Raw genomic sequence first — 144179 nt, forward strand, 5'->3', positions numbered from 1 at the left:
CACCAAAGAAGTCAATACTTGGCAAGACCGGGCAAAATTGGCCTTTCTTTTGTGTCTTTGCTCTATTCTCGTTACACGACAATGAGCAAAGAGGGGCAGTTTTTGTAGGCCAATTTTGACCCAATTTTAAACCCATTTACAGCAACCCAATCCTAAAACCCAACTAAAACCCAAACAGACTCAGCCCAAATCATTAGCCCAATTACCCCTTAAACTAAAACCCAACCTAAATAAAAAAAAAAACCAATTACCCATTAAGTCAAACTAGGGTTTCAGAAAAGCTGAAACCCTAGCCTCCTGCTCCACCGCCAAGGTCACCTCAGCACCGCCCATGTCAGCCACCGAACTCCAGCAACTTGCACCTGCAAGGGATTAGAAAGAAAAGACAAAAACAATTGAAAAATACATGTAAAAGGGTTATAAAAACCCGAATCAAATTTTGTAAAAGGCATCGACAATTTTTAATAAAAAAACAAATACTAGATTTCAACCACCGATATTCAAAAACAGATCCAACACCAAAAACAGAGACTCAAACGTCAACAATCGCAAGAAGTGAAAAGAAACCCAAAGAGGAAATCAAAATCAGAAATTGAAAAGTGTTCTAAATTTTCTAAATTTCGAATCTATTTCTTTTTTTTCTTTTCTTTTCCTTTCTACATGGATATATATATTATTAAACTAAAAAAGAATACAAATAAAAAATAAAAAAAATCATACCTTTGCAATTTTCACGGTGGCCGGCGACGGCGACCGGTGCAACGGTGATGGCGGCCTTCTTGGCCGGAGCTGGACCTGGTCCAGAGAGAAATTCTCTCTCCCTCTCTTTTTTTTTCTTTCCCCTGTTGCAAAGTGATTTTTTTTTTAAATATTTGGCCTTTTATAGCCTCCTAAAACAACGTCGTTTTGGGGGCTGCCTTTTAACTCCAAAACGACGTCGTTTTGAGTCGACCCACCCACGAACCCTACCCGCTCCAGAAGATTCGCTTGTTTTTGTTCGATGGTCTAATTGCCATACTAGCCCTTCCTCTTTTTTCTATTTTTGCAATTAAGTTTCAATTTATTTTCAATTGGGCCCCTAATTCGTCGCGCTTTTCAACTAAGTCCTTTATGCTGCGCAGCGTTTTAAAGGCATGGGAAAATTTCTCGTTTGGTCCCCCTATGTTTCACACGCGTTCAAATAAGCCCTTTCTTTTTATTTTTATTTCGAATTCGCCTCAAAAAATTCATTTTTAATTCAATTTCGTCCTTTTTTCACTTTTTCTCATTATTTTATTTTAATTTTAATATTATTTATACTATTATATTTTATTATCAATTATTATTATTATATTTGTTATTTATTAGCATTTCATTATTATTATTTTTACTTAATACTTATATATATTATATAGTATTATTAATAGTTTTAATATTATTGTTTTTGTTAATATATTCGTATGTCATATATATATTCTTTTAATATATATATATTATACTCCATATTACATATATATATATTAATATTATATTATGTATATTATTTTTTAAATATTATATTTTTATATATTATGTATATATTGTTAATATCATATTATTCATATATTTTATTATATTATGTATATATTTTTAATAACTATATTATGTATGTATTTTTAACACTATATTACGTACATACTTTTAATATCATTATTATTTATATATTTTAATATATATATGTGTATATTTATGTAGTATTATTAATAGTTATTTTTAATATTATTATTATTTCTAATATGTATATATTATGTATATATTTTAATACTATGTATATACTTTTTAATACTATTATTATGTTTATATTTTAATATATATACGTATGTATATAGGTAACATTATTAGTGTTTTTAATATCATGTTCTGTCACTTTACTAACTATTATTATATGTATATATATATATTCATTGTTTTTATTTCGTGTTTAATACTATTATTACGTTTAATATCGCATGCATTGTTATTGTTTTTAATATTATTGTCATATTTATTATTTGCTTTGTATATTCTTAACTTTTTATTATTATTTATGCATTACGAATTTAGCATATTAGTTCACATCTTATTTCAACATCAATATTAATTTTCTTTTACTTTTATTTTTTTATTTAAAAATATTTTCATTCATTTTTTTTATTTCAATAAATAAGGCAACGCACCGATTTAATATTAAGTCGTCGTTTTCATCGCTATGTTGGGTGAATATCAATCGGCTTGTGTTACAAACGGAACGTCCTTCTCAAAAGAAATCGAAATTATAAAAATGCTCGTGTTTTGATCGGATCATGATTAAATGTTACATTAAACTCGCATTTTTGAAAATTAAGACAACACATGTTTAACGAGATACCAATTTTGGGCGTCGCTAGGGTGCTAATACCTTCCTCGTCCATAACCGACTCCCGAACCCTATTTTTTCTCTGGCTTTTGACGTAGACCTAAACTCAGCATTCTTTTTGTTTAAAAAATAAATTTTCTTTTAAAAAAGAGGATTTATTAGGTGTCCGATCACACCTAGGAAAAAAGATCGGTGGCGACTCCCTTTTTAATAAAATCGAAAGTCGGTTTTCAAATTTTCAATAAATCACCTCAATTAGCGGCCAAGCAAAATTTTTACGTCTCTATAAATAGTTTGGTGAAATTACGAAATAGATCACCCCAAATAAAAAAAGCTGAACTGTGCACGAGCTTTGGATACAATTAACAATTTTTGAAAATAAACAAAACATACTTTTTCACTTGTGAAATTGAATATAAAAATAAGAAAATATATGTATAAAACAACATTTAATCTTTCAATTTCACAAATTTTTTCAATTTTATCTCTAAATTTTTTCTCAAATTATTTTCTTACACTTGACAATTTTTCTCATTTGATTCTTAAACTTGAATTCTATTAACGTATGATGACATGATACTTTAAAATTACATCATATCATCACATGGTTTTTAAAAATAATCTAAAATATAAAAATATCAAATTTCAAGTAACGATGTGACACAATATTAGAGAACCATGTGATCATGCTTTAAATAAATTCAAGTTCAGTGACTAAATTAAAAAGAACGCCAAGTTCCAAGTAGTGCTTATAGCTGAGTTTAAGTGTAATATTAATACATTTTATGTTTGTCAAAGCCCAAATCAACTCGAAATATGAGTTTAAAATTTTATCAAAATCTGCCCATATTTGTAAATAACTAACCCATGTCCATTTTAAGCCTGCCCATATTTTTAAAAAAATTAATTATATTATTTTTAATTTAATATTCTATACTTTCATATATTTTTATTTATTAAAATTTTATATATAAGCAACTTAGCATTTTTAATTATGTTTACATTATTATATTATATATGACTATATATTTAATTTTTATGTGATATAAATTATATAATTCATAAAAAATACTATTCTTTTAAGTAGACCTATTATTTTGGCCAAACTCATTTTTAAGTCTAATAATTTTGTTCAAACCCTTCTAAATTTTAGATGGTCTTTTGGGTTTGGACAAATAACCCGATCTTAAACAATTTTAATTCTAAAATTAATGTGAACTAAAAAATGTTTAGGTGCAAAGATAAAATAAATTATCAAATTTAAAAGATTAAATATTACTTTAATAAAAAATAAAAGTGAGCTTTAAAAAATATATATATATATATATATATATATATGTTGAATAATAATATTATTATCTATCACGTTGAGTAATAATTGAGATATTTTATTCTCTTTCAATATTTAGTAATAATTGAGGTAGGACTATATGGTGGAGTGATGAATCATGATGAACAAAACAACAAAGCAGTGACCAACTTTTGCAGTAATGGTTCAATCATGTCTTACGGGACAAACAACACTGCATGTACAGGTTTGCTATTGGAACATGTCAAATTTAAAGATGTTTGGTTCCTGTTTTTTCTCTTTTATTTTTTTTAATGAAAAGTAATAAAAAATATTAATCAACTTTAAACTTTATTTAGGAGGCAATTATGGTTGTTGCAAAAATAATTTTACAGGATGTGGATTCCAACTCCTTTTTTTCATTTTACAAATTAAAGTAACTTAAATATCATATAAAAATATTGGATTTCTTGTAGAATGATTTTGTAGTTAATAGAAAATTAAATTTATAGTAGTAACTCCAGCTTATGTGGGACTTAGTACTACATACGATGATACAATTGGTGGATGTTGGGAAATCAAGTGTTATTTGAAGCTGAAATCATTTAGCTTACACTTTACAAATAATATTTAATAGATTTCGAGTCTTGAATTTCAATATATCTGAGGGTTATTATTAGTTTTTTTTTTTTTTAGGGTGTTTTAGTAATTCGATTGATTGACCAATCACATGTGTTTGGAAGATTATATTAGTAGAGAATATTTTTATTGTTGGTGGGAATGGTAATAATTGTACTTTAAATGATTTTTTTTTAAATTTCTTTTGTCATTTAAAATTAGGGATTTGCTTTTAAATTAAATCCATGACCTCAGAAATTTGATCTAAGACTGATGAAAAAGAACAAAAAGAAAAACAAAGGAGTGAAAGATAAAGATTGAAAATTTGCAATTATAATTATGTTTCACTATTTGAACGTCAAATATATATGATTAAAACAAAAAAAGCTAACATGAAGAGGACCGCACCAACTCTTCACGATCTCGACATATTCATTCCATCTTTATATATTGGTGAAATTTTTTGAGAGGTATCTTTATTACAAGAATGAGATCAATTTAGCTTTTATATTATAAGTTATCGATAACTTATTAAAGTAAGAGAGATTATGTGATTATTGGTTAACTATTTTAATGAAAAACTAACAGTTAAATGATTTTAAATTATAAGTCTGAATAGTTCGAAAAAATGTCTAAAGAACGCTCTCTTGCTCAGCCTTCTTCGGCCAACGGAGATATGGGAGATCCTGGTTCTATCGAGGATCGGACCACTAAGAAAGTGAGGTTTAAGGACGGTCTTGAGGATGATTCTGTGGATATGATTGTAGATTCTGTTATATCTCCAACACCATCGTGGAAAGATAAGTTGTTGGGTGGAGAATCGGCTTCATTTGAGTTGGAACGCGATGTCTCTGCTGTGGGAGTAGATGATGGATGCAATGGAGATTTTGACTTATTGACAGATGATGTGCAAATATCCATTGTTAACGGGATCCCAGCCATCAATTTTTTTGATCGGGTTAAGGATATTTTGCTCAAAGAAATGGAATTAACTGTGGTTATTAAACTTCTAGGCCGGAGTATCGGCTACAATACTTTACACAATCGCATATCTAGTCTGTGGAAACCTATTTCTCAATTTCATCTTATGGACATTGAAAATGGGTATTTTTTGGTTCGTTTCTTGAATAAGACTGATTACGATCGCATTTTGTCGCAGGGTCCATGGATTATTTTTGGTCAATACCTTACTGTTCAACCTTGGACCAAGGACTTTAATCCTTTGCAACCGTATCCTACTGTGGTCTTGGCTTGGATCCGTCTGCCGGGCTTGCCGGGGTATATGTTCCATCGGCAAATTGTGGAAGTCGTTGGGGGGTTGATTGGGAAGGTCGTAAAATTGAATCTTCAGACGGATAAGAGAACCAGGGGACGTTTTGCTCGATTTGTTGTTTTCATTAATCTCGCGAAGCCGCTGGTGTCCCAAGTCTTGGTTGACGGAGCTGTTCAGAGGGTGGAGTACGAAGCTCTTCCTACGGTTTGTTTTGGGTGTGGTAGGTATGGGCATGTTAGATATTTATGCCAGACGGTGGCCCTGGATAATAATTATGACAGGTTGCCTGAGACGACGAAGGAGGTTTTGGAAACTGACGGAGGAGGAGTGGTTGAGGAAACGAGGCCGGAGTTTGGGCCTTGGATGCTGGTTGAAAGAAGGTCCGGCCATGGAAAACGGGTTGGCAAAGTTAACACCGACAGAGATATGAGAGTAACAGACGGGGCAAAATCTCGCAAGGAAACTGGAAAATCACGATTTGAGGTGTTAAACAAGGCGAGAGAGATGAGCGAAATTTATGCTGGAGAATCTGTGTCGATGAAGGGGGCTGCAACAAGTTCTGGTGCTAATTTTAGGGATAGGGGTAATAATTTGAGAGACATGGGTTCTCGGCCAGTAATGGACCTAGGCTTTAAGGCCAATTCGGGTTCTAGCCCAACAAGGGCAACTACTACGGGGGCCATTATTGGGACTGAGTTGGGTCGTCTGCCTGGTGAGCTTGCGAAAGAAGTCGATTCTTTCATTCTTTCAGGCCAGGCTGCCTTGGGGAATAGGCCATTGCCTGGCAGTTAGTCGAATCAGCATGTGTGTAAGGAAACTAAAAGGTCTACTATTATTTCTAATTCTAGTTTTAATACTGCAGTTTCATCGCACCATGTTAATTCTTTGAATGACGTGGTCCTGGATCAAGCTAACCGTAGGGATTTCTCTAATAAAGTGCGAGAGATTTCAAATGGTAAGAATGTTGATAATCTTGTAGCACATTTTAATCCAGCTTTTGAAGGCTCTAGGGGTACCCCTGTCATCATTTCTGATGAAGTTTTAGATCCCGGTAAACACACTGCAATAACCTTCAAGGATTCATCTCACAGAAAAGAAAAAAGTAACTCTGCCAAATCTTCCCGTGGAAATTTTGGCGAAGGCACTCTCATTTCCAGATAGAGGCTTGGCGGTAAAGATTTAATTGGGCGTGGTGGTCGAAAAGTGTCCAATGCTCTGGGAGGTAGGGGGAGTCGGTTTAAAGCTTCTAGCAATTCTAAAGTACCCCTGGCTGAATCTATGGAGGAAATGGCTAAATTCACCTCTAATTTGAATCTTTGTAAGGATCCGATTTCTGGATTGGAAGGTGGAACCTTGATTAAGGATGGAGATACTGTCTCTCGATAGTAATTGGTACGTTTTTCTTATTTTCTGATTATTTATATGGATTTTACTATTTTTTCTTGGAATTGTCAGGGTTGTGCTAGTGATAAGTTTCCTCGTATCTTTTGGGAATATAATCGGGAACATGATCCTGATATTGTTAGCTTACTTGAGACTAGAGTTAGTGGGTCTAAAGAAGACAATATTATTGATAAATTGGGTTTTCCTAATTCTCATCGAGTCGAAGCAGTTGGGTTCTCGGGGGGTATTTGGATTGGCTGGAAGAACTCTGTCCATCTCGAGATTATTTTTAATCATTCTCAGTTCATTATGGTTCGGGTTGAATCTATGGTTTCCTCTAGTTCGAATTTCATCTCGTTTGTTTATGGAAGTCCGAATAAGCAGAAGCGCAAGGATCTGTAGGATAGCTTGAAAAGTTCAATTCCTAAGGGAAATATCCCGTGGGTTGCTATTGGCGATTTTAACGCTATTCTTTCATCATCTGAAAAATTTGGTGGTATGACTAAAGGAAGGCATTGCCCTCTTTTTGGTGATTTCGTGGATAAGGCAGAGCTTCATGATTTAGGGTTCAGAGGTCCACTTTTTACTTGGCACAAGAGGTTGCTGTTTGAAAGACTTGATAGGGCTTTGCGTAATGAAGCTTAGGTTCAAACTTTTCCTGATTGTTTGGTTACTCATCTTCCTAAAATTAATTCTGATCATAGACCCCTTCTCCTTTCTTTAATCCCAGAGGTTGGCCTTCCAAAAGGTAGGCATTTTCGCTTTTTGGCTGGATAGGTGGAGCATCCTGAATTTGGAAAGTTTGTGGAAGATAATTGGGAGTTCTCTGGAGACATGTCAAATTCCTTAAGTATGTTCACTCGAGAGCTCAAGGATTGGAATAAGATGGTTTATAGACATATTACTACCCGTAAAAGGTCTTTCATTAAAGAACTCACTAAAATTCAGAAATTTATGGATTTCTCAGGTTCTAACCAGTTAGCCAAGGTGAAATTAAAGACTCGTCAGGAGTTAGAGACTGTTCTTCGCCATGAGGAACTTCTTTGGAAACAAAAAGCACGCTGTGATTGGCTTCATCTTGGCAATCGAAATACTAAGTTCTTTCATGCCCGTACGATGCGTCAGAGGAAGAATAGCCGTATTACTACAATTCGCAATGATAGTGGGGAATAGATCTATGACTCAGAGGCTATTAAAGATGAGGCTAATAAATTCTTCCAGAAGCTTTATGAGGAGGATCCTGGTCCTATGGGATGTTTACCTTCTAGTAAATTTCCTAGTCTTGGACAGGATGATATCTCCTTCTTAGAAAAGCAGGTCACTAATGAGGAAATCAAGACTGCTCTCTTTGATATGGCCCCCCTTAAAGCCCCCGATAGTGATGGATTCCATGCACTTTTTTTCCAGAAGTAGTGGAATACGGTAAGGGATGCGGTTTGTAATTGGGTTAAAAGTATTTTAATGGAGGCACCATTGAAGCTGAGTTAAATAACACGTTAATTGTCCTCATTCCCAAGGTTGATAATCCTGAGGATTTTACTCAATATAGACCGATTAGTCTTTGTTCTGTCTTATATAAACTCGTAATGAAGGTTATCGCGAATCGTTTCAAGATCATTTTTCCGAAGATTATTGGGGTAGAACAGGCTGGCTTTATTGCAGGTAGGAATATCACAGATAATGTTATTATCGCCCAAGAGGTTATTCATTCTATGAAAAGTTCTTCCAAAAGAAAGTGGATGACCATTAAGATTGATTTGGAGAAGGCTTACGACAGAGTGCGATGGGATTTTATTAAAGCTTCCCTCCAAGCTGCAGGTATCCCTTCTTTCCTCATAGATGTTATTATGTCTTCTATTTCTAACTCATCGATGCAGGTTCTATAGAATGGAGTTCCTTTGTCCAAGTTTAGACCAGCTAGAGGTATTCGACAAGGGTGCCCGCTCTCCCCTTATCTTTTCGTTTTATATATGGATTGGCTCGGCCAAGAGATCCACTCAGCTATTTTGGAGGGTCAATGGAATCCCATTCGTCTCTCTCGTTCAGGCCCTCCTATTTCACATTTGTTCTTTGCCGATGACTTAGTCATTTTTAGCAAAGTAGATATGAAACATAGTCGTCTTATCAGGAATATTTTGGGAAGATTTTGTGATTTCTCTGGGCATAAAGTTAACGCTAGGAAAACGAACATCTTTTTCGCTAAAGGTTTGGATGAGACGGTGGTAGACTCGATTAGTTCTTTATTTGGGTTTCAGAAAGTCCAGAATCTTGGACATTATCTTGGTATTCCACTTTTTCATCAAAGGGTGACTAATGGTACTATGCATTTTGTGGTTGAAAAAGTTAGAAGAAAGCTCTAGAGTTGGGACGCTAAAAGATTATCCATTGCAGGCCGTATTACCTTGGCCCAGTCGGTTCTCATGGCTATCCCCGACTACTTTATGCAATCCATGATGATTCCTAGAAGTATTTGCGATGAGATTGAGAGTTTGGTGAAGCAATTCATTTGGGGTTCATCTGAGCATAAGAGGAAGATGTCTCTAGTTGGGTGGGATTCCATTTGTCAACCCAAATGTTGTGGAGGGCTCAGTTTATGGAAATTACTAGACTAGAATATCTCGTTTTTGCTTAAACTAGGATTTACTATTGTGACTAACAAAGAGGCTCTTTGGGTTCGAGTTATTAAGGCTAAATACCGGTTGACTGATACTCTTCCCATCTCTATTAGGCATGAGAGAGGTTCATTTCTTTGGAATTCTCTTACCAAGGTTTGGCCTTTGCTTCGGGAAAACCTATGTTGGTCCATTGGGAACGGATGTCAAATTCGTTGTTGGGAAGATGTTTGGATTCCTAATCTAGGGCCACTGATTAAGTTTATCCCGCCAGGTGTTAATATTAACTTTGGATGCTCTCTTAATGATATGGTTGATGAGGATGACTCATGGAATCTTGAGTTGTTCAGAATTTGGCTTCCAAATGAGGTAATTGAGTTGATTATGGGCATTCCCCCTCCTTGTCCCTCTGCGGGACCAGACATAATTTCCTGGTGTCATACCTCGAATGGGAAGTTACGATCAATAGTGCTTATAAGAGTTGTAGGAGAAATGATTGGAATCCGAAAGATGACAAGTGGAAGAGTGTTTGGATGATTCTTGGACCACAAAGAGTTCATTTTTTCCTTTGGTTGGTTCTCAAACAACATCTTTTCAGTAATATTGAAAGGGTTAAAAGAGGTTTATCAGATGATCCCTCTTGTCCTATATGTGGCTTCCATTCGGAAGACATCCTTCACATTCTCAGAAACTGTCCTGCTGCAAAAGATGTGTGGAGTCAGATCACTTCAGGTAACCGCTTTACAAATTTTTTTTCTCTTAGCTTACAAGATTCGATCCTTGTTAATGTACAGGATTCGTCGATGGCTTTGGCGGGTGGAGTTAGTTGGGCTTGCCTTTTTGGAATTCTGGCTTGGCGGATTTGGAAGAACCGCAACCTTTTTATTTTTCAAGGTCATCCGTGCAGCCCAAGAGAGGTTGTCAACAACTCTGTTTGTTGGGCCTCTCATTGTTTCTCAATTCCTAAAGATATTTCAAGTGGCGTTCTTGGTCCTTCCTTGGATGAGCAAGACTATGGTTCTATGATTTTCCTTAATAATGATGGGGTAGTTCATTTGGATACGGGACGTGCTTTCGCTGGGGGTGTTGCAAGAGACATAAATGGACAGTGGCTGTTTGGTTTCAATAGATATCTTGGAAAGTGTTCAATTTTTGACGCAGAGCTTTGGGGCATTTTGGAAGGGCTTAAGCTCATCCAAAAAAGAGGTCATGATCGTGTTATAATCCTCTCGGACAACCTAGACGTCATTCGGGCTATTCAAGGAAGTAATGTTATCACTTTGAATTCTGCTCTAATCAGGTGAATTCACAATCTACTATCCCAGGAGGATTCGTGGATTTTGGGCTATACTCCTAGAGTACAAAACGAAATTGCGGACTGTTTGGCAAAAGAGGCGTTGCCTTCTAGTTTTGATTTACAATTTTTTGATACTCCTTCCCTTAGGGTGAGGAATATTTTAGATTTAGATCAATCTAAAAGGTTTTTTTCAAGTGTGGTGGATGTAAACAATTAGTTTCTTCTTTTTTGTTCACCAAAAAAAAAATTATAAGTCTGAATTGAACAAGAATGCTTTAAATGTAGGAGATAAAAGAAAATTAAGAATACTAATTAATCGAATCTATTAAACAAATTAATTCTTACTTTAATCCAAGAATATTCAAGTTGTACTTCATCTTTTATCATAAAATTAATAATTTAAATTCATTTAACTCAAAAAATAAAAACTTGAAATTATTTATATAAATAATTTAAAATGATTCGAGTTTGAAAAATTTCTATTTAATTTAACTGATCTAAATACAAAATTCTAATTTAAAATGAACGGAAATTAATAGTTGAATTGATTGGATTATATTACATCAAACGAAAGCCCCAATTAGTACTCTAAATCTTAGGTATATATAATATCCATGATCCATGTTAAATTATCTTATAATACACATGACACCGCTGGCTTAAGTATATGTAACATGTAAATCCTATTTTAATATCAGAGTATATGTAGAAATTTTGAGTTTTAGGATAGTTTTAAAATATATTTTTAAATTATATGTAAAGTAAATTCTAATTTTTTTAAATTGAGTTTTAAATATAATTTTAAATAATAAACAATTTTAAACATTATTCATTAAATTATAATTAAAATTTAAAACTTAATATTAACAAAAATCATTAAATAATACAATTACATGCAACAACTATATATATATATATATATAAAAGAAGGTACGGAGCATATATGAAATGTTTGAGTTGTGGAATAATTCTTTAAATTCCAAAATACTTCTTTTTTTAAATTATATTTAAAGTAGGTTCTGTTCTTTAAATTAAGTTTTAAATATAGTTTTCTTGTTATTAATAATAATAGTAAATTTTAGATAATAAACCATTTTAAAGATCAAGAGTTAAATTATAATTAAAATTTAAAATTTAAATCTAAAATAAATCACAAGATAATATGATTGTATGCAACAACCGTATATATCATATCATATAGATTATAGATTATATAAAATAAGGTACAAGAGTATATTTGAAAACATTGAGTTCTAAGATAACTTGAGACTCATTATTAACTTAATTTAATTACATTATATAATATTTTAATTTAATTTAACCACATTATATAATAATTAATTTAATTAGCATTTTATATACTTCACCATTAATTACATCATATAATAATTTAATTTAAATTGATTTAGGAATTAAATATATATATATATGACATTTATTTTTAATCGAATTCATCAAACGAGAGAAAAGAAGTAATCTTATTTTATTTTTGTTTTATTATATATATAATAGCATACGTACACATATCATATATATATATATATATATATATATAATAAAATATAATTTTAAAATAATTTCAGTAACAATTAGTTTTAAATTAGTTCTAACACATTTATCACTAATAGTGGACACATCAGTATGGTTTAATTTCATAATTAAATTATTAGTGAAAATTATAAAAAATAAATAGATTCATAAAAATAATTAAGTGTATTTTAATTAACACATACAATTGGGCTGTGTATGGTATGGATATGTAAACTAGTATATTATATAAAAGAAGGTATGGGAGCATAAGTGGAAACTTTGAATTCTGAAATAATTTTGAATCCCAAAATACTTATAATTTTTAGTTATATTTAAAGTGTGTCCTAATTTTTAAATTAAATTTTAAATATTATTTTTTACAATTAATAAATAAATCAAATTTAATGCATATTTCACGTTAAAATCATCAAATCAAAATCAATAATCATAATATATATATTTAGAAACCAATTTTGAAGTATACCACCAATTATTTATTTAAATAAATTCAATATTAATAAATTTGTAGATATTGTTTTATGTCATATTTAACTGGTGAATATTTTATTAAATTTTAATATGAAATAAAATATTTTCAAAACCTTCATTTAATTTGTAAATCTTTGACACATATTTTAATATAACTGATTTGAATCAGTATTTTTACTAAATCTCACCAAACACATTTTGAAATAGTAAAACTTTTATATCATTTTGAAAGAGTGAGTACACAAATAACTTATATTTATTTTACAAATATTATATTCAAAGTAGGAAGCATAAAAATTAAATTATAAAATAATTTAATATTTTTATTTGATACATATAATTAAATTTGTATGGATATACAAACTAATTAATTATACAGTACGAATGTTTTAGTTTTATACTTAATTAATTAATTTAATGAGGAGTGTAAAAAAATGAAAAAAAAATCAATCCTATAAAACATGTTCTTGCTATACCCTGCCAATTAGATTAATTTTTTTTTGTAAACTGATATGTTTTGTTTATATAAATATATATAAGGTAATTTTTTTTATTTTACAAACAACTTTAAAAATTATCACGTGTCTCTTTTTTAAATATTTTACAATTTCTCTATAGAATACTAGTCAACCCTTGACCATTGGTAATGTATTAAATATTTTCCTAATTTTTATGAATTAATATTAAATAATTATTCAATTACACTTGTAATGAAAATTTTTATTCTACAAACGGAACTAAAAATTTACCACGTGTCTTATTTATTTTTTATTTTTAAATATAATTTAATGACGTAACAAAATTTTAACCTTGAAATTAAAACTTTATATCACCAATGTCTTAAATAATTATTTATTAATACTTATACACCAACAATATATAATTCTACGTATGATCTATGAACAAAATTTTGATACATCTTCCAATCGAAAATTTAAGCCAACAAAATAAAGGCATATTCGAAATTCAAAGCGATTTTAATATTTAAAAATAGTTTAAGGTCACATGTAATGATAACCAAAGTAACTTAAAAACCTTAAAATAATCATCAATCAATAAAATTGGTATAATTATTTATTTCGTCTTCTAATTTTATAAAAAAATTAATATTTTATTTAACTTTTCACTTTTTTAACCTTTAAATTTGTATTGTCTATCAAATCATTCCAAAATAGATGGATATACACGTAGATTATCACGTGAATGTCATATAAGCAATTAATTAATTTTGGAATTTGAAAATATTATTTTAAAAGAATTAAAAATCATGTAAAATATTTTTTAATATTTTTAATTTTTAAAATTAATTAATTGCTAACTTGACATACATATGTAGTAACCCACATGTATGTCTACATATATGTCATGTCAATAAAGTTAACAAATATTAACTTTTCCATCTACTTTTGGATGATTTGAAAAAATATAAATTTAAGAACTAAAAGAGACGAAAAATTAAATGAATGACTAAAATAATTTTTTAAAAGTTGGAGGGTAAAAAATTATTATACCAATAAAATTAAAAATGAATTTTAACTTCTTTTCAATTAAAATTCAATTATAAAAAATTACTTTTAGAAGATCAATTTAATCTAATTTAATATATATCTATATACATATACATGTATATAAAATATTGTTTAGTACATCAAAGGTGAGAGGTTTTTCATCCTATAAGGATGATTGAAAATAAAAATTTACCTTCGTCATTTATTAATTTTTAAATAACATGTGATTTATTGATCGCATTTGTGAAATTAAAAAAAAACTTAATTATTTATATTCCAAATAATTAGCCATATATATTAAAGAATAATATTTGATGCATCATTTATGAATTACAATATAACACATTATCAACGTCTAAAATAAAAAATAATGAATATATTATAAGTAAATACTAGTAACTTAAACTAGACATAATTAAACATTAATTATAATTAGGTAAACTATACCCATGGTTACTTTATTTACCTTAAGTTACATTTTAGTCACTTATGTTTGAAATGTTACGTTTTAGTCACTTATGTTATCGTGTTGTGACATTTTAGTCACTAAGTTGTTAATTTTCGTTAACGGTGTAATAGTAAACTGACGTGGCACGTTAAATCATCATTTCAAACAAAAAAATAAAGTTAAATTATACAATCGATCCCGATATTTTTTCGTTTTGAGCAATTTAATTTTTTTCTTTTATGTTCTTTAAACTTTCCTCAAAACAAAAAAAAATGGAGACTAATTGTAAAATTTTGTTTGAAATGATGATTTAACATACCACACCAGCCTACCATTACACCGTTAACGACAATAAACGACTCAGTGACTAAAAATGTTATAACATGATAACGTAAATGACTAAAACATAACGTTTTAAATATAAGTGATTAAATTGTAACCTGAAGTAAACAAAAGTGACCATAGGTGTAGTTTACCTTTATAATTATTATAGAACATTTTTTGAAATTTTAAATTTCAAGTTTAAGGTTTATGGTTTAAAGTGTATCGAATTTCGAATTTTCAAAGTTTGATATTTAGTTTAAAATTTTATATTTAAATAAAATTAGAAAAAAATGTTATATATTCACTTCAACTTTTTTTTCATATTCTTTAATGTCAACTTTACATTATATATATATATATATATATGACAATAGCATGCAAACTATAATAAAGTTGTAAGCATGGTCGCCAGATCATCATTCATCAGCAACATTGAAGATATTACGACACAACATGTTAATGACTTTTTTGGAGGAACATGCAAGAGATGAAGTGAGAGACAAAGGGAAGCTAAGTTAGGAGAAAATTATTTTCCAGTATTGGATCAAGATTCTCTTTCATTTTATTATTCAATCCCTTCTTAGGTATATATATTTTTATAATAATTAATATCAATTTAATTTATAATATAAGAAGTTACAATGTAATTATATTCTATTAATCAAACATGCTTAGCAGGGGCGAAGCCAGAACAATTTTTTAAGGGGACGAATGAAATTTTAATTTTTTATAGTTTATATCTTTATAATTTTTAAAGTATTAAATTAAATTTTTATAAATTTAGGAGGGCCAAAATGTAATTTTACCTTTAATAATTTAAAATTTTAAAAAAAATTTAGAGGGCTTAAATGATAATTTTTTATTTTAGGGGGGTCAGGGCCATGCCAGCCCCCCAGAATCGCCTCTGATGCTTAGGTAATTAAGGTTTATTATAATTACAAGATAATGTAATTACTACCTAGCAATTACACTTTCATTCAATTATTTTTTGGTATCTAAACACATCTTTGGTGAATTAGTTTAAGTTAAGTACTTAATTTGTTGTTTATAATAATTAATTTTTGTTACATCTCTAGCTCAATTTGGATTAGGTTGGACCCTCCATTAGGCCAGTCAAGACCTCATTGAGTGGCATAATTGGGTAGGAATCATCATTCTTCTATAAAATAGTCTAACATATCAACATTGTTGGGGGTCTCCTCAACTCTAGCAAAACTCTAATACACCAAACTCTCATCTTTCTCTACATGTGTCCCTCTACTTTTTTAACTTTCGATCCTAGAATGGGTTAACTGACTTTCCTTTGACATTATCCCCTCTCCTTATTCTCCATCTCTATTGATATCATGTATGAACAAATTTAATTGTAATTATTTGTTTTGAAAGAAAAGATTTTTACAAATCATTTGTAAAACAATATAATTACAAGAATATATATACAAAAATTATAAAATAGAATCACATTACAATGTGAAAAAAATAATTTAAAATAAAACTCTTATATGCAAAAGTATGCATGGTAAATTTTAAACTTTCAAGTAGTCATGACCTTAAAGCCTTTGCCAAGGATTCATTATCACGTTTCTTGTAGTTGCAAGGTATAATTAAAAAATATATAATTATTTTTTTTTGAAAGTATCTATTTTTTTTTTATTTCTAAATTTTGAATATTATTCCGGATTTTTTGCAACCAATAGCGATAAAGCAAATCAACTAGCCACAGCGAAATAATTGTATTGCACCATCCTTACGTGCGGCGCCATCTTTTACTCGAAGGAAAGAGAAAATAAACAAAATGGGTTAACTTAGCATAAGTCCCCAAACAACGACCAAATTTTAAATTGGTTCCGATTTTCAAATCAATTTAATTTACATCTTTTAATTATAAACATCATATCAATTAAATCTTTCCATTTGGCTAATTGTCAACTTCGACATTAAATATCAATTTAGCCTTGACATGAAGTATATTTAAAATGTAAGAATCAATTCCTACAATATGAACAATTTAGATTTATCTTATTATAATTACGATGAACTGTTTTTATTTTCACTTAAAGTTATTCAATATGATCTAAGCACACATTTAATACCTAAATTGATTGCTAAGTTGATAAAATTTGAATTGTGAGGTCAATTTTTAAATAAATTAACATGTTTATAAAAATCATTTAAACTAATAATATCAACCATATATAAACTAATGCATATAGCTAATTATAAGTCTATTACAAAACTAAAACTATTAAAATAAATATTTTCATGAAGCTAACATACAATTAATAATTTTTTTATAAAAATAAAAATAAAAATAAGAATCATTTAATTATTTTTGGTGTCATAAGAATGTCAATTTTAAACATAAGATTCAAAATAAACATACAAGCAACAATAATTTCTAAATAAAAATGTTAAATTTCTAATAAATATTCATGAAATTCAAGATTATAAATCAATCAATTTTAATTTCTTCAAAGATTTACGTTAATAAACCTCTAAAATAATTACTCAACCAAGACGCTAGAAATCTCATACAAAATCAATATTTCAAAATCCTTCAATAAATAAAAAACTAAATCTTACATAAAATTCTAATTTATCACAAGAAAAGCCATAATCCTACTTTTCTTGAGATTAATCAATAAAGCTTGGAAAGAAAAGAATTTTTTTATATAATTAGGAGGCTCACTTGAAAGTATTGAAAGATTAATCATCATATTGTAGAAATTCTATAGAATATATATGAAAGGATGAGAGAATTTAAAAAAAAAGTGATGAGTGTAGAAAGAAAATTAAAGGATTAGGGATTTTGAATTTTCGTAGCGGAGAGAAATTAATTTATCTTTATATAAAATAATTTCATTTCAAAAATTTTGGTGGATCATTTTTAAATTTGGGTGAACTACATCATCAGTCATTAAACTATGAGTAAGTTTTTATTTTGGTCAGTTAATTAAAAAAGTTAAAATTTGGTCACTGAGCTATTCAAAATTTTTCATTTAAGTTACTAAACTATTTAAAAGTTTTTATTTAAATAACTAGGCTGTTAAGTTTTTTTTTTTAAAATGTTCCGTTAGTGATCTCTAAGCGACAATTCGACGATCGGTACGATAAATTAGTACCCATTGATGAGTAGAACAAACCTTAGATTTAAGTCGATTTGATGGTCAGTGAAGGAGATCGGAGAAAAAAGATATTTGAATTTTGGTTTACAGATTCGTGATGTCCAAATTTGTTTTATGAAAAAAATATTAAACTGTAGAAGAGGAAGGGAAAGTGGGCTTTTGATTGGTGTAGGTACGTAATGCGAACAAAGAAAGCCATATAGAATCGATTTTAATAGTCTAGTAACTTAAATGAAAACTTTTGAATAGTTTAGTGATTAAATTGTAACTTTTTTTTAGTTAAGTAACCAAAATAAAAACTTACCCATAATTTAATGACCAATGGTGTAGTTTACCCTTAGATTTTTGTGGACTCTTTTTCAGAGTTTGTTTGGATCAATTCACTAATTAAAAAATATATATACTTTTTTTTACATTTTGTTTGTAATCCTAATATTTTGAAGACTCAACTAAAAGTCTAAAATGTGTTGAAGTTTAGGATTAATTTGAAATATGTTATAGATTGAGGACTTGGGACACAATTAACCCTAAACAAAATAGTCGAACCATGAGGCTTACGCTTATATACATCGTCCATCTCATCGAGCCAAGTACAGTAAAGTGAGCTACCAATTATCTTAAAGCCTGCCATATAATCATATAACCAGGCTCCGTCGTGGTACTCTCCGGCCACCACAATGCCGAAAATTGCCTTGGGAACAAGCCTAGAGGCTGCTCAGCCTGACTGCATCAAAGCTCTTGTCGTCGAGTTTATCACCACTTTCCTTTTCGTCTTCGTTGGAGTAGGAGCTGCCATGGCTGCCGGTAATTTCCAGTTATTCATTAACTTGATTTCCATCATTTTCATGGATCATCGTACTTTTTTTTTTTACATGTTTTTGTGATTGTGAACAGATGAGTCGGGGGCAAATGCGCTGGTGGGATTGTTTGCTGTGGCGGTGGCTCATGCCCTTGTCGTCGGCGTTATGATATCGGCCGGACACATATCAGGCGGCCATCTTAACCCAGCCGTCACGCTTGGGTTGCTATTCGGTGGTCACATCACGGTGGTCCGTGCGATCCTCTACTGGATCGATCAGTTGTTGGCATCTTCAGCTGCTTGTATACTTCTCAAGTATCTCACTGGAGGATTGGTAAGAAATAGAGCTATGAATACAGTGAATTGGGTTGGATCCATATTAGATGAATTCGGGTTTGAAATTTATGGGATCGTTTCAGATTGACATCATTTAGTAGTTGGATCATTTCATGGTTCTAAGTGAAGACGATTTTGATTTTGATTTTGATTTTTCAACGAATTGAATTGGAATTAATGTAATTAAATTTCGGATGAACAACTTTGTTTTTGCAGAACACTCCGGTTCACACATTAGCAAGTGGAATGGGGTTCCTTCAAGGTGTTATATGGGAGATTATTCTCACATTCGCATTGCTGTTCACAGTGTATGCCACCATAGTAGACCCCAAGAAAGGTTCCATCGATGGGCTAGGTCCAATGCTCACTGGCTTCGTCGTTGGGGCCAACATCTTAGCCGGTGGAGCTTTCTCGGGTGCTTCAATGAACCCGGCTCGGTCATTCGGACCGGCTCTAGTGAGCTGGAACTGGACCGATCACTGGGTTTACTGGGTGGGACCCCTAATCGGAGGTGGCCTTGCTGGCTACATATATGAGAACTTCTTCATCGTCAGAACCCATGTTCTCCTTCCCCAGAATGAAGCCTTTTAAGCTTTTAATTTCAGTAACATTAGAATAGCCGCTTTCTCTCTCTCTTGTCTGTCTATGTATCAACTTTCAAGTGTGTTTGCTTCCTCCACTTATAGAGAGCTTCATCTATTTTGTATATTTTCTTTACATTATCTATTTTGTTAATTAAATAAGATTTTCATTTTGTTGTTCCCTAAACAAATTTATTGTCAATCAAATTGAGAATTGCTCCGATTTGAAGAGTTTGGATGATGTTCATAAAAATATAAGTTAAATAATCACGGTCACTCAAACTCTATCGGATTGTTTATAATTAATTAAAATTTTATGATTAGAAATACATATTTTATATTTAAAATAATTAAAATAACTTAAAATTTCTATATAAAAATGTTTTTCCACAAAAAAATATGGTTTAAGAGTTATTAATTTTTTATTTACTTGAAATATTGTTTTATAAAAAATACTTATGAAAATATTTTGAAACTTCATCAAACAATGTTAAAAGATCATAAAAACAAAGTTCATTAATTAGCCAAAATTAATATGAAAAAAATCAAGATTCAAATTGAACTGAATTATCATATTTTTAAAAATATCCAATCAAACCTAACTAACAAAACCTAATAAAACAGGTTTTTTTTTTAAACAAAATAATGCCTATAAGTTGATTTTTTTTTAAATTAGGGTTTTGGGTCGATTTTAATTTTAATTGGGGATATAGGCTGATTTTGCTGGAAAGCGCGTTCAGTTAATGGTCAAATTCTAACGGCTTTTTTAACGTTGTCGCCAACTGTAAAAAAAAAAATTAAAATCGTAATGGTAACTTTTTTACCTTATTAATACCCCTCAATTTTTATTTTTTTCATTTACATCCTTCTCTTAACTCTTTTAAATTCTCTCAAATCCTCTCAAGTCTCTCGTTTTTAATAATTTTTGATATTTTTATTTAAAAATCTTATTATTTTTAATTATCTTGTTTTTATTCTTTTAAACTGATTTCTCACGAATGATCGTCTCCCTAATCCATTTCGAGGACAAGCATATTTCCGTCGCCCAGTTAGTAATGGTAAGATCGGAATTTAAATTTTGTTAATTTCAATAATGTTAAATTTATTTTTTTATTATAATTATAATTTTTTTTTGTAAATAGGCGGATGACCGTGTTCTAAAGAGCTTCATCCATAATATGGGAAAGCGTGCGATTCCTAAAATTCGTGGCCACTTGCAAGCGGCTAGATTCTTATATGTGTCTAGCATGTCCGGGGGTTGCAAACTCTATTTGTAACTAATCAGCGCATTGGTGGAAAGATAGTGTAACGCCCCCAAATTTTATAAATGTAACGACCCAAAATCCGTGGGCACCAGAAAAGTGTGTTATCGGGCCTCCGTCTTAGTGAAATAAGTTCGAAAATAATTATTAAAAAAATATTTATGAGTCTAGTAGTGTGTTTAATTAGGTTTTAATTAAGTAAATTTAGCTTAATTTAGAGTAATTAGTAAAAAGGATTAAATTGAATAAAGGATGAAAGTTAAATTGTAGATTAAAAGAAAATGAAGAGGACCAAAATGGAAAATAGACCATTTAGTATAGTTGAGGCGGCACACAAAGAAAAAATCTAAAGATTTCTCTAGATTATTATTGAATTATAAATTATAAATTATTATTAACTATTATTATTAAATAATATTATATATATATATGTATATAAAACAAATGAAGAAAAGAATAAAAAGAAACAAAGAAGAATAAGAAACAGAGAGCATTCGAAAAACAGGGGAAGAAAAGGGAAAGAAAAGAAAAAGGGAAAATTGAGATTTTGAAGCTTCAAACTTATTTGGTAAGCTAAATTTAGTCCTTTTCTCTTAATTTTGATGTTTTAAAAGCTTTAGAACAAAGTTTTGATGAAATTAAGTTGATATTTTGAAAGTTATTAGATTTCTAAATATTGTTCATGTTGAATAAAAAGATGAATTAGGGGTTAAATTGATAGGAATTCAAGTTAGAAATGAAATAAGGATTGAATTGCAAAGTAAACTATAAGTTTTGTGTTTTAGGGACTAAATTGAGGAAAATTTGGAATTAAGAAAATATGTTGAAAATTTAATAGTTAAATTTGAGTTTAAATGAAATTTGAATAGGAATAAGGTGTGAATTGGTGTTATAAATTTGGTTATTAACATTTTACATCAAAACAGTTTTGGGAAGTAGCAATGGTCTGACTTTGAAAATTCACTAAAATTGTATAAATTGAACTAGAGGATGAAAAAATATGTAATTAAAACTTATTGAGTCTAGTTTCTTATAGTATAAATAGTGTAAGCAATGAATTGATGAATCAAGAGATATTTGAAATTTTGTAAGACTGGTTCGGGTGATTTCGAGATGCCCTGTTTTAAATTTGGAAAATCATTAAAATTGTACAAAAATTATTATGGAGTGTAATTTATATATGTGAACTCCTTAATGAATCTAGTTTCAAAATAAATAAACAAGAACCTTGTTCGAGTTCTGTACAATGAGATAATTTATTTTTAGTAGAGAGAGGTCAGAACTGTCAAATGAAATAACAGGGGAGTATTTAACGAATAAACTGTACTAAATGACTAGACCAAAAATTCTGGAAATTTTATGGTTAGAAGATATATGAGTCTAGTTTTAAGGAAAATTTACGGATATTAATTTGGAGTTTCGTAGCTCAAGATATAAATAATTTAGTAATAATGACTCAAGTAGACAGCTTAATGGTGAAATTATATATATACATTAAAAATGGTTAAATTTGCATGTTTAGGCCCATGAATTAAATTGAATCATGTTGTATTGATGATTATAAATTATTATTTTCGTAGCCAACAAAGAACTTGAAGCATCAGCATCGAAAAGAAAGGAGAAAGTCATCGAGGACTAAAACGGAGAATTACGGTGTGTATTACTATAATTTGAATTTTAATTATTATTGATTGCTGAATTTTTATTGTTATGTATGGTAAGTAAGACTTGAGGTAAGTATGTGAAATTGATATGAATATTGAGTGAAAATGAAAGTGATGCAAATTGAATCAAATTGAATTGAATAAGTGAATTATGGAATATGTAATTATTTGAAAAGTGTATTGATTGAAAAATGATTGGTGATTTGAATTGTGAATTGAAAGTGATATAGGATTGAGAAAGTGAATTGAATACCCTATTAACTAGTCGAAATGAGTCGGATATAGTTGGCATGCCATAGGATTGGAAGTGTTCAGGGATACTTGACCTCGAGTCGATGAGACACTGGGTGTCACTATATTTCTTCGGATAGATTCGATGAGTCTTGGTACCAACTTTACTTGACTAGGCCGATGAGACACTGGGTGTCAATTATTACTTGAACTATCCGATGAGGCCTTTGGGTGCCATATTGGTGTGTTTGGTTGGATCCGTGTATCCGCCAAAGTCCGAAATTACGTTAATAGGGTGAAAAATTGAAATGTGAATTGAGGCATTGAAATGAGAAGAATTACAATTGAAATTGGAATTGTGATAATAAGAGAAAAGTATGAAATGTATATTCATAAGTGATATAAATTTAAGTTTGAGAAAATACATTGATTTATGAATTAGTACATATGACATTAATTGTTAGGTATTTTAATATTTATGTTTTCTTGTTGTTGATATGACTCGATTTATAGTAATACCATTGAGTATATCCATACTCAGCGTCACAGTTGTTTCGTCTGCGAGTTAGTAGAAGTCAAGTGTCTCGGCTCAGCATCCAAAACAATCCCAACTTCAACACAAATTTGGTGATGTATATTTTTCTTTTGGATAAAATTGGCATGTACATAGGTGTTGTTTAGTCACTTGAATATGTATATTACTTTGGGTAGTGAAGGATGATTTATAAAATTTAGATGGTTAAATGAAATAGTAAGGAAAGTACATGATATTTTGATACATGAACATTAAGTTGTTAAATGAATGAAGTTTTTAATCAATTTTGAATGATGCTATAATAGTTATTAAGTTAAAATTTTGTTAATGATATAAATAATAGTTATATGAATGTGAAATATTGGTGTTGGTTGTTTTGGTTTGAATTTGCGGAGGTTTAGGTAAAATAAGCGAAATCTTTGAAATTTTTATAAAAAAAATTTGGAATACTCGAGCAAGTCCCGTTCTACTTTTAATACGTGTTTGAACTTGAGAGTTCAAGATAGGGACTTAATTATTATATTATACCATAAAAGTTATATTAATTGTAAATTATTCGCAAGTTGTCCGATATGTAGGTAATGCCTCATAACCTCGTTCCGGTAACGGTTTGGGGTTAAGAGGTGTTACAATTGTTGGTATCAGAGCTATCAAGTTTAGCCGATTCTTGGGCTAAATTGGGCTCGGAAGTGAGTTTAGAAGTACATGCCACTGCCGAGTCGAAATTGAGTCGGGATTTTGGATGCTAATGTATTTATTTGATTTTGTTTTATAGATAAAATGTCGATGAAAGAATGGATAATGTTGAACAGAAATGTATTTGGAAGTCGAGAATTAGAAGAAAGCTGAATCTGCTACACCTAGTGTGAATCTGTTAAATAATCAATCTCCTAACGTAGGGAGAGAAATAAATACCTCACAAGTGTTAAGAGATATAGTGATGCATTACAAGATATAGTGAGAGCTATACCGCTACTACATCTATACCTCTTGTCACGACAGTGCCCGATTAAAGAGGTGCGAAAATATGGTGCCACGAAATTTGAGGATTAAAAGGAGCTGATCCATCCGTTCTTGAAAATTGGATAGAAACAACAAAAGAGTTTTGCAACAATTAGATTGCACCCAGAGAAAGTCGATATGTGCAATATCAACATTACAAGGAGCGGCGTATCTCGGTGGGAATCGTGGTTAGACATTTTGCGGATGATCGGGTAACTTGGGACTTGTTTCAAAAGAATTTCGAAGAAGTATATTGGGGAATCGTACATCAAGAGAAAAAGCAAGAGTTTTAGTGTTGAAACAGGGAATATGTCAAGATTGGATTATGAGCGAGAGTTCTCTAGATTGAGCGGTATGCTTTAGAATATGTTCCAACCGAGGTGATAGTTGTAAACGATTTCTACGGGGACTACGAGATGAAATCAAGATTCAATTGGTAAGTCTCGAATTCTTGAACTTGTTGATCCGGTCGAGCGAGCAAAATGATAGAACAAGTCTTGGGCCGGATAAAAAATCGAAATTGGTAAATCAATGGGAAGCGTATGGGAACTACTAGTTCTAATCCATTACCGAAGAGATTCAAAGAATCAAGAAGTGATTTGGAAATCTAGTTTTAGTTCGACAGAGGTGGTAGAAGCAGAGGTTAACAGATGACGGTAACTACTAGCGGTGTGAGAGGTCCATCTCGAGGTGTAGAAATTCGCATCTGTGAGCCTGCGGAAAGAAACACAGAGGAGAATGTTGGAAAGTAACTAGAGGTTGCTTCGGATGTGGTTCTGAGACCATTTTATCGAGATCGTCCAGAATACCGATAGTCTTTGCACTGTATCGTCACAAAGATCAGTATCTACTGCTAGAGGCAGAAAGTCAGGTAGAGGTAATTCGGCTTCCAGAGGAGGTGCTAGTAGAAGGAGCAGTGATATTGCTACTCGGCGATCTGAAGCAGTACCAACTAGAGCTTATGTGGTCGAAAAGCGAGAAGAAGGCGATGCACATGATGTTGTTACTGGTATATTTCTATTGTATTCGAGCCTATTTATGCTTTAATTGATCCGGGTTCGTCACACTCTTATATAAATTCAAAACTAGTCGAATCGGGGAAATTAGAATATGAAATGTCTAAAGTTTCTATAGAAGTGTCTAGCCCTTTGGGACAAACGGTGTTAGTAGATAGAGTATGTCGGAGGTGCCGTTAATAATACATGATAAAATGTTTCTTGTGGACTTGTTGATCATGCCTTTTGTGATTTTGATATCATTTTGGGTATGGATGGCTATATGAACATGGGGTAGTTTTGGATTGCTATAAAAAGAGGTTCAAGATTCGACGAGAAAATGGGGATAGAATTGAAGTGAATGGCATCTATACCGGTGGTTCGACACGCATTATTTCAATGATGAAGGCTAATAAATTACTACAAATAGGTTGTCCAAAGATACTTGGCATATGTTATTAATTTCGATTCGGTTGGAGTCGGTCAGTCAAATTAGGATATGACGTGAGTTTCAGATGTATTCGGAAGAATTACCTGCTTACCACCGACGAGAGGTTGAATTTGCTATTGAGGTGTATCCGGTACAACACCAATTTCTATACCTCCGTATCGAATGTCGCCTAATCGAGTTGAAAGAGTTGAAGGTGCGATTACAAGATTTACTAAATCGTGGATTTATTAGACCAAGCATTTCACCCGGGAGCTCCGGTGTTGTTTGTTAAAAGAAAGATGGTTCTATGCGGTTATGCATTGATTATCGACAGTTGAATAAAGTGACGATCAAGAACCGTATCCGTTGCCTCGTATAGATGATTTGTTTGATCACAAGGAGCTTCGATATTTTCAAAAATTGATTTGAGATCCGGTATTATCGGTGAAGGTAAAGGAAAGTGATGTGTCTAAAAGCGCTTTCCGTACTCGTTATAGCCATTATGAATTTTTGGTAATGCCATTTGATTGACCAATGCCCCACCGCTTTCATGGATCGATGAACCGCATTTTCCAGCCGTACTTAGATCGGTTTGTAGTGGTTTTCATTGATGATATATTGGTATATTGAAGACGAGAGAGAACATGATCGGCATCTTGAATAGTTCTACAAATTTTACGAGGAAAACAACTATATGGAAAGCTCAAGAATGCGAGTTCGGTTATCGAAGTGGTATTTCGGGACATGTAGTATCTGCAGATGGAATCCGAGTTGATCCTAAAAGATCGAAGCAATTATTGATGGAAGACGCCAAAGAATGTATCGAGGTACGCAGTTTTCTTGGTTTATTTGGGTATTACAGGAGGTTTGTAAATGGATTCTCGAAGATAGCACTACCAATGACTAAACTATTGCGAAGAATGTTCTTTTTTTGGGATGATCGGTGTCGAAAAGTTTTGAAACATTGAAGCGAATGTTAACCGAGGCACCGTTTGACATTGCGAATCGGGTAAAGATTTTGTAGTGTATAGTGATGCTTTTTGAGTGGTTTGGGTTGTGTATTGATGCAGGATGGGAAGGTAATAGCCTATGCATCTCGTCAATTGAAACCACATGAAAGGAATTATCCCACTCATGATCTTGAGTTAGCAAATTGTGATTTTTGCATTGAAGATTTGGAGACATTATCTTTATGGTGAAAATGCTACATCTATCTTGATCATAAGAGTTTGAAGTATCTTCTTTCTCGAAGGAATTAAATTTGAGACAAAGGCGTTGGATCGAGCTTACGAAAGATTATGATTGTGTTATAGACTATCATCCGGGAAAAGCTAATGTTGTAGGCGATGCATTAAGCGTAAAAGTCAGAATTGAATTAAGAGCAATGTTTGCGGCTTAGTATCGATGAGGATGGGAGTCTTTTGGCGAATTGAGAGTAAACCGGTAATATTTGATCGATTAGATCACTCGGTTGGAAGATGACAAATTATTGAAGAAAAGAGATGGTACAGAATGGCACAGCAGAAAATTTTAGTATTGATAATTGTGGATGCTTGAGGTTTCGAAATCGGATTTGTATTCCAAATACTTCTGAGCTTAAAGAGTTGATTCTACGGGAAGCTCATGATAGTTCATTTGCTATGCACCCCGGAGGCACGAAAATGTATCGAGATTTAAGAGAATTATCTTGGTGGCGTGGATGAAAAGAGACATAGTAGAATTTGTAAGTAAATGTTTGACTTGCCAACGAGTAAAGGCAGAACATCAGGTTCCTACTGGATTGCTTCAGCCTATTAATATTCCTGAATGGAAATGGGATCGCATTACAATGGATTTTATTACGGGATTACCATTGTCAGCAAGCAAAAAGAATGCTATTTGGGTGATAGTTGATAGACTTACCAAGTCAGCACATTTTATAGCAGTCAGGACTGATTGGTCGTTGCAGAAACTTGCAGACGTGTATGTTCGAGAAATTGTTAGACTCCATGGCATTCCAATATCAATAATTTCAGATCAAGATCCCCGGTTCACATCGAGATTTTGGAGACAGTTACATGAGTCGTTGGGTACTAAACTTAGTTTCAGTACAGCTTTTCATCCCCAAACTGATGGACAGTCCGAACGGGTAATTCAGGTACTAGAAGATATGCTTGAGCTTGTATTATCGATTTTGAAGCGGGTTGGGAGCAATATTTGCCACTAATGAGTTTGTCTATAATAATAGTTTCCAATCTAGTATTCAGATGGCTCGTATGAAGCGTTATATGGTCGAAGATGTAGATCACCAAGTATGTTGGAAGGAGATGGTGAAAGAAAAATAATTGGGCGGAATTGATTCGTGAAATGAAGAAAGCAATGAGAAGATTCAACAGAGATTAAAAGCGACTTTTGATGAGACAAAAATCTTATCTTGATCTGAAACGTCGGGACATTGAATATTCATTGGAGATAAAGTGTTTCTCAAAGTTTCTCCTTGGAAAAAGTATTAAGATTTGGCGAAAAGGAAAGTTAAGTCCTCGGTTTATCGGACCATATGAAGTTATAGAGAGTTGGACCGATTGCTTACCGATTAGCTTTACCTCCTAATTACAACAAATTCATGATGTTTTCATGTTTCCATGTTCGAAGGTATCGATCGGATCCATCTCATATTATCTCTATGAAAACATTGATATTAGACCGATCTCATCATATGAAGAGGAACCGGTTCAAATACTAGCTCGAGAAGTGAAAGAATTAAGAAACAAACGAGTCCCTCCGGTAAAAATACTGTGGAGAAGCCATAGTGTAGAAGAAGCAATGTGGGAGCCAGAGGAAACTATGAGATCGCGATATCCTCACTTATTTTCGGTAAAATTTCGAGGACGAAATTTTTTAAGGGGAGGAAATGTAACGACCCAAAATCCGTGGGCACCGTAAAAGTGTGTTATCGGCCTCCGTCTTAGTGAAATAAGTTCGAAAATAATTATTAAAAAATATTTATAAGTCTAGTAGTGTGTTTAATTAGGTTTTAATTAAGTAAATTTAGCTTAATTTAGAGTAATTAGTAAAAAGGATTAAATTGAATAAAGGATGAAAGTTAAATTGTAGATTAAAAGAAAATGAAGAGGACCAAAATGGAAAATAGACCATTTAGTATAGTTGAGGCGGCAAACAAAGAAAAAAATCTAAAGATTTCTCTAGATTATTATTGAATTATAAATTATAAATTATTATTAACTATTATTATTAAATAATATTATATATATATGTATATAAAACAAATGAAGAAAAGAATAAAAGAAACAAAGAAGAATAAGAAACAGAGAGCATTCGAAAAACAGGGGAAGAAAAGGGAAAGAAAAGAAAAAGGGAAAATTGAGATTTTGAAGCTTCAAACTTATTTGGTAAGCTAAATTTAGTCCTTTTCTCTTAATTTTGATGTTTTAAAAGCTTTAGAACAAAGTTTTGATGAAATTAAGTTGATATTTTGAAAGTTATTAGATTTCTAAATATTGTTCATGTTGAATAAAAAGATGAATTAGGGGTTAAATTGATAGGAATTCAAGTTAGAAATGAAATAAGGATTGAATTGCAAAGTAAACTATAAGTTTTGTGTTTTAGGGACTAAATAGAGGAAAATTTGGAATTAAGAAAATATGTTGAAAATTTAATAGTTAAATTTGAGTTTAAATGAAATTTGAATAGGAATAAGGTGTGAATTGGTGTTATAAATTTGGTTATTAACATTTTACATCAAAACAGTTTTGGGAAGTAGCAATGGTCTGACTTTGAAAATTCACTAAAAATTGTATAAATTGAACTAGAGGATGAAAAAAATATGTAATTAAAACTTATTGAATCTAGTTTCTTATAATATAAATAGTGTAAGCAATGAATTGATGAATCAAGAGATATTTGAAATTTTGTAAGACTGGTTCGGGTGATTTCGAGATGCCCTGTTTTAAATTTGGAAAATCATTAAAATTGTACAAAATTATTATGGAGTGTAATTTATATATGTGAACTCCTTAATGAATCTAGTTTCAAAATAAATAAACAAGAACCTTGTTCGAGTTCTGTACAATGAGATAATTTATTTTTAGTAGAGAGAGGTCAGAACTGTCAAATGAAATAACAGGGGAGTATTTAACGAATAAACTGTACTAAATGACTAGACCAAAAATTCTGGAAATTTTATGGTTAGAAGATATATGAGTCTAGTTTTAAGGAAAATTTATGGATATTAATTTGGAGTTTCGTAGCTCAAGATATAAATAATTTAGTAATAATGACTCAAGTAGACAGCTTAATGGTGAAATTATATATATACATTAAAAATGGTTAAATTTGCATGTTTAGGCCCATGAATTAAATTGAATCATGTTGTATTGATGATTATAAATTATTATTTTCAGTAGCCAACAAAGAACCTGAAGCATCGAGATCGAAAGGAAAGGAGAAAGTCATCGAGGACTAAAACGGAGAATTACAAATGTGTATTACTATAATTTGAATTTTAATTATTATTGATTGCTGAATTTTTATTGTTATGTATGGTAAGTAAGACTTGAGGTAAGTATGTGAAATTGATATGAATATTGAGTGAAAATGAAAGTGATGCAAATTGAATCAAATTGAATTGAATAAGTGAATTATGGAATATGTAATTATTTGAAAAGTGTATTGATTGAAAAATGATTGGTGATTTGAATTGTGAATTGAAAGTGATATAGGATTGAGAAAGTGAATTGAATACCCTATTAACTAGTCGGGCTGAGTCGGATATAGTTGGCATGCCATAGGATTGGAAGTGTTCAGGATACTTGACCTCGAGTCGATGAGACACTGGGTGTCACTATATTTCTTGGATAGATTCGATGAGGTCTTGGGTACCAACTTTACTTGCTAGGCCGATGAGACACCTGGTGTCAATTATTACTTGAACTATCCGATGAGGCTTTGGGTGCCATATTGGTGTGTTTGGTTGGATCCGTGTATCCGCCAAAGTCCGAAAGTCACGTTAATAGGGTGAAAAATTGAAATGTGAATTGAGGCATTGAAATGAGAAGAATTACAATTGAAATTGGAATTGTGATAATAAGAGAAAAGTATGAAATGTATATTCATAAGTGATATAAATTTAAGTTTGAGAAAATACATTGATTTATGAATTAGTACATATGACATTAATTGTTAGGTATTTTAATATTTATGTTTTCTTGTTGTTGATATGACTCGATTTATAGTAATACCATTGAGTATATCCATACTCAACAGACGGTTGTTTCGCATGTGAGTTAGTAGAAGTCAAGTGTCTCGGCTCAAGATCCAAAACAATCCCGACTTCAACACAAATTTGGTGATGTATATTTTCTTTTGGATAAAATTGGCATGTACATAGGTGTTGTTTAGTCACTTGAATATGTATATTACTTTGGGTAGTGAAGGATGATTTATAAAATTTAGATGGTTAAATGAAATAGTAAGGAAAGTACATGATATTTTGATACATGAACATTAAGTTGTTAAATGAATGAAGTTTTTAATCAATTTTGAATGATGCTATGATAGTTTTAAGTTAAAATTTTGTTAATGATATAAATAATAGTTATATGAATGTGAAATATTGGTGTTGGTTGTTCGGTTTGAATTTGCGGGAGGTTTAGGTAAAAATAAGCAGAAATCTTTTAAATTTTTATAAAAAAAAATTTTGGAATACTCGAACAAGTCCCGTTCTACTTTTAATACGTGTTTGAACTTCGAGAGCTCAAGATAGGGACTTAATTATTATATTATACCATAAAAGTTATATTAATTGTAAATTATTCGCAAGTTGTCTGATATGTCCGGTAATGCCTCATAACCTCGTTTCGGTAACGGTTTGGGGTTAAGAGGTGTTACAATAAATATGTTTCTGTAATTATTTGGCACACAGTTATGTATCTGCTTCAGTGGTTAATTGTTCTAGGAGTGTGTGAGAGGTCTTGGGTTCGAGTCTGAACGGAGGCAGTATTTTTTTTTTTTTACTGTTAATGTCATGAGAGTGTTTGAGTTGGCTTGGGATACTGAGTATTTGCAACAGTTGAGGCTTAGTGGGAGTAAAACAAGGGATTTGGGAGTTACCCAAATACTCTGCTCTCCCTCTCTGCCAAATTTCTCTAAAATTTTCCACTTCTCCACATTTATTTTCTTTTATTTCTTCCAGCCGAAAATCACCTATTTGCTACCGATTTTACTTCTTTTTATTATTAGTTTTTGGTCCTTTTTCATCATCACTACTTATCTCTGTGTTTGGCGCGAATTCGGTAAGTGTAGGGGTGCGTTTTGTCTCGTTTTTTATGATTGTTGAGTTGTTAAGAGACTGTTTTTTGTCTAGAAGACAATCAAGGTGCTGTGGAATGCTAAAACGACACTATAATTAGCGAGGAACTGTCGTTGTTCGCTAGAGGTAAGGTCGTCGTTAACTTTCGAGATTTTCTTGTCCTTATTAACTTGGTTTAAGTGACTAATTAAGTGGCGTACTATTCGATATTAGGTTCTGGAGCGCTCGTGTTTGTGTTAGCTTCAAAACGATACCTGGTGTGTACTCCGACTGTGTAGAAAGCGAGAATCGGTGAAAGTTGAAAACGATTCTGTCGATGCCATATCGGCGTGTAGTCGCCCGTGTGGTAGGCCGTGTGGCAGTACACGGGAGTGTGATCGACGAACCAGGCGTTGCCCGCGACACGGGTGCGACGGACATGGCCATGTGATGATTGGCTAGGTCGTGTTCGAGACACGAGCTCGGCCAATTGGGCCCACACGAGTGAACCACACAGGCGTGTGGGGATTTGGGTCAGACCGTGTAATCTACACGGGCAGGCCATATGGGCGTGTGAGCCCACTTTTCTGAAATGTTCTAAAAGGTTACGTAGGTTGCCCAAAGCGACTGTGACCTGTCATAGGGTCGGTAAGCATTCTTTAGACCCCTGTTCTGTGATATGATATTGTGATATATGTGATAACATGTTACACTTAGTATGTTTATATGTTCTGTTCTGATTATGAGTATATGTCTGTTAATCTGCATTACATCATGCCATTCTTGTATGATGCACTGCATCGGGGTGAGTTTGATGAAGTGAAGGAAGTTACTGAAAGGCTTCATAAGCCTGTTATCTAGCAGCTAAGCTGCATATTTATGACATGTGCCGCATTATGGTACTCTATGGTGTGTAGGGTTGGATGGGTTGATTTTATCCACATATTTAGTGTGTAAGGATGGGTGGGTCGATGGGTGGGTCGATTTTATCCCCACATGGTGTATTGGGTTGGACAGAGTTGGTGTGCAAGGTTGGTGGACATGTTTCTGTGATTCTGATCTATTATTCATGCTATATCTGAGATAGGCTAAGGCCCTAAGTTGTACTGATTCTGTTTCTGAGTGGGCCAAGGCCCACACTGATTCTGTAAAGGGCTCAAGCCCGAATAATAACTGTATTTGTTATCTGATCGTATGCATGTTGAACTGTAGGGATGTACATACTGAGTTGCGAAAACTCACCCTTTATTTGTTTAATCTGTTCAGGTAATCCCCAGCAGTAGGTGGATTGGTGCAGCGAAGGACTCGACGGTGACTACGGCCACTTACTCATGGGTTTATGTTTAAATACTCTACCACGTTATTTTATTACTATTTTAGGGATATTTTTTGTAATTATGGACTTGGACTTTTGGTTTTAATTTGGGTTTTTGAATTATGATTTTAAAATATAACCCGCAATGGCTAAGCATGTTTTTCTAAAACTAAATAAGGTTTTCGTAAGTAAACCGGTACCAAGAGTGGTTGGGATTTCAAAACTTTCGCGTATTAAGAAATGTTTTCGAGCTAATTAAAAAATAAACGATTTTTCTGAACTAAGTAAAAGATAACAATTGGAACGACTTTTTATGTATTGAAATGGTTTGCCAAAAACACTCTATGTAACATTTTCAGATTCGGCCATAACGTCTAGTCTGGTTTTGGAGTGTTACAGATTGAGACCCGAAACATAAATTTTTCACCTTTCATGCGGCAAGTGTATAATCACACTCGAAGAGGTAGTGCTACAACTTGGTCTGCCAGTGGATGGGCCAATCATCATGAGATCTAGGATCCTTTGGCACAAAGTGACCCTCTATTGGTCATTGTTGGGGAAGGTCCCGGACAAGTTCGAAAGTGTAACAACCCATTTTCAGTGAAATTGAAATAGTGGTTTCGGGACCACAAATCTGAGCCAGAAAGAAAATTTATTTTTATATTTTTGCATGGTTAGTATTTTAATAGGAATGTCATAAGAAAATTCTGATGAGAAAATTTTATCGATTTTGTGCTTAATTACGGATAGGACCAAATTGCATAAAATGCAAAAGTTGGATTCTAGTAGCTAGAAGTATCAAATAGCTATGGAATTTAAAAATTGAGGTCCTTATATGATAATTAGACCATTAAAGAAAAGTTAGTAATATTTTTGATGATTCATCCATGGAAAAATTAAAAAAGTGTAAGGACTAAATTGGAAAAGCAAAAATTTAATGGATGATAAATAATTAATAAGAAATAAAAATCATTTTATATCGTCTTCTTCCCCAAATATTTCATGAAAACCCTAGGAAAGAGAAAACAAGCTTTCTTGGCATAATTAGATAAGTATTCAAGCCCCGTTTTTAGTAATTTTTATATTTTTGAGATTGGGATAGTCTAATCTATCTATTTGGGGGTTTAATTTGAAAAATGATCAGAGTATAAAAGTTATGCCATGGATGAATATGCTGAAAATTTGAAATTTATGGTAGAATATGAAAGGTTGTTGATAGATAAACAAATTTTACAAAGTGAATTTTGATGAAAACATGATTTAGGGACTAAATTGTAATATTGTAAAAATTAAAGAAAAATTATAAATTTTATAGAATTCATATGCTGCAAAATTTTATATTGAAATTTTGGTTAGGCTTGTAATAAGGAGTAAATTACATGAATTTCATAATCCGAGCCTATGGACGAATTTGGAATTTATGGAAAGGTTAGGGGCAAAATGGTAATTTTGCCTAGGATGTAAATTGAGTTCAATAGAATATGAAATGTGAGAAATTTATGATTAAATTCATTTGTATAGATCCAGATAACACAAATTCAAAGCTAGATAGAAGAAAAGAGAAAGTTTTGGATTAGTAGATTTTCTTGTACGAATTATTATCGAGGTAAGTTTGTGTAACTTATTTATGTATATTAACATGTTTGAATTGAATGTTATATTTAATTTGAATGAAGTAAATGTTTATATGACTATATGAATGTTATAAATATATGAATGATCACATGATAGAAAAGGTCATTAAAATTTTAAGTTCTGATTAAATAATGAAAATCGATGGATACATGTGATTTCCCGTATATGAATATGATTCTGCAAATGTTGCAGAAGGGATTTAGCTCAGACGAGTAATCTCGATATAGCCTCTCGAGCATTTTGTTATATAGTTCCTGCGAGCATCCTGATCAGTAGTTATTTAGCATGTGTTGTGCACTACTGCAACTCTTTGTAAGCGTCTAGATACATGTTTTGACCGTTTGTGATCCTGCATTTAATGCAGACACAAACGCAGCTCTACATGAGCGTCCTGTTAAGCTCGCTTGAACACCCTGTTACCTTATTCGGTGCTCCCTGATATTATCTCTTCAGAGATACCTGAAAAGCTCTATGAGCTCCGTGATTAAAACTCTTATGAGTTTACTGATTAACCAGATAAGTGTCCTGATATATGATTACATGGCTCATTTGAGCATCCCAACATGTGGCTCGAGAGTATGCTCCCTGAATAAGAATTGATGATTTATAGATATGTACACTTTAAGTGTACTAATTGAGTATCCATCGATATAATAATTCAAAGGATAAAACTCTCGACACGAGAAAAATGATGAGATAAATAGAAATATGCCTTGAATGTTTTTGAATTATTTGATGAAGTGTTTCACAATGAGCTCATCTATGCTTATTTGATATCCATGAGACTTATGTAACTAACTTGTTTGATTTAGTGCATGTGATTAGGTAATTTTCCAAGTTAATGGAAAACATGTTATTGTATGATTAAATTTAATAAATGAGATTGGTAAGTTTAATTCTTGTTATACGAACTTACTAAGCATATAATGCTTACTAGGTCTTTTTTATCCGTTTTATAGTGCTCGGAAGCTTGCGAAGGTTGGAGATCGGTTGGAGCATCAACACACTATTCACTAACTTGTTTTGGTATAAATAGTAAACTCATTTTGGTATAATAGCATGTATAGGTCACTTGACCATTGTTGGCTTATAAATGTTGTTAGTAATCTAGCGATTGGAATGACTAGTGATAGTTATGTTTTGATATATCTAATAAGGTTATTCTATGGCAATATCATAAGTATATATTATGGATTGATTAAGTTATGTTAAATGAATATACTTAATAAATTTAAAATTATAAATATGTATGCATGTAATGATATACCATGTTAGATGTTAAAATTAGTTTAGTTATAATGATTGGATTGGTTGGTATATATTTGTAAGTGTTGGTGTAGGTTATTGGCAAATTTGGGTCAGAAATAAAGCTAGGAAATGGCTTTATTTTATCCACACAAGTAGACACACGGGCGTGTGTCTTGACCATGTGTAACACACGGCTTGGTACATGGGCGTGTGGTTTGGCCGTGTGTCCCCTGCATCTTAAAATTGAGAAACAGAATACTCAAAATTGAGCAGATGGGCAGAGACACGGGCATGTGTCTCAGCCTTGTGTGCTATATTGCCTAGAACATGGACATGTGTTTTGGACGTGTGAACTCTGCACCTAAGTTTTGAAAATTAAATTGATCACACGGCCTACTGACACGGGTGTGTGGCTTGCCGTGTGTCACAAGTCAAAAAGTTACATGGGGTTGAACACGGCCTGCAGCATGGGCGTGTCTTAAGGTCACACGGTGTGTGTGCCCTACATCTAGGAAAATTTTAGAAATTTTACGAAAAATTATCTGAGTTCCCGATTTAGTCTCGACTCGATTCTAATACTCATATTGAACCTCGAGGGTCCATTTAAGGGACGTTATGAATAATCTCGAAAAATGAATAGTAATTAACATATATTATTTGTAAATGTTCTGAAAACTCTAATAATAATTCGTAACCCTGTTCCGGCGACGAACACGGGTTAGGGGTGTTACAGAAAGTGGTCAGATATCGATGAACTGGTTGAAAGATAATTTCGACGAGCTCCCTAAAGATCGAACAGAGGAGGTGATACAATAATACACTTGAGCATACACGATGAGGTTAATCAAGAGCATTTTAATGTCCGACAAATCTTGAAATTTGGTGCATGTAAGGTGGCTACTACATCTAATGGACTTCAATGATTGCGGGAAACTAAGTTGGAGATCTGTCGTATTGTCCATGTTATATCAAGAGACATGTCGGGACACAAACCCGAGGTCTGTGTCGATCAATGGTTGTCTGCTCTTGCTGCAGTCATGCGCCTGGTGGCAATTACTGTTTTTACGCCCTAAGGTGACTAGCCCATATATGTTCCCGTTGGTGATGAGGTAAACATCATTTATTAAAAAATATGTAGTTTGTACAATAATTTGTATTATTATACGTGATACAAAATTATGCAGATGAATACGAAAGGAGATCGTAAAGTTTGTTCAAGTCACGGATTTGACTTAGGGCTCTAGACGTTGGGAAAGAAACTTGGATTTTGACACAACCTGAAATGCAATCAAATCCAAGTCAAATAAAACAATTAAAATAAATAACTAAGATAATTAAAATAACGAATAGAACAATAAGGAAGAAAATAAAGAAGATAGATGGAAAGATAGGATGTGGTATGTAGAATCCTAAGAAGCCTTGGAAACATGAAGAATCTATAACCCCCAACCCCCTTCAAGCAGCTCTAATTTCCCTCCAAGAAAGAAAACTTGGCAAGAAAAAGTTTGAAGATAATCCCTGCAATCTGAAAAGATTGTTAAAACTCTTCTAAAATAAACTCAAGAGAAAATCTTAAAAAGAAAACTTAATGAGAAGTTATTAACTCAAAACAGAAGTTGAATAATAATGAATTGTATGATTTATGTACAATGCAAAAGCCTATATATAAGCTAGCTAAATAAATTTAAATAAACCTCTTAAGTATACTGGAACTCTAATTTAATCTAAACAATAAGTAGTTTTAAACTAAACTTTCTTGTTAACATAAAACTCCTAAATAACTTAAAATACTTAATAATTATAAAAATTTAGAATAAAGTAATAATAAAATAATAAGAGCTGATAAATACAACACTGGGCTCATATATAATAATAATTAAACTCAAACCTCAAACCCAATATGATTTAAACTCAAATTAAAAGTCCGAAACTCGTAATTTTGTCATAATCACATCCAGAAATTTTGTTCTTGTAGTCTTTATTAAAACAATCATAACTTGAGCTCCCAAACTCGAAATTGAGTGATTCAAATTGTGTTTTGAAACTAAGAGATATATTTTCAAATGCCATGAAGATATCTTAATCTAGAAATGTCTGGATCCCATCCAAAAAGTCATTGCAAGTCTACTGATTTCCCGAACTTGAAAATTGGCAGCTTCGGTGAATGGAATTTAATAAATTTCAACCCATCCGTGCATGAATCATTCCCCTTTTTCTTGAAAAGATTCATCCTCGAATATTTATTTGATTGAATCTTGGTTTGATTTGTTTGGCCTTTGAAATTGTTGTTGGCCCTTGAGGTAATATGAGCTTATCATATCCATAGGTCTAAAATTCAGCCTTGAGACTCCCATCATTCCCCCTTCCTCAAGAAGATTTATCCTTGAATGTTTAGCTACACGAAAAGAAAAAGGATTACAATAAATAACAATAAAATGAAAAAAAAAAATACTTACCTAAGTTTTCTTATGCGCTAAAACTATCTTCAAGATAAAAGATATGATTTTAATTAAAATTAACAAGGATCAAGTATCTCTCCTTAAAAAACAAGCCATGGTCATCCATAAGATTATGTAAAAATTCATCGTTAAAGGTCAAGATAGAAAATTTTGTTGTAAAAGAAAATACATAGAATGCTTTAATAAACCTATCTAGGGTAACAAAATTACTATTTTTAATAAACCTATTAAATCAATTGAACTTTCAAACCAAATTTTAATGAAATTTGACCAATGAGAAAGCATGTTATAAGGAAAAACAAAATCAATAGCATACTTATCAAAAACATTCAATGTATGCCTTCTTAAATTAATTTTTAATGGTTCCTTACCTTTCTTAACTTGTAACACTTGTAGAGAATTAGCAATATTCAACTTACCTCTTTCCCACAAGTAAAATCATCTATCAATGGTAGAGTAATATAATTGGAAGTCTGTCAATGAATCATTGAAATCCTATAATAAAGAAACACCACTAAACAAATTTGAGTTAGGGTTAGTTAAAACATAATCATTCATCACTTTTGTATGGGTATTTTATTGCTTTTCTTTTTCCATTTGTGAACTCTCTAATTTTACCTCATATAGATTTCACTCACCAAATTTGGACCATCAAGTAAACTTTTATCACTCAAGGTCACTTTTCTCTCAGTCTTTTCACATGATTCTTCCTCACTTCTCATATTCTCCTCACAAGTATTATGAATATTTAATTTAGTACAATACATCTCATTAGGAGAACATGACGTTTCTATCTCATCTAACTCAAAAGATCCAAGGAAAAAAATTCTCACTATCATCTTTTTCCGGTTCACAAAGTCCACCATCACAAATCTCTTTTCCACTAGAGTATGAGTCAAAAAAAGGTACAAAGTCATACTTACTTTCTTCTCTAGTTAGATACTTAATTGGACATTGAAAACTCTTTGATCTTTTGAACTACACCAATAACATTGCACAAAAGGTGATATCTCAATCGTAGTCTCTCTATTTGGATATTTAATTGGACATTGGGAACCCTTATGATCTTTTGAACTACACCAATAACATTGCACAAAAGGTGATAGCTTAATCGTATTCCTCCTTTCATTTGGCCATCTCCCCTTAAATTGACAAACTAATTTATGATCACATTTTCTATCACAATAAGTCTCTTGATCATTCCTTCCATTAAATTCTGGAATTGAGAACTTTGATTTAGCTAAAAAAATATTGTCCACGGTCATTATTAACCAAAGTCTCATCATTTCCACGAGAGATACGTTGAGCCTTGATGAGGCTGATCAACCTTATCTCCTTAATTACGATTCTAACACTCAATTTTGGTATTTAGACGTTCCAAATTTTTGTTGACTGTGTCTAGAATAGTGTTACATTTTTTATCTCGAGCATTTCAAACCTCTTGATCCCTTTGCAACTTCCCGATCATAGAATCACGAATCATTATGAAAGCTTGAAAAGAACACAATACTCAAGAAAAGAAAATTTAAGCAAACATCACTGTTATACACTTACAAATAAAAACAAATTCTCAATGAGATAAGAATTAATTTTTTGAGTCATTTAAAAATGTTTATATCAATTAATTAGAATGTATTAGAATCAAACTAATAAAGCAAACCTAATAGCACTATAAGTCCTAAATCGGCTAAACACCAGAGAATTGTGTTGCAGAAAGGAAGGAATGTGCAACGTGCTCTAACCTACTAACACAAGAAACAATAAAGTGCTAGAATGTGAAAAAGAACAATGAAAAGGAAAAACAAATGAAAACCTAAGGTTAAGATTTAATGAAAATTGCTAAAACCCGAAAAATTGTGGAGCAACTTAACAAACTTTGTTTGAGGTGTTCCCGATTGCCAAAAATCACGAAATTTAAACTAGAGTCTCCTCAAATAATATAGATTTGATCTAGAAAATTTCAACACAAAATTCAACCCAAATTTTTTTTCGTATTTTCTTTTTTCTATACTTTTTCGATCACTTTTTTTTTAGAAAATATTTTTTTATATTGTAAAATAATGATAAGAAATAGTATGTAAAATTTCAAATCGTTTATAAAAACAAAAAGAACACCTAAAACGCCCAAATTTGATACCAAATGATACGGAATGAGGCAGATGAATGCAGAAGCGAATTGTAAAGTTTGTCCAACTCGTGGATTTGACTTAGGACTCTATACGTTAAAAAAGAAACTTAAATTTTGAGAATCAAATCCAAGTCAAATAAAAAATTTAAAATAAAAAGATAGTTAAATAGAATAATAAATCTACGATTAGAACAATAAGAAAGAAAATAAAGAAGATAGATGGAAAGATATAACGAGGTATGTAGAAGTCCTAAGAAGCCTTGGAAACATGAAGAATCCACAACCCCTTTCAAGTGGCCTTATTTTCCCCTCCAAGAAAGAAATCTTGGTAAGAAAAATTTTGAAGATGATCCTCACAATCTGAAAATATTATTAAAACTCTTCTAAAAGAAACTCAAGAGAAATTTTTGAAATGAAAACTTAATAAGAATTTATTAACTTAAAAGAGAATTTGAATAATAATGAATTGTATGATTTGTATACAATGCAAAGACTTAGATATAGGCTAGCTAAACAAATTTAAATAAAACTCTTAAGTATACTAGAACTTTAATTTAATCTAAATAATAAGTAGTTTTAAACTAAGCTTTCTTGTTAATATAAAACTCCTAAATAACTTAAAATACTTAATAATTATAAAAATTTAGAATAAAATAATAATAAAATAATAAGATCGATAAATACATTATTGGACTCATATATAATAATAATTAAGCCCAAAACCCAAATCTAATATAATTCAAACTCGAATTAAAAGCTCAAAACTCGTAATTCCGGTCATAATCACATCTAGAAATTCTGTTCACACAGTCTTTATTAAAACGGTAGTAACTTGAGCTCCCGAACTTGAAATTAGGTGACTCAAAGTGCGTTTCAAAGTAAGAGATAGATTTTCGAATACCATAAAGACATCTCAATCCAAAAATGCCTAGATCCCATCTAAAAAGTCATCACAAGTCTGCTAATTTCCCAAACTTGAAAATTGGCAGCTTCAATGAATGGAATTTAATAAATTTCACCCTATCCGTGCATGTATCATTCCCTCTTTCCTCAAAAAGATTGTTCGTCGAATCTTGTATTTGATTGAATCTTGGTTTGATTTGCTTGGCCTTTGACATTGTTGTTGGGCCCTGAGGTAATGTGATCTCATCATATCCATGGGTCTGAAATTAGGCTTTAAGACTCGCATTAATATGTTTTGACTAACATATCACTTGTACAGGTGGAACCATAGGCTGAGCTACATGGGATTGCCTGAGGTTCTAGAAGATATTAGGCTGTTATTAGATCAACGGTCATAAGCCTAGGTTAGTTACCTATTAATTCAAACCTATATTAATTACGTAAAAAGAAATTCATAAATAACGATATTTACAATTTTGCTTATCAGTTTGAATGGATGTCGTACGCCAACACCGATGTCATATCCTGCATCCCACCAGAAGTGTTGCACAATCGACAGATATGGGACACGAAGATGTCATTGATAGTGTATGTGACAGTAGAAATGCATGAAACAGACTAGGTGTTGTCGCAGTTTGGGTGGAGGAAACGAATTCTACCGCCACTACTAGACCTGAAGGATCTGCACAAGATGGACATGCGGGGGACAGACAACACCGACTGGTTGGTATGGCACTAGGAGCACATCGAGGCGTGGGATCATAGGATGTAATCCATACCTGTTCATGAATAATTTTTCTCAGCAGACACGGCGGCAATTAATGATTACTTGGCATGGTTCAGAGCTGTTGGTAAGTCGTATCTGCTACCACCAGAGGAGGAGTTAGCAAATTCAAGCGAAGAGGTTATGTTGACCGCTATAGCAAACTAAGAGGGATAGGGGTCGCATGACGGGTTTGTTATCCGTTCCAGCAGAAGATGTGTCACCTATGGTTACACAATATTTGGGTCATTTCTGTCTAGGTATTCCCGTTCAATTATCTAACCATATGTTTTATTCATAAGCACCACCGCACTACGGACCACCGCTACACGTGGCCAGTTCTTTTATTCTTACAGGTACATCTCTCCAACAATGTCCTCTGCCTGCTGCACCCTTACACAGATGTTGATGTCGAACCCCATGTCAGTATAGTCGACGACGTGCCCACTGCCACCGATACAAGCATCTATGCAGTAGTAGATGGCAATATCGATGCTCGGTACCTTTTTATTGTACCTGAGATTTGGGGCTCCTTATGGTTTCACGCTTATAGTGACCTAAACACCACACGTATCATTATTTTACGTGGGTGGGTCATCGTCATAATCGGTGAACGAGGGAGTGAAGGATACACGACGGCAGGCAAGGACGTCGCAACAATCGACCACAGAGAAATATGACGACGGTGACAATCCTGAAGATACGATCACTTAGGGGGTTGCGCTAGCTACGAACTTAGGCGATAACGACAATGAGGAAGCCTACAGGCCGGCACCTCTAGATGCGCCTCTAGTGGTATGGTCGGTTGTATGTTGAAATCCTTCATGCGACCACCATCCACCGCTTTGTGGCACACATTCTCCTCGACGACACCATTGTTTTTATTTTTATTTTAATTTTGTTGATGTAAATATAGACATGTCATAAATTAAAAAAATAGAGGTTATTCATTCAAACAAACTATTTGTCATTATTACTACCAATGTTTCATCGATAAATAACGAATGTTGGATTTTGTTATCGGCATATTGTTTTGAATATGAAATTTTTTAGATTTACCTTGTTATCAACAACTAAATAAATTATATGTCCTTGAAACCAATTGCAACACGGAACATCAACCTTTATAGTTATACTGAATAAAACAAATACTTAGGATCATATGAAATATGGTTGAAAGCAATGCTATCAATGCTGGGGCCGCAACATTTCCCTGTACAAAGAATAATTAGGCTTCATATGCCCTGGGTTTCTACAATACCCGAATAATTTCTGTTGATCATACCTTTCCTAAATATCCATATTGTTCCTTATCCAGGTGAAATATCAAAGAACTTTCGGGATGCGACGTAGGTCCTTGTTTGGCATCAGCTCGAATGGCGCGCTGGACACAGGCAGCCACATACTCTCATCTGGGACAGGTGGGAATTCAAGACTCCGTACACTTCAAATGTGTTGTAGTTGGTAGACGTCGTTGATGTAAAGCGCATACTCAATTCGTATGTTCTTACATGCAACAATTGCATGTGCTTATGGGAACTAAAGTGCTTAGAAACTTCGAAAGTTACAGGTCTTTTCTGTTAGATTCACACGATACAATTCACCTGACATTTTCTGGTCTGGTCTAACGTGCTCAGTGACTCGAAAATCTAGGTTTCGACATGAGTGGCACACTACATATATCATGTTCGCTCTCGCTATAATTGACCAAATATCTTTCATTATGTCATCAAAAAATGTACTGTTGCTTGCTATTTGTCCAGTATACACCGATTCCTTCTTAAGAAACAAAGCGATCAGTCGAAAGCATGTCTCTTCACAATCAATATTACAGGTAAATGGTGCGTCCTCTTCAATACTGAATTGATGCACTCCGCCAAGTTTGACGTCATGTGCTTGTATTGTAGACCTCCATCGTATGACTAGGTCCACTATTCGAATGGTATATTCAAAAAATAGGCCACATCGTACGTGTTTATGGTGCTCAAGTTGTTCAACTTTTGAAGGAAAACATGTTGGATTAGCTTGTAATGTAATACCCCGATTTAGGGTCTATCGGAACAGTGGTCTCGGGACCACAAATTCAAAGAGGGGAAAATTATTTTTATTATTATTATGAGGTTATAGTATGATTATATTAGTGCATGAAAAATTGGAGAGTTAATTTTAATGCTTTCGAGCCCGATTGCGAAAAATGACTAAATCGTATAAAATGCAAAAGTTGCATTTTAGTACCCAAATATGTTAAATAGCTATAGAATTAAATTAGAGGTATTTAAAGGGAAATTATACCCTTTTTAGAGTGCTTGGCCGGCCATTGAGTCAAAGGGGGGACAAAATTTTAATGGTTAGTATGTTAGGTGACTTATTTGGACTAAAATAAAGAAAAAAATGATATCATATTCTTCCCATTTCTTTCTCCACCGAAAATATCAGAAAAAGAGGAGTTTTTGAAGCTTTGAAATTTTAGCAACTTCTCACCTCAACAAGTAAGTGCTTTCAAATGAGGGGTCTATTTTGCAAAATGATTAAGAGTTTAGGGTTTTTCCATGAATGGATTTGTGATGATTGATAAGTTTTTATGGAAGAATATGGGTCTTAGAAGAGTTCTAAATAATTTTTGTGAAAGGTGTTAGCATGAAAACACTTAAAAGGACTATTTTGCATAAGTTACAAAATAGGTGGTAAGTGTGTGAAATAGTGAAATTTTGGGGTTTCTACAAGAGAAGAAAGGGTTAGATTAGGCCTAATATAAGAGGAAATTCGATAAAAATCAAATTTTGAGCTTAAGGGTAAAATGGTCAAATTGCCAAAGTCTAAGGGCAAAATAGTCATTTTACAAAAAAAAAGAATTTATGATTGCCTAATTATAATTAGTGATTAAATAAATGTATTTTGTTATTATAGATCAAGATTTGACAAATCTGAACCTAGATCGAGGGAAAGCCAAGCAAATCGACTAAACCGACTAGTCAAGTACATTTTGAAAAAGCGAGGTAAGTTGTATGTAAATAATACAACTACATTTCTAGTAGATGAGTTTGATATTATATAGAATGAATTGTTTGTTTGTGAATTGAGAATGCATATTGGTAATTGAGATGGTAGAGATCCCGTTGTAACCCTAGGAAGTAAACCGGATATTCATGCCATAACATTTGGGTCACTTGTGTGAGCTAGTGTAAGACATGTCTGGGACATGCATCGGCCACATTATCAGAGCCAGTGTAAGACCATGTCTGGGACATGGTATCGGCATAGAGACGAGTGCTAGTGTAAGACATGTTTAGGACATACATCGACCTCGAGATGTAAGCCAGTGTAAGACATGTCTGGGACATCCATCGGCTAAGCGGTATGTTAGTGTAAGACCACATCTGGGACATGGCATAAACACGGATATGCGAGAGCTAGTATAAGACCATTTCTGGGATATGGAATCAGCCTCGATGATGATAGCCAGTGTAAGACCATGTCAGGGACATGGCATCGAGACCATGTCAGGGACATGGCATCGACAGTTATCCCATGTTGAAGGCATGATAGAATATCTGGTAGGGTTCTGAAAGGTTCAACGGTGAAAGTTATGAATGTGAGTTAATAAGAAAAGTCTAATCATGTTGTGAGTGATACAGGTACCTAACTGACACATATGAGAAATGAACTCAATGTAAAATATAAGAGTAGTGAGTTGGTAACGAGTAAGTCAAGCCTATGTTTATATTTGTACTAAGAGCCTGATGATCGTAGCAAATTTGTTGTTGTATAACTATTTATGTGCAACTTACTAAGCTTTTATGCTTACTCCCTCTTTCCTTCCATTTTCTTTCAGTGCTACCTAGCTAGCTAAAGGATCACCGGAAGTCAGAGATATCGATCACACTATCAGCCAAAGCATTGGTATAGTTGGTTTTATATATTTGAGCATGGTATGTATAAGGCTAGACTTTATTATTTTTGTGTCTTGAGAATTTGCCAAATGGGTTGGCTTGGGATAAATCCCATACTTGGTATTAAGCCTTGAATGATGGCTAATATTCATTTTGGTTATATGCAAATATGTTATTTCCATAGCGGAGTAATTTGTCTTGTGAAAGAATGCCCATTGCGGCTGATCTAGCTATATGGATTGTGTTGTTTTGGTATTTTTCTTGCAGTTGTATCGAATTATGCTTGTAGGGGTGGCAACGAGGCTTGGTAAATAGCCTTTTATTGCCCACATGGGTAGGCACACGGGCATGTGGTCCGGCCGTGTGTCCCCTGCACGTAAGAATTTTAAGTCAGTATGCATGGTAATAGCACACGGGTAGAGACACGGCCGTGTGTCTCAGCCGTGTGGTGTACACGACATAGCACACAAGTGTGTGCCTTGACCGTGTGACATTTAGGGTATGCTGACATCAGAAACAGAATACTCAATTTTTTTCACACGGGCGTGTCAATGCGTGTGAGCAACACGGGCCAGGGACACGGGCGTGTGCCCAGGCCGTGTGAAGTCTGCACTTGAATTATGAAAAAATTATGGAATTAAATTGGCCACATGGGAAATGGACCCAGGCGTGTCGCAACCTACACGGGCGTCTGCCCTGTTTCAGAGTAAATTTTTTAGAGTGGGTTTAAAGACACAAAATGGTTCCGAATAGTTTTTAATGATAGATTTAGGGCTTGTATGCCCATAATAAGGAGTCCAAAGTAGTTATTAAAAATATTCTAATTTGGACCGAGTCTCGGTGACTTGAGGTTGTTCGAGTATATGAGAACCAGTTAAGTAATGCCTCGTACCCTACCCCGATGTGGGATACGGGTATGGAGTGTTACATGTAACCTATCGATAAATAGGTCTCAATTAGTGCAATGGTATAACCCCGTAATTCAAGATTCAATTTGCAATGAATATAGGGTTGGAACCACAAACCCATGTCGATGACCAGATCTTGCTCAACCGTCGAAGGATATTTTTGGCAGTAGTTGGATCTTACATGTCGAGTGTAGTACCGATGATGAGTGCGATCCCAAAGGGATCAGTGACAATCAATAACCAAGAGTATTTTGGTTCCCATATCTGACATGACACATATGTCGGGCTACAAGAAAACGAGGCAGTTCAACTGGCTATAGAAAAATCCCAATCATCTGTCACTTCTCTGGGAATTATTGCAAACGCTATAGGCAGAATCTTCTGATTACTGTCCTGAGCAACGGCACGCAATAAACGCTGCTTATACCTTCCGTACAACCAATTTTTGTCAATTGAGACCATAGGCTTACAGTGCCAAAATGCCTCTTTATATTGCTCAAAGGTCCAAAAAAATGGGTGGAATACTCTTTTCCTAGGGACCATCTAATTATAGGAATACCTTAGGTAGGTTTCGAGATCGATTACAGAACCTGGTACGTACTGATCCAATAACTAACACCATTACCATAGATAGTTATACGAATCATCTCACCAATGATGCAACTTCTCCATAGTTTTTTGTTTTGCAACCCATACTTTGAATGTACGTTAGAGTGTACTGGTACTGGCTACGTATGTTCGCAATCACTACCGGTATTTCAACCTTGAGACCGGCCCTCACCATCAGTAGAATAATGTCAACAACCATATCCGAATTTAGCCTTGAATGGTCCTGACTTGTACCCCTTGCAACACATGTATAAGGATCGGTATACTTCTTTGTCGTGCATAGCTCAGATTTTTTTCGGTATGACACCATGATTTTTCACTTACATCTCCATCATTCGTTGCACACTTTTCTTCCAATTTCTTGAAGCTAGGCTTTATGACGTAGTAAGTCACACCGTTCTTAATGTTGTACCGCTTCAGTGCAACAAGAAAATCATCTTTATTGGGGTATTCTATTCCAACTTCAAGAACTCGTACATTACGAACCACACTTCACAACCAGGTGTTCTGTATGGAAGTCGAGAAAACTCTAAACCACTCTTGGTTGACAGGTCGATGTTCTTCATGTAGGGAAGAGGTTCATATGCCCTAAAAGGTAGATCTGGGTCTAGAGTATTTTTTGATGCCTTATCGTCAAACTCATAAGGTTCGAATTCTGTTGTAACCGAATCCAATTCAGAAAATAGTGTCACTTCTAAACCATCCGGACTGCTTTGTCGGATTGTCTTAGGTTCTAACTCCTCCCCCTCGTTTATGTCTGCAACCCTTTCTTACTCACCTTCATCTCCTTCCTTTCCTGCGTCTTTGTTGTCACCTTCGAGCACTGTGTTAGACGTACCCTCACCAGCTTCTATAGAAAGGAGTAGGTCATCGGTTCTCCAATAACGTATGTGCCCACTAGAATAATCATTGGTTTGATAACCAGTGTACATCGATGATCTCTTGGTATTACTGCTTCTACCCCACAACATTGACCTAGTACCGAAGTTGAAATTGAATGCACTAATTGAATGTAAAGCTCGAGTGTCTACATTTGGGTTATGCTGACCCTCGCTGGTACTAATCCTCAAAGTTTAGATCGATGCTAGAGACCGATGAGTGTCTGCCCATGGTTGTTCTAGGAACATCATAGTACCCGCTTTGAAGTAGGTTAAAATAGGACTTTCTATTAGATCTTTGGTACTAGTATTCGTCGCGACGAAGGTCGAAGATATACTAGATCTCTTAGCTTTAGTGAACTCAACATATAACTCAATAACAATATTTCCACTGGAGATGTGTGATGATATGATTGTCTCAAGATGTGTCTTGCTAATCACATCGAATAGTTGATACTTATAGGGGTCAACATATACAAGAAATATGCATTTCAACCTCGTAATTCTTCCCCAGCTCGATCCCCTGACTTTCCTCCTAATTCTGGTCCATAGCTCACGCATTTGAATGGTACTATTGAACACTAATTCTATGGACTTCGCTCCTACAAACACCACCCTGAACTCTTTATTACAGATTTGACTATCGTAGTACATAACAGGATTTCACTCGTCAACTCATTTTAATTTTGGCAATGGTTTGGATGAATAAATGCAAAAAATAAGTAGAGAGTTGTTTGATATTAACTTGATGTGTGTAAATGTTATGAAAATTATGCCCCTTTTATAAGAGAATTATATAGGTAGAAAGAGAGTATATGCTATGAATTATTTTTATGAATGCACACATTCATTTCATATTGTCTGGTGCAAATAATTTTCATCACGCATTCAGAACTTTCTGTCAGGGGAACAGTAAATTCGTCAGAGGAAGCTTGCCCAGCTGGGGAGCTTTCCTGCCATGTAATGAATTTACTGTTCCCAAGCTAAAAATCCTGATGCTTCGAATATTTCAGATGATTTAAACGTTTCAACACATTTAGAATATGTTCCACCATAGTATTGAAGGTTTTCCTTTGCAAATAGACCATTCTATGTGCCTATAAATTGGCTCTCAGATACCAAGCTTCATCATCTCTCACTAATATAATTTATCTCCAATATTTTCTATTTCTCCATTATAAATCATTTCCCAACCTTAAAAATTCTAGCCACAAAGGATATTTAGCTTATGTTTGAGTATTCTTGAGTTGTCGATGATGCAATATTACTCCGAGCCGCACGCATCTCATATATCATGTCGAGATGGGATCACTTTCGATGATGCAATATTACTCCAAGCCGCACGCATCTCATATATCATGTCGAGATGGGATCACTTTCTCCGAAGCCTATCCTAGGGAAGTTAGTTTGGGGTGATTTTACTTTTATGCCCAAGGGTAGAAGTCAATATGGAGGTCTCATTCTGCGATCGTCATGCAGTAATGGATTTAGGGTATAACGGGAAGCTAGTTGATGATTGCTATGTGGCCACGAGCTCAATTTTTTGTCAAAAATACCTGAAAATGATGCCCTATAAATACCATATAGAAGTTTGAGGTCATATTCATACGAAAAAAAATCTAGGGCTTCTAACTATAATCAGTAAATTTTTTTCTGCATTTCCAGGCAATCAGTACCTTTAACCTTTATTCTTGTTCAAAGGCCGGCACCATCATAGACACAAGAGGACTCTCAGGCAGGGAGCGACTATTACAGTGTAGTAAAGGTGATGCTCCTTTCAGAGTGACGATAGTTTTCATTATTACACAACACATTAATAACTATAATCGCTATCGTGTCGACTCGAGTTTGACCTCTACTGTGCAGAAACATCCATTCTCCTCTTGAGAGACCTCTTTGTGTCCGCCTCAATGTCCACCTTCAGACAAGAATGAAAGGTTAGAGATATCGGCTGCTTGGAAATAGTGAAAAAAATTACATTGATTACACCGGAAGTCCCTAGAGTTTCTCCGTATGATTATGGGCTCAATCTTATGTATAGTATATATAGGGTATTCTTTGTGAGTATCAAAAAAGCTTGAACTCCTGACCACGTAATGACCATCACCTGGTGCTCCGATTATACCCAAACCCGTAACCGCATCACGGCCGCTGACTCGGACCTTCATGTTAACTTCGACCCCTGACTGTATCAAGTATTATTACCCCAAAACTAGATTTCCCCATGATGGGTTTCTAAGGTCATAGTCCTATTCCACCATGACATATAAAATATATGTGTGCTAAGGCGCATTATCACATCCCCGACCCTTCAAACTACCTAATATCGTCGAAAACCCTGAACCCTTTTAAAATACCCTAAACCCTAATAAAAAATTCTAACTATAATAAAATAAAAACCCTAACCTTAGGAAAGAGAACAGAAAACAGTGTCCAACTGGACATGTTTTCCAGCAAAATCGGCCTAATCCCTAATTAAAATTAAAACCGACCCAAAACACTAGTTTTTTAAAAAAATTAGCATATAGGCCTTATTTTGCCAAAAATTTTATCATGAAAGATCTGAAACTGCTTAAAATCTTTTTTAGGAATATTCGGATTTAATCATGTTGATTTATGCAATTACTTTTAAATAAAATCTTATAAATTTTGACTCAAATTACTCTATAAATAGATGTTAACCGGTTGGAGAGCTGTATGTCGATAATGGCAAGATGAGGTTACTAGTCATAGTGCTTATGGTCCTTTTGTTTGAAAATTTTATGGACTCTACCACCTTTGGTTTATTTGCTTTGTAATGTTTCATCTTTCATTTATTCAAACTTGTTATTTAAAAAATAAAATAAAATCAATCAAGTACATTATTGTGATTGCCCAACTTAATTTCACACAATTTGGTTACTTTTTGATATAACAAGTTTAAATATTCATGATTTACATACGTTTTACTTTTACATATAACATATTCAAATCTAGATATTTGAATCCATTATCAATATTATTTTTAAAAATTAATATATTTAATGATTCTAATAGATAATTTATTTCCTCTTTTTTAATGAACCCAATTACCATTTCAATATATTTTGTTAGAACCGTAAAATATTATATGATATAAAACTTAACAAATTATAAACCAAGATCTGTCATATTAAATCATCAAGAATAAATCTAAATGTAAAAACGTAACTGAATCCATGGATTTCTTGAAATCTTCTAATCTTATGGTTTTACTCTTCCAAATTAGCACACAAGTAATTTTAAGAAGGTGACTCTCTCGTTTCTAAAGATGAGATATTAGAAAAGTTATCAGTGTAATTTGGGGACCATAACCCTAATATACAACTTTTGCACATTAATCTTAATTTAATCAACCATTATCAATTAGAAATTAGTTACTAGAGCATCTACACATATTTGGCCCATACTTTATTTAATAACTAAAGCCTAATAAAGCTTAACCAAATTAGATCGCTTTTAATTTGGGCTAATATTTTATGATAGAAAACAATTACATGTAATTATGCTTACTATATATGTGGTGTCCATATTTTTCCAACAATCTCCTACTTGGACCACATATATATACTAATTACCTTATAATTACATGTCATTATATAACCTTATGAGCTCATAACCTTACTTTCATATCCAAAAGGTATTTCGAACAATCTCGTCCATTAATTATGCTAACATAGAACTAAGGTGACTTTTTTTACATATATCGTAACTAAAGCCATCCCTAATAACATATATTAACACAACCAAATGACATAGATTAAGTTTACATGCAATGTGATCTAAACATGTCCATTTCAAACTGGACCTCCTGAAACCTTAGTGAGATCAAACTTTACCAAATCAGAGTGTGAATAAACCAAATAAACTTTCTTTATACAGAAAATAAACTTAATATCTATAAACAGAGATAACTGAAACATGTGTCTATAACAAAAATAAAATAAAAGTACAAACTCTTACTAAAACTGAATATCTTGGAATGACATCACACCCATATAAGCAGTGTACTTGTAATGCCCTGACTTACTTATTTTTGTTTCTATAAATATTTGACATAAATGTGTATCTGTTTTAGTGGTTAAGTGTTCTGGGTGAGTATATGAGGTCTTGGGTTCAAGTCCCACTTCTGCCAAATTTTGTTATTTTTGATCCATGCCCTACCTCTGTAGGGTGGGCTTATATTAAATTGCTTGCAAATCTATATTAGAATGAGTCTGCTGGTTTGAATGGTGAGGGAGTTAGTGTGTTGGAGGTCCTGTGTTCAAATCTTTGCACGAGCGTGAATGTTAATATTTTTGCTTAGTTGACTTGTAGAGTCTCGGTTGAACTAAAAGTCTGAGGAGGATATCAGTCAGCGGATTAGAGGGAGAAAATCAAGGGATATGTATCATATCTTTGTTTTTTTTTTCAAATTTCCAACTAGTTTCTCTTTCTTCCAAAATCAACTGATGTTAGTTCTTTACTTCTCTGCCGTTTTCCTTTTTCCTATTCTCCCATTCAGTTTTGTTTCATTTTGGTCGGCCATCACACCTTTGTTCTCGTTATTTCTATTTTCGTCGCACAATTCTGGTAAGTGAGGCTTTGTTATTATGTAATTTGTGTCTTTCCAAAACGTTGATTAGGGTTATACTATTGTTTTGACAGCAACGAATCGAGAAGACCGTGACTTTACTCTTGCAGAATCATATCAATCAACCGGAGTGTTGGGGTAAGCGACGAACACTTGTTTTGAGCTATTGTTGGTTTCGAGTTTTCGGTTTAATCATGTTCTAAGGCTGATTTTGAGCGTTGGTATGTCGAATCTTAGGTTCTAGAGGGCTCGTGGTTGCTGTAGCATCTAAAACAAACTAGGTGTGTTCTCAAAACACAAAAATCTTAGTTTGGTGAAAGCCAAAAATGGCCACTATCGACGCCACACGGGCCCGTGACCAGTCGTATGGGTCGCTGTGTGCAAGACATAGCCGTGTGATCGATGAAGGCATGGCTGTGTGCATGACACTGCCGTGTGATGGCCGAAGTGTGGCTATGTGAGCCACACGGGCTAGGCCAAGTTGGGCATGTGGGCCACACATGTAACACCCCTAACCCGCATCCATCATCGGAATAGGATTACGAGGCATTACTAGTCATAACACAACTCAAAACAAACCTTCATTACATTCATAACATTTGTAAACTTTAAATAAATTCAAACATGTACTAACATAAAATAACTTTACCAAATCAATAAAATCCCATTCAATTACCTAATTCATAATTATACAAATGCACATGTTATGCATATTAATCTAAGTTAAAATCCACACGGCATACTTGACATACATATATATATATATATATATATATACTCAATAACAAACATCATTTCAAAACCAAATATACCTACTCTCACTTCATCCTAAGTTTATGCGCATATGACCATATCCATTTGAACCATTTCTGAATGTCAATATTAAACACATCATGCCTATTTCATTTGCTATAAATCATGTCCAAACATAAAACTTTTAACCATCCAAAGAGCCATATAAAACCGAACCTATATGATCGAACATTCAAGCATAATATATAAGCATATTTACCATCATAAGCTGAATCTAATTAATCAAACCACAATTGATCATATCAAAGGCATATACATTTATTTTTATTTATTTTTTACTTAAGATTACTCGAATATAAACGTGCATTATAACCTAATTTAACTCACAAAATAACCAAAGGAATTATACACACACTTACACATACATGACATTAACATTTAACTAAATAATCATATTCATCTCTATACCAAATTTGCCGATATACAAGATTAAAAGTAAACATCACTTTCCATTTATCAATTCACAAAATAAACTCATTTACATAACCAACTTTCATGATTGAAATCACACTAAAAAACACATCCATCTTCCACATCATTACTCAAGTCGAAACATATATCCATCCACACAAATTATACCATAAAATACACTTCCAAATGAGCTAATTTCATGGCTGATTATTCATCATTCTTTTCATTACCCACTACCGAATCATATATCAAAACATCACAAGTATTCTATGAAACATAATTCCCACAAAAAGTATAAAGCATAACCAAATGCACATAAGCAGTACCACCAATCCATATAACCTAATACCATACATATATACACCATGAAATATACTTCAAAAATGAGTTTAAGTCATAGCTACATACACACAAACTTTAACATTATAATCAAGCCATTCGTATGCCTATCAATATATACAAATTCAAAATCAAACATATTAAAACTAGTCTATACATGCCATACGTTCATAGTTTCAAACTTCAAAAGTACCCAATGATAGTCGATAGTGTGACGATGTTCCAAGACGATCCCCGAGCTCGTAGCTAGCTTTCAAAATCTATAAAACACCGAATAAACTCACAAAGTAAACTTGAAAAGCTTAGTAAGCCATAAGCAAATAGATCATTTTAATAATATTCACAATTCAATTCAACTAGGCTGAATTTAACAAATCCCAACCGCATATAGTTTCATCATATTTGTAAATTTGTATAACCACATTAAGTACTTTACTTACCTTTACTTTTCATAAACACATAAACTTCACACATACCTATTTCACTTCGCTCAATTTCATAACTGGTCACTACTTTTCATTTCCCGTTGAACCGTTCGAAATCAATAAGGATACTTAGATAGCTCATAAAGCTCGTACAATGCCAAATTCCCAGACGTGGTCTTACATGTAAACAAATATCGATGCCACTGTCCCAGACAGGGTCTTACACGAAATCATAAATGATGCCAATGTCCCGGACATGGTCTTACACATAAATCTCAAATAAATGCCAACGTCCCAGACGTGGTCTTACACGTAATCTCATATCGGAATCTTATGTCATGACATATGTATCCTAACTATTCCTATGGTTCGTACTGGGCTTTCGGACTCCATAATTCGATCGATTCATGCTCGTAATAAATCATTCCATGCTAAATTCAATTCGACAATGTAGTTATACATACATACAATTCAATTTGGCTATGTACATAATAAATACATTCAATTTAACATCATTTATTCACTTACGAACTTACCTCATACGGAGACGAACAAACCGGGACGAATATTCGACAACTTTTGATTTCCCCCGATCATAGTCTGATTCCCTCTTTTCTTGATCTAAACTAATAAAAATTTGACTTTTTTAATCATGTATTCATTCAATTTCATCCAAAAACACATAAATGGGCACATTACACTTTTACCCCCAACATTTCACATTTTTCACAATTTAGTCCCTATTTCACAAAACACAAAATATTCAAAATTTCACCACACCCATGCTTGGTCAAATTTCACTAAGGTCCCTAGTAGCCCATTTATTTAATTTATTTCACATTTTGACCCCTCAATTTACAAAATTCACAATTTAATCCTTAATAGGCATTTTTACTAAAAATCACTTAATTAAACTTGACAATCTAACAACATATATTTATTTTTCATCATCAAACACAAAAATCATCAAGCTATCAACAATGACAAATCTCAAATTCATAATCAAATTCAAAAATTCAAGCATGGGCTAGCTAGTACTCGAAGCAACGATCTCAAAAACGTAAAAATTATCAAAAACCAAGCAAACCACATACCTAATTCAAGCTTCCTAGTGTGCCAAACTATTTAAGCAACCATGGTTTATTTTTCCTTCAACTTTAGGCCAAAAAAGATGAGAATGCATGGCTATTTTATGTTTTGTTTATTTAATTCATAATAATATATCATTTACCATTTTATCCATTAATTAAACATTATAAAATCATCAATTCTAAGCCCAATACCATCCATGCTATTATTCAATGGTCAAATTCCAACATAAGGACCCTACATTATAAAAGTCATAGCAATAGCACTTTAACAAAAAGCATGCTACTTTTTTATTTTACGTGATTAAGTCCTTTTATAAAATCAAGCACACAAATGATAAAATTTTAACACGAAATTTTCACACATATCACATATCATGTTGTAAACACAGAAAATAATATTAAAATATTTTTTAACTCAGATTTGTGGTCCTGAAACCACTATTCCAACTAAGGTCTAAACCGGGCTGTTACATCACAGACATGTAGGCCCACACAGGCATTCCACACAAGTGTGTTGACTTTTGGGCCAGACCGTGTGGGCCACACGCACAAGGCCAATCTGGGCGTGTGGGCCACACGAGCATGTGGGCCCATACTTTTGAAATTTCCCCTAGGTGGCTTGGGTCGTTCCAATCAACTGTGCGCCTACGGTAAGGTCGATAAGGGCTAACCAAACCCTAAAACTACAGATATGATAGCCTGATATTCTATTTTGTGTATGATAATGCTATGCATGTCTGATTATTCTGATATCTGTACATAAGTATGTTGGGAATGTCTAGTATGTTATTTTGTATCTGTTTCTGTATATGATTGTGGGGTGAGATTTGAATATGAGAAGGAAGTATTCTGTACGGTGATTATTGTCTATATTCTGGCAGCTTGGCTGCATATTACCTGTCATGTATCGTATTGGCACGATATGGTGTGTAGGGATGGGTATGTGTTTTTAACCTTACATGGTGTGATGGGATGGTCGGAGTTGATGTGTAAAGGATGGGGTAGGATTCTGTGTTTCTAATTTATATATCTGATTTTTTGTACTATATCTAAAAAGGCCATGAGCCTGACTCTGTATATGTATCTTTCCAAGCTTATTTCTATTGGGTTATAGACTAAGTTTACGAAAACTCACATCCGTTTGTCTATTCTGTCCAGATAATCCCCACACTTAGGCTGATCAGTGTGGTGGAGACTCAGCAGTGACTACTCGACCGTAAACAGTTTACAGTTATTAATTTATGGTTTTATTTATGATTTTAGTTTTATTCTTAGAGTTTGTAATTTCTAAGACTCTCTAGACTTTATGGTCTATAACTGTTGATTTTTGGTTTGTTAATAATTTGCATGCCTTGATAAATTATTTTATGAAATTGACTGTTTTTACACAAAAGAAATTCTTTCTAAAAAAAATCAGGTTTCTAAAATTTATCACATTTATGAAACTTCCGTTGTAGTAAGTGTTTGGCAAACAAATTAATTAAATAAACGTTTTCAGTAAGTATCTCTGTACTTAGATAGAACTGATTTGAAAACACTGTAGTTAGTACTTTCTGAAACTGTACTTAAATAGTTAGAGACTGAAAGTTCTGAAAACATCTCTGAACTTTTGATAATTTATGCATAAAATATCTTTTAACCAACGCTGAAACTGATGCATAAAACTTTATAATGTAGATAAATTTGAATTATATAATGAGCACTCACGAACGTGGTATTCGTAGCCATGGTAAAGGCCGTAAGGGTCTCGAACTGAGTCTTCCCCTTCAGGTAGTATGCCAAACTTCGATACAAGTGAGACACTTGTTTCGCCTACTACTAAGACTGGGTCTCAAAGCAGTTCGGCTGGGGACAACATACTGTCTCAAGCCATGCTGAGGATGTTAGAGAGGGTTGCTGGACCCCAGTCTGGATTTGAAAGCTGTGGGTCAGTAACAGAACGACTTCGGTCCAATGGTGCGGAGTTATTTAGGAGTGTCACTAGAATCACCCTTACAGTGGCCGAGTATTGGTTGGAGGCCACTGAAAGGATTATGAATGATTTAGACTGTACTCCTGAGCAAAAACTGAATGGTCCTTACTTTGCGACAAGGCATATCAGTGGTGGTTAACGGTTGAGGAAAGTACTCAGCCTGATCGTTTGAATTGGAATATCTTTAAGACCATATTTTAGAGTATGTGGGGGCAAGAGATGTGGATGTTTGTGGGAATAAGTTCATGAATCTCACGTAAGGTGGTAGATCTATGGCCGAGTATGAGGCTGAATTTTTTAGGCTAAGTCGCTACGCTCAAGGCATAGTGGCGTCTGAGTATGAGAGGTGCATTTGGTTTGAGGATGGCTTGAGGGATAACTTGAGGGTACTGATTGCTCTACAGAGGGAGTGGGAGTTCGTGATACTGGTAGAGAAGGCAAAAATCATCGAGGATGTTAAACGTGTAGAGCGCCAGAATGGGGACCCCGAGAGGGGTAAGAATAAAAGGGATTCAGAGCCTTCTAGTTCTGTTCAGAGACCTAAGAAAAAAGCCAGACTTGATGGGCTAATTAGACCTGTTACTCCTACTGGGATTCAGATGTGTGGAGATTATGGTAGGTGTCATCCGAGTGAGTGTTAGAAGGGGACTTGGGCATGTTTGAGGTGTGGATTTTTGGAGCACCGCATTAGAGAGTGTCCACAGTGGGCAGATCAGATGCAAGGCTCGAGACCGGGTTCTATACAGTCTCAGAGAGTAGTTTAGCAGCAACTTAGAGGCTGTGGTTAGGCTAGAAGTAGTAATGGTATGGGTCGTGGATAGAAAGTACCGGGCAAAGGTGGAAGTCAGATTGAGGCGAGGCAGCCTACGTTGGTTTATGCTGCTCGACACCGAAAAGTTAGAAATGCTCCAGATGTTATCACCGGTACATTCTTAATTTTTGATATACCTTATAATGCTCTGATAGACATAGGTTCTACACACTCCTATGTAGCTAGTTCTGTATTTGAGAACTTGGGAATTTTTGTTGAGAGCACTTCTAGTGAGATCACTGTACTAAGTCCATTGGGGAAGTTTATTCAGGTTAGTAAAATTTCTAGGGATGTTCCGTTAGTGGTGCAAGGGGTTGTTTTTCTGGCAAATCTGATGGAACATCTGTTTGGGGAGTTCAACTTAATTCTGGGTATCGACTAGTTAGTTGAGCATAGTGTTAGCTTGAACTGTACATCTAAGAGGGTTGTTTTGAGGACTAAGGATGATAAAGAAGTTGCTGTGATAGATGAGCGCTGAGATTATCTGTCCAAGGTGATCTCCACTATTGTAGCTGAGAAACTAGTTTGGAAAGGGTGCGAGGCGTATTTGGCTTATGTCAGTATTTCTACTTCTAGGAACTCTGCTATCAGGAATATCAGAATTGTGAGAGATTTTTCAAATGTCTTTCCTGAAGAGTTATCGGGATTACCTCTGAATCAAGAAGTTGAATTTGGGATTGAGCATATACCAAGAACAGCTTCGGTGTCCATCACTCCCTACCATATAGCACCAAAGGAGCTTACGGAGCTTAAGGCTCAACTTCAAGAGCTTTTCGGTTGTAGTTTCATCCACTCTAGTGTGTCTTCGTGATGACACCGGTTCTATTTGTGAATAAAAAGGATGGCACCATGAAAATGTGCATCGATTATCGGCAATTCAATAAACTGACAGTGAAAAACAAATATATACTTCCAAGGATCGACGATTTATTTGATCAATTTCGAGAGGTTTCTATGTTTTCAAAGATTGATCTCCGTTCTGAGTATCACCAGTTGAGAGTTAAGGAGGTGGATGTTCATAAGATTGCATTTAGAACTCGTTATGGCCATTACGAGTTTCTAGTTATGCCTTTTGGTCTGACGAATGCTTCAGCTGTATTTATGGATCTAATAAACTGAGTCTTTCAACCATATCTGAATCAGTTTGTTGTGGTGTTCATTGACGATATTCTAATTCACTCTAAGACTGAAGAATAACATGATGAGCATCTTAAACTAGTGCTTTAGATACTCTAGGAAAAATAACTCTATGCTAAGTTGACCAAATGCGAGTTCTGGCTGCATGAGGTAACTTTTCTAGGGTATGTAGTTTTTACTGAGGGGATCTGAGTTGATCCTAGAAAGATCGAAGAGGTGCTTGATTGGAAATAGCCTAATAATGTTTTTGAGATCCGCAGTTTCCTCGGTTTAGTAGGTTATTATCGGTGTTTTGTTGAGGGCTTCTCTCTGAATGCAGCTCCTTTGAATAAGCTTCAGCATAAGGATGTTCCTTTTGTTTGGACTGATGCGCAACAATCGAGCTTCGAGAAGCTCAAGTATGTTTTGACTCAAGATTCCTATTCTGATACAGCCTAAATCTGGTAAAGAGTCTGTGGTGTACAGTGATGCGTCACACGTCGGTTTGGGATGTGTATTGATGCAAGATGGTAAAGTTATGACTTATACATCCCATCAGTTTAAGACACATGAAGGGAATTATTCGACGCATAATCTTAAATTGGCTGAGGTGGTTTTTGCGTTGAAAATCTGAAGGCATTATCTGTATGGTGAGAGATGTATTATCTACACAGATCATAAGAGCCTCAAGTATCTCCTTACTCAAAACAAGTTGAATCTTAGACAGCGGCAATGGATTGAGCTGCTCAAAGATTATAACTGCACGATAGAGTATCATCATGGTAAGGCCAATGTAGTGGTCGATGCTCTAAGTCGTAGAGCGATGACTGATTTAAGAGCGATGTTCGTTCGACTTAGTCTGTTTGATGATAGGAGTCTGTTAGCTGAGTTGCAGGTTAAGCCGACTTAGGTTGATCAGATTCAAGTTAAGCAGTTTGAGGATGAGTATCTAGGTTTGTGGTTTCGTCAGGTTGAGAGTGGCAGTACTTCAAATTTTGGGCTGAATAACGATGGTGTTTTATGTTTTGAAGGTCGGAACTGTGTGCTGAATGATTCATATTTGAGGTAGTTAATTATGAGGGAGGTGTATAGTAGCCCTTATACTATGCATCCCGATGATAATAAGATGTGTTGGGATCTCCGTGAGTTATACTGGTGGTCAAGTTTGAAACATGAGGTTACAGATTTTGTGGCTCGATGTTTGACGTGCCACTAAGTTAAGGCTGAGCACCAGTTTCCTTTAGGTTTACTCCAACCCGTTAAGATTCTTTTATGGAAATGGCAATGAGTGACGATGGATTTTTGCTAGTGGGTTGTTCTTGGCACCCACTAAGAAGGATTCTGTTTGGGTCATCGTAGATCGATTAAGCTAGTTTGCTCATTTTATTCTGATTCAAATAGATTGTTCTCTGCAGAAGTTTGCGAAGCTGTATATTTTTGAGATTGTAAGACTGGACGGGGTTCCTGTTTCGATAATTTCTAATAGAGATCCTCGCTTTACTTCTCGGTTCTGGAAGAAATTACATAAGGCTCTAGGTTTGATATTTGACTTCAGTACTACATTCCATCCTCAGACCGATGGTCAATCTGAGAGGGTGATTCAGATATTAGAGGATATGCTTCAGAGTTATGTGATTGATTTACGGGGTAGTTGGGAGGATTATCTACCGCTAGCTGAATTCGCCTACAATAACAGTTTCCAGTCTAGCATCTAGATGGCACCTTACGAGGCTCTGTATGGTCGTAAGTGTCGTACTCCACTATGTTGGACTGAGTTAGGTAAACGTCGGGTTTTGGGTCCTGAGTTGGTTTCTAAGACCGAGGATAAGGTTAGATTGATTCAAGATCATCGAAAAATGGCTTCTGATAGACAGAAATCTTATGCAAATTTGAAGAGGTGTGATATTGAGCACTCTATGGGGAACTTCTTTTTTCTTAAGATTTCTCCGTGGAAGAAGGTTCTGAGATTCGATCGGAAGGGCAAGTTAAGCCCTAGGTTTATAGGATCGTATTGGGTTCTAAAGCGTGTGGAACCAGTTGCTTATCAGTTGGAGCTATATCCAGAGTTGGATCGTATCCATGATGTATTTCACATTTTGATGTTGATGCAGTACTAGTCTGATCCATCTCACATTGTCTCTGCTGAGAAGGTCAATGTTAGACTGGATTTGACTTTTAAGGAAGAGCCAGTTCAGATTCTAGAGCGAGATGTTAAGATTTTGAGGAGGAAGTTCATTCCTTTAGTAAAGGTTCTGTGGCAGAATCATAGTACTGGGGAGGCCACGTGGAAACCTGAGGACTCGATGCGTCAGCAGTATCCTCTTCTATTTTGATTAGGTAAATTTCGAGGTCAAAATTTCTTTTACGGGGTAGAGTTGTAACACCCTTGACTCATTTATTTTTCTTTTTATAAATATTTGACTAAATGTGTATTTACTTCAGTGGTTAAGTGTTTTGGGTAAGTATATAATGTCTTGGGTTCAAGTCCCACTTTTTGCCAAATTTTGTTATTTTTTATCCAAGCTCTACCTTTTTGGAGTGGGCTTATATTAAATTGCTTACAAATCTATATTAGAATGATCAAGTTGGTTCGAGTGATAAGGGAATTAGTATATTGGAGGTCTTGTGTTCGAATCTCTACGCCAGCGTGAATATCAATATTTTTGCTCAGTTGACTTGTAGAGTCTCGGTTGAACTAAAAGTCTGAGAAGGTTATCACTTAGTGGATTAGTGGGAAAAAAATCAAGGGATATGTATCATATCTTTTTTTTTTCAAAATTTCCAACTAGTTTCTCTTTCTTCCAAAATCAACAGATGCTAGTTTTCTACTTCTCTGCCATTTTCCTTTTTCCTATTCGCCCATTCAATTTTGTTTCCTTTTTTTTATTGTCACACCTTTGTTTTCATTATTTCTATTTTCGTCGCACGATTCTGGTAAGTGAGGCTTTGTTATTCTGTAATTTGTGTCTTTCTAAAATGCTGATTGGGGTTATACTGTTGTTTTGGCAGCAACGAATTGAGAAGACCGTGACTCTATTCTTGCAGAATCGTAGTCAATCGTTTGGAGTGTTGGAGTAAGCGATGTACGCTTTTTTTAAGCTATTGTTGGTTTTGAGTTTTCGGTTTAATCATATTTTAAGGCTGATTTTAAGCATTGGTATGTCGACTCTTAGGTTCTGGAGGGCTCGTAGTTTCTGTAGCGTCTAAAACGAACCAGGTGTGTTCCCAAAACACAAAAATCTAAGTTTCAGCGAAAGCCAAAAATAGCAACTGTCGACGACACACATGAGTGTGGCCGTGTGTGAGACATGGTAGTATGGTTGACGAAGGCATGGTCATGTGCATAACACGACTATCTGATGGTCAGAGTGCGGCTGTATGAGCCACACGGGCTAGGCTAAGTTGGGCGTGTAGGCCCACACAGGATTCCACACGGGGGTATGAGTTTTTGGGCCAAGCGTGTAGGCTACACGGGCAAGGCCAATTTGGGCTTGTGGAGCCACATGAACATGTGGGCCATATTTTTTAATTTCCCTTAGGGTCGTACAGGTCGTTCCAATTGATTATGGGCTTACCGTAGGGTCGATAAGGTCTAACCAAACCCTAAAAATGTAGATCTAATAGTCTGATATTCTGTTCTGTGTACGATAATGCTATACATGTCTAATTATTCTGATATATGTATATAAGTATGTTGAGCATGTCTAGTATGTTATTTTGTATATGTTTCTGTATATGATTGTGGGGTGCGATTTGTATATGAGAAGGAAGTATTATGTAAGGTGATCATCGCCTATATTCTGGCAGTTTGGCTGCACATTACCTGACATGTGTCGTATTGACACGATATGGTGTGTAGGGATAGGTGGGTGTTTTTACCCCCCACATGGTATGGTGGGATAGTCGGAGTTGGTGTGTATGAAGGTAGGATTTTGTGTTTCTGATTTGTATATCTGATTCTGTGTACTGTATCTAAAAAGGCCATGAGCCTGACTTTGTATCTGTATGTTTGCATGCTTATTTCTGTTGGGTTACACACTGAGTTTACGAAAACTCACATTCGTTGTCTGTTCTGTCCAGGTAATCTCTAGACTTAGGCAGATCGGTGCTGCAGAGACTCAGTGGTGACCACTCGACCGTAAATTGTTTACAGTTATTAATTTATGGTTTTATGTACAATTTTGGTTTTATTCTGAGAGTTTGTAATTTTTGAGACTCTCTGGACTTTATGGTCTTTAACTGTTGATTTTTGGTTTGTTAATAATTTATATGCCTTGATAAATTACTTTATGAAATCAACGGTTTTTACGTAAAAGAGGTTTTTTTTTAAATAAAAATCAGGTTTCTAAAATTTATCACATTTATTAAACTTTCGCTGTAGTAAGTGTTTGGTAAACAAATTAATTAAATAAACATTTTCAGTATAATCATGACAAACACGAGGTATCAAAATTGGATGATTTATCAAGTCAGCACTATTTTCAAAACCTATTCCTTGTGACATCACCAGATTCGGCCACAACATCTGGGCCGGACTTGGGGTGTTACAGTACTCTTATAAAACCTTGGGTGTAGCCTCTTAGTAAGCGGGTCTGCAATCGTGGAGTTTGTCCCAATATACTTTATAGGCACCAAACCACTTCGAATTTTTACTTTAAAAACTAGGAACTTAAAGTCTATTTGTTTTGACTTTGATGTGGTCTTCTTGTTATTGGAATAAAGGACTACCAATTATTGTCACAATTTGCACCCTAGTGACAAAATTTTGCATCAATATTCCATCAAAATTAGAGTCTGTATACATTATGCTCTCTAACTTATCAAACCTCTGATATGTGAGCATGTAATCTTTTATTCTTTGAAGATACCTCATAACCCTCTTGGTTGCTATCCAATGGTCCATATCAAGGTTGCTTAAATGTTTACCTAACATCCCAACAATGTATCCAATATCCGGATGCGTACATACTTGAGCAATAATTAGACTCCCAACAGTTGATGCATTTTACAATCCGTTTATCTATATAACCCGTTTATGACAATCAGGGAATACCCTGAGGTCGATCTCGATGTATTTGAATTCTTAAAACAAAATAGGCGCTCACAAGATCTTTCATCTCAAAATGCTTAGATAAAAACCTCTTGGTTTCGTGCAATAAGCCTATATCAATAGTGGCAAGCAAAATGTCATCGACATATAGAACTGAGAATATATACTTACTCCCACTGAATTTGTGGTACACACAATCATCAATAATATTCATCTTAAAATCGAACGAGATATTTACTTGATGAAACTTGTCATACCATTGACGAAAAGCTTGTTTGAGTGCATAGATAGATTTTATTAATATGCAAACCATATTATTTGGGTCTCCCGACTCAAATTTTTTTGGTTATACTATATAATTTTTTTCTTCAATGTCGCCATTAAAAAATGCAGTCTTAACATCCATTTAATGTAACTCAAGATCAAGATGGGAAGCAAGCACCATGATTGTCCTAAAAGAGTCTTTTGATGAAATTGGAAAAAAAAAGTCTCTATAAAATCAATGTCTTCTTTCTAAGTATATCGTTTTGCTACAAGATATTTCTTATACCTCTCCACATTACCATTTGTATCCCTCTTGGTTTTAAATATTCATTCACAACCAATTGGTTTTGCACCTTTAGGTAATGAGACAAGTTTCTAAATTGTATTGTCTTACATGGACTTATACTCTTCTTGCATGGCATCAATCCAGTTTTGAGAATTAGAAATTTTCATGGCCTGACAAAAGTTGATTGGTTCATCTTCCATCATTCTTTTATCATCCTCGTGTTCTTGGAGAAATACAACAGAATCATATGAAATAGCATTTCTCTTATCTTATTGACCTCATTAATGACACTTGTTATTGAGGTTGTTGAATTTGTTCTTCTAGAACAATTACATTATATTGAATAGGGAGTTGTTGAACATTGTCTTATTAAAGTTCTAAATTCACTTCTTGATCAATGATAGGTATGAGAACCTAAACATCATCAAAAGTGATAACAGAAACTGGGTTAGAATCCAGTTCCCCCTCAAAAGTAATGTCTCTAACATTATTTCTCCCTCTAAAATCAATATACTCAAAAAACGTTGCGGTTCCTGTCTCAAAAATATTCCTAATTGTAGGATCATAAAACTTGTAGCCCTAAATTGCTTAGAATAGCCAATAAAGTAGTTGCTTACTGTTTTGAAATCCAGTTTCTTTTCATGTAGCCAATAAGGTCTTGCCTTAGCTGGACATCCTTAAATGTGAAAGTGCTTTAGACTACGCTTTTGACCTATCCAAAGCTCATAAGGTGTTTTTGCAACTGCTTTAGTGGGTACTCTATTCAGAATATAATGTGTTGTATTTAAAGTCACTGGTTAAATGAACACTTTCAAACTTATTATGTTTCAACATTTCTTCCTCTTTTTGACAGTCTATTTCTCTTTTAGACAGTTGTAATTAATTTTAAATTGGTTAAAGTGTGCAAGAAGCGATACCAAAATCATAAGAACAAGTAATTCCTCAAAAACCTCAATCTTCAGTGCCTTAAGTCTTGAAGCAACATGGAACATCTTCATAATGTACTCTCTCACGTTTCCTTGACCATTATATTTTATAGACATCAAAGAAGTCAGAAGTGATATCATCTCAACCTTATCGTTTTTGGCAAAATGTTTCTCAATTTTGTTAAGGAAGCCCTTGGTCTAAGTAATTTATTCAAATTCTGTGCCCCCAAACACTTTTGGAATGTTGTGCTCATGGTCATTAGACTTATGCAGTTTGAATGATCCCCACCTCTCAGAATCCCTTTTAGCATCAAGGGTGCTTGCCGCAGTGAAAGGTGCAAGTTGTTCTTCCCTTAGTGTAAAGTCTATGCCCATACAGCCAAGCACTATAAGTAAGTGTCTTTTTCATTCCTTGAAATTAGTCTCATTAAGCATGGGTAAAGAATTTATATTAGTAGATATTGATGCAGCAGAAGATGAACTAGCTTAATATAGAACAAAATTAATAAACACAAGCTCACATTAATATTCATAAATAAACAACGAATTCAAAATAGTGGTTAATCTCATCTCAAGATACCAAATACAACATTAATATCAAGTCTTTGGATAATAATATTAACCGTAAGCGATATTCTTGTTGTAGCAATCAAACATTGACTATAAATTATGTCAAATAATGAATCAATCTTTAGACTAACTTACTACTCACATAAAGTACTTTATAATTGTCACACATTTATCACCATAGACATCGTTGAAATTCTGCCAAATATTAACTTACCTTTGGGTCAATTAATAAACACATGAATTACAAAAACATAAAATCATCTTGATATTTAAATAAACTAATCTACGCAAAAGATGTCACATTAGTGGCATTTTGTTTCAACAAATCTATTTAAAATGTTAGACATCATTAATTAAATCCCAAAGTCAAAATCTGAATTTATTTTTTTAGAGTATTTCAAATTTAAACCAAAATAATCTGAATAAAGGTAAATATCATCTTAAGATATCTGGCACTCCATTAATATTTCATCTTTGGACAAAAATATTAAATTGTAAGTTATATCTTAATGTAGTAATGAAAGTTTGACAATAAAAAACATGTTGAAGAATAAATCTTCCTTTGGGTTGATTTATTCCTCACATGTAAAACTGAATAATCGTCAGATGTTCATTACCACAGTTGCACATGTAATTTTGTTAAATATTAACCTTCCTTTGAGCCAATCAAATATTAATGTAGCTTAAGTTACATACATACAACCTTTTATATTTTAAAACAAAATAATTTGAATAACAGAGGTCACTTTGGCAACTTATTATTTTAGTTAAGTTATTTTAAAATATATATAAAGATATCAATATTAAAATTTAAAATGTTCATAACAGCCAAAGGTTAGAATTAAAATTTCTAATTGCACTATGATTCCCAAAATAACCCAAAATAAGGTTATCTAAGTAGCGCAATAAAAAATCGAAAACATTAATCTTTGATTGATTTTTTTCTAAAATCTTATGTCAAAACCAAACATAAATAATGTAGTGATTTAAGGCTAAATAATTAACAAGCACATGTATTCATAATTTTAGTATAGACAAAACACCAAAGCAATTCACGCATATACGTGTATTCAAAATTAAATAGAAAAACTCACCATGCATATACCATGTAAATTCAAAATTGTATTTATGATTAAATAGAGATTCACATGAATACTTAAAAATATTTTCAAGCCAATATATCTCAAAAATAAAATCATAATAGTTGGGCATATCCCACAATTCATACAACAAACCATATCATCATAATTTAACCAAATATTTGGAACCATAAGATGACAAAACCTAATATTATAGAACCAAACCTAAAACCAAATTCTTTAAATGCATACCATGATCAACATCAGTTTGCATCAAAACAATGCCCACCAAACTAATTCGACCAAAGTTTATAACTGTACCGTTAAAATCAATCTCAATTCATGCAAAATAAAATCATGCATTATTCCCTCAAATTCATTGATATTTATATGCATATAGTAAAAAAATATTATCGACTTACTTTACATCTACATATAACTCCAAAACTGTTGAATGATAAAAGTCAAAAAAAAAAAAAAAAAAAACTATAAATTCTTGTAACAAAGACAATAAATGTCCCGGTTTATCCATTAAAGTCATAACGTTAATCTCATAATATAACTAAAACTTAACCCCAAACATTGACAGACAAAATTTAACCAAAACATTTAATTACAACTCAACCAGATGTATATCAATGTAATTGTAGAGAAAAATCAATTGCACAAATCATGATATACATACATACGCGAATTATAATATTATTATAACCAAAATATTTGTCTCCATTAACATTAACATGCATACATATAGTAAAATTAAAAAACCAAAGCAATTCTTATGAATTGCACCAATGTAATTCATACCAAACCAATTCTTCTATCAACTTCATTTCTAACATATGTGGAATTCAATTGAAAATTACCAAAATCAATGAGAATTGAAATAACCAAAATTAAAAATTAAAAAACCAAACCTTAAAATTTTAACATAAATTCAAAAATTTAAAATGTTCATAATCAAAAACACCAAATCTAAATATCAAATTCATAAAATTTAAAAAACGAATCAACTCAACAATAATAGAGAATCAACTCGTTCTCAATGATTCAACATAATGAGACTCGGATGCCACTTGTTAAAACCATAAAATAATATATTATATAAAAACTTAACAAACTATAAATCAGGATATGTCATGTCAAATTATCAAGAATAAATCTAAATGCAGAAGCGTACCTGAATCCATGAATTTCTTAAAATCTTCTGATCTTATGGTTTTAATCTTCCAAATTAACACACAAGTAATTTTGAGAAGGTGTCTCTCCCTTTTCTAAAGATGAGATATTAGAAAATTTATTTCTATGTAATTTGGGGACCATAACCCTAATATATAACATTTGTACATTAACCTTAATTTTTAATCAGCCCATCATCTATTAGAAATTAGTTACTAGAGTATGTACACATATTTGGCTCATATTTTATTTAATAACTAAGCTCAATAAATTTTAATTAAATTAGATCACTTTTAACTTAAATTAATATTTTATAATAATAAATAATAACATGTAATTATATTTATTGTATATGTAATATCCATATTTTTCTAAAACAACCATCCCTTCCCATTTAAATGATACTCTGTTGGATAGGTGAGGCTGGGACATGGTGATAGAGGCATTCAAGAGATGAATAAATTTTCCATTAATTAACTTTACTACAAAAGTTTGGATTTCATATAAAACTAACTAACTTTATTTATTTCATACAGTGAGCCCAAGATTGGATCTGTAAATTTCAATTTTTGGTACAAGCATCTGTAAATTAATATGCCTATATATGGCCAACATTATATGGTGTAATTTATTTTAAGTAGTTGGGGCCATATGGAATTCTTCACACCACCTTCCTTCGTAATATCTTTGTGTACCATCGATGCAATTATTGACCACCTTTGCCTCAATTATTTTGAAACCAGTACAATTGGTTAAAAATTAGTGTACAAAAATTTATATTAAAATTTTAAACTCTTTGACATTGTTGTAAAGCAGTACAATATTGAAATTTCAATATGTAAAGATAATAAAACTATTTCATCACTTCAAATATTAAGTTTGCTTCTAACCCTTCTTAAATTTATGGTCTCAAATCTCGTAATTGATTTGGAGAAAGTAGTAATTAGGAATGGTTTTTTTTTTTGAGGGATTAAAATAAATTATAAATGTTTGGGGAGGATAAAATGTTTATCATTATGCATTTTAGCATATTTAATCCTCTATTTCTAATATGTAATTATTATTTTTTCATGAATTTTATCAAATTATTTGTGGTGATTTATTTTTCTAAGCAAGTGGTGATGTGGTATATTTATCACGTGATACCAAATTTTTAAGAAATAATCCACGTCAAATATTTAATAAAATTGAAAAAAATAGAAAAATTAAAAGAAGCAAGTGGACATTAATCAGATTCCAATAAAGTGAATTTTGTTCCCCATATTTTTACTAGATTAATGAGAGAGTATCTGATTCAGTTAAATAGTAGTGTCTTCCTATTTTTGTTAGTTTGTAATTGATTCTATTCAATTTTTGCTACCAAAAAGGAGAGGAGAGATTACAAGTTTCATAGAAGTTAAAAATGACGGAATGACAATTAGGTATTGGCTTAGTTGACAATAATGACGGAAGTTAAAAGTGGAAGTTTTGAGTTCATGTTTGAAATCTATCAAGTGTGCTTATATACAAATAAATTTTCGAGTTCTATTATATGCAGTTGTTATTATTTGTGAATTTCAGTCTAATTAATCTAGTTTGTTGACTTTAACTTAGATTGTACCAATTCTTAGTTTATTTGTATTGTAATGATTTGATTCTACTTTATGATTATTCAAATAATCCATTTGTAGTAATTTCACTACTTATAACACTTAAAAAAAGTAAAGAAATTATAATATAAAAACTAAATCCAAAAACACAAAAACTTTATTTATAATTGGTTTATGAACTTATGTCAAGATTATGCAAAACCCGTAACAAATTACCTTCAAGACGTTAAATAAATAATTGAAAATTTTATTTTAATTAAAATATGCAGTTAATTTTTGATAAATTTTGAGATTTAATCTTTATATTTAAAATATTTATATTAAACTTTTTATTTTTTAATTTAAAATTTTCAATCCACTCATTGGTTAGCATTTCCTATAAAAAAATTGGTGTTATCAGAAACTACTAATCACCATTAGGATTAGACTACTATTCTTAAATTAAAAAAATTTAAATTTTAAAATATAAGAATCAAATCCTAAATTTTATATAAATACGAAAATTAACTACATATTTTAACCTTATATTTTCTCTAACCTTTGTTTGTACAATATCACGAAGGAAAAAAAACACCAAACAAGGAAAATAAAATAAAAAATAAAGATTAATGAAGTACCATTGAATTACTGAAAATGATTACCATGGAGCTTCTTCTCGACCCAAGAAGGGACAAAACAGGGCTTATCTCGTACTCCATAGTCGTCTTTGTCCTGGAATCACTTCGATCTGCCGGACCAATATCGAAACACAGTTTCTCTTCAGGCATAACTTTGATCCTCCACACTTTAAACGTTTGGTCCAAGCTAGCACTGTAAACCAAAAACCCCATCACAATTTTCTCGGCTTCCAAACAAGCCGCCAAGCACCTCACCGGCCCTCGATGACCATCCAACACCGCCAAACACTCGTGGAAACAGCTCCCTTCCTCTCGTCTCCACACCCTAATCGTCGTATCCTCCGACCCGCTAAACACCAACTTCTCCACAGCCGCCAAACAAAGCACCGCAAACCGGTGGCCTTGTAAGAACCCACCGTGGTTGAACCTCCCTGACATTGTTTCCTTCTCCCAGAAATTGATTGTCCCATCGGATGAGCCCGAGTAGAGGAAACAGTTGTTGAATGTGGTGCTTAAGGCCAAGGCATTCACGGGGATTGTTGGAATTTTAGGGTCATGGTTAAAGTGTGGGAGTTTTCTGTACACCCTCCGCCATATCTTCACCGATCCATCGGCGGAGCAAGTGAAAACGCAGCCATCGTCTTGGTTGACGACGATGGCGTTCACATTGCTTTCGTGAGCCACGAATGAGTCGACGCATTTTTGTCCAACAGCCGCCATGCCTTTACTGTTCTGTCGTACGAGCCGGTGTATAAGAGGCCCTCGGTGTGGTAATAAGCCATGCATGAGATAGTTTGGATTTCATATAAAACTAACTAACTTTATTTATTTCATACAGTGAGCCCAAGATTGGATCTGTAAATTTCAATTTTTGGTACAAGCATCTGTAAATTAATATGCCTATATATGGCCAACATTATATGGTGTAATTTATTTTAAGTAGTTGGGGCCATATGGAATTCTTCACACCACCTTCCTTCGTAATATCTTTGTGTACCATCGATGCAATTATTGACCACCTTTGCCTCAATTATTTTGAAACCAGTACAATTGGTTAAAAAATTAGTGTACAAAAATTTATATTAAAAATTTTAAACTCTTTGACATTGTTGTAAAGCAGTACAATATTGAAATTTCAATATGTAAAGATAATAAAACTATTTCATCACTTCAAATATTAAGTTTGCTTCTAACCCTTCTTAAATTTATGGTCTCAAATCTCGTAATTGATTTGGAGAAAGTAGTAATTAGGAATGGTTTTTTTTTTTGAGGGATTAAAATAAATTATAAATGTTTGGGGAGGATAAAATGTTTATCATTATGCATTTTAGCATATTTAATCCTCTATTTCTAATATGTAATTATTATTTTTTCATGAATTTTATCAAATTATTTGTGGTGATTTATTTTTCTAAGCAAGTGGTGATGTGGTATATTTATCACGTGATACCAAATTTTAAGAAATAATCCACGTCAAATATTTAATAAAATTGAAAAAAATAGAAAAATTAAAAGAAGCAAGTGGACATTAATCAGATTCCAATAAAGTGAATTTTGTTCCCCATATTTTTACTAGATTAATGAGAGAGTATCTGATTCAGTTAAATAGTAGTGTCTTCCTATTTTTGTTAGTTTGTAATTGATTCTATTCAATTTTTTGCTACCAAAAAAGGGAGAGGAGAGATTACAAGTTTCATAGAAGTTAAAAATGACGGAATGACAATTAGGTATTGGCTTAGTTGACAATAATGACGGAAGTTAAAAGTGGAAGTTTTGAGTTCATGTTTGAAATCTATCAAGTGTGCTTATATACAAATAAATTTTCGAGTTCTATTATATGCAGTTGTTATTATTTGTGAATTTCAGTCTAATTAATCTAGTTTGTTGACTTTAACTTAGATTGTACCAATTCTTAGTTTATTTGTATTGTAATGATTTGATTCTACTTTATGATTATTCAAATAATCCATTTGTAGTAATTTCACTACTTATAACACTTAAAAAAAGTAAAGAAATTATAATATAAAAACTAAATCCAAAAACACAAAAACTTTATTTATAATTGGTTTATGAACTTATGTCAAGATTATGCAAAACCCGTAACAAATTACCTTCAAGACGTTAAATAAATAATTGAAAATTTTATTTTAATTAAAATATGCAGTTAATTTTTGATAAATTTTGAGATTTAATCTTTATATTTAAAATATTTATATTAAACTTTTTATTTTTTAATTTAAAATTTTCAATCCACTCATTGGTTAGCATTTCCTATAAAAAAATTGGTGTTATCAGAAACTACTAATCACCATTAGGATTAGACTACTATTCTTAAATTAAAAAAATTTAAATTTTAAAATATAAGAATCAAATCCTAAATTTTATATAAATACGAAAATTAACTACATATTTTAACCTTATATTTTTCTCTAACCTTTGTTTGTACAATATCACGAAGGAAAAAAAAAACACCAAACAAGGAAAATAAAAATAAAAAAATAAAGATTAATGAAGTACCATTGAATTACTGAAAATGATTACCATGGAGCTTCTTCTCGACCCAAGAAGGGGACAAAACAGGGCTTATCTCGTACTCCATAGTCGTCTTTGTCCTGGAATCACTTCGATCTGCCGGACCAATATCGAAACACAGTTTCTCTTCAGGCATAACTTTGATCCTCCACACTTTAAACGTTTGGTCCAAGCTAGCACTGTAAACCAAAAACCCCATCACAATTTTCTCGGCTTCCAAACAAGCCGCCAAGCACCTCACCGGCCCTCGATGACCATCCAACACCGCCAAACACTCGTGGAAACAGCTCCCTTCCTCTCGTCTCCACACCCTAATCGTCGTATCCTCCGACCCGCTAAACACCAACTTCTCCACAGCCGCCAAACAAAGCACCGCAAACCGGTGGCCTTGTAAGAACCCACCGTGGTTGAACCTCCCTGACATTGTTTCCTTCTCCCAGAAATTGATTGTCCCATCGGATGAGCCCGAGTAGAGGAAACAGTTGTTGAATGTGGTGCTTAAGGCCAAGGCATTCACGGGGGATTGTTGGAATTTTAGGGTCATGGTTAAAGTGTGGGAGTTTTCTCTGTACACCCTCCGCCATATCTTCACCGATCCATCGGCGGAGCAAGTGAAAACGCAGCCATCGTCTTGGTTGACGACGATGGCGTTCACATTGCTTTCGTGAGCCACGAATGAGTCGACGCATTTTTTGTCCAACAGCCGCCATGCCTTTACTGTTCTGTCGTACGAGCCGGTGTATAAGAGGCCCTCGGTGTGGTAATAAGCCATGCATGAGATACAATCTTTGTGTTGTTGGCTGCTTGTTTTGGGGAACATGAGAAACGAGGTCTTTTTAGGGAGGGTTGTGATTTTCTTGAACCTGAAATGATCCGAAATCGTATAGTTCCAAATTCGGACCTTGCAGTCTCTATGCGAGGTGAAAAGCATGTTACCGTATGCGAAAATGGCCCGAACTTCGCCCGAACTCGCTTTGATGTAACCCCGTTCAGTGCAATCAGGCTGCCTCCATGCCCTGATACGGTTGCTATCCGAGCCGGTGAAAGCTAGCCCTTTCGAGAGCGCGATGGAGTAGATATTACCTTCTTGGCGGTGAAGAGAAGCGATGCAATGGTAGAGGAGAGCCGGGGATGGGGTTTGAAGAGGGGAGAGCGTCCACGGAGATTCGGGACTACCGGGTGGAAACATCGAGTGCACGGCGGGATTCACTCGGGGGCTCGAAGGTCTTCCGGGGCTGAATTGTAGATCTTGGTCATACATATCTAAGCGAGTTCTAATGGAAAGGTGATGAGGAGGTGATTGGGGTGGATGGCTTTCTTCATCCATGAAACCATGAAGAGAATTTCTCCCATAGAAATCCATGGCACTTGGATATTGTGAGAGTTAGAGTGAAAACGTGTATGATTTGGGTAGAGATAAAGGGGTGCATTGATGGTGTAGTTATCAACTTAAATTTGGTGAGTTGGGGTATTGGTATGTCTCAATGGCACCATTAAAGAAGGCAACTTAAATATCCGACTATTGCATATAGAAAAAAATCCAGTTATTTTAATAATAAAATATTTTGATATAGTGAATCAAACTCGAGATATAATGATGATCTATTTTCTTTCAAATAAAATTTTGATTGATATTTAATTTTAAATTCTATTTTTGGACATTTAATTAGGATAATTATTTTTCGATTCTTTTTATTTGTAAATAATTTTAAAGGAGTAAAAAGAAGTTTTTATAATGGTTTTAATCCTTTTGCAATGCTAGAGTTTAAACTTAATTTCCTTTTATAACATTATTAGTAAATCCAAATTGATGACAAAAGTTAAATCTAAATTAGCAAAATTCTATATGTGTATAAGTGATTACTACCATATTTAAATTGATAACATTATTTGTTGCTATGTTGATATACAATTTCTTTTGTTGCATAGCCAAAATCATGTGGTCCGATCCTTCAATTATATTCAATCTTAAAAGTTTTTTTTTTTATAATATTATTAATATGTAGGATTAAATTATATCAAAATAAAACAAACCAATTAAATCCAAACTCCAGCATAGTAGAAAGACTAAACTATAATTAAACCATTTTATCTTTGCCCTTTTTAATATAATAAATATACACTGTGTTGGTAAAATCCAAAATCAAAAGCATTCATTCTAATTTCTAAGCATAGAAAGTAAGATCCTGGATATCTAAATTTGCAAAAAAATGGTTAGTCGCCTTTCCCTCGTAAAGCTCAAAGGCGAATGCGTATGTTCTAACAACACTCGCTCTAATATAGAAATTCCGATTATTAATGAAGTCTTGGTTTTATTTTTAAGGTTGCCACTTTGAAGGTTTGGGGTTTGAATTTTATCTTAGATAAATAATGTGTGTTTGTTTAGATTTATATTGGTTTAGATTTTGGCTGTGTGGGTGAGTAGCGAAACTAGGGGCTCGCAGGCCACCAGTACCTAAAGTAGAAATTTTTTTATTTAGGAGTTTTGAAAGTTTTAAAATTTTAAATTGATAAAGGTAAAATTATATTTTGACCCTCTTAAAAATATAAAATTTTGATTTAATTCTTTAAAATTTATAAAGATATAGGCTATTAAAATGATGAAATTACATTTTTACTATCGTAAAAATTACAATTTAATTTCGGTCTCTTAGAAAAAAATTTGGTTTCGCCCTTGGTGGGGATACTGTTTTGTAATGTTTAATTTTGTTTATAATGATTTAAATATATTGTTTTTGTAATTATCTATCAATATAATTGTATTTGTACTCTTTTAGAAAAAGTACTCTTGTAAACTACATCATCCTAAAAGTGTTTATGGGTTGGGCTTTAGTTTTTATTTTGAATATTAGATTGGCTTGTCCCAACTCGTTTTATTGTTTATAAATACTAAAACAATCAAAATTTATTAATATTTTATTTAAATTAAAAATGCAGTTGCTAAATTTAATTAATAATTTTAAAACTTATGTTTATGGATAAATATATTTATATGAATGTAATTGAAAAATATTACATATATGATTTTTTTTGTAATATAATATATAATTTATAAACAAGTTAAAAATTAGACTATAAATGTATATATAAGAAATATTAAAAATATCAATAAATCCTAAAATGATGCATCAAAACATACTAATATCGGTACATACTTATATCAAGATGAAAATAATACATTCATTGATACAATTTTGACTAATTGATAATTTGTTAACTTTAAAAAATAGAAGAAATATAGAAAAAATGAACAGTATATGATTGTCATTCTAATCAGACAAACTTGAATAAATTGAGTTGGAACTTAAAAACCCCTTTTTTAAAACAAATCTTAATTCAATCCAATCCATTAACACATTAACATCTTCATAAGTGTATATCTACGTGTGGTTTCCAATCATTTATCGTTGTTAGAAGATTAGGTAGCCATCCTAACCATAGACATTAATTGTGTAGTAACTAGGCTGTCCACAACAAGGCCAATTGGTAATGATGGATTAATTGAAAGCTAGTCGATGTGGTATTATGGTTATCCGAAGTACGAGAAGTCGGGTTCGAATTATCATGTCTTTAGTCTCTCTTCAAAATTTGATGATAAAACATTGAGAGTGCGTTGCTGTTCAGCCGCCACTCTTTTCTGATATTATGGTTGCCTAAACTACTTCTATACATAAGTATGCTTCATGAATTTTATTTCGATCCGCTTTAAAAAATATTTTTAAACTCTTTTCAAAGTTGAAAAATAAAATATCGAGAATACGTTAATTTTTTGAAAAATTCACAGATGACAAATATCTTTTATATTATCAGCATAGTGATGGAGCGTGGTAGAGATATAGGGACCATGATCTCCTTGAAATGATAAATTTTTAATTTAGGCTATTTATAATTTATAATATTTTAAATTAATAATGATAAAATTATAATTTAATTTTCAAAAATAAAAAATAATAATTTAACTATTTAAAATTATAAAAATATAAATTATTAAAATGATTAGATTGTATTTTATTATTGTAAAATATATAATTTATTTTGATGTGTAAAAAATTTTCTGATTCCACCTTCCCTCATCGGCGAACTCTTGTCATCGTGTGTGGTTCGCGGGACAGCAGTGTCTTTGTGATTCGTGTTGTTCCACCCTTCCCTTAGGCATTAGAAAACCGATGTTGTCATTTTTTATTTTTTCACTCCACCTTACTTCACCGGGCAGCAATTTTGGAGAAACATTGAAGTGCTACATTCTATTTATCTATTACTTAGTCTTTATGAAATTCGTGAAAATAGTCATCAGTAACACGCTTTTATTATTGCAGGATTTTTAGAGAGTTTGAGGAAGGAGCTCTAAGCGCAGGCCGGTAAGTGTTTAGTCCATATTGTTGCTTCATTGCTTCTATTTCCGTAATTTATTTCTTTGTTATAGTTTTATGGAAATAAATAAATATTATGGGAATGATGATTTGTGTTACATTTGCGAATCTGGTTGGAAGGACTATTTTAAGATTTTATCAAATTTTTAAGATTTAGAAATATCATTAAAATTTTCAAATATCATTAAGGTTTACTAAAATATCTAATAATTTACCAAAACTTCTACACTTTTTACCAAAACTTTTAAGAATTTACTAATATTTCTAAGCATTTATCAAAAATCTAACGATTTACTAAAATATCTAAATTTTATCAAAATTTTTAAGGCTTTACCAATATTTATAAAGATTTTCCATTATTTCTAACTATTTACCAAAATTCCTTCAAATTTAACAAATTTTCTAAGCTTTTATCAAAATTTCTAAAGATATCCCATACTTGATCGATCAATTTTTAACAATTTACCGATATTTATAAGGATATCTGAAAATATTTAATACTTTATTAATATTTCTAATGATTTATCAAAATTTATATGAATTTTCCAAAATATCTAATAATTATTTACCGATATGTAAGACTTTACTAATATTCTTAACGATTTACCAATATTTATATAGATTTACTAAAATTTTAACAATTTACTAAAATTTTTAAGAATTAAGCAAAATTCCTAAAAAAAAAACCTTAAAAATCTTATTTTAACCAATAACCCACAAGCATTTCCTAAGCTTTTCTAGTGAATCCCATAATAGAAGCACCATTTGAAAAGATATATAAACATTGAATGATCGAATACAAATGTTTTAAACAAAATAAAAATTCATATTATATAATCCACCGGTATAAATCATTTTCATTTTCACTTTTGGCAGGAAATAAATACTTTTTATACATTTTATTTATGTATTTAAAATTACAGAGACACAAAAATTTACAATTAGAATTAATCATTACATCAACATATATAATTGAATTATCAAACTATCAAATTAAAATTCACTTCCATATAAATACTATATTCACACATATTAAGATTTCAACCTCACAAAACCTAATCTTTATTATCTCCTCAACAATACATTTTATTTATTGATACAAATAAGAATCTATGAAAATATCAACCAAACTTTTATCCCACACTTAATGCTTAAGAAATCAATGTGGAAAACATACATACATACATACATACATACATACATATATGATTAGACACTTAATCATTCATGAATTTGTGAATAGGAAGGAGATATGCTTTTTACTATTTTAGAATTCAAGGAGGGGATTATACTCAAGATGTCATTTTGCAGTTGCATTGGCCTAAAAGTTCCATGAAAACCATATGGAACTCTAAATGGCAAGGTGATTCTGGCTACAGGTTTACTGGTAAAGCTCTTTGCTTCAATTATAAGAACCTGTTTGCAATAAAAGAGGAAAAATGAATATATTTAGCCTCTTAAAATCAAGGGTTAATTGTATCAGATGTCACTGGCTTATGGATCGAATTCTAAATTGGTCCATACTTGGAAACATTTCAATTGATTTCTCAAACTAAAGTTTTGTTCCATTCAAGTCCTTTTGCTGGTTTAACTGTTTGCTTCGACTTTAAATGCTAACTTGAATCTAACACGATTCCTTTTTAAACACTTATGGGTTAGTACATATTTTTAAACACCTTAGGTCCAATTTGGCATTTAACGCCAAAGCCGACGTCTAACTGATACGAGAACCTAATCCGAATGGTACTTTAATTTGAGGATTTAATTGAAATATTTTAAAGTTTAGGGATTAATTAAAAATTTGGTAGAATTATCGTTAGAATCAACTTACTTGAGATATATTAGTATCTTCATTGTGAACAAATGTGACGACCCAACCATCATCTTCTTCAACACCACCTTGTTTAGGGACAAAGGCAGCTCCGGTGCCGAATGTGTTCTTCTCAAACATATGATATTCTACCTTTATCAACCCTTCTACTTCATTTTCTTTCTGGGGTCAAAATACATACAAGTTAGAATATATATACATACATATTAATCAAGCAACTGATAAATGATGAAAGAAAAAATAAAAGAATTTTAGAGGGACCTAATTTAAATACCAAGGAAAAACCAGGATTCTGCTCTCCAAAATATAACTTTGCAAGACCTCCATATTTTGCCATGCCTGAAATTGTTATAAGTATATAAAGTTAATTATTAGTATGGGTTAATTACATCATACATTCTCAAATTATTGCTTAAGTTTTAAATCGGACCCAAAACTTCAATATATTTTTAATTGAGTCCTAAAAATATTACCAGTATATCAACAAGTTTTTCTATCAACATAATTGTTAGATCCAACATTAAATGCCAGCTCGAATTGGAGTACGTACCTGATGCAGAACTTGCAATAGAGTCACGTACTTGGCAATACCCATAATTATTTTGAACTCCTACGAAACCTTCATTAATAAATGGAAATTCCATGGAATATTCAGTCCCTGTTAGATTTCTCTCCTTTACATCACCGGTTTGCTTGTTCATTCGCCACTCATAAGGACGAGGAAACACTAACTGATCTTCTGATACAGCATCCATGCTTCCTTCAATAGGTTTTATAGGCCTCAATTTGCTAGAGAACCAATCAAATTTGTTCTGTCCCTTATCAGGCCCTGGTATTATTGAATCAAGGGCTCTACATCCCCACATCACAACCTGAAGGAAGTCAATGTAAGATTGTTTTATCAGTTAGGGATGGTAAAAATCAAATTGTTTCGTGGATTAATGAACCCAATCCAAATATCAAGTTTCTTAAAAAAAAAAAAAAGAAAGTAAAATCACCTTGTGAAATAGAGCAATTGTAGCACATGCTTGCTCTGACTTCATTTGTTTGCTTATGAAGTTAAAAAGTTTTAAAGTATATCAAATAATTATTTATGAATAAATTATAAATATATAACTAGATAAAAAATTAAATTTAAAAAATCATTAGTCAAAAGTAAAGTGAAATGGTGCGATATAATCTGAAGTAATTATATATTTACCCATGACCACAGATATTTTCAACATCGATTCAAATGTGGGGCAGTGATGAATGAGGCAACCCTTATTCATTGCCCCGTCACATTATCATCCCTAAGGCTTTACTCAGTATGGTGGAAAGAAAATTAGAAAGATGGAAAATTGAAGGGTGAAAAATTAGAATTATGAAAATATAATTTTTTATAGGTATATTTAGTAGAAAAAATGAAAACATTCTAAAATATATAATTTTTTAAAAAAATAAAGTACATAATTTTAAACTAATTTATATATATCTTTCATTTCCTCTCATCTCATCATTTCAATTTGAAATGATTGATTTTTAAATATTAGGTCATTTCTATTTTCTTTTCTCTCACCCTTTTTTTTCCTAAGCACACTTAAATATTATTTTCTTTCTATTTTTCCACTACTTCTTTCCATTTTTTCACTTTTTTACCCAACCAAATACTCCCTAAGTGCAGTAAAATTTTAAAGTTTATTATGAATCCAACCATAGTTTTTACCTCATCACCGTCTTCAAAACAATTGAAAAGGTGAAATGTGCAATTGGGTTTCACTTTAAACCACTGGATTGAATCTGCCGATCCATAGCGAGGCATGATGCCGATCCTTGCATATCCTTCTTTTTCGTATTTCATTAATCTAATATGTCAAGATTAACAATTGTTTAAAATAACAATTTTAAATAATAAAAAAAGTATAAAAAGAGGAAAAGAATTAGACTCACGAGCTACCACGAACAAGTCTGTTCAAGTCTATCAATAGAGGGTGATCCATAAATACATTGTACCTTGCAAAAGGAAAATTCACGTCAAATTTTAACTTGTATTCCACATGAAATTTGAAACTGTCATCACAAATAGTTTATTAAATATGAGAATGTGTTTCACATAATTATATTTTATTTTATAAATTTATTAGAAGATTAATTGTACCAGATATAACTCATATTTTAAATTAGTTTTAAATTTTAGATTATTCAAATTAAGTCCTTAAAGTGATATTATTATTTTAATCAAATCTTTTATTAGTCTAATTGTCAAAGATATTAAATGTTGATTCGAATTTGACATGGAATACATTTAAAACAAGTGGATCAAATTATAAACGTGTGTACTTTCTCATGAACAATTTGAGTCTAACATCTTAACCAAAATAGATAATTACATTAAAATTAGAAAGGTCACATATTATATCTAAGTTGTCTGTGTGATAACTAACATGTATGTTTAGAATTAGATTGTTGTGTTTTAAATATGCTTTATGGCATACACAAATTAACATTTAATGGTCAAGCTGGCAATTGGAAAAAGACCTAATTAATACAATCTTAAATAATTAATTATAAAAGAAAGGAAGAAAGGAAAAGAAAAATATCTTTTTCTATTTTGTTGATCTAAAATTATTAGTGTAAAAGATGACTGTAATGAATCATTTTCTTTTATTCTCACCAATAAAAATGGTTAAAACTATTTTTTTTTTCATTTTCTTTACCAAGTTTAAAAATCTAAATAAGATAATATAGAACTTCCAATATTTCTTATCCAAGATGGTGTTTAAGAAAATGGAATGGGGATAAGAAAGAATGAAAGCAGGTTTACCTCTGTGTAACTCCAATTTCATGGCATAGGCTACACCTATTTAATTTCAGATCCGCTCTATGAAGTAATTTATTTCCATCAGCTGTACACAAAATGAATGGATTTATGTTAAATAAATTTTTTGTTCTATAATTATGTAGGAGATATAATTCCTTAGATGTCTCTGTACATAAAATAAAAGAAGAAAGTAAAGCATCGGAAATAAATTATATTAAGATTATCTTAAAAATATAGTTTTTAAGCATTAATAAAATAGTGGCTCATCATTAAATTTTAAAAATAACAAAATATTATTATACACTCATCTCTATCTAATATCTTCTCCAATTTAATTTTACTTTAATAAAATTACATAAAATAATTAATTTTTATTTATAAAGATTTTTTTCATTTACAAATTTTAACCATTTTATTTTTTTCATTTACAAATTTTAACCATTTTATTTTTTTCATAAGTTATTATTTTTATTTTTCAACCAATTCAAAAAAATTAATAATTTTTGTATAATTTCTTCTATATCATTGACCCATAATTTGGTAATTAATTTACTCAAAACCCCAAACTTTGAACCTTAAACTCTCTGAACTCTGAATCTCGAGATTCAAGATTAGGATTTAGATTTGAGGTTCAATGTTCAATAGTTCAGGTTACGGGTCAAAGGTTTGGGGTAATGAATTTAAGATTCAATGGTTTGAGGTTATGAGTTTAGATTTAAAAATTCATGATTTGGGTTCAGGGTTCAATGTTCAATTGTTTATGTTACAGTTCAAAGGTTTGGGGTTATGGGTTCAAGATTCAATAGTTTGGGGTTACGAGTTTGGATTTAAGGTTTGAGATTTTAAGTTTTTGGATTTAGGGTTTTGAATTCTAAATTTAAGGTTTTAGAGTAAAAAAATACCAAAATTATGTGTCAAATACATGAAAAAAAATTGTTGAAATTAGAAAGAGACATAAATAATTTGATGGGAAGAGTCCAGTGGCAAAATTTTATGGTTTTTAGAATCATCCTAACTAAATTATTTCCAATGAATAAAGTGTATTTGACATGTTTAAATACAAAATACTTGATTAAAAGACAAAAAAAAAATACCAGAAATTATTCCCAGTTCAGCAAAAGGCTTAGTTGCATCAATCCCCAGAATAACAAGCTCCCCAGTGCCTGGAGCTTTCTGTGTTACATAAGACATGAGACGTACCAAACATTATATATTGTACAGCAACGTGAATAAATTCAGAAGAGTGAAAGCAACCTTGGGATGAGAAGAAAATGGCCTGTTCCAACCTCCATTAACATCCCAATCATTCAAAGTTTCAAGCGTAAGGATGTTAATCTCCTGAGGTTTGTGATTTTCTGCTATTGAGTACATCTTCCCACCATGCTCAAATACGTTGGTGTTGCTTATTTCTTTGTTTACTTTACCATATCTCAACTGACCCAAATGTAAACACATCAATCAGAAATTAGAAATAGTGTTGTAAAGTGGGGTTGTTTGAATATAGGGCTAATTGATAACTAGAAAAGAACAAAAAGCAAGGATTAAGGCAAAGCACACACACACACCATGTTAAGCAAATACGCAGACAAAATAGCTGGAGAATCCCCTTCTAAGGCAGGTAGAAACAAGGGTTTGTTCCGCTGTTTTTCCAGCTTCAATGTCTCTGTTTCCACGTATCTGTTTTTATAAAGGACGGTCCAGTCTCCCTCAACGCCTTTGCAAAAATACAAAGCATGAAGCATCCCTTCCCCTTCGATCCAAGTGTAACTTGACCTCCCAAACATCGAACTCGTTGATGTTAATGCTCCAAATATGGGGTTTGGCCCTGCATTTTTATTACAATAACCAATAACGTTTAACAAAAATAATATGAAAAACTTATAGACAACATCCAAACATTTAGCAAAAACAGTATTCTACCAGTTCAGAATACAGCCAAAATAAACTTGAGTTTTTCTAAAACTTGATTTTTAAAAGATTAAAATTATTGAATTTAGGATAAGATGAGACCAACTTAGGCATTGGTGAATGTTTTTAGTTGGTGTCTTGTAGGAAGTCTCCTAGGGAGATAAAATGCCATATAAAACACACAGGTGGTTCTCTAAAATTTCCTTTCGGCCTAATCGATGCCGGGGTTTGTTGTAATTAATGGATGGAAATGGTAAAGGAACATCCTAGTATTTTAATGGTAAAGATTGATTATGTCAATGACAAACCGTTTCTGATGTAGACACCCTCAGCAAAATCACGAGGTATTTCCCCTTGGATGTTGGTGACTTGAACGGCTTCTTTCATCTCATTTACCGGCCCAAAATTACTCTGTGAACAACCCATTATTACAAACTGAATTTCAAAACCCCGAATGACCCGAAATTTTATACCTGAGACGGGAGCAATGGCTGATCAGCAAACTCAAACACAAAATCAACAGCTGCATCCACTAGTTTGAGACAAGTGTTGTTCAGAGTTTGTGGAGCCACATCTATTCGCAAGGGAAACCGCTCTATTTGTTTTAAAAATGGCTGCCTCCAAACACCCATTGAATCAAATCAAACAATATTCTAGGGAATTAAGAAAATGAAGAATCTGGGTTTTGTTACTAGTAGGAGAAAACTGACCTTAAATGCAGAGGAAAGTGTTGACTTTAAATTATCAAAGTTGGCTGATGAAGATACGGAAGGCTTTTGAGCTGAGCAATGAATATGAATTGGCAAGCCAGAAGATGCCATTTCTTTGCTTAACCTTAAAATTTTTAAGTTTCTGCAACCATTAATATATATATATATAAAATCACACTCAGGGCTGATCCAAAGGGGAGACACAACGTTGGCCCTTTAATTAAAATGGAGAAACTGTATTTTCATCTTGAAAGTTAATAATTTAATTTAGACTGTTCAAATGAAAATGAAAATTTTATTTTCGCATGTGCGTCTTATTGGTAAATTGAGAGAAGAGAATATATGGTATGAAATTGTGCTACCACCTTATTTCTATTCATTTTTAATGGGAGGATGATAAATCAGATTTTAACTTGCGATTTTTAATTTTTTTATTAAAAATTTAAATCTAATTAAAATATTAAAAATTAGGAGAAAAATATGATTTGCCATTATCTTATTGGAAATGAATAAGGATTGCGTGAAATTATAATTTCATACAATTATTTCCTATGGAGAAGATTGGATTGATTTTAATTTGGATATTTTGAGTTTAAATTTTATGTGTCATTTAAAGATGGAGTTATTTTTATATTTGGTAATCAAGTTTTTCACATTTGGATCACTATAAATGTTTTTCATTTAAGTTTGACACTCGAGTTTGAATCATTTTTTATTTGGTTCATTTAAAATTCCATTATTTCTAGGTTATTTTGGGTTTGGATGATTTTTATTTTTGTGATTAAATAAGATTAGATCAAGTTTCCGATAAATCAATTGAGTTTTTGACTTGAGTTAAATCTAATAGATGGGTTAATCACTCAATTATTAAAAATTTTTATTTTAAACCTCAAAATAAAAAAGTTCAACTTAAATACCCACGTTACATAATTCGGTCATTTTGAAAATATATGTATTTTTTAAAATTTATTGTTATATTTTTTGAAAATATATGTACTTTTATATAAAAAAATTATTTTTTAGAATTAAGATCAAATTGAGACTGTTTGTAAATTTTAAGATTAAATTTTAAAATTATGAATAAATTGATATAATATCTAAAATTTAAGGACTAAATTTATTATTATATTATTTTATGTAATTCCTATATTAACTTGTCGTTTGTAATTTTAATGAGAATGACTAAAATGATTAAAATACATATAATGTGTGTTTAAATGATTAGGTGTATAATTTAGCCCTAATAAATTAATTTATCAGATCATACACCATGTATAAATGACAATACAGACACTTGTTTAAAAATATGAAATACAAACCCAAATCTTAACGTGTTATTGTTTGATGTTCGAATATGCTACCAAGGGACTACTAACTTAATACTTTTTCTCACAAAAATTAATTACATCAAGAAAGAAATTGAGAATTGTTTTTAGATGTCTCAATTTTAGAATAAAAAAAAAATAATAAAGAGCTATCAATTTTGGACCTAAAACATGAAGAGCTGTTTTCAACTAGGCATATTTCAATGAGAAATGTTGGAATAAAAATTTTGGCAGTATTAGCATGTACAAGTAATGTGGAATATACCTTTCTTGGTTTTTGAGTTTGATTAAGTATTTAAAATATTGGCTCGATTTAAGGTGTTTAATACTTGAGTTATCCGTCTATATTATGTATGAAACTGAAAGGGTTTAAATAAAATTAATTTAGAATATGGGTTTAAGTCATGCTCCAAATTTTAATATTAAGACTCCAGCTTAATTTAACACATTTTTAATTTATAATATTTTCTTTTTATTCTATATATTATATATTATAATGTAAATATTAAAAATTATATTAAATTATTTATGTTTAAAAATTTAATAAAAGAATATATATAATGATAATAATATAATATAATTATTAAACAAAAAGAATTGTATTTTAAAAATATATAGATAAATTAAAATAAAGTTAAAGTTAGCATCAACAAATATGGATGGGTTTAAAACAAAATTTGAAACTTATATTTCAGATTGAACCTAAACAATTATACATGATATTGATACTATATGTAAACCCTAACTCAAATTTAACCTATCAACACCTCTAAATTCATATAATATAGAAATAAACAGTTCATTTAGCTTTTTTTTTTTTTAATGAGGGCGTAAATCCTAAATATTTATTATCATATTGCTAATGGAAAGGATCCAATAATGACAGGTCTTAATAAAAACATTGATAATTTAATTGCTTACCTAATCCTCTCTATATATTGTCTTCTTTGCATTAATTTCTCAATTGTAATTTTCATGACATTCTAATTAAATATTAAGTACAGTATTTTATCAATAAGATTTTTTCATTAATTTAATCATGAATTAAGCGTTAAATGCTAATTTATGTATGATATAACTTTGTGTATCTAACATATAAATAGCTTAAATTTCATGTGTTAAAAAACTTCCATTATTAATAAAATTTAGGAAAATTATCACACAAGTATGGTAATGAGGCCTCCTCCAAATTTTTAAAACCTCATTTTAGACCTTTAAAATAATTTTAGTTCTCCTAAAATTTGAAAAATTTAATTAGATCCTTATAAAATTTTGATAGGTTTAACTAAAATTTTAAAAGATCTACTAAAACTTTTAAATAATTTTATTTTAATTTTAATTAAGTCCTCCAAATCTTAACGGCAAGATCCACTATTGCAGCAAGTATATATATATTTACAATTTAATCTATATTTTTTATAATATGCTTCACATATTTAAAATGAAACTAATTTAAAATTTGAAGATGTCTAGTAGAATTATTGTTTAATTTTTCTTTTATAGAAAATGGGTAGGTGAAGAGATGTTTTGAAATTGGCTGTATTTGTGTGCAGAAGTAATTTGGAATATACCCAATACTGAAGATGTTAAATATGCACCAAACATAAATATTTAAAAAAAATGCAGATATCATAAGCAGGGGATTGATTAAAATGAGTATGTTTGAAAGCCTTAAAAATTCAATACTTAATAATTTTTTCTTTTGGTAACAAAAAAAAAATTATATATAATTTAAATTACATTTTAGTCACTAAATTTTAATTTATTACAATATAGTTTATCATTTTATAATATTTTGATCATGTTTCGTTACTCACCGTTTGAGGTATTACGAAAATCACTCGTGACCCGTTAAATGCCGACATGAAGATCAAGTCATCGCCAAAAACCCTAAACACGTTAAATATAAGTAGTGAGCACCATCCTCCAAAACCATGGCCTAAATTCAATGCCACTAACTCTCAACCTTTCACCACCGTCTATCCTCAACCTAAGCGTTGCCATTTTCAACCACCATTATCATCACCTTGCTTCAACTTACCCTTCCACCATCATCCCGCCACCTAAAGCTCATCCAACACTGTTATAAACTCAAAATCCCCAACAATTTCACCATTGCTGATATAATCCAAAATCTCTGCCTAAAAACAGCTAGAACCTAAAAACTCTCACTACCATTAACGCCTCTCATCAATCAAAAATATCTACCTATTCAAGCATCAAACCAAAAAAAAAAAAAAACCATTCAAAAGAAACCCAACCACAACCATGACAGAATAAGAAAACTTGTTTTAAATTCCCAAAGAGAAAATGCAAATATCAAAACCAAAAAAAAAAAAAAAAAAAGGAAAGAATAAGGGATTAAAAAAATAGAAAACAACAGCAGTCTTTTGGGTTTGGAGCTCCGGGGCTAGGATCGACAGTTGGTCCAGTCAAAAGGGAAAGCTTGACGAGGAGAACAACATACTAGAAGATCAGACTAAATCAACAGTCGCATTTGAAGGTTGGAGGAAGAAGACGCTCGGTTACAAAAGAGAGTTTTCGAAAAAGTTTTGAGTCATTTTCAAGCAAGAAAAATTGAAAGAGTGAGAACAAGAAGCTAAGGAGAGCTTTAACAGTGGTCATTGTCGGAGTAAAGAGGCAGCGACCGAGACGGCTAGAGTTTTCTAAGGGAGAAAAGAATGAAGGAAAAGAAATAAGAAAGGAAAGAATAAGGAAAAAAAAAAAGGAAGAAAAATAAAGAAAAATGAAATAAAGTAAATATATATAAAGGTAAATTTTTTTCCAAAAAAAAAGTGTTTAATTATGCAATTTCTGTAACCGTGACACTTCTAACGGCTAACGGCTGGTAACGACAACATTAGTGATCATTTTACAATAAATTAACTTTTAACAACCAAAATATAATTTAAACTATACATAAATTACTATTTTTATAGTTTATCCTTTTTTATCCATTATTATATTGCTGACATCTTTTGTAATTAAAAAACAAGGATTGCGATTGAAGACTAAATTTCAATCATTCTATAGAAAAACCCAAGAAAAATAATAGCAACCAACAAAATAAGTTTAGGATCCAACTGTGACAAATCTCAATAAAAACATGATCCCTTACATTGTTCCTATTTGGCTTATTCCTAGAAACCAGACAGATGCTTACCCAATCCTTTTGGATTTAGTCCTTTAAAATTTGAAATTTTAGCCTTGATCAAACAGTAATTGTTCAATTCATTAAGTTCTGTCACTTCTAAAATCCGAAGCAATAAACATGTCATGTCAACTTATTATTTTTACATAATACTAAAAAACAACCTAGCTAACAGACTTAACTACTATTATTTATATTAAGTCTGAAATTTCAAAATTAAAAAAATATAAAGACTAAAAATGATTCAGTTGAAGAATATGAACTAAATCTACAACTTTACACATAGCAAAATTTAACCAAACAGATCTACTGCTACTACTTGGGTTAGAACTGGAATTTCAAATTTTGAAAAATAAAGTACAAAGACTAAAATTGACCAAACAAATTAAAGTATAAGGACTAAATCTACAACTTACACATAGTATAGAAACTAATAGCAAAATTTGACTTTTTTCTTTTATCATAACATAACAGAATCAGGACAGACAACTATATTCTTAACACCAATTTCTAATACAATTTGGTCATGATGGCAATGATGCACGTAGAAGTGAGAGCTAGAAATCAAAGGCAAACAATGGCTATTTTAATATTCAATATCACATGAAATCGCATGAAGCAGTGCATACTCTATAACTGTGTGAGAATCTCACTAATACCATCCAGCTTTAGACGAATCAATTGAGTGCTGTTGCAAGTTCCTCCTGAGAAACTCGGACAACTCTAACACTTGCAGCACGTCCTCGTTCTAGGCTGTAAAAATAATTGTCCGCTGGGACAAGCATTTGATTAAGAATCTATTAGAAAGAAATCTGGAGACAAGATTGTAAAAGAAACAAGAACATTACAATTGTTACGATACCATAATCCCATTTATCAAGTTCTTAGTTGACAGTAGTAACTGATGAAAAATGAAACCATCTACATGACAACTACACTAAATCTAGAAAGACATTACGTTTTTGACAATTTGATATAGATGTTTTCATTGGAAAACAATATCAACGGAGGAATAGGAATTAGAATTCTACATTTATTTAATTTCTTTGGGAGTTTTAGTTTTACTAGGTTTTTTATTTCCTTATAAACTTTAAATTAAGAATTCTATTAGGACTTTAAATTAGGAATTAGATTAGGATTTTCCTTTGTAATTAACAGCCTATAAAAAGGCTGCCAATATGAAATAAAAGGAGGTTTTATTTTTTATCACAAACGTTAGTTTGGGAAGGGGGTTCAGTCAAAGACGAATCTGCCTTTGAGTAACCATAGGTCGAAGCAAGGATACTTTCTCGTCTAGACACTGTGACTAGATCTTACGCCAAGGCGCATAATAACTTGGTATCGAGCCGTTGTCATGGGTGTGAAAAACTTTGATGACCAAGTGGAGGCATTTATGGAACAAATGGCTACAAGGCAGCAAGCATTAGAGGAGCAGATGGCGATTTTATCTCTTCGGTCCAAAAGACAACGAAGAGAATTTAGAAAAAATAATAAAGAACAAGGCAGTAGTGGAGGCAAGAAAAGAAATTCAGATTCACAACACGGTGGGGGCATGGTGCCAAGATACTCCAAGATGGAATTTCCCACTTATGATGGTGTTGGTGATCCTTTAGGATGGTTAAAAAGATGCGAAAATTTTTTTGGCAATCAGCGGACCAACGAAGAAGACAAAGTCGGCTTAGCTTCATTCCATCTCTTAGGAGAAGCACAATTGTGGTTTGATCAAATCGAGGAAGAGGAGGCAAATTTGGATTGGGAGCGTTTTAGAGAGTGTTGTCATGTCAGGTTTGGGCCACCTATGAGTAATAACCCCTTGGGGGAACTTGCAAACTTGAGACAAACTGGGACGGTAGAAGAATATCAACGTCAATTTCAATCACTACTGGCTAGGACTACTGATCTTAAACCTCGACAACAAGTAAACCTTTTTACTGCCGGATTAGTAGAGGAACTTAGAATTGATATCGAGATGCAACAACCGGGAAACCTTGGAGTTGCAATGAATATGGCTCGAGCTTTGGAGCGAAACAAAAGTCTCTTCCAAGATGTTATCTCAAACCAATCTAAACTGGTCACTTCCCAAAACACCGGCAAGAATTCCATTATTCCAACAACTAAGAGCTTTGCAAAGGAGGAGGACAAACAACGAAACCAATGGGGAATAACAACAAAATAGGTTCTTCCGCACCATTTATAAAAAGATTAACACGAGCAGAGATGGCGGAGAGAAGGGCTAAGGGATTGTGTTATAATTCTGACGAGTCTTACTCCATGGGGCACAAATGTAAAAGGCTATTTTGGATAGAAGTACCAAATATTGAAGATGAGCAAGATGATGAGGTAGATGATCTTGAAATTTCCTTACATGCCATTAGAGGAACTTGCAATTCATCTACTATGCAACTACCAAAGAAAGGTGTCGAAAAAAAAGATGTTAGTTCTCGTTGATTCAAGCAAGACACATAACTTTCTACGCGAAGGTCTAGTGCCAAGATTGGGACTGAAAATACAAAAGAAAAGGGGGTTGCAAGTATGTATGGCAAACGGAGAACGAGTTCTTAGCATTGGCATTTGTAAATCAAGATTCGTTGTGGCCAATGACAACTTTCAAGTGATTTTATACAATACCATTAGAAAGGTTTGATATGATTTTGGGGTTAAATGGTTGTGTACCCTTGGTCCAATTTTATGGAATTTCACTCCTTAATTATGCAATTTGCGATAAACAAGAAGAAGATACTCGGCAAGGGCGGCACCGGAGGAAGTTCCACGACTCGACTTGATCTGAGGACGGATTTAACTAATATAGTATTAGATAAGCTCTTGGTAGAATTTATGCATTTATTCCAAGAACCGTCTGGTTACCTCCTAACAAACAAATGTAACCATCGTATAACTCTCAAACCAGGAATGAGACCAATTGTAGTCAGGCCTTATCGATATCCACATTTTCAAAAGGATGAGATTGAGAAGCAGTGTGACCAAATGTTACAACAAGAAATCATTCGACCCAGTAGATCACCATTCTCTTCTCCAAGACTATTAGTAAAGAAGCATGACGGGTCATGGCGTTTTGCATCGATTATCGAGAGCTTAATGCTTGCCCGTTAAAGACAAATATCCGATTCACATCGTGGATGAATTGTTGGACGAACTTCATAGGGCAAAATATTTTACAAAATTGGATTTACGATCGGATATTTTCAAATTAGAATGGCAACTATTGATGTGGAAAAATGACCTTTCGAACCCACCATGGACACTTTGAGTTTCTTGTCATGCCATTCGGCTTACCAATGCCCTTCCACATTTCGAGTTTGATGAATGACATTTTTCGCCCTTACTTGCGTAAGTTTGTTTTAGTCTTCTTTGATGACATATTAATTTATAGCAAAACATGGACTGAACATATGCATCATGTAAGATTAGTTTTTGAACTCTTGGGATAATATGTTGTTCTTAAAGAAATCCAAGTGTTTCTTTGGAGAGTCTCGGGTAACCTACCTCGGTCATGTCATCCATGGTGAAGGGTCGAGGTTGATCACACTAAAATTAAAGATGTCACCGATTGGCCAACTCCTAAAACTACCAAGGCTCTACGAGGCTTTCTTGGGTTAGCGAGGATATTACGAAAATTCATCAAGAATTATGGACAAGTGGTCGCACCTTTAACATCTCTTCTAAAGAAAAATGCCTTCAATCGGACTAAGGAAGGCGATGTTGCTTTCACCCAATTAAAACTTCTCTTTCAATGACCCAGCTTTTGCAATTACCCAACTTTGCGGAGGAATTTGTGGTTGAATGTGATGCTTGGACAATGGGTTTGGAGTCGTACTACTGACAAAAGGACACCCCATTGCCTTTTTCAGTTGCAAGATTGCAGATCGACACCTTAAGTTGGCTGCCTACGAACATGAATTAATTGGTTTGACAAAGGCAGTGACTCATTGGCGACCCTATCTTTGGGGAAGGCATTTCCTCATCCGTACAAAGCAAAATAATTTTGACATGATAAGACCAATAGTGCATTACCTGACATAATACCGTTAGTAACAGATGTAACAATCCCGTGTTCTATGGGTTTGCCTTGCATGCTTGATGATTGTTCGGGTAGGACTGAATGGACAGAGTTTGGGAAGGCTAAATATGCAAATGCCTTCATTTTCTGCTATTATGAAATCAAAAAGATAGGAGTTAAACCCAGACGAAAGCTACTACAGTCAAATTATAGCTTACGGCACCGAGTATCGTGAATATAATAGATAAACAAAGGGAATTCTATAATACTCTGCTCTTCTAGCCTGGTGGGATCCAATATAACACATCCACTCTTGGCCACACAGCAGCAGATTGCAACTGCACCATCCAGCATAAGATAGCAAGAAATGACTTAAGTACTAATTATTTACACAACACGAAAATGGCCATATGTTTCCATTGCTAACCAGCAACATGCTTCGTAGGAATCCCTGCATCTACAAGGGCCACACATGCTGCATTTATAGCACATGACAAAAGCTGTACGAGGTAATAACAAGGATTTACATTGGAAGCTTACTCTTCAGGTAAATGAAACCCAGGGAACAATAAAATGAGGCTCTAAAAGAGTCCTAAAGGATACAGCACTATCATCATTGATAACCTGCAGAAGAAAAGTACATAAAACCCAAATTTACTAACGATTAAGCTATAAAGAAAACGTAATTCTTGCACTGGGTAAATCGAATAGAATCACCTGAATTATGATTGAAGTTGTTGTATTCGGATTAATAGTCAAAAGACAAATGCTCTGCAGTGTTCTCTTTAATATCATTTCATATGCCTCTTCCAGCTTCCCTAAGCACCAACAGACACATTTCGATAAATTTCCCAAACTTCTAACGGAGGAATAATTATATGATAAGATACCATCCAATTACATCACAATCAATCATTACTCGTCAAACACTGAATAACTAACTGAACTCGAACTGGCAAACCAGAATATCTGAACCATACCCACACATGATGAAATTTGAACTCCAGAGCCTCCTTATTACCATTAAGCCAAGGCCTCATCCGCATTAAATAGGATTTTAGTAAATTATCTATTTGTCCTGTTTGCTTTCTCAGAGTTCTCGTTCTTTTTAGTTCCAACTTTTGGTCCATAAACGGTGGCAAGTACTTTGGTGTCACCTAAATAAAAATTAACAAACAATAATAAACAAATTTATAGTCGAAATTATGATGATATTTTCCCAAAGTAAAAAAGTTTGCTAAAAGGAAGTACCTTAGAGACCAACTGGCAGAGCCATGAGCACGATAGAGAATGTTATGAGAACAAGCAAGAGGTCTCAACTGGTTCTGCGTGCGTCCGTCTTCCCCATCCACCTCCATTGCTCTCTATGAAACTCAAATGGCAAAGCTTCTCTCACATTTACTTTAATAGGAAATGAGATCTCAAATTGCAAATTGGGGACACCGATGACAACTTTGTGTTTTTGGGGGGAGGGACAGAAGGGTTTTAGAAATTAGGGTTTAAAACATGGTTTAATTTTTCCGTCAGATCCTGTGCTCTTTGAAGCTTTGAAGTTTAGTCCTCTTCTTTTAATGCCACATTAATTGTTTTGATGCAATATTTTAGCTTATTATGATCACAAATATCATGGATTTATTATGTCATGATCACTTAACTTTTTAACTCTCATTAAGCTAAAGACAGGGTCACCGTAACATAATAAATAAAAAACTAAATTTTTAAAGTTGAATGACCAAAATGTAATTCTAAGCAAACATAAGTGACTGAACATGGAATTTAACCTCTACAAATTTTCACCGACATCTAATATCCCTTCCCTCTTTTTCTCGCTCCAAAAATTGCGTAGCAGAGCTTGCAATCTCGATCTTCTCTTTTTCTCGAGCTTTCTTTAATGGCACTTGCCCATTCCTTTTTTTTTTTAAATAAAATTCTCACCGACGACTTTCTTGGTTTCATCCGCTTTGCTCTTTGGTAGTTGCCCCTTCTCTCCTCTTCGCCGCTGTAGACACATCAAATCGGTAAGCACGGCTGAATTTTTTTTTAACTGTTATTCGAACCCTGGGTTCACGGCTGAATTTATCAATTCATTATGTCTTGTTTTGATTTTGCTTTTACTTGCTAAATTTCCTTTCCTATCGACAAAACTTCAAACAGTAAAACCTTGAAAATAAACACCAAAATCTCAAAATTAAGGGGCTCCAGATTTGGCTGAGGAATCTACAATCACATCCTCTGAGTATACGTGAAAGAGACCTCCCCCAATCTCCTTGTAAGCGTTTCGTTTTATTAGTTTTATATATCTGTTGTTTGAAAGAACATTCGGATGCCTTGTCTGAATTGGGAAAAATATGTTGTTGTTTTTGTTCAATTATTTTATCTGATTTTATTTAAATTCCTCAGATCCGTACAAGATAACGGGCAGAGGCAACAGTACGTATCCTACTGAAATGGACCTTCAACAGCTTCAGAATGGTACGCCATTAGAGAGATACAATGCTGAAAAGAACCGGTACCAGGAAAACTGTTATATTGGTGAATCATCAACTTCCCAGCTACAACCCGAACTAGAAATGAAAGAAGAGCATCACTTTCCAGAAGAGCGTAGTTGTTCCAGATCTGTATTGGAACGGATCGAAACTCTCATGGACAGGATTTACAGACAGAAAATGACCGTAAGTGCCATAATTGAATTTAGTAATTCATATTCAATTCGCATTATTGCTATTTATTATACATACATGTTGAAGGTAAAAAGAACCCTCATTGACTGACTTGCAAGGATTGGACCTTGCTTTATAAAGCACGGTTTATCCTGACCCTATAGTACCTTTTCTCTATGGACAATACCGTGAGAACGTTTGTCTCCAATCTAACACAGAATATTTTGTTTCTTAATACTTGGTTTGTGTGTATATTTGGTGAAATGAAGGACCAGGAGGCAGATATGAAATCTATATTATGCTTAGATCAGACGGTGAAGACATTACCCCTAGTCAATACCCAAAATATCAAGACTAACGATGGCAAGTTCAAGGATGACCATTTGGCAGAATATGAGATGATGAAAAAATTCCTTGAAACATATGAGTTAAAGCAAAATTTGCTACATGAAAAATTAGACCTACAACTATCTGAGGTAATCTAATGTTTACGAATCTAATTACTAAGTTTGATTTCATGATCTAAATCTCCAATTTAATTTTCTAACTTGCTTTTTCAGGATTCGGAAAATGCGAGTTTACCAACTGAGCAAAATGAGGTAGGCTAATATTTACAAATCTAATTACTAAGGGTCAGTTTAGCATTGCTTCTTAGAAACACTTTTTGCGACAAAAAGCACTTTTGAGAAAAAAGCATTTCTAAACTAGCCCTAAGTTTGATTTCATCATCCAAATCTCCAATTTTAACTTTCAAACATGGTTTTTCCGGACTTGGAAAAGCAAGTTTACCAACTGGGCTTCTTACAGTAGGTCTCAATATCTCAAGTAATTCTTAAACTTGCCCTTGTTTTCATCTCTCCTTCACAATCATTTATTTTTTTCTCACTTAAATTTCTGGATTAAATGTGAAGACTCCGAGAAAAGAGGTATAATATATATACATACTGCATTGAACATCAGCTGGCCTAACTAGCATTTGAGAACATGGATGGTATAAGGTATCTGATAGAACACAAACATACACTACATTGAACATCACTCGGTCTAACTAGCGTTTGAGAGCATGGAGGGTATAGGCTATATGATAGAACACTTATAAATGTATCAAATCCATAAATTTGTTCAATTCATATTAGTAAATTCATATATTTTATATTGTTCAAATTCATAACGTTAAATCTCAGTCCTACTCGTCATTCTCATAATTTATACAGTAAATTTTTGTGTGTGTTTATTGTCTTAGTTTTCTTTGTCGTGTGCTCCTGCTCAAGATCGTGGAAGTTGCATGTCTTTTGAGTCTAAATTTGTTCATTTCATAAACCAACTTTACAACAACGACAACAGCAAAGTGGAGTACAAAGATTTTCAAGGCTTAGAAGATGCATTAGCAAACACTGCCTGGGGGAAAGTTCCAGACTACCTCAAATCTATTGGGATCCGAATAGAAGATGCTCGTGGAAAAGCTACTGGTTTTTTTCATACTGGAATACAAATTCTGGTCTGCGCTGTAATTAAAGAGATGGAACATATGTCACTTGAGGATTTGGATTGGGGTACATTGAAAAAGTGGACAGCTGCACTCAATTACGCAAATGAACATGGTTTTCAAGTAGGATTTGCTAATAATCTGTTGCAGTGGAATGTGGTTGCCTACTTTCAGAAAAAGGAGCTCAATCGGCTCTCATAGTTTATATTTAATCCTGCATCTAACAATCTTCTATGTTTTAATGTCTCATTTTGCGTTCTAAAATCGTGAGTTGTTGTCTTGGGTATGTTTTTGAGTCAGTACCGTATTTAATTTGTTTAATCAGTTTAATCATATGTGTCATATATCATACTTACATGGACAATCTAGTCCATATAATATCTATACGAGTCTTTACAATCTAATAGGGTAGTTTTGAATTTTGAAATATTAATAAGGATCAAATAGACGTTTTCAATTAAGCAAAATTCGACAATATCTTATTTTAATTTGATTAAATTCTCATTAATACTTTATTTCAATTTCTCATGATTTTAAATTTTGACAATTTTATTACAAGTTTTGATTATATTTGTTCTTTTTTATATTATTAAATTTACAGCTACTTATAGCTCTTTTTAAACCATAAATAAAATGATAATGTGCTTGACAGCTTAATCTTATATTCTCTCAATGCTAATCAAGTTAAGATTTAATTAGTTAATTTCTCAAAATTTAAACTTTCATTATAAGCTGTTTTATGAAATAATTTATTTTTCATTTAACTTTCATAATAAATTTCTATTAATTCTATATTTTTGTAAAACTTTTAAATTTTTATAATAAAATATTAGGAATAGATACAAAGTAACACAGTTTTCAATTTTTCATTTTTATTTCTCACTATTATTCTTTTAGGCTCATGTTTTTGCTTTGTTCATTTGTAGTTTTCTACTGTTTTGAATTCTCAAACTGATCTTAATTTTATAATGACTAAAAAATATTAGATTTTAAATACAAACATAATAGAGGGATCAAATTTGAAAATTTACCATTATATTCTCATATCAAAGTTACAATTTGATGATTATCTTATAATTACTAAAAATTTAATCCTAAATGTAAGCATAGTGAGGATTGAACTTGTAATTTTATTAGAACTTATTATGCGTTTAAAAGAAAAGAACATGTGTCATGCATAAGCCATCCTTTTGTATATATTACTTTGGTTTTTGGTGTATCGCTTTGGATTTATTATTTATTTGTATTTAAATATAGAGTAAAATTTTAAAAGTTAAAAATAATTTAAGTTTCTATTTACTTTATACATTTGAAATTTAGTATCCTTATTTTATTTTTAGAATTTAATTTCTTTAATTTTTAAAATAAAAATTTAAATTCAATTGTTATCACCATTAAAATTTTCAATTAAATTCAATGGTATGATATTTATAAAATCGGAAAAATTCACTTATTAGTGATATGATAAAAATTATGTTGAGAATGCTTATATAATTTTTTTCCTCAAAAACATGCATTCAAACTCATCATGATAAATTTTTTTTGTTAGAATAGTGTTCTTAAAAATATAACTACAACATTATAATTGAAACAATTAACAATGTTAACTATTTAGGTTAATTAATAACATCATAAAAATAAAAAAATAAAATTATTAAAAATTTAAAGTATGTGAATTTAATTGCCAAAATTAAAATTTAACTATAAGAAAGTAATCTAAATTTATTTAAAGTCTACCAAATTGTTTTAAAAATTTATATCGAATCTAATTAAATAAAATTATTTGATTAAATTAAAAATTAAACATATTTAATTTAAATCTTACTATAATATAATTAATTTGATGGAGCATATAAAATTAAAACTATATATATTTAAAAAATTTCAAAAAAACTTCAATTATTAATTAATTTATTTAGATTCTAAAGTTATTATTTTAGAAAAATTTTAACTTTTTTATATATTATTTATTTTTCTTAAAAAATAAAATTTTGAAATTTTATAAATATTTGAAAATTTTAAAAAATTGATTTTTTATATTTTTTGTGAGAGAGTTATCTTGCTTATTTTTAAAATTGATAAAGATCAAAGGGATATTTACACAAATATATTATTCGAATTATTTAAATTACAAAATTTGATTCACCTCTAACTCGAAACTTAAATTACCTTTATTGGTAGGGATAAATTTTAAAATTATACATGAATTTTGATTTAATGTGCAATTGTATACATGAGCTTTAATTTGGTGTAATTATATAGGTGAAACTCTAATTGTGGTTTAAATGTATACTTCAAACTTTAATTTTAATTTAATCATATACATTTAAATAAATAAATATATCAATTTATTTTTATATTAGATAAATATAATTATTTATGTATGCAATATATAAACAAATGATGTTATATCAATAATTTTATTAATAATTAATAAAAATCAAATCAAATTAAAATTTCATGAATAAAATTATATAAAATCAGAATTAATGTATATAATTATACATTAAACTATAATTAATGTATAGTTTTAAAATTTATCAAATTTATAGATTATTTGATTTAGTTTTTATTTTTTTTTCTCTTCCCAGAAAGTTATGCTCACGTTTGCTGACGCCTCTAAACCCCACAAAATTGCTAAAAGGATTTTCCCCTCGCTCCAAATTAAAAAGCAGAAAGTCAATCTCGGGCTTGTGTGTCCCTTTCCTTACTTCTTTATTCAATCCCCAAATTGAAATTAGGTCATTATTTTCCCTTCAAGGCGTTGGCAGCCGGTGTTCTCCCCTCTTATCTTCACCGTAGACAAATCCAAGGAGTAGGTACTACTTAATTTACCACCTCATTTTCATCGCAGTCCATACATTTCTTGTTTTGATCTTGCAGAATTTCTTCTTTAATTACTTGAGGAAACTTCGTTTCATAGGGTTTCGTTTTGATAATTTATATATCCATGGTTTGATCTTTTTTTGTTCAATGATCTAAATCTGATCTGAGTTAAAAGTTCCTCAGGTCTGTGCTAAATGAGTGAAAACCAGGACATCCCTTGCCCAATTGGGGTTGTTTCGGACTCTGAGAGTGATCCACCTGAAAATGAACCGGATGATACCCAGATGCATATGTCGATGTCGACTGGAAGCAAGAAAAGAAGCTGGGAAATCGATAATTAAGTGGAAGCTAAAGGAAAAGCCCCCCAGAAATGGATATCGGGAAAAGAAGCTTCAACCTCCCAGCAACAGCCAAAACCGAAAAGTGAAAAGAACTGTGGGGAAGCTGTGCAAAACAGATTGAAAAAATTTCCACCATCAAGTTGACAGACGAAGAAAGACGGTAAATGGTCCTAATTGAACTATTGAAAAATTTCCACCATCAAGTTGACAGACGAAGAAAGACGGTAACTGGTCCTAATTGAACTAAGTATTTCATATTAGATTCACATTAAAAACTAAGAAGTTCATGTTAGATTCACTTTTTTATTATCTTTTATGCATACATTTTGAACATAAAAAGATCAAATGTCATCTGGTAAGTTTTGGACTATTTTCTAAACAGACAATACACAACAATACATCAGAACTGTACAGTTTGGAAATCCTTGCATCAGCAATATCTTTATATCTTGTTTTTTAACACTTATTTTTGTGTATATATTTGGTGGAACGAAGGACAAAATGAGAGATTTGGAATTTCTGACATGGATAAAATCGAAATCCTTTCCTGTCTCATTACAAATTCCTGCCTCCTTCAAGCAAATCAAAACGCAGTGGCTAATGCATCCTGATCTCCAAAGCATTCTCCAAAAGATCCAGTACATCAAGGCCAAATTCAAAGATCATCTTGTAAAAGAAGATGATGCGAATGAGGAATTGGATACAGTAGAAGATGAGTTAAATAAATTAGATCAACAACGATCAAAGGTACACCAATGATTACAAATTTAATTACTAGGTTTGCTTTCATGATCTAAATCTCCAATTTAACTTTCTAAATTGATTTTTCAGGAACAAAAAAGGGACCTTGATGCAGTCTTCTCTAACACTAAGGTATGCACATTTCTTATCATTGGCATTAACTAGCATAGTATTATTATTTCTTAAATAAGATAAACTTTTCTCGATTGTAAATCACTCATGCACAGACCTGTTTTTTCAAAGGTTTTTTAATGTGTTTAGAGGAATCTTGAATGGTTATATTAAATATATGTATCCGAATGTGTCTGTACATGGACACTTCAAGCAAAAATGAAGAGTCTGAACAACCTAGATTTTCAGTATCAGACCTCCTAATGTGTAGGACTCTCCCTGCTTCTCTTGTCCTGCATGGACTTTTGCATTGAAAACTATACATATTGTTGAATCTAAGCATTATATACATTCTTTTGCATGTATATATATGTTTGAAGCTACAAACTTGAATATGCATATCTTGATCTCTCTCTCTTTTTTTTTTTTTGTAGTATATCATGTCTCAATGTATCAAATTCGTTCTTAGACTTACCCTTGTAAAGTTTACGTCTCTCCTTCCCAATCTTTTATTTATATTTCTCTTAAATTTCATCAGGACACCAACATGGGGACTGGGACTCTAATAAAAGAGGGTATGATATATGCATACACATATATTGCATTGGGAATCAGCTGTTTTAAGAAGCATTTGGAAACTTGGATTTCAAAAGTAGATACATATATTTATTAATGGGTGTTAGTAAGGAATTTGGAATTCATGTTTTTTTCATTAATAAAATTCAAATACATAATCGCATTAGATCTCAATGTTATGGAAGAAAATGTTGCTGGAAACTCTGATGTTATTCTGTTATTTTCTTATGCCTATTAGCCGTTGTTGAGAAGCACCGTTTTGGTTCTATGAACCATTAATGAAACGGAGCGTTTTGCTGAAGCCTTCTCATTAGTGAAACAGTGCGAAATGGAGAGGGATTACATCTGTCGAGTAACAGCCACAGTAACCATCTCTCCTAACTGTTGCCGAGTTTCCCATTTAGGGAGAATGGCTGGGGAAAAACGGTTATGCAGTTTTTGAATCGAAGAATTCTATTGTTCTCTTCTCTCGATCTTCTTCTTCCCCTCTCTTTCTCTGCTATTCTCTCTGGTTCTTGTGTGCACTCATAACACTCAACTGATTTATATATAATTATAGACACATCATTTTCTGTAATTTATATGATAGATGAAATCAAAATCAAAATTTTGAAACTTCAATATGGCTACCACAAAATTATGACTTGTATTCTATGTTTGTTGGTTTAGTTTTGTTCAGCATATCCATGGCTTTTTTCTAAAAATAACATTATTTTCTAAAAATAACATTACTTAGTATAGGTTTATTTTTTTAATATGTTTTAAATTACATGATATATAAAAATAACATAAACTTAAAATGGGCTGAGCTGGGTCGGGTCATGCATTAAATGTTCAAACTCGAGCTTAACTCATAATTTAAACGGGTTTAATCCTTTTGTTAAAGCCTATTTTTCGGATCTATTATTTTTTTCAAACCCTTTCAAAATTTGGATAGGCTTTCGAGCTTATACGAGTAACTCAAACCATGAACAAGTTTATTTTAACCTGTGATGTATATGTGTTCAAAGGCAAATTTTGTTAGTTTGAACATGCAAATTCAATTCATGATTATGATATTATAACTCAGCTGGGCTTAATGTAAGAGGATTAGTTAGACTTTTTTTTTTTATGCATGCGCGATAGACTCAAAAGAATCAGTATCGCAAAGTCGAAGCTAAGTTGAAATTAAACATTTATTTAGGGCCAGTTTAATATAATCTTTGAAAAGTATTTTTAAAAAGTGTCGCGGAAAATTGTTTTTGAAAATTTTGGTGTAAAATTTAGTGTTTGGAATTGTTATAAAAAAGTACTTTTAAAAATAAAATATTCATTTTAAACATGATATTATCAAGTAATAAATATGAGTTTAAATAATGTTCAAATTAACTTATTGTTAATATTTTAATATATGAAATATAAATTTTAAATATTTTTAAGTAACAAATATTAATTATTTATAAAATTTAATTAGAATATATAAACTATATTTTAAATAATTAAATATAATCCTTAAATATTTGTAATTAAATATTAACACATTTGTAATTAAGCACTAAAACAAAAAGAAAAAAGAAGGAAAGTATCTTGTTGTTAGAAGGGTGAAAAAGTAATTAAGCACCAAAAGTACTTTTAATAGGGAAAAACTAAAAATTTTAATTTTTCTTTTCAAAAGCCAAAATTTTCAGCAGAAAAAAAAAAACTTATTTAGCACAACTTTTATTCTAAAATTGTTTTTTTTAAGAATACTAAACAAGTTCTTACAAGATTTTGTTTCAACTTACCAGGTTTTGTTTCAAAGAATTTTCAAATAAAAAAATATTGTGATTAGAGGACCATCACCCAAGCGGAGAATGTTGATGCTTTTCAAGTTTGAGGGTGATTTAGACATTTTCTATTTAGATGGTTAGGGTGTTCATCGCTTTAGATATAGCGTGAGTCGAATTGCGTTAGTTGAATTGCTGTAAGGGCTTTGCCTTCATCTTATAATTCACCAAAAAGAAAAAATATATTTTTAACTTTAAAACATATTTTGAATTATCTTATTTAATTTTGAGAGTCCGAGTTATAATTTTGTTATTTTAGTAAATTGTGTGAGCAAAAAGTTCTAGATTTGTTTATTATAGGATTATTAGAGGGTTAAATTTGTTATTAGATCAAGAAAAAAAACTTACATGAACACTTCCATTACTATTCAAACGAACAACGATATTTAATGACCAAAATAAAAATTTAAAAGTTTAGTGACTAAAATGAAACACGAAAAATACTTTAATGATCATTTTGTATTTTATCATTTATTTAATTGATTTTAATGTTTTAAATTTTAAATTTTCAATATAAAAATTTCGATAATGGATAAACTAAGTAAAAGTTAAGACTTTTTCACCTAAATAATACAAAAAAATAAAATTAATAACTGAAATGGTATGCTCATAAGATTATTTATCAAAATTGTATAGTTTTACTGGTGCTGCCTGTCAAATTGGTGGCATCAGATTAAAATGTAATGATCTAAAATATTTAGGGACATGTTATGCAATTTTTTCATTTAGAGTAGCTGCTATAAAAAAAGGGAAAGGGTGGGCGGTGCTAAACTTTAAATATGGTTAATTGCCTTGTAAGTCTTCCTTATTTATTATTTTCTTTTTATTTCCCTTCAACTCACTATATTATTTTTAAACAAGCTTTTAACCTATTTTTGTAGTTAAATAAGCCCTTAACTTATGGTTTTACTCATTAAAGCCCTTAACTTATGATTTTTACTCATAAAAGCCCTTTATTTTAATATTAAAGTAAATATATTTTACCCAAAGTAAAGCTATTTAAAAATATAAACTAATTCACATTTTATGTTGATGTGAATAATTTATTAAATAAAAAATAAAATTTTAAAATTTCTTGAGATTACTTATATACATGATATTCTTAATTATTCTTTTGAAAATTTTGATTGCTTTTTTAGATTTTATGTTGATGTTAAAGTGTATATAATTTTATTACATCAACAAAAATTAAAATAAAATTGATTCATTTCTCAAATATTATTTATTTAATTTGCCAGCAATTCGTGATTAAGAATTATTTGTTGGCACCTCAAAATTTAAGGTTAAAAATCTAGCAGCATTATCCTCTGTCCCAATTTGTAATGTATAAAAAAAAATGTAATGTGAACTACCTTAAACAATGTTGGCATTGTATATAATTAGTGTTTGTAATTGTTTATCAAGTATCTAAAGGTGTTCATAGGCTTAGGTGGTTTCTATTTCTCAATCCAAAATCAATTCAGTCTAGTTTATTTTATTATTTAACATAATCAATACATATAATAATTTCCATTAATATTATATATTTTAAATTAAATTTTATCAGGAAAATTGATTATTTAGGTAATTAAGTTAAAGTTTGAATTTTTTTGAAAAACCCATTAACACTTCTATCCAAACCTATAAGCATAGTGCAAAAATTGAATGTCGATAATGGCAATATAGAATGGTCGTAAAGAAAAAAAATAAAAATAAAAATGTACAAATTTTATGTGGAAACTGTTTCAGGAAAAAATTATGGGTAAAAAAAAAGAAAATTCATTAATGTTGAAATTTAGATGATACAAGAAGAATATTGACTACTTCTATTTATTTATTAAAAAACTTTATTCTAATAAATTTTAAATGGAAGGAGAGAAGTACAATACAAATTCACACAGGTCTAACACATTATAGGTAACTTTCTTCTAAAATTAGAAGTCAAGTAATTCTTAAAAAAATTGAAGACATGTTTAAAATAACTTGAAGAGTTCAAATCAAAGAAGAAGAAACTGAAAATGCTATGAGATCTAGAAAATAAAAACGCGAACCTTGTGGTTGGAACGTGCTTGTAAATGATAGTGACATAAAAAATACAAAATTTACCTATCCAAAGTTGAACAAAAGGTTAAATAAGCTCGTTCTTTTACGAAAGAAATTATTTTATGTTCTTGGCCACTAAATAGATCATGATCCAAAATTAATGAAATAGGACTAAAACTAGGAACGCTCTGCTATAAATTGATGGTGAATTTTTCTTTTGATGATGATGGAGTCATATAACATCCTCAAAATCCCTTTATTAGAAAATAATATGAGAGATTTTCAATGAAATAAGATATAAAGAAAGTAAAGGATAAAAGATGTTAGAGAAAATGAAATAAGAAGTATGTTATGAAATATTAATTTGAGTTAGAGATTAAATCGTAAAGATATGAAAAGTTTTGTGGTTCAAATATAAATATTTAAAATGTGAGGGATTAAAGTATAAATATGAAAAATTTGAAGGGCCAATAATGCAAATATCTTAAGAATGGAAGAGTCTAGGAAATAAGGAAAATGGATGAATACAGACTAAATTGAATAAATGAAGAATTATGAGGGACTAAATCACAATTTTATTAAATTAAATGATGATTCAATGATGGAGTTTTTAAGGATTATAAAGAGCAAATGATCAATATGAGGGACTAAATCACAATTTTATTAAATTAAGTGATGATTTAAGGATGAAATTTTTAAGGATTTTAAAGGGCAAATGAACAATTAGCATGAGAGAGAATTCAAGAGTGTAATGATGACATGTGAGATATTTTAATGATATTTTAAATTAAATAATTAGATAAATGTTATAATATTAATGTTATAATTAGATTTTTATTAATATTTTATTATGAAAATATTTGTATAAAAAGGAGGAAAGATGAGAAATTATCATCCTTCCATGCTCCAACGTGAGGAAAGACAAGGAAAGTATTATTTTTTTTGCAATTTGATCATTTGCCATGAAAATCCACTTTTTCATCCAAAGTTTTTGAAAAATTTCATAGACACCAAAAAGAAAAGATAAAGTAGAGATTTTAGAGAATATTTTCATCAATTTAGAAGTAAGAAAATAATAGATGAAAGTGAAGAAAATGAGACGAAAATGGAAGGAAAGTGGTGAAGATGAGAAAGGAACGGAAATGAAGAAGAAAGGAAGAAATTCTTGGCGAAGGAGATAAGTTTCATACTAACCCTACTTGTATCTCAATAGTTGAGTTAATTATGTTGTGAATGAGGTGTATGAAACATATATTTTAATCTAAATACTAGAAAAAGAAAGTATTTGATGAAGTATAAAGACTTAAAACACTAAATTGATAAGTAGGAGAGAATGTGATTTGTATTATGAAAGTACTAAGATTAAGAAATGAATATGTAATCTACATATAAACATAAGTTATTAGATTGAATAGTAATCAAAAGTATGATGATTATGTATGATTGAATGAATGATAGTGCAAAGAACCATGGAAAAAAAAATATTTTCATTGAAATAGTTTGGATAGTAGCAATAGCTTAAATTTGAAAATTCACCGAAAATCATATAAATTTAGTTAGAGGTTGAATTAAATATTAAATTAAATATTATTGAGTCTAGTTTTTTATGAAAGAAACAGCGTAAGCAACGAAATTCTAGATTATGAGATATATTAGTTTTTGTAGGACAATATCAGATTGGATTCGAGTTCCTCTGTTCTGACTTTGAAAAATCATAAAAAAGTATAAAAAATATTTAGGAGATGGAATTAATATTCCAAAAATCTTAATGAGTCTATTTTCAATAACATGATACAAATCCCGAATTAAAAGATAATTAATTTTTAGTGAATAAGCGTCAAAGCTGTTAAGTAGTAGAACATGGGAAAATTTGAAAAATGAATCGTATTAATTGGCTTATGTGGAAATTCCAAATTTTTTATGGAAAAAAGTTCATTGAGTCTAATTTCAAATATAATACGCAGATCATAATTTCGAATTCTTTAGCTCAAGATATAATTAATTTAGTGGCTATGACACAAGTGGACAACTTTGATATGAACACATAAGTAAATAGTGAAATTATAGTTAAGGTTACATATAAGCATATCATACTAAAAATTAAAGATTCTAATATATATATACATAAAAGGTGTGGAATAGAGAAAAGGCGGACAAAAAATAGTAGATGAATTTGAAATGTTACAACATGGTTATAAGTGATGGAATGATTAATATATGTGAGAATGTTTAAACGAATTGATAAAATAATAAGTGAATAATTATTAATTGATGTGACTTTGGAATCTTGACTAAAACGTATGAAGAATTAAATTAATTGGCTCAATTTGGAAATAAATATGAAATATACATAAAGTGGGTAAACTATTTTAGAAATGACAAGTTCTCCATTGGACTTATTTGTAAAACTTTAATAATTGTGTTAATTTTATAAACTTTGTTATCTTTGATTAAATATCATGTTTTAATGAGCTCCTTTTAACTCATAAATAGTTCTTTCAAAAATCCATTTATTATTAAAGTGAGTAAAATAATTTTTAATAATCAAATAATATGATAAATCAATTTGAAATTTCTGTAATTGCTTCAGCAATGAATGTGACATTCTGATACCTTGACCTGACGACTGGGTCAGGTATGGGAGTGTTACAAACCAAACCATATTCTAATGAAGATCGAGGCACCAAGAAAGTGCAGTTCAAGGATGGTATGGTAGTAACCACCATAGATATAGCTGTCGACGCATCGACTGAAGCAACACTATTGTGGAAAGATATGTTTTTGGGGTAAGGTATTGTTGAATTTAGGAAGTCAGTTAACCCGAAGGGGCTTGACGATGATGATGATTTTGAACTTTTAAAAGAGGATGTCACAAGGTCTATTGTTAATGAGATCCCCTGGATCAAATGATAGGGTGCTGATGTGTCACTAAACTAACTAAAAATACAACGAAGACAATTGCACCTATCGATAAATAGTATAACTACGGTGAGTAAAAATATTGTATCCACGAGGATTAAAAATATTAGTAATTACCGTTTTTCTATTATTTACCCCTCGTATCTCAAGTTTTGATAAATAACATCACTCAATTTATTAAGTATGAATCGTTATCAATGATGTTTTTGTTGCGGACGTTACAGACACTTGAAGGAGTTGTGTCTAATGGCTCCCTTAGTATCGAATCAGCAGGCGGTGAGGTTTTGCCGAATGACAGGTCATCGATGAAATCCGGTGTGACGAAGAGGGAGGAGGCTTACGGGCCTTAGATGTTGGTCGAGGGAAAATCGTGGAGGAAATCACGAGACTCTAAAAAATAGGGGCAAAAAAATCAAGAAAAGACTTTTTTGGAATTACGATTTAATGCATTAGTTTTTTTGGATACAAACACCGGTGAGCTGGTTTCGATTTCTAGGAAGGAAATAGGGGTTTCTAATAAAAGTAAGAAAATCATGTCAAATTTGAGTTCTAAAGGAATTAATAGAAAACATCATCAGAGTTATGGGCCATTTGGGAAGAGGCCTGTCCAGAATAAAACTGCGAAGCAAGGCTTGAGTGGTATTAAGATTTTATTTTCCAAAATAAAATTACATTTGGCAGCCAAATTTTTATAATTACAAAAGAAAAAAAAAATACTTGGAAATTACACATGTGATGTTACATATGGTTCAATCATAAATCTAAAAAGTTAAAAATCTTAATTTTTTTTAGGGCAATCTAGAATGGGTCAATAGTAATGAGTCATTCCTTTATTAAGAATGTAATTGATGGATGGATGAAGTTAGCAAATAGTTATGGTATGTTAAAGGAATCGGTAGCTGCGGTAATAACGAAATATAATAATAAATGACTGTCCTTTCTCGTCCAAAAACATTTATTATTTACCTGAGTAAAAATAAAAGCCGACCAGGAGAGGTTCTTTGTTTCCAACTTATTGGTAAAGCCAAAAAAAAATTAATTTCTCAGTAACACGGAAGCTGTAAGGCATTGAAGCTTTAAAATTCCCATTCAAATTCTCAACATTTTACAGTTTGGCTGCTTGGTAGAAAAAAAGGAAAACGAGTTCATCAAAAGCAAAAGCAAAAAGAAAACGGAGTAAAGAAGAAGATGAATTTCATCTCTCTAGTTTTACAACTGCGCGCCTCTTGGAGAAGATTCCTTGCTTCTTTATTTTCCTGAATTTTAGATTTTTCGCTTTCATCATTAGTTTCTTTTCCACCAAACCGAAGAGCAAGAGTTCGACGAGCGAAATTCGTAAGCATTTTTTTTCTTTACTTTCTTGTTTTAGTTGAATTTTGTATTCCTGATTGCTTCTTCGCTTCTCTCTGTATTTTCTGGATTTGCATTTTGATTAGTGAAATAATTGGCGTTAGATCTGTATTTAATGGTTTAAAATATGAACCGGTGATTTGTACACTCTACATCGTTGACTTCTTTTTGCTAGTTGATTAATTGAACGCTAAAACAGATATACAATTATAAGTATTCTGATTCTTTGCTTCTCCATTTTCTTGAATTGTAGAATTTTCGTTTTCTTAATTGGATTCTTTTCCACCTAACTGAAGAGTGCGAGTTCGACGAGCGAAATTCGTAAGCATTATTCTTTTCGCTTTCTTGTTTTAGTTTATTTTTCTATTTCTTGTTGCTTCGTCACTTCTCTCTATATTTTCTGGATTTTGATTAATGAAAGAATCGGCGTTAGATCTGTATTTAATGGTTTAAAATATGAACCGGTGTTTTTGTACTCTCTAATTTGTTGACTTCTTTTTCCTATTTGATTCATTGACTGCTAAAATAGGTTCAATAATTGTTCATGTATGCTGATTATTAGTTTTTTGAATCATTTTACTCTTTGCTTGAGTTAGGTTCATTAATCGGTGAAGGACTTTCATTATGACTAAATTCAGGGGCTAAGGAACATAATGCAGGGATGACATTTAGCATTGGAACTGAGCTGACAAGTGGTCAAGTTGTTACTCAATGGGACATGAACTTAAATCTTGGTTTCAATTAGATGCGAGGAAATTGATATGGCTTATATGTGCGTTCATGGTGATTATAACATTCCAGTATCTTGAACTTTCGAGCGAGAATGTGTTGTCGGCGGTAGTTCCTTCTGGTAAGATCTCTGTTGAGGGACAAAGTAGTTTCTTAGCCAGTGCTCCATCATCGACTGAGTCAGATGGGACAATACGATACGTGACTCATTCAATTGGTTTGGAGTATAATGGAACATATGCTGGTAGTGAGACAGTTCATGGTAATGAGGTCTTTGAAGAAAGGGACATGGATTTGAATGATGATGTTATATCAGAAACCAATGTGGACTTGAATAAATCTTCTACATTTGAGGACGGCAGTGAATCTCCAAAAGAGTCTTTAACTAAGGAATTGGTAGATTTAATTAAGAATTCTACAGTGTATGATGCTGAAAGTTCCAAAAATAAGACTACAGCAGAGGTGGAAGGTGGTCTATCCTTGGAGTTAAGCAAGGAAAATAACATGGCCACTCTAGATAGCTTGAACCAAACTAGTGCTGTTAATGAAGCAACTAATGGTTTTGGGACCTATGAAGTAAATGACAAAGATCAGAATAGTGATTCCATATTAGATGATGATAACAATTCTGGTAGGAAGCCTTCATCAGAGGAATTTGAAGACTATCCTGAAAGTTACAACAATAAGACTGTCACAAAGGAAGCACCGACTACTATAGCTGATATGAACAATTTGTTTTATTGGAGTCGTGTTTCGTATCATTCCACGGTATGCTCAAACATCTTGTTTTCCATTCTTGTCAAGGAATAAATTTGTTTCTGTACTTCAATGTTCTTTTTTCTCTGTCCATTTGTTTGTAGACACCAAGATGGGCTTCAGCAGCAGACAAAGTGCTATTAAATGTAAGATCGCAGATTGAGAAAGCACCTATTTTAGAGATCGATCAGCAACTTTATGCACCTCTTTATCGGAATGTTTCTATGTTCAAAAGGTATATTCTGCTCGCTCCATTAAAAAACTCGATTATTTTGTGGTCACACAAAATTAGTTACTTCTACTCAAGTGCATAATATATAAACAATTTTCATCCTAAATTACAGGAGCTATGAATTGATGGAAAGCACACTCAAAGTATATATCTACAAGGAAGGAAAAAAACCCGTATTTCATAAGCCGGTTCTCAAGGGTATTTATGCCTCTGAAGGATGGTTCATGAAACAACTGCAAGCTAATAGAAACTTTGTTACTAAAAAACCAAGAGAAGCCCAACTGTTTTACTTACCTTTTAGTTCTAGAATGTTGGAAGAGACATTATATGTCCCTGATTCTCACAGTATCCAGAACCTTGTAGAGTATTTGAAGAACTATGTGGACACGATTGCAGCAAAATATCCTTACTGGAACAGAACTCAAGGAGCTGATCATTTTATGGTCGCTTGCCATGACTGGGTATGGTTTTAATGCTTTCTTGGGTTTTACTTGGCTATTTTTTTCCTGGAATTTGAAACCACTTGAGCTCTTACTTTGTTGCAATTTGCATGATAAAACTGTTGATTTTTTCTTCAGTAGTAAGTTCTTGCTAGAGTTTCAGTTTTTTTCTTAGGTTAAACTATCTAGAATCCTTATATTCCTCGTATATTTAAATTTTTGAGCAAATAACCATAAGGTTGAACGTTAAAAAATGCTGATTTGTTGTGTTTTAATAGTACAATGAAAAAGGATAGCAAATGTTGAATTATGGTTTTTCTTTTTAAAAAAAATTTCATGTAATTTTAAAACATTACACTTGAGCGCTTTTTTTTTTAAGATCAAGTTAACTGCCATATAAAATATTACCTTTTTGCTTCAAAATGATATGTATAATAGAGAGACTAATTTATCCTTCAAGGCATGGTATAAGGACATGTTAGGTTGTTTAACATTTTGTTCTTATACTATCTTCTAATAATCTCTACTTTCTCAGGCAACATCTGAAACAAAGGAATACATGGCCAATTGCATAAGAGCCCTCTGCAATTCCGACATTAGAGAAGGTTATATTTTTGGGAAGGATGTCTCTCTTCCTGAGACCACCATTCGGAACCCTCAGAGACCCCTCCGAGACCTCGGTGGTGAACCTCCTTCAAAGAGATCAATTCTGGCTTTCTTTGCAGGAGGCATGCATGGTTATTTAAGGCCAATTCTATTACAACAGTGGGGAAACAAAGATCCCGACATGAAAATCTTTGGTACAATGCATAATGGTAAGGGGAAACTGAACTACGCCCAGCACATGAAGAGGAGCAAGTACTGCATTTGTCCTAGAGGTTACGAGGTTAACAGTCCACGCGTGGTGGAGGCCATATTTTATGAATGTGTTCCGGTTATCATATCTGACAATTTCGTTCCTCCTTTTTTCGAGGTTTTGAATTGGGACTCATTAGCAGTCTTCGTTTTGGAGAAGGATATTGCTAATTTGAAGAAGATCCTCTTGTCAATCCCAGACGAGAGGTATCGGCAGATGCAGCTGAGCGTTAAAAAGGCACAACAACATTTTCTTTGGCATCCTAGACCAGTGAAATATGATATATTTCATATGATTCTCCATTCAGTTTGGTACAATAGAGTTCTCCAAATGAAAAAGCCAAGGTAAGTTCCTTTTTTACAAACCCACAGAATCATCAAGTTTTCAATTAATATCAATTTAAATCCTTTTCACAATGTTTGAGAGAGGTACTTTTTGAGTACAAAAATTTGTTTCTTTCACATTATTATAGGCGTACATAGATTTGAGTGAATAAGGTTGCATCGACTAGTGGACCCCGCTATTGGGTAGGGGAGTTCACTTTAAAATTCATGTCCCAAGTTTGAGTTATACTGATTACTTGTGATGTAAGCGTGTGTCGGTAATAATTAGTTCCATCCGGGAGTTATAAAAATTCTTTTCACAAGTGGTTGTAGGCTTAGCAACCAGTTCTTGAGTTGGCGATGTGGCCTTTTCATTTATTTAATTATTAATAATAGTAGTTTATGTAAAAAAAATTAATGTTGAAATTTAAGTATAGATTTATTGATTTTTACCTTTTAACAAGGTAAACCTCAATAGTTTTGTTGGATGGTGCCAATTTGGCCCGTTTCCTTTGGATGAACAGTGTGATTAACTAACCTTAGTGAGATTAAAAATAGAAGTGACGGTAAAATTAGTTATTATAGTAATAAAATTAAAATTAGTGATAGGATATGTGTTTGGATTCAATTGTAACGATGATAATGAAGTAAAAGTATAAAACGATCAATAAAGACATTATATTAAGATATATATATACACTCCATATTTGAATTAAACGGTGAAATCAATTTAAATTAATATTAAGTAATAGTATAAATATTGATTAACAAAGGATTAAATCGCATTTTGGTAGTAAGAACATTATATTGATTTTCTTGGTTTCTTACTCAACCCTATATGCGATGAAATCCAAAGGGCCTACAATCTAGTTATTTATATTTACATCTTTTATATATAAAAGAGGAATTTATGTATAAAATTGGAATTAAAAATTAAACCCAAAATCTAATTTTAAATTTTTATTTCACCATTTTCGTAAAAGCCTCATTTATTTACTTAAATGGGAATTATCATTTTTTAATTAAAGCCTCGTTTGTTCACTTAGTTGAGAATTATTTTTCACAGTTGGAAAATTACCATTCTTTTTACTTAGAAAATAAGTTATATTATTATAGGAATATTTTTTATATTTTCATAAATCATATAATGAAATTTAAACTAAAATTACTATAAATTTCAACTTTATTATTTTAACTAAAATATCATTTAGTTTATATAATGTAATTATATATTTTTTTCACTGTGTTCCGTAAGTTAATTTTAATGGAAAAACATTATAAAATATAATGTCAAAGTAGCTCAAAGTAATTTCACGTCAACAGTCCCTATGTATATTTATAGGAAATCTTTTCATGAGTGACAAAGCGGAGCAGATTATAAAACTCAAAAACAGTTTTCCTTTTATAAGATTCACTATTACAAAAATAATATTTACCTAAGACTTATATTTAACGCCTTATTTGATTATTAATGTAATAATTTAAAGGAAAAATTATTTAATATGCATGTATTAATAAATAACCCATTATTTGTTAAGTGGATTGAAAATCATGTAATAAATATATTTTGCAATGTAGAGGAAGTGAATCGTATAAACATAGTGCTTATTCCAAAAGTGGTGACGTCAAAGAATATGAGCCAGTTTAGACTTGTTAGTTTACATAATGTAATTTATAAAGTGATTTCAAAGGTGATTGTTAATAGATTTCGAGGGGTCCTTAGTGTATGTATCGATGAAACATAGAGGGCGTTTGTGGTAGGAAGGCAAATCACTGATAATACAATTGTGGCTTACAAAATTCTACATTCTTTTAAGAAGAAAAGGGGGTTTAGCTAATTCTTTTTCTTTGAAACTTGATATGAGCAAAGTCTATGATAGGGTTGAATCGGGTTTCCTGAAAAGTGTGATGGGTGCTCTAGGATTTTACGAAACATGAATTTCGCTTGTTATGAGGTGTTTCTCTAGTGTGTCGTATTCAATGGTGTTAAATCAGTTTTAGGGAGATGAGTTTCGGCCTACATGAGGGTTCAGGCAAATAGACTGTAACACCCCTCGCCCGTATCTCTCGCCGAAACAGGGTTCGAGGTGTTGCCCGACTTAAACTCAGTCAACCACACAAAAACAGTGCCGAAAAATTTCAATCAATTTAAAACTTTTCTTTTCACATGCAATCTGTCCCATATATGGGCTTACGAGGCCCAAAACTTTACTAGCCAACACCTTTGGCTAAATTATAATATCACATACTCAACATTAAAACCCTATACATGCCATAGACTCGAAATACTAGGATTTACTTACACCAATAGCGTGAGCTCGACGGTGTGATAATATCTCCGTGAACTCCAACCCGAAGTGTAATCAAGTCAACAATCTATAAAACAGAGGAATGTAACAACGAGTAAGCTTTCATAAGCTTAATAAGTCTTAAGCAATGCAAACAAATAAACACAATTATACTTCGATTATTCAATTTCTTAAGTGGCCATATTCTAGGTATATTGCCATCTGGCCGAATACACACTAACACATAATGCACGTTCAGCATTCTTATCACACTTAATCTGAATTCGTATAACATAATTAAATCGAATACTTTTGTAACACCCCTTACCCGTATTCGTCGCCGGAACAGGGTACGAGGTATTAACAAATTATAGTATATACTATTAAATAAAACCCAACAAAAATATGGCGTGCAATTTGATCATGAATCATTATAACATATGCCATTAACAAGGCAAACCAATTTCAAAGGCTTCGTACAAAATGATTAGTTTGATACTATAATTAGTATTTTAAACCTAGACAATTATGACACGTAACAAAATAACTAAGTCTGCTATACATGCCATATTTCAAAATGTTGAGTTCGAATACCAAGAGTATTGATAGTGCGGGCAGATCTTCAACGATCTCTAACTCCCTGTGCTAATTTGGATGACACTATAAGACAAAGGAGAGAAAAGAAAGTAAGCTTATAGCTTAGTAAGTAAGTATATAAATAACAAATAAGGAATCTAATATGTTTACAACATAACTCAATTATATCATATTTTAATTTTACTATTTACTCCGATTTGATCAAGCTGTCCCTCCTGCGTCATGATCACTAAATAAATCATAACTTGAGTTAAAAAACTCGAAATTCAAATCCGTAAAATTTCCCTGAATCTAGACTCATAAAAATTCTTACTAATATTTTTCTAAAATTTTTGGTTCAGCCAATTAGTACAGTTTATTAGTTAAAGTTTCCCCTGTTACACAGCTCAACTGATCTGACCTCTGTTCACTACGAATTGAATTTATCTCAGTACAAAATTCAAATAACCATGAAACCTGTTTCATTTAAAACTATACTCAATAAGGAATTTAGGCATATAAACTATATTCCTTAATTTTTTTTGTACAATTTTTAATGATTTTTCAAAGTTGGAACAGGGGATCACATAGTCATCTTGAGCAAGTCACACACAATTGTAAATATCTCAAAATATAGAATTCCTTTGATTTCTCTGTTTCTTTTATATGAAAATAGACTCATTAATATTTAATTTCACATCTCATTCAACCTATAATTAAATTCCTTCTATTTTTGGTGATTTTTAAAAATCACGTCACTGCTACTGTACAAAACAGTTTTAATGCTAATTTTTCTCTTTCACACATTCTTTGTACTAACCTCATTTTAACTTATATATATATATATATATATATCACAAATCATTTTCACCACATTTCATACATCACAAGTATAGGCCCATGACTACAATGTCACCACAAAGGCACCCCGTTGAACAATTCGGATTAATCCTCGATACTTGATGGTTTCAGCACACAGCCCCACCATCATATTTCATTTAATTTGGCTCTCTTGTACACATAGTGAACACTTAGTACCACTCATGCGACCTAGCTGATTTGTCTCGTAGCTCTCTTGTCTACATGGTGTCCTTCACTTGGAATCATGCATGCGACCTAGCTACATTTATCTCTCACGTAGCTCTCTTGTCTACATGGGATACATCCCATATCACACATGTGACCTAGCTACTACATAGTATCTCGTAGCTTTCTTGTACACATGATGTGCACTCAGCGCCATACATGTGACCTAGCTATGCTCCCTCTATTTTATTCGATCTTTCCGAATGTTCAACCGGGATCTCTCTCTCTCTATTACTTATTTCCATTCTTCCAATAGTCGATTTATACTTCAACATCAGCTAGTATATATATATAATAGGCTGAAATATAAGAATGTAAATGAAATTAATGTATTATTTACATACAAACTTACCTCGGTGCAAAATATGGGAATTTTGCAATTTAGTCCAAAACTTTCTCTTTCCCCCGTTCAAGGTCGATTCCACGCCTTTCTTGATCTATAACAACATATTTAGCTCATTTAACACTCGAACTATTTATTTTAATCCAAAAATCAGATTATGCAAACATTACATTTTTGCCCCCTAACTTTTACAAAATTACGATTTTTCCCCAAGGCTCGGAAATTTAATTTCAGCCCTTATTCTTATGTTTAATGACCTACTGATCATTTTTCTCTTCTATGGCAACATCAAATTCTCACTCTAACACTTAGTTATGAACAATAGGTATTTTTATCGATTATGCCGTTTTGCTCGTTTTCATTAAAAATCGCTTAGAAAAGATCGTTCTCCTAACTTCAAACATTCATATTCTACCATCAAACAACACAATACATGCCTATCATTCATGGGTAAATTTTTAAACATAAACCCTAACTCGAAATAATGGTAGAAATAGGTAAACCGAGCTACGAGGATTTCAAAATGTGAAGAACATTAAAAGCAGGGCTTGAAATCACTTACTATGAAGCTTGAAAGTTGAAGAAACCCTAGCTATGGAGGAGAGAAAATTTCGGCAGCAACTAGTGAAGATGATGACCAATTTTGTGTTATTTTTCCCATTTTATTTCATTTAATATACAAATGACCAAAATGCCCTTACTACTAAACTTTCAAAAAATTCCCTCCATGTCCAACTTTTGTCCATAACTTAGGAATGGGTCAAATTGCTATTTAAAACCTCCTAGTTAATATCCCAAAGCAATTTCATACTAAAAACTTCTAAAACACGAGTTTTACAATTTATTCGGTTTAGCCCCTAATCTCAACTTAAGCACTCAATGCATAGAATTTCATCACGAAATTTTCACGAAATCATGAAATCATATTATAAACCCCAAAATAATTATAAAACAATTATTTCTATCTCAGATTTGTGGTCACGAAACCACTATTCCGATTAGGCCCTAATTCGGGTTGTCACAACTTTCACATACTTTCACACCCTGACCCGGTGTATCATGATCATAGATATAGTTATAACGTTTATTCACGTATGTATCACAATGCACGCTTATGATTCATTGCAGATCAAACTCACATATGAGTACATAATGCGTACCTGGCCCACTTAACGTACTGAATGTATTCATTTGTCAACCTAACACGAGGTACCTTAGTCATGTACTTTTCTCAAATCACAGGTATTTCACCTATTAGGCTTGAGGCCCGATATCAGTTCACCGGCATTATAGCCTGCTAGGCTCAAAGGCCCGAATAGTATCTCACCGGCATTATAGTTTGCTAAGCTCAAAGGCCCGAATAATCAAGTCAACAAGTTCCATATAACATATTCATATCAATTAAGTACTAACATCATTCGAACTTATATAATTATACATCTCAAACACTTTTCTTTCATCTCATTTTCACACTTAGCATTTGATAGCTTATGCATAACATTTCACTCACGTTCATTTCAAACTTATCATTCGATTATAAAAGCATATTGCATTTTACCAACATGTTATACTTGCCATTAGGCCATATAAGCATGATACAATACACTATCATTTCATCTTTAACATTCGCTAAACCCTTATCTTACAAGGAACACGAATTCACATAACATATCATTTCACCCAGATATTACGCTTTGCTAGCACGAAGGCGAATACACATCACCAAGACGAAGCTCGCTAGGCACGAAGGCGAATACATCATCAAGCACTAAGCTCGCTAGGCACGAAGGCGAATATAATACCAACACTAGGCTGCGGGATATATCCCGGATATAATACCAGCACGAAGCTTGCGGGATTTAACCCGAATACACATCAAATATCATGTATATTTAATCATATATTAATACATCTCATTCAACATATCACATTCGTAGTCATTTGCAACATTCGAGTATAAGCTCCATATGAACACCATCGTTTACATTTCGGTTCAAAAGTCATTCATAAATATCACATATCCATTTCACCATTCAAACTTAACCCATAGTGACCATTCGACTATAAGTCATATACATAAATTATTTATCGCACAACTTAATTCAAGTAGAACCAAAAGGTCATGATTCATCTAATATATACATATTGCTCACTGATTCACACACAACCTTTCAAATTAGCAATTATAAGATGGTTCCGCACATAGCCCATCCTTATCGATAATTTACGATGGTTTTACCCTTACTCACATATATGTCATAGGCATTTTTACCTATGTTCATAATTCACATTCATGATTCAATTCCAATCGATTTAACATGCATAAGTACATATCACATACCTTAATAATTTACTTTACGGAACGAATCCACATATCGTATTAGCCCATAGTCTTATAGCACCACACTTTTAATGGTTTACCTCATCGAAGTTCACATTTAATCACTTTAGTGCCAAGCCATATTCGGCTACCACAAAGGACTAATAATAATAATTTTATATACATCATGGTTTCCTTTAGGTATTTAATAATCACAAATCGTGATATCTCCACCAGCACATATACGGCACAGTTTATTCATTGTAACACTCATTTAGTGCATCAAATTTCCAAATCCAATTCAACTTAAGCATAATAGCCATAATTGGCTTATAGCCTTAAATCATTACATATTCGGCACATTAACTAAATAAAATTTACATTCCCTTTTCCATATTAATTTAACTCTTGGGCATATAAAAAGGAATCAAGCTTAAACACTTAAGAACTTACCTTGAATGTTGCCAAACGATTACAACGGCTATTCGATTACTTTCTCTTTTCCCTTATCCGAATTTTGCCCCTCTATGCTCTTGAGCTTAAATTCAAAGATTTTAAACTAGTCATTATTCGACTATTCGAGCATCACTTTCAAAATATAATATATACATATATATATATTCGACTTTCACACCTACTGATCATAGTAAGCTTATAAGAAATCAATAAGCAACTCATTAACAAATTTTTGTCAATATTTACCACATAATCATAATTTCACTGCAAGCTGTCTTCCTGAGCAACAGTCACTAAATCATTTATAACTGGAGCTACGAAACTTCAAATCAAGTGCCGTTAATTTTCCCTGAAGACAGACTCATATATCTTTCATCCATAAAATTTTCAGAATTTTTGGTTTGGCCAATAAATACCAGATTTTTCTTAAAGTTTCCCCTGTTTCACTGTTTGACTAATCTGACCACTCCTCACTACGAATCAAATTTCTCATTGTACAGAATTCAAAATACATTCTCGTTTATTTAATTTGAAACTATACTCATTAAGGAGTCTAAGTATATAAATTTCATCTTATGAACATTTTTTTACAATTTATAATGATTTTATAAAGACAGAACAGAGGATCTAGAAGTCATTCTGACCCTATCCCACATCACTTCAAATATCTCATTATCGGAAACTCTTTTGCTTACATGGTTTGTTTTATAAGAAACTACACTCATTAAGATTTAATTAAATAATTTATTCAGCTTCCAAATCATCTCCCACAATTTATGGTGATTTTCCAAAATCATGTTACTGCTGCTGTCCCAAACAGATTTATTACCAAATCACTCTTTCACACATACCTTGCATGCATGTTATTTAAACATGCATATCACCAATCAATCATCACATATCTATAATTTTACTTAAGCATAATCTTCATTTCATCATTTTAAATCACAACATGTTAGCCGATTTTTCCCTTAGCATCTAAGGCACATGCATGCTCATTTGCTTGGCTCAACTTCACCTATCTTCCATTTTTCATCAAAAGGACATGAAACAACAACCATTTCCTTCATTTTAATTCATGACCGAATGCTCACAACACAACCAAAAATCAAAATATGCTTCATGAGTTAGGGTAGAATCAAGAAGAACTCATGAACATCAAGATAGAAGCAAACTACCATGAACTTACCTTGGATTTTTCTTGCCCAAGTGACCGAACATTCAAGAGCTCTTTTCCTCTCCTTTCTCTTCTATTTTCAGCTTTCATGAACAAGAATGAACAAAACCTTCATTTTCTTCCTTTTGTTATTCTATTACTAAACATTTTATGACACAAAATAACATATATTATTTGTGCCATACTTATGCCATAACTTCAATAAAAAAATTTGCACATGTTGTCTACCATTAACACCATGGCCGGCCACTACACATAAAATGGGGAGTTTGACATGCAAATCCTCCTATTTTGCACTACTATTTATTAGGCCACTACATATTAGCCTATAGCATTTTCAAAAATTTTCACATAGGTCCTATTTCATAATTTCACTCAAAAATGGCAGAATCAAAGCATGGGATTTTCACAGAAGCACTTTCACATGAAACCACTTTCCGACTAGGGCCAAATTAGGGCTGTCACAGAGACCCTCTAAGCCCTTATTTGTTTATACTTTATGTTGAAGGCTTTTCTAGGCTGCTTAATATGGCTAGAGGGGATAGGAGGATTAAAGGGGCTAGGGTGGGCAGGAGTAGCTTATCAGTTACTCAATTATTTTTTGTTGATGACAACATCTTATCTAGCGATGCTTCTGTTGAAGGGGAAAATATTATGAAATCAATGGTGTCTGAGTACGAAGGAGTTTCGGGGTAGGTTGTTAATTATGATAAGTCTTTCATATATTTCAGTGAGAATGTGGAACATGGGGTAAGGGAACAAGTAGGAAGAGTCTTGGGGTGTGAATTTCAAATAATCCGGAAATGTATCTTAGTTTGCCAACGATGGTCGGTCGTAGAAAAAAAACATGCTTTTGTGGATTTAAAAAAAGAAGTTTATTATGAAGATGAATAGCTAGAGTGCGCGAAACTTATCGTTGGGGGTTAAAGAAGTGTTCATAAAGTTAATTACGCAAGCTATCCTGATTTATACTATGCAATGTTTCATGCTGCTTGTTTCTTTGTGCCGTGAGTTGGAAAATATGATGATTAAGTTTTGGTGGCGTAATATGAAGACTAGAAAGGGTATAATTGGTGCAAGTGGAGCACTTTGTGAACTCCTAAAGCGTAAGGAGGGTTGGGTTTTAAGGAGCTTAATAAATTTAATATACCCTTTTTAGCAAAACAGGGATGGAAACTACTTACGCAGCCTAATAGTTTGTTTGCACGAGTAATAAAGGCGAAGTATTTCCCATGAGGGGATTTTATGAGTGCATGCTTGGGATCTTACCCTTCGTATACCCAACAAAGTATCTGGGGAGCCCGTAGGCTGCTAGAAGAAAGTTTAGGTTGAAGGATTAGGAATGGCACAGTTGTGAACATCTGGAATGATGTGTGGCTGCCAGGTCCTGGAAATGGCAAAGTACATGTTTAGAATATTGACATTAGATATAGTACTGTTGCAGATCTAATAGACGCGGAAACATTTATCTGGAAGAGAGAAAGGTAATTTAGAATTTATTTGGTGGTGAACAATTGGAGAAAATGTTATTGATTCCACTAGTGAATAGCGCACAGAACGACTGAACGGTTTAGAAGGGAGATAATACAGGGGAATTTACAGCAAAAAGTGGCTACAAATGGCTCATTATAGAGGAGGAAAATCTGATGGGAGGTAATAATAATTTACAATCGATGAATCTATCTAATTTTTACAAAAGATTGTGGAGCCTAAATATTCCTAGCAAAATCCGTATACAATGCTGGAAGGTAGCAAATGAATTTGTGCCTACGTTGTATATGCTGAAGTCATGTAACCTTGCTGTGAACACACTTTGCCCGGTTTATAAGAAGAAGGAGGAGACGACGTTCCATTTGTTTCGAGATTGTGTCTTCTCGAGGCAAGTCTTGGGGAGTAGGCGTGGTTTTCTCAACAACCAACATGGAACACAATTGGAAACATTGGTTAGCGGTGGAATTTATAAACAGTAATATGGTGGTATGCATAATTTTAGCCATTTCTTTTTGGGCTTTATGATATAATAGGAACAAAATTTATCATGAGGGGATTAGGGAACGAGTTCAAGATATAGTGGGGTTTATAAATGCAATAACCTAGAAATTGAGTAGTTGGGCAAGCTGTCGATTACCTTGGATAATCCAAGCATTTTTGTTTGGGAGCCACACGAGGTGGAGGTTATAAAATTTAATTTTGATGCTTTTTATAATCACCAGTTATGCATTTCAAGCTCGGGTATTATAGCACGTGACAAGGTAGGAATGGTAATGGTGTCCTGTACCTATGTGTGGGAGAATATTTTGGATTCAACAATGACAGAGGCTTGAGCATACTTACAGGCGGTTACCATTGTATAGAAGTTGGGTTTTCGTAAGGTTTGTATCGAAGGAGATGCCTTAACCGTTATCAAGAGTATAAATGCTGCAGAAGAGGAATAGAGATTAAGGGAAGAACACCCAATTTTAGAAGTTTATAGTTCAGGTTTGTACCCCATGCGACGAATGTGTCAGTGCATGGAATGGCGATAGAAGGCAAGAGGAATGACTACCCCATGTACTGGTTGGAGGAAGTCCCAAGAGAGGTGGAAAAGCTCGTTGATAGAGATAGAAGAGGATTTGTGGAGAGCAAGTAACTGTGAAGACTGAGTCAAGCTCGGAAGCGATTGATAGTTCGAGGAACTCGATGGCTTGTGTCGAAACCATTTTTTTGAAAACGGGAATCGACTTTATTTGAAAATGAAAATTAAAACGGGAGTCGCCACCAATCTTTATTAGGTGTGATCGGATCACCTTTGCTTTAATAAAACGTTTTAGTTTATTAAAACGGTATTTTTGGTCTACAAAACTCAAGAGAATGGGTTCGGGAGTCGGTTACGTACGAGGAAGGATGAGCACCCTCGTCACGCCCAAAATTGGTACCAAATTGATTAGTTATTGTCCTAAAGTCGAAAGTTGAAAATCGAGAAATGAATTTAAAATACGATCCTTTTTTATTAATGTCAATTTTAAAAAATGCTTGAATTAGATCAAAAAGATTGCTAAAGATTTCCTCGTCTCGAGATATTAGAGTATCACATCCCGTAAGTTAGGACACAATACCATGAACTCCCAAGCGTAAGTTTATCTTTAATTTTAATTGAAAATCCATGTATTTTAAAACTCAAAGGGATATTTGGCTATTTAGAATCAACGAGAGAACCAAAACCCCGTAAGTTAGGGCATAATTCCTCGATGTTCCAAAACGCGAAACATTGCCTTATTTTGAAATTTTTTCTTTTTTAAATATAGCGAGTATAATGTTTGATAAAGTACGTTATTCGTTTGGATTAAAGATAAAACAATTTATTGGATGAATGTAACGAGGCCTGATTCATGGGGTGATGATATGAAATAAAAGTATAGTGTAGCATGGAGCGATGATACATGAATAAAAATATTACACAAGTAAATGACAATAATATAAAAATACAAATAAACGAATCATAGTACATGCAATGGCAATAATCTCACAACATGCATCATTTAAATACTAACATTAATAATCAAAGACCAATGAATTAAATAATATATAACAATTTTAAAAATTATAAAGCAAATTAAAATAAATAAAATGTAAAACAAATTTTAAAATGATAATAAATGAATTTAAGATAAATAATGTGAAAAAGAAATTTAATATCAACAATGTACAAAACAATTTAAAAATAGAGTATATGTAAAAGAAATTTTAAAATAGGTAATATACAAGACATCAAAGAAATAACTAGTATATATATATAAAAATAGATATAACAATTTGAAATTGATAATATATATATAGTTTTAAAGTAAATAATGAAACAATTTAAAATGAATAATACATAAAGCGAGTTTAAAATAAATAATGTAAAAGAGTTTTAAAATCTATATTACACAAAGCAAATTAAAAAGATTCATATGAGTGATTTTAAAATAGATAATATATATATACATACACAAAAGTGTAAAATAAATAATATATATAAAACTTAAAGTAAATAATAATAAAATCATTTTTAAATAAATAAAAGAGCTTAACATAAGATATATAAAACAATTTTAAAATAAATAATATATAAGTCAATTTTAAAAATAATAAATAAGAATCTAAAGTAAAGAGAGATTTTAAAAATATATATATATACAAAACAAATTTTTTAATAATATGTATAAAAAGATTTGAAATGCTATATAGATAATATATGAAAAGAGCCAAAATATATATAATACATACAAAAGCAGTTTAAAAAAGGAACAATATATATATATATCAAGATTAGAAAAGCAATATGTGTATAATATGGGGAAAGAATCTAAAATAAATAATACATATAAAATAGTTTAGAAACAAGTATGTGGATTTATATATATATATATATATATATATATATAAAAGGTGATTTAAGATACATAATAAAACAATTTTGAATAAACATTACATAAAGCAAGTTAGAATAAATAATAATAATTTGAATAAACAGTATATTAAAAAAATTAGAATAGATGTAAATAAATAGCATATAAAATATTTGAAATAACATATGAATGAAACATAAAAAGGGTTAATAAATGAATTAAATAGATTTAGAACATGGCTAAAAACAAATTAAAATTCGGGGTATGAAAGTATAAATACTGAAAAGTTAATTAGGGATCAAAATGAAGACCAAACAAGATTTGAGGGCTAAATTTAAAAAACAAAAGAAGACAAAATGGGGCCTGAATGAATGGGGTTGCGAAGGAGGACCAATCGCACAAATCTCCCCTTTAGGGAGAATGCACAAACCCCCTCACCCCACCAAACGGCGCCGTTTCAAATGATTTAAAACAAAAAAAAAAATTCCTTCCTTTTTATTCTGCTGGTTCCTCTTTTAGTTTCCAAGAAAAAAAAGAACACAAAACTCCTTCTTCCCCCCTTTTCCTCTCCAACGATCGGGTTCCCCGGAGGCTCACCCTACCGCCGCCATGGCCAGTGGCTGGTGCTGCAGGAAATGGGCTCGCTTAGCTCCGTTTTGGAGTGCCTCTGAAGGCCGATACTACCAACACCCGAAGATGCGGAAAAGATGAGACTCTCAGCCCCCTTTTTGAGCCCGACCTCGGTGACGGAGAAGGGCTCTCCGATGTCACGACCATGGGGAATTTCAGGTAAGCTTCTCCTTTTTGTTCTTTTATTTTAAAACCAATTTATAAATAAAATAAAAATCACGAAAATAAAAAGGAAAATCGTAAAGAACAAGAGAAATGAAAGTCAAGATTAACCTTTTTTTTTGTTTTTTTATTCATTAATATTCGTAAAAAAAATACCAATGAGAAGAATCGGGCTCTTATAGCCGATTAAGATGGCTATTCATTTCATCTTTTTTTTTTCATTTTTTGTTTGGTTTCTTCTGCTGCTTGTGTTGCATTTAATTTGTTGCAGGTGTCAGACGACCCTCAGAGGCGTGTGAAGCGGCCATGACAGAGGCGTGGTGGCCGATGGGAGGTGAAAAGTTTGGCAGTAGCATGCTTGGGGGCTGGCTGTTGCTGTTTTCTTTTCTTTGTAATGGGCTAGGGTTTCATTTGGGTTGTTGGGTTAGGTAACTTGGGTTTGGTATTGGGCCATTTGTTATTTATGTTTGGGTTTTATTTTGCTTTATTGAATTGAGTTTTTTTGGGCCAAAATTGGCTATTACAACTTGATGAAGAGGCTGATTACCAGTGTGATGAGCCTAATATGATGTAAGGATCTGGTGGCCTCTATGTCTACTGATGCACAGGGGAGGGTTGGAAGGCTTTTGGAGATGAAGGGATTTTTAGATCCGGGGACGTTTCATTTTCCGTTTTTTACTTGCTTTGCTTTAGTTACTGTTTTTGTTTGTTAGGACTTGTTTTGTTTTAAAAATTTTTAGGCTGTTTTTATGATTCCCTATGCACCGTTTTCTGGCCTTTAGTTGAGCAGCATACATGTGGTAAAGATGTAACTAGTTTTGTTTCCAAGCATTTATGGCATAAGTTGGAATTTTCAAAAAAGAAATTTAGTATTTATAAGCATAATACAAATAAAAATATATGTTAGATAAATTACAACATAAAATTAAATCAGTATAAAACACAATGGACGAAGAACCGGAACAAACTCACACAAAGTATATGCACATGGTATGACTGATGAGGATGGCAATAGAGTGAGGCAAGAGTGAATGATGTCATATCCATTGTAATGACCTGAATTCCAATGGTGTCAGAAAATATGATTTCGGAACCATATTTTTGTAAACTAAGTTCGTAAATATAAAATAGGAATATTTATGGAGTTAATATAAAAATATATTAAAGTTTGGTTAAGTAATTTAGTCGAAAAAGTAATTAATTAAAGGTTAGGGACTAAATTATAAAAATCCAATCGCTGATAGAAAAGCTTTGAAATTCTTAAGCATTCAACCATTATTACAAGTAAGTCCCTAAGTCATTTTTTTATAGATTTATGATCATGAGAGCTTGATTTAGCTGGCCCATGTATCAACTTGTTCAATTGTTAAAATTTTAGCAAGTTTTCATTGTTGAGAAATTGATGAATAAGCTTGAAATTTATAGAAATTAAGTTTAGATTATGATAATGACTAAATTGTAAATCTTAATAAGCTTGGTAGTTAACTTTCTTACATTAGGGACCAAATTGAATAAATTGAAAATTTGTCATGAGATTTCATTATAAATTGAAAATATAGGGTCTTTAATGAAAGAATATGGAATTAGATTTTGATCCGAAGTTATAAATCAAAAAATATACATATCCCGAGTTAAGAACTAAATTGAATAAAATGAAAAATATGTTTGACTTTGAATTTAAATGTGAATTTGATGAAAATTGATATTGTTTATTTGTCGTATTGTCGTACATAACTAAAGACAACATCAAGCCGTTGAGAGGGAAAGAAAAAGTGAGTGTCGTTGACGAGTGATGTGAGATTTTAGTTCATTTGCTATGATTGATATTGAGTATTGAAATAATTGACTAAATTGAATAAAATTAAAAGTAGCTTGATTTAATTGAGACATGAAAATCGATTGAAACATACTATATGATATGAGATATTTGTGTATTGATGTTGAATTGTAATGAGATTATGAAATTGAATGTGAACTTATATATGAAATAGATTGTATAATGAAAACTGGATTATTGGTACCCTATTAACTGTTCAGGTAGGCTCAGATATAGTTGGCATGCTATAGGATAGATTGAGTATAGGTTACCTTGACTATATGTCGATGAGTGTTGGGCGCATTTTCCTTCAGACATTTTGATGAGTACTGGGCATAAATTTTACTTCGATTAGACCAATGAGCGATGGGCTCAATCTATATACTTCAGATGTTCCAATGAGGCACTAGGTGCCAAATTGGTATGTTGGTTGGAATCTGTGTATTTGTTCGAGTTCAAGTCATGTTAATAGGGAATATAAAACATAAGTTGATTAAATAATGCTCATATTAATTTGATAATAAGTAATCATACTACAGATGCATATTTGCGACATACAAATATCGATAGCATATGAAAGACCATGCAAGCCGATTATACGAGCTCGGAGGACCGATATGGAAATATGATGAATTAATGGATTTGATACTGAATTTGAATAATGAAATGAAATAATGGTTGGTATTGAATTAAAATTGAATGTATTGTTGATAAATAGATGGAAAAGTATGATATGTTACGTTGAAATGCTATAAGTGATTGGTTATGGAATTGTATTCAAATGTGAATATGCATAATCTCGAATTTATTATATGATTTGTAACTATTTTGGTTGGAACTAGTTGTAGCAATGAGTTGTGTTATATATATAATGCTATTGATGCTTAATTGACTTGAATCATGGAAGTAACATTGAGTTTTATCACTCAACGTACGGTTTGTTTATTTCGTACGTGAGTATGGGTGAATCTCGAGGTTACGAGCTTTATCGCTTAGCGTACGGTTTGGCATATATCCTAGATTCTAAGTTGGTGAGGGAAGACTTCGGACATGTACCAATTATGAATGAATTTCTTGATGTCTTTCCAGAAGAATTCTGAGGATTCCACCAAACAGAGATGTGGAATTCTCTATTGATGTGATGCTAAGAACTGCTCTTATCTCAAATGAGCCTTATAGAAAGGCTTCAGTAGAGTTGAAGGAGTTGAAAACTCAGTTGTAAGAATTTTTGGATAAGGGGTTTATCAGACCAAGTGTTTCACCTTGGGGTGTACCAATATTGTTTATTAAGAAGAAGGATAGGACATTTCAGTTGTGTATTGACTATAGGCAGTTGAACAAGGTAATCATAAAGAACAAGTATCCGTTGCCCAAAATTGAGGACTTGTTTGACTAGCTTAGTGAGGCTAAGGTGTTTTCAAAGATTGATTTGCGGTTTGGATATTATCAGGTAAAGATTAAAGGGGATGATATTCCAAAGACTGCATTTCATATGCGTTATGTTCACTATGAATTTTTAATAATGTCCTTTGCTTTGACCAACGTGCCAGCAGTATTTATGGACCTAATGAACAGAGTATTCTAGCCTTACCTCAACCGTTGTGTTGTAGTCTTCATTGGCGACATTCTAGTTTACTTAAAGAGTAAGAAGGAGCACAAGAAATATTCGTAGATAGTTTTAAGTGTTCTTCGATAGAATAAGTTGTACGCCAAATTCAATAAGTGCAAATTTTGGCTAAAGAAAGTCCATTTCTTAGGCCATATTACCTCCGTAGAAGGAATTAAAGAAGATCTTGAAGTGATATAGACTGTACTTGATTGGAATCTGTCGAAAAGTGTTACCGAGGTGAGTAGTTTCCTTGGATTGATGGGTTATTATAGAAGGTTCGTGAAAGGGTTCTCTATAATGGCAACACCATTATCATGGTTGCTAAGGAAAGATGGGAAGTTCCACTAGTTTGAAGAATGTAAACACAGTTTTGATGAGTTGAAGAAAGTGTTGATTGAACCTCTAGTGTTGAGTCGGACAGAATTTGGAGTGGGATATGTTGTGTTTACGGTTGTATCCTTGAATGGCTTAGGTTGTGTACTTATGTAGAAAGAAAATGTGATTACTTACGCGTCATGCCAACTCAAACTTCATGAAAGGAAATACCCAACTCATGATTTGGAACTGGCAATTGTTGTAGTCCTAAAGATTTGGAGGCATTATCTTTATGGGGAGAAATGTCGTATATTCTTTGACCATAAGATCTTAAAGTATCTGCTCAATCAGAAGGAGCTGAATGAATGTCAAAGAAGATGGATTGAGTTGTTAAAATATTATGACTTGACCATCGAATATCATCTCGGTAAAGCTAAAGCGGTATTACGTGGTTGGATTGTAATACGGAAAGACAACTTGTATTAGTAGATGAACCAAAATATGTCCTTTGTCTAATAAAAAATGAGCAAACTGTTTGAACAACTAATATTCCATCTATCAAGCCCAATTAGGGAGATTCTTTGTCTTGGGCATTGAAGCGGATGACTCCTAGAAGATAGTGACATAAATTTGACTGATTGGACGGACAGTACATCGAACATGACCCAAGCAAAATAGATCCTGAATCTGTTTATTGATTTATTCACTTGTGACGTTAGAGTGGCATACTTAAATCTTGAATTGAAGGTAGACTATGTATGCGGGACTTGTACACTTTGATGTAAGTAAAAGCCTGAGTTCAAATAGATAAGGAACCGAAAGTTGGTGTGTTGGGTGTATGACTTTTGCAGTACGTAGCGTCATTCACAATAGTGGAATTTATAGCTAGAGACATTGGTAAATGATATCCTCTCATTGACATTACATCGTTGATGAAAAGTAAACGTGACCATGAGTCATTCTTCTTTGTAATGAACGACTTGATTACTATTTAATAGTAATTGACTTTTCATGAAGGAAGATGTAATGGTTACCATGAGATAAAATAGGATCATATTGGGAGAGCAGATATTATCTTAAAGAGATCAAGGGTATCCAATGTAACATCCCGAATTAGGGCCTAGTCGGAATAGTGGTTTCGAGACCACAAATTCGAAGATAGAAATAATTATTTTATGATCCTCATGAGGTTTATATATTATGAATGCATGCTTGTGTGAAAGTTTCATGAAGAAATTCTATGCATAAAATGTCTAATTGCATTTTATGGACCAAACTGAATAAAGTGCAAAACTTGCATTGTAGAAGCTTTAAGCATGAAATTGTATTAGATATTGAATTAGAGGAGAGTCCTAATTAGCAATTTGACCAATTTTTAAAATTTTGGACAAAAATGGACATGCATAGGAAAAATGTAAAAGAGAAACCCTAAGGGCATTTTGGTCATTTGGTAATTAAAAGAATAAAAAGGGAAAAATGAGTCAAAATTGGTGTCCATCTTCTTCCTTCATTGCTGAAATTTTCAAGACACCATAGCTAGGGTTTGTTCAACATTTCCAAGCTTGATTGTAAGTGCATCTTAGCCCCGTTTTTAATGTTCTTTGTATTTTTGAAGTCCTTGAAGCATGATCTACCCATTTCTAGCTATATCTTAACCTAGGGTTCTTGTATAAAATTTGACCCATGTGTAACATGCATGTATTTTGATGATTAATGAAGGAATATGAATATTTGATGCATGATAAACATCTTTTACTAGGTGATTTTTAGTGAAAACACCTAAATAAGGGACTTGTTTGTAAAAGTGTAAAAGAGAATAGTAATAATGTGAAATAGGAGAAAATATGGGCTAATATAAGCTTAGTAAAGACTCGGAAAGGCTTGAGTAACCAAGAAAATGCATGTATTTCATTTTACGAGTCTCAGGACCAAAGTGCAAATACGTGAAAGTTTAGGGATCAAAATCTAAAATTTCAAAAGTATGATTTATGGACCCATTTGAATAATGTGAATAATAAATAAGTTAAATTTGGTAATATAGATCAATAAAAACTTGAACCGAGACTTGATCGAGGAAAGAATAAAGTACACGACGATTAGGGTCGATTATCATCATTTTGTATCGAGGTAAGTACATATGCAAATAATGTGGTATCGTAGTATGTTTTAATGCTTTAATATATTGAAATAAATGTTTTATTGTAATTATGAGTTATATGCTTGTTGATTGTTATGAAAGCATGAATGTTATTATGGTTGTTATCCACGACGTTACGAGCAAGTACGATGGAGATACTATATGCAAGTGAGGAAAAATCCCGTTTGAACCTTAGGAATAGTTTAGGATACAAGTGACATGTCATTAGGAACTAAGACGTCCAAACTCGTTGAGTGGTCTGGGTTTGTTAGATATGTGGCATTCGAGCTCGTTGAGAGGTTCGAGTTCATTATGAAGGTGTTACATGTTATGTGGTAGCTTTGACTACGTTTATATATGTGGCACTTATGTGCAAGGTCTCTGCGTATCCAATAGTATTCCGAGAGTTTAACGGGTAATGTAATGAATGTAATGAGAGTCCTGAGAAGGACATATGAAAGAGGTATGGTTATGGATACTTTACGATGAGTACAGGTATGTATGCTAAACCTATGAGTAATGCCTTAATAAAGATTGATTTATGATGAGTAAGTATATATGTGCGTATGATGAGTAAGTAGAAAGGTTTGAATGATGAATAATCTTTATGTATATGTTGCTATGTTTCTACATGTTGATTCCTTATTACCATTTCATATTATTTGTATGTGGACTTACTAAGCTTTAATGCTTACTCCCCTCTCTTCTCATCCTTTGTAGTTCTGCCAAGCTAGCTCGGGGATCGGAGGCTGTCGGAGTATTCGATCACACTATCAAAAGATTATTGGGTATAGTGAAATTATTATTTTGAGTATGGCATGCATAGGAAACTTGGTCATTTTGTGATATTGTCATGCTATTTGGCCAAATTGTGAAGGCCTATGATAATGATGATTCATTTTGTATTGGCCATGTGATATGGCTCATATTTGATCATTTGTGGTTATGATAAACCGTAAATTATACATATTTACACCCCATGTTTAATGCATTTTATGGATGATTTCCCATTAGAATTGGTGAATTCAATGCTCCTAATGCTTTAATTTCATGTTTTATACTTAGGAGAGCATAAGAGAGTGAAGAAATGAGAAACGGGCAAAAAACGGAGAAAATGGGCCAAAGTATGAAATCAACACGGCTTGGACCTCCTCACACGAGCATACCACACGGCCGTGTCAATTTGGCAGGCTCGAACACGGCCTGAAGTAATCGAACACGGGCATGTGCCACGGGCGTGTCCTCGTCGAGCCCAAGTTGAGTCCAATTCGAAAAAGGCTAATTTTGAGGGCTTTTAGGCATTCCAAAGCCTATAAATACACCCTAGAGGAGGAAGAAAAGGGACACATAGAATAGGGAGTAAGGAATTACTCCAAGGAAGCCGATTGATTCATCTCAGAAGCCGGATTAATCATCAAGACTGAAGATCTCTCCTTAGGGTTTTCTTTATGTTTTGTATTCTTTATTTTTCTGAGATGTTTTCTTATTTAGTTATGAACTAAATCCCCTAAATACATAAGGGGAATGAAACTTAAGACGAATCTTGTTATTATTTTCTGAATCGTATGATAAATATTTAACTTGTTCTTAATTATGTGTTCTTAATTCTTGTTTTGATATCCCAGGATACTGATTCAAGATAAGCTCTTATTCAGAGGAGGAATAGACCTTGGCTAAGAGTACATTTATCATAATTAAGCGGAGTTGATTGCGCGCCTAGACATAGGGTGACAAGATTTTGTCGGATTAGGGTGAAACCTAATATGGGGATCCATAGATCGAGTTAATGCAACCCTAGAATGTTAATTAGAGAAACGTCTCGGTTATTCAATCTAGGGATTAGACGTTATTAGTCTTGAATAGGGATAATAACATAACTTAGGGATCTCTATGGAACAAGTTGAATGAATAAATCATCCGATTCGGAGCCAGAATAACAAGTAAAGTCTAGGTGGATTTGTCCTTAGGTATTGTCTTAAATCAATCGATTTTTCCCAAAAGCAATTCCCTAATTCTTTTCTCTGTGAGTTCTTAGTTTAGATAAATAGTTAATTAAAACAAAACCCCATTATTCTTAGGCTAGATAATAAAAAGACATCATTACTAGTACTTTTAGTTCCTTTGGGTTTGACAATCCGATCTTGCTAAAACTATACTACTGTTCGATAGGTACACTTGCCTACATGGCGATAATAGTTAGTTTCAAGAACGATTAATTATAAATATTTAAAACCTATCACGAAATAACGCAATCAAGTTTTTGGCGCCGTTACCGGGGAACTAAGATATTAGGAACGCTTAATTTTTATTACTTTAGCCATTTATTTTTCTTGCAATTTAATTTAATTTTATTATTATTTATTAACTTACTTTTTCCTTCTCTTGGTAGGTTTTCATAGTTTATGACTAGAAGAAACCTGTCGGGGCCATTACTTTTTGAAAAAGAAATTGATCGTACAGTACGTAGAAACCAAAGAGAAATAAGGCAAAGCTGAAGATACACGGAGAACGAGCAAGAAGACGATACTCAACCCCCAACCGAAGAGATGGCTGAAAACCAAGGCAATCAGCTACCCCCTGCAATTACGGTTAATCAAAATCCTGCTCCACGCACTATGTATGATTATGCTAAACCTTCTTTAACAGGAACTGAATCGAGCATAGTTAGACCTGCTGTAGCTGCAAATACTTTTGAATTAAAACCCAACACTATTCAAATGATACAGCAATTTGTTCAGTTTGATGGTTTGCAGGATGAGGATCCCAACGCTCATTTAGCCAACTTTTTAGCACTATGCGATACATTTAAAATCAATGGCGTTTCTGATAATGTCATTCGTCTTTGGTTGTTTCCTTTTTCATTGAGGAACAAAGCTAAATAGTGGTTGAACTCGTTACCACGAGGATCAATTACTACTTGGGAACAAATGACCGAATAATTTTTACTAAAATATTTTTCACCGGCTAAAACGGCTAAATTACGTAATGATATCTCTTCTTTTGTGCAGATGGATTTTGAAACACTCTAAGATGCATAGAAGAGATACAAGGACCTTTTGAGAAGGTGCCCTCGCCATGGGTTACTGCTTTGGATCCAAGTACAAACATTTCACAATGGTCTGAATCCTTCGACTCGGCAAATGGTTGACGCAGCAGCGGGCGGGACCATCAATATAATAAAAAACCGGAAGATGCCTATGAGTTTATAGAGGAGATGTCACTGAATAACTATCAGTGACAAGTCATGAGGACAAAGGCAACGAAAACAGTTGACGTTTATAACGTCGATTCGAACACTATGCTCTCTAATCAAGTAGAACTCTTAAATAAAAAGATTGATGGTTTTCTTAATTCTTCACAGGTTCACCCAGTAATGCAGTGGGAAGCAAGTAGCGGTGGAACAAACCATTCGGAATACCAACCTTATGATCACAACATGGATAACGAACAATTATACTATATGGGTAATAATCCTCGACCTCAAAACAATCCATATAGTAACACTTATAATGCAGGTTGGAGGAACCACCCCAATTTCTCGTGGGGCGGTCAAGGAAATCAAAGACCACAACATCCTCCAGGCTACCAACAACCACCCTACCAACAAGAAAAGAAGCCAAATCTTGAAGAGATGCTCTAAAAGTTCATATCAGTGTCAGAAACCCGTTTTCAGAACACTGAGACAGCACTTAAGAATCAACAAGCGTCGATCCAAGGGCTCGAGACTCGGATAGGCCAGCTTTCCAAACTAATCTCCGAACAACCACAAGGTAGTTTGCCAAGTAATACCGAACCTAACCTAAGGGAACAGCTCAACGCAATTAATATTCAAGATGACGAAGGAGTCGTTGAGCCTGAACCAGAACCGAGGCACGAAACTATGGTGAGCAAAGGTCAAGATGAGATAGATTATAATAAAAACAAACCAGTGACTGTCAAATATAAACCTCGTGTGCCATACCCCAGCGCGACAAGGAAAGACTGCTCAGATGAACAATTTGGTAAATTCCTTAAACTCTTAAAAAAATTACATATTAACTTACCGTTTATTAAAGCTCTATCGCAGATGCCAAACGCAATGAAATTTTTAAAGAAGCTTTTAGCAAATAAGCAAAAGTTGGACGAGGTCTCGCATGTGGAGCTGAACGCAGTTTGCTCGGCCATTCTCCAAAATAAACTACCCAACAAACTAAAAGATCCAGGGGGTTTTATGATTCCTTGCTTAATTGGTAGTTTAGACGTTAATTATGCATTGGATGATATAGGGGCTAGTATCAACGTCATGCCTTACAAAATGTTTAAGCAATTAGGTCTCGAGAAACCCAAATAGACTAGGATGAGCATTCAATTTGTAGATAAAACTATAAGATTCCTTAGGGGTATTATTGAAGATGTGCTAGTTAAAATCGATAAATTTATATTTCCCGTTGACTTTGTTATTCTAGACATAGAAGAGGATAACAACACTCCCTTAATCCTAGGAAGGCCCTTTTTAGCAACTGCTAAAACTATCATTGATGTTGGCACAGGTGAACTCACACTCCTGGTGGGAGAAGAAACAATCACCCTTCAAGCTCGCAACTCTGACAACACATCAGGGATTAAAGGTAATTATTTAAACCATCCTACTAAAACTAACAATATGCTGCAACCTACTTTGCAGAAAATGAGTCTGAAGGAAGCACACGAGTCGTTCTCAAGCAAAAGTAGAAGACCTATTCATGAAGATCGAAGACTACAGATCGAGGAACTTGATGAATGGTGGACACACAAACCAAGAACACTGACAAACCGAAACTATGCAAAAACGAGCCTGATACCTCTCCAAATCAACTTAAGGTTGGTGATAAGGTCTTCTTAAATGCCGCAGATCCCCACATCATCACTACCACACCGAATGAGGAAATCCCTCTTACTGTACTCAGTATTTTTCCATTCGGTACGGTGGAGGTGAGTCATCCCAAGTTTGACACTTTTAAGGTAAACAACACCCGTTTAAAACCTTATTTTAAGATTGATAGCAGGAATGAGGAGTATAAACTCCTCGAACCACCACGATTATTCAACGGAGAGGTGAGTCGAGCTTAGACTATAAATAAGCACTTCTCGGGAGGCAACCCGAGCACTAACTGTATTAACTTCTTTCAAAATTTAGTCTTCAACATCTAACTTACTAACGAAGCTCTTTAATACAGGTTTTCCACAGCACGGCTAAGCACACGGGCATGCTTATGGCCATGTGAAAACAGGGCAAGGATTTCCCCAACACGGGCTACGATAAAATGCTACAGCCGTGCGACATGGCCGTGGTTGAGCTTGCCAAAACAACACGGGCGTGCGACCTGCCCGTGTGGAAGACCCGTGGTTGAAACTGACAAACTAGCACGGGTGTGCGACACACCCATGTCTAGCACCCGTGGACCACACTGTCAGAATGACACAGGCGTGTGAGAAGGCCGTGTGACGACACCATAATTTGCGACGACACGGACGGGACGCGAACCACACGGGCGTGTGCACCGGCCATGCTACTTGAAAAATTAGAATAATGATCTTATTTTATTTTATTTTGTTAAGTTTTTAAGATTTACTTGTTTTCCTTTTAAAAATGGCTTACCTTCAGAGTCAAGCTTGCCATCTAGAGTTATCTCCAATACTCGATCTCTCCAATCTAAGAATATCATCCATTCTTAATACAGGAAGTTTCACTTCTCCCCCTATCTTCTTTTTATATTTTAGCATCTATATTTGTACATTGAGGGCAATGTACGTCTTAAGTGTAGGGGGGACATTTAATTCATTATCAGAAAAATCCCTGAATGATTGCCTTGTTCTCTTAAAAAGCTTTCATATCATATTTAGGATAAATGTTAAATGATTTATGATTTTGATTGATATATCTTGAATTAAAACATAGGGATTTATGCATTGATTATTTAAACTTTAAGACATTAGAGAATCAAGCATGATAAGTTGATTTTTAAGAATTTAAAATTATAGGCTGTTTCCCCAAGTCTAGGTATTACTTTGAATTGGAATTCACGAGTTTAAACATAAAAAAACCATAATTTTTGTGAGATTTTTGAGCCTTTTGAGCATCTATTAATTCTTTCATGCTCACTTTCCTTATTGCTTTGAGTGCGTCAGTATTGAACTGTTATTCTATAACTTGCTTGATTATGCATGTCGAGACTACACCATTTGATTTGATATGTCAAAATGATTAAGGCACTTAGGATTCACCCACTCATGCCATGAAAAGCCTACCTTCATGATTAACCCTTAGTAAACCCATTTGAGCCTAACAAGCCATTCCTTGTATTAACCTCAATATTAACCTTTAACCCATTATTGTTGAAATCCCCTAAATTAATCCCTATTTTTGTCGAGATTTGAGCTGAATGGATTGCTTAGCTATGTTTTGTTTTTAATAGGTAGTCTATATTAATTTAACTTGTTCTTAAATAAAAAAACTATGTATACATATCTGTAATTTCATATTCTGAGAAGAAGCTCTGTTGTATGCAAGTGAAGATTAATTCTTTTTCTAGTTATGCAATTTTTCAATTCAATCTTGATTCTAACCCTTTCTTTCAGCTTGTGACCACACCTCCTAACCAAGCCTCACTACAACCCTCTAAAGACCTTTTGATTGATGTATCATCTTAAATTATAGTGGTAGAGATCTGATTTTCATGCAAGCCTATGGTAATGACTTTTCATTATTGACTATTGAGTGCTTCATTTATTGTCCTTAAACACCTCGAGTGATTTGAGTGAATCTTTAGAGAGGATGTGAAACTCTGTGATATTCTGAATCAAAGGTAATTACTTAGATGCGGATAGACACCTATGTTTGCATGATTAAATACTCAACTTGGAATGTTTGAAACTTTTATGTTCTTTTAGTTGAATTCTTAATGTATGATTACTTATGGATTAATGTGAGATATTATCGATAGAAATTATAAGTTGAGAAGAGTTTATTTTGATTATGAGTTGAGAATTTTGCTTGAGGAAAAGCAAATGCTTAAGTGTGGGGGTATTTGATAAACCGTAAATTATACATATTTTCACCCCATGTTTAATGCATTTTATGGATGATTTCCCATTAGAATTAGTGAGTTCGATGCTCCTGATGCTTTAATTTCATGTTTTATACTTAGGAGAGCATAGAAAAGAGAAAGAAACGAGAAACGGGCCAAAAACGGAGAAAATGGGCCAAAGTACGAAATCAACACAGCCTGGACCTCCTCACACGGGCATACCACACGGCCGTGTCAATTTGGCAGGCTCGAACACGGCCTGAAGTAATCGAACATGGGCGTGTGCCACGGGCGTGTCCCTACTGAGCCCAAGTTGAGTCCAATTCGAAAAAGGCTAATTTTGAGGGCTTTTAGGCATTCCAAAGCCTATAAATACACCCTAGAGGAGGAAGAAAAGGGACACACAGAATAGGGAGTAAGGAATTACTCTAAAGAAGCCGATTGATTCATCTCAGAAGCCGGATTAATCATCAAGGCTGAACATCTCTCCTCAATTCCCCTTCAGGAGTTTTGGGTTTTCTTTATGTTTTGTATTCTTTATTTTTCTGAAATGTTTTCTTATTTAGTTATGAACTAAATCCCCTAAATACCTAAAGGGAATGAAACCTAAGACGAATCTTGTTATTATTTTCTGAATCGATGATAAATATTTAACTTGTTCTTAATTATGTGTTCTTAATTCTTGTTTTGATATCCCAGGATACTGATTCAAGATAAGCTCTTATTCAGAGGAGGAATAGACCTTGGCTAAGAGTACATTTATCATAATTAAGCGGAGTTGATTGCGCGCCTAGACATTGGGTGACAAGATTTTGCCGGATTAGGGTGAAACCTAATAAGGGGATCCATAGATCGAGTTAATGCAACCCTATAATGTTAATTAGAGAAAAGTCTCGATCATTCAATCTAGGGATTAGACGTTATTACTCTTGAATAGGGATAATAACATAACTTAAGGATCTCTACGGAACAAGTTGAATGAATAAATCGTCTTATTCGGAGCCAGAATAACAAGTAAAGTCTAGGTGGATTTGTCCTTAGGTATTGTCTTAAATCAATCGATTTTTCTGAAAAGCAATTCCCTAATTCTTTTCTCTGTGAGTTCTTAGTTTAAATAAATAGTTAATTAAAACAAAACCCCATTATTCTTAAGCTAGATAATAAAAAGACAGTCATTACTAGTAATTTTAGTTCCTTTGGGTTCGACAATCCGGTCTTCCTAAAACTATACTACTGTTCGATAGGTACACTTGCCTACATCGTGATAATAGTTAGTGTCAAGAATGATTAATTATAAATATTTAAAACCTATCACGAAATAATGCGATCAGGTTGTAATCTAATTACCCATGCATGCATGCGCTAGTGTTTTTATTGTAGGATATGTTATTGCTTGGTGAGTGCAAGATAATGAGGTGAAATGTTGTTGATCGATGAATGTATGGTAAAGTATGAATTGGGTGCTAAAGGATAAGGGATGACCTAATGACTCAAAATGACTATATACATGAATGCTCAATTTGAAGTTATGGTAACAAGTTTAATAATTCTTGAAATTGGTGTGGAATGCCTTTAAATGGTACAACAAATGAATGTGACATAGAATGACATTATGAAGATGTGAGAGTGCCATGGTGGGGAATATTTGAGTGCTTGAATATGTCATGTTGCATATTATAAAGTATGTTTGAATGTATGAGTGATTGTGGGTGACTATTGGCTTGGAAAATAGCCTTAAAGTGGTCCACACGGGTAGACACACGGGTGTGTGTCTAGACCATGTGTGACACACGGTCTGCCCCATAGGCATGTCGAATGGCCGTGTGTCCCCTACATCTAAAATTTCTAAGACAGTATGCATGGTAGTAAACACACGGGCAGAGACACGACCGTGTGTCTCATCCATGTAGAGGAAACGGCCTAGCACACCGGTGTGTGCTTTGGCCGTGTGCCCCTAAGTGAACGCTGATGTCATAAACAGAATGTCTAGGTTTTTGGACACAAGCGATGATACGGGCGTGTCTAGGCCGTGTGAGGGAAAAAGGCCAGGGACACGGGTGTGTGCTCGGTCGTGTGAAAACCCTTGTAAGTTTGAAATGAAAAATAAATTCTAGAAATTCCACATGGGTATGGGACACGGATGTGTCCCAAAGGACACGGGCGTGTGCATGACCTCCACACCGGCGTGTGAGCCTTAAACTTAGAAAAATTTTCTTAGAGTTTTCTTAAGTTCTCAGTTTAGTTTCGGATTGCTTTTAATGTATGTTTTGGACTTCGCAGGTCCATAATAAAGTTCATATGATCTTATTTATTCGGCCTTAAATTGGAATGAAATTTTATGACCCGTATTTTTTAGAAATGCCTTGTGTATGTACGGTAATGCCTAGTACCTTGTCCCGATTTCGGGTATGATAAGGGGTGTTACAGTACTATGACAAGGTCATTGGACGAGCACTGAGTAGTTGCTTTCGTAATGATATGTCGTTAGGAAGAGTTTGGTCATAATACTATAGTGGAATGGCTTCATGACTAAATGAGTTTATAATTAATAAACAAAAATTCGAAACTTAATTATAAATCATTTGAGCCCTAATTGTATATTTCCAATTGTTCTTTCTATTAGCTCGTTGAAACTAGAAATGAATTGTGACTTTGAATAGAAATAAACAGAATGAGTAGGAAAAGAAAAATGGAAACATTTAGGAATGGATATAGTTTTTTTTGAAATGGAAAAATTAAATCATTTGAAAATGAATGTAGGTTTCAAAAATGGAAATTGAAATCATTTATTTGGAA

At 32.7% G+C, this 144179-nt stretch overlaps 7 protein-coding genes, 2 long non-coding RNA genes, 1 other non-coding gene and 2 pseudogenes across 23 annotated transcripts; 7 read left to right on the top strand and 5 right to left on the bottom strand.

The window, feature by feature from the left end:
* Positions 1 to 18809: 18809 nt before the first annotated feature.
* LOC108484607 (aquaporin TIP4-1) lies at positions 18810 to 20155 on the top strand. Its single transcript, XM_017788459.2, has 3 exons — positions 18810 to 19052; positions 19143 to 19381; positions 19600 to 20155. Exons 1-3 carry the CDS (start codon positions 18926 to 18928, stop codon positions 19972 to 19974), a joined length of 741 nt encoding a protein of 246 aa, XP_017643948.1. The 5' UTR covers positions 18810 to 18925; the 3' UTR covers positions 19975 to 20155.
* A 1507-nt stretch (positions 20156 to 21662) lies between these two features.
* LOC128293687 (uncharacterized) lies at positions 21663 to 22844 on the top strand. The gene is made up of 2 exons (XR_008283856.1): positions 21663 to 21794; positions 22807 to 22844. It is a non-coding gene; the product is annotated as an uncharacterized LOC128293687 (long non-coding RNA).
* A 9557-nt stretch (positions 22845 to 32401) lies between these two features.
* On the top strand, positions 32402 to 33790 carry LOC128293943 (uncharacterized). The gene is made up of 3 exons (XR_008284102.1): positions 32402 to 32516; positions 32604 to 33017; positions 33636 to 33790. It is a non-coding gene; the product is annotated as an uncharacterized LOC128293943 (long non-coding RNA).
* A 26578-nt stretch (positions 33791 to 60368) lies between these two features.
* On the top strand, positions 60369 to 63752 carry LOC128293812 (uncharacterized). Its single transcript, XM_053029354.1, has 7 exons — positions 60369 to 60633; positions 61015 to 61093; positions 61398 to 61569; positions 62090 to 62210; positions 62454 to 62632; positions 62792 to 62923; positions 63684 to 63752. The coding sequence occupies exons 1-7, from the start codon at positions 60369 to 60371 to the stop codon at positions 63750 to 63752; spliced, it is 1017 nt and encodes a 338-aa protein (XP_052885314.1).
* An 8489-nt stretch (positions 63753 to 72241) lies between these two features.
* LOC128293813 (protein JINGUBANG-like) lies at positions 72242 to 73234 on the bottom strand (annotated as a pseudogene).
* A 1351-nt stretch (positions 73235 to 74585) lies between these two features.
* LOC108485573 (protein JINGUBANG-like) lies at positions 74586 to 76326 on the bottom strand. The gene has a single exon (XM_017789431.2). The coding sequence runs from the start codon at positions 76127 to 76129 to the stop codon at positions 74759 to 74761; it is 1371 nt and encodes a 456-aa protein (XP_017644920.1). The 5' UTR covers positions 76130 to 76326; the 3' UTR covers positions 74586 to 74758.
* Positions 76327 to 80174: 3848 nt separating this feature from the next.
* LOC108485167 (carotenoid 9,10(9',10')-cleavage dioxygenase 1-like) lies at positions 80175 to 86572 on the bottom strand. Its single transcript, XM_017789010.2, has 13 exons — positions 86386 to 86572; positions 86149 to 86289; positions 85984 to 86086; positions 85333 to 85592; positions 85022 to 85201; positions 84862 to 84940; positions 83771 to 83852; positions 82897 to 82959; positions 82673 to 82811; positions 81518 to 81839; positions 81242 to 81306; positions 80968 to 81129; positions 80175 to 80552 (listed from the first exon to the last, which is right to left on the bottom strand). Exons 1-13 carry the CDS (start codon positions 86494 to 86496, stop codon positions 80358 to 80360), a joined length of 1902 nt encoding a protein of 633 aa, XP_017644499.1. The 5' UTR covers positions 86497 to 86572; the 3' UTR covers positions 80175 to 80357.
* Positions 86573 to 94991: 8419 nt separating this feature from the next.
* On the bottom strand, positions 94992 to 96237 carry LOC108485168 (exosome complex exonuclease RRP46 homolog; annotated as a pseudogene).
* A 439-nt stretch (positions 96238 to 96676) lies between these two features.
* LOC108484122 (uncharacterized) lies at positions 96677 to 99492 on the top strand. 3 transcript variants are annotated; one of them, XM_017787793.2, is made up of 6 exons: positions 96677 to 96897; positions 97034 to 97148; positions 97280 to 97551; positions 97809 to 98015; positions 98100 to 98138; positions 98783 to 99492. In XM_017787793.2, exons 3-6 carry the CDS (start codon positions 97327 to 97329, stop codon positions 99224 to 99226), a joined length of 915 nt encoding a protein of 304 aa, XP_017643282.1. In that variant the 5' UTR covers positions 96677 to 96897; positions 97034 to 97148; positions 97280 to 97326; the 3' UTR covers positions 99227 to 99492. The 3 variants fall into 3 exon arrangements, with proteins under 3 accessions (XP_017643282.1, XP_052885874.1, XP_052885875.1); XM_053029914.1 differs by having other exon boundaries at positions 97073 to 97148; XM_053029915.1 differs by having other exon boundaries at positions 97082 to 97148.
* A 2167-nt stretch (positions 99493 to 101659) lies between these two features.
* LOC108484092 (uncharacterized) lies at positions 101660 to 104241 on the top strand. 8 transcript variants are annotated; one of them, XM_017787743.2, is made up of 6 exons: positions 101663 to 101844; positions 102035 to 102416; positions 102688 to 102939; positions 103024 to 103065; positions 103583 to 103619; positions 103859 to 104241. In XM_017787743.2, the coding sequence occupies exons 2-6, from the start codon at positions 102357 to 102359 to the stop codon at positions 103897 to 103899; spliced, it is 432 nt and encodes a 143-aa protein (XP_017643232.1). In that variant the 5' UTR covers positions 101663 to 101844; positions 102035 to 102356; the 3' UTR covers positions 103900 to 104241. The 8 variants fall into 8 exon arrangements, with proteins under 8 accessions (XP_017643231.1, XP_017643230.1, XP_017643229.1 ...); XM_053030239.1 differs by having other exon boundaries at positions 103943 to 104241; XM_017787742.2 differs by lacking the exon at positions 103859 to 104241 and having other exon boundaries at positions 101660 to 101840; positions 102027 to 102416; positions 103583 to 103821.
* A 6989-nt stretch (positions 104242 to 111230) lies between these two features.
* On the top strand, positions 111231 to 115527 carry LOC108486727 (probable glycosyltransferase At3g07620). Of its 5 annotated transcripts, XM_053029910.1 has the most exons (7): positions 111337 to 111701; positions 111970 to 112037; positions 112313 to 113213; positions 113306 to 113436; positions 113546 to 113894; positions 114409 to 114759; positions 114847 to 115527. In XM_053029910.1, exons 3-7 carry the CDS (start codon positions 112428 to 112430, stop codon positions 115075 to 115077), a joined length of 1848 nt encoding a protein of 615 aa, XP_052885870.1. In that variant the 5' UTR covers positions 111337 to 111701; positions 111970 to 112037; positions 112313 to 112427; the 3' UTR covers positions 115078 to 115527. The 5 variants fall into 5 exon arrangements, with proteins under 5 accessions (XP_017646414.1, XP_052885869.1, XP_052885870.1 ...); XM_017790925.2 differs by having other exon boundaries at positions 111231 to 111701; positions 114409 to 115527; XM_017790926.2 differs by having other exon boundaries at positions 112355 to 113213; positions 114409 to 115527.
* Positions 115528 to 137312: 21785 nt separating this feature from the next.
* LOC128294381 (small nucleolar RNA R71) lies at positions 137313 to 137419 on the bottom strand. The gene has a single exon (XR_008284693.1). It is a non-coding gene; the product is annotated as a small nucleolar RNA R71 (small nucleolar RNA).
* Between the last annotated feature and the right edge of the window lie 6760 nt (positions 137420 to 144179).

The sequence above is a fragment of the Gossypium arboreum genome, chromosome 6, assembly GCF_025698485.1.
Source record: "Gossypium arboreum isolate Shixiya-1 chromosome 6, ASM2569848v2, whole genome shotgun sequence".
Taxonomy (NCBI): domain Eukaryota; kingdom Viridiplantae; phylum Streptophyta; class Magnoliopsida; order Malvales; family Malvaceae; genus Gossypium; species Gossypium arboreum.

Coding starts and splice junctions, on each gene's coding strand:
- LOC108486727 (XM_017790925.2), top strand. CDS start 112,428: ATGGGACATGAACTTAAATCTTGGTTTCAATTAGATGCGAGGAAATTG. Junction 113,437..113,545: donor AATGTTTCTATGTTCAAAAG/GTATATTCTGCT, acceptor CCTAAATTACAG/GAGCTATGAATTGATGGAAA. Junction 113,895..114,408: donor TGGTCGCTTGCCATGACTGG/GTATGGTTTTAA, acceptor CTACTTTCTCAG/GCAACATCTGAAACAAAGGA.
- LOC108484092 (XM_017787742.2), top strand. CDS start 102,357: ATGGTCCTAATTGAACTATTGAAAAATTTCCACCATCAAGTTGACAGA. Junction 102,940..103,023: donor TAGATCAACAACGATCAAAG/GTACACCAATGA, acceptor TTGATTTTTCAG/GAACAAAAAAGGGACCTTGA. Junction 103,066..103,582: donor CAGTCTTCTCTAACACTAAG/GTATGCACATTT, acceptor AAATTTCATCAG/GACACCAACATGGGGACTGG.
- LOC128293812 (XM_053029354.1), top strand. CDS start 60,369: ATGACACCGGTTCTATTTGTGAATAAAAAGGATGGCACCATGAAAATG. Junction 60,634..61,014: donor GTTTCTAGTTATGCCTTTTG/GTCTGACGAATG, acceptor CTCTGAATGCAG/CTCCTTTGAATAAGCTTCAG. Junction 62,211..62,453: donor GAAATTACATAAGGCTCTAG/GTTTGATATTTG, acceptor GGACTGAGTTAG/GTAAACGTCGGGTTTTGGGT.
- LOC108485167 (XM_017789010.2), bottom strand. CDS start 86,496: ATGGCATCTTCTGGCTTGCCAATTCATATTCATTGCTCAGCTCAAAAG. Junction 85,593..85,983: donor GGGTGTCTACATCAGAAACG/GTTTGTCATTGA, acceptor ATAAAAATGCAG/GGCCAAACCCCATATTTGGA. Junction 81,840..82,672: donor GTTTTGAAGACGGTGATGAG/GTAAAAACTATG, acceptor GACTTCCTTCAG/GTTGTGATGTGGGGATGTAG.
- LOC108484122 (XM_017787793.2), top strand. CDS start 97,327: ATGGACCTTCAACAGCTTCAGAATGGTACGCCATTAGAGAGATACAAT. Junction 97,552..97,808: donor TTTACAGACAGAAAATGACC/GTAAGTGCCATA, acceptor GGTGAAATGAAG/GACCAGGAGGCAGATATGAA. Junction 98,139..98,782: donor TACCAACTGAGCAAAATGAG/GTAGGCTAATAT, acceptor TTATTGTCTTAG/TTTTCTTTGTCGTGTGCTCC.
- LOC108485573 (XM_017789431.2), bottom strand. CDS start 76,129: ATGGATTTCTATGGGAGAAATTCTCTTCATGGTTTCATGGATGAAGAA.
- LOC108484607 (XM_017788459.2), top strand. CDS start 18,926: ATGCCGAAAATTGCCTTGGGAACAAGCCTAGAGGCTGCTCAGCCTGAC. Junction 19,053..19,142: donor AGGAGCTGCCATGGCTGCCG/GTAATTTCCAGT, acceptor GATTGTGAACAG/ATGAGTCGGGGGCAAATGCG. Junction 19,382..19,599: donor AGTATCTCACTGGAGGATTG/GTAAGAAATAGA, acceptor TTGTTTTTGCAG/AACACTCCGGTTCACACATT.